General features: G+C 41.9%; 3 protein-coding genes and 1 long non-coding RNA gene across 4 annotated transcripts; 3 read left to right on the top strand and 1 right to left on the bottom strand.

Annotated features, from left to right (window-relative positions):
* Nucleotides 1–50,253: 50,253 nt before the first annotated feature.
* On the bottom strand, nucleotides 50,254–74,234 carry ccdc174 (coiled-coil domain containing 174). The gene is made up of 11 exons (XM_028824676.2): nucleotides 74,105–74,234; nucleotides 68,488–68,589; nucleotides 68,084–68,184; nucleotides 64,936–64,994; nucleotides 64,123–64,282; nucleotides 63,662–63,757; nucleotides 61,369–61,508; nucleotides 60,120–60,214; nucleotides 55,582–55,723; nucleotides 54,616–54,783; nucleotides 50,254–51,047 (listed from the first exon to the last, which is right to left on the bottom strand). The coding sequence occupies exons 1-11, from the start codon at nucleotides 74,144–74,146 to the stop codon at nucleotides 50,791–50,793; spliced, it is 1,362 nt and encodes a 453-aa protein (XP_028680509.1). The 5' UTR covers nucleotides 74,147–74,234; the 3' UTR covers nucleotides 50,254–50,790.
* Nucleotides 74,235–78,417: 4,183 nt separating this feature from the next.
* LOC127526214 (uncharacterized) lies at nucleotides 78,418–91,225 on the top strand. Its single transcript, XR_007933852.1, has 3 exons — nucleotides 78,418–78,545; nucleotides 91,021–91,052; nucleotides 91,140–91,225. It is a non-coding gene; the product is annotated as an uncharacterized LOC127526214 (long non-coding RNA).
* A 139-nt stretch (nucleotides 91,226–91,364) lies between these two features.
* Nucleotides 91,365–97,639, top strand: LOC114668451 (V-type proton ATPase subunit S1-like protein; the record flags this gene model as incomplete). The annotated part of the gene is made up of 4 exons (XM_028824209.2): nucleotides 91,365–91,603; nucleotides 94,412–94,462; nucleotides 96,901–97,144; nucleotides 97,348–97,639. Coding segments are annotated over 4 exons (768 nt in total), but the record flags the coding sequence as incomplete, so codon positions are not given.
* An 8,917-nt stretch (nucleotides 97,640–106,556) lies between these two features.
* Nucleotides 106,557–117,464, top strand: pde12 (phosphodiesterase 12). Its single transcript, XM_028824609.2, has 4 exons — nucleotides 106,557–107,723; nucleotides 111,405–111,729; nucleotides 114,379–114,457; nucleotides 116,718–117,464. Exons 1-4 carry the CDS (start codon nucleotides 106,735–106,737, stop codon nucleotides 117,158–117,160), a joined length of 1,836 nt encoding a protein of 611 aa, XP_028680442.1. The 5' UTR covers nucleotides 106,557–106,734; the 3' UTR covers nucleotides 117,161–117,464.
* Nucleotides 117,465–118,151: the final 687 nt, after the last annotated feature.

Below are 118,151 nucleotides of genomic sequence, written 5' to 3'. Positions count from 1 at the left end.
GATCCCAAGTATTTAAAGCCATCCACCTTCGTCAACTCTACTCCCCTCATCCTCACCATTCCACTGACCTCCCTCTCATTCACACACATGTATTCTGTCTTGGTGTTCCTACTGACCTTCATTCCTCTCCTCTCTAGAGCAGATCTCCACCTCTCCTGGGTCTCCTCAACCTGCTCCCTACTACAGATCACAATGTCATCACAGTCCACAGGGACTCCTGTCTAATCTCCTCTGTCAGCCTGTCCATCACCATTGCAAATAAGAAAGGCCTCCGAGCCGATCCCTGATGTAATCCCACCTCCGTCACTCCTACCACAGACCTCACCACGGTCACACTTCCCTCGTACATATCCTGTACAACTCTTACGTACTTCTCTGCCACTCCCGAGTTCCTCATACAATACTACAGCTCCTCTTGAGGCACCCTATCATATCCCCAATTTAAATAAGCAAAATCAACCAAGTCTAAGTCTGAAGGCCATTTCCACTCCATGCAAACAAAGGCTTTTTCTCTACTCCAAAAAAATGCTGCGTTAAGCTATTCAGTCCTATTTGCACCACGGAAAAGATCCATTTCGATAAAAGGCTTTGTATATAAAAAGAGGGAGCATTTTATTTATCTCTAAGGTATGTGTGTTTGATGTCTCCAGTGATAACGGGATACTGTTACAGGAATTATTAACCTCTCGAGGTGGCTGAGCTAACACCACAACATATTATATAATGCAGAGTCCGCAAAAGAAAGTAGTAACAAATGGGAAGTCAGAAACGGCTTAATAATGTCCACCGACTTCAAATCCAATGCCTAACCCACCCTCTGTAAGGAGTTTTCATGTTCTCCAAAAGGCTGCACAGAATTTTCTCGCCTATCCTAAAAGATAGAAGTTCACTAAAATGTGCAAATTGGTTGGCTGAACTGAATGTTTTTTGTGCTGATGTGTATTCACCCGTGTCCTACCATGGCACCACTTCAACAGCGGCTTCTTCTTTAAATAGCGGTGGGGGCGGGGCCTCATATGAAGCATTAGGTGGCCCCACCCCTCCTGGCCTCAACATAATACGACACACAAGAAACGTAATTTAAAGGACGAAGTACCAAGCAACAAACACTTCCATAAATATAAAATTATTGATTATTAAAATGTTCATCAAAATATACAACATAAAAAACAAAAACAAAATGAGTTTTACAGTATTTACAAAATATTTAAAAATTAACAAAAAATTAAATAAACAGAAAGCACATTGGAATCAGGGATAAAATCTCCGGCTGAACCATAAAAGCTTTAGTTTATTTTCCTTATAATTTATTTTATGGCCAAGCCTAGCTTATGTTTTGTTTTCTTTGGTCAATGTTCATTGTTGTTCATTATTTTCCATCTCTATATATATTGTAACAAGGCGCTATATAGGCACCTGACCCGACACAGATGGACACAAAGACACGTATAAAACTAACAAAGACTTATTTTCTTCACCCGTGGGCGCACGTCTTCCCCGTGACCCACAGGCAATACACAGTCCAAAAGCACTCTTATAACACACCAACAATCCTTTTACCATCACTCCTCCTCAAGCGTAGTCCTCCTCCTCCCAACCCTGGCTCCTCGAGTGGTGGTGGCTGGCCCTTTTTATAGCCCACCAGGTGCTTGACCACCTGGTCCTAATTGCACTTCCGGGTGGGGCTGAAGATTCGTCCAGCCAGGCTGTTGAAACCAGACAGCACCCCCTAGCGGCCACCTTGGGCCCCAACCAGGCTGTGGAGGACTCCATCTCCCATGGAGCCCTGCGGGAGGTTGGGGAATCACCGTCGGCCAGGGAGGCTGCCACTAAGCGTCCTGGGGGAGGTACTGAGCTGCCCATGGCTGCTCCCCCAGAACATAAGCAGCAGGGGCGTCCCGGCCAGGCATGGGACCCGACTGTTCGCCACAATATATAAAATTCAACATCTGTCTGTCTGTCCGCTTTTCACGAGAGAACTACTTAACAGATTTAGATCGGGCTTTTTTCTCTAATTTGCTTGAACATTCCGGTTCATTTTGTGACTTCTCTCATCACGCTAAGTATCAGAGTTCACTTGCGGTACCAATTTATTGGCAGGAATCTGAGAGAGACGCGGTGGCCTGATTTGTCCTCCTCACTCACACACCAGCCTCGGGGCGTGCAACTTACCTCCACTAAGCTAGCGAACGAGAGAACTTCTTAGCGAATTTAGCTTGGGCTTTTTTCTGTAATTTGCCTGAACATTCCGGTTCATTTTGTGACTTCTCTATTTGCGCTAAGTATCAGAGTTCACTTGCGGTACCAATTTATTGGCAGGAATCTGAGAGAGACGCGGTGGCGTGATTTGTCCTCCTCACTCACACACCAGCCTCGGGGCGTGCACCTTACCTCCACTTAGCTAGCGAACGAGAGAACTTCTTAGCGAATTTAGCTTGGGCTTTTTTCTGTAATTTGCTTGAGCATTCCGGTTGATTTTGCGACTTCTCTCATCGTGCTAAGAATCAGAGTTCACTTGAGAAGCGATATATTCGCGCTAATCCGAGATCGAGGCTGCACGCTGAAGGGAGTGGGGAGAGTGACGTCAGGAGTGGGGAGCCGGGCGGCGCCCTCCTCACTGTCCTGTTTTACTACTACGCCGGCGGTGCCGTAGGGGACGGCTAGTTATTTTATATAACACTGTTCTATTTATTTTATTTGTCTAATTATGTGTCATCTCTTCATTTTACTTTATTTACCTATTATGTAGTACATCCGTGTATTTTGCGGATCTCTTATTTTCTTATATTTTGTGGGTGTATTCCCAAGAGGCGGGGCCACCCATTCATCACCGTTTAAGGGTACCGCCCCTTACCCTATAAAGGCAGGCTGGGAAATGAAGTTCAGGGTTGTTCATTTTTAATGTGCTGTGCTGGATTTTGGTGGGATTTGTGAATTTTGTATTTTCTTTGATTTTGATTTCAGTCTCTCGACTATTTTTGGCATCTGTTACTTGGCTTTTCTTGTGGATTTTTGATGTTGAATAACAGAAAATGACACTTTAAAGTCAAAGTGAAAGTAGATCTCTGCCAAGTAGTCTAAATTAATGTTGTAATAATAATAGTAATAATTCATTACATTTATATAGTGCTTTTCTCAGTACTCAAAGCGCTATCCACACAGGGAGGAACCGGGAAGCGAACCCACAATCTTCCACAGTCTCCTTACTGCAAGGCAGCAGCACTACCACTGTGCATTGTAGTGTACTGTAGGTAAATGTAGAAAAGCTACATGGCCACAGAGCATAAGGGGGAAATAGATTAATTATGCACGTGTGGGTTAGTTAGTTGGGCAACCATCCCTCATTAGCAATTGTCTGGGCCAGGGGTCACAGCACCTACAATACCAGATATAAAAGGTTAAGCAAAAGCAGAGTGAGGGGAGATTCCAAAAAATGGCTAGACTGACAGAGAAATGGAATGAAAGGAGACAGAGAAAGAAAAGGGCTGAACCATAAGTGAGGAGCGTCTCCCTGGGATAGAAGCAAACCCTCATGAAGAGCAAGGCCAACCCTACCCCAGTGCAGCAAGGGACAAGGAAGACATTATGGACTTGGACTCTTTCTGCGGATACTGACAGGAGGTGGAAGAAAGAGAGAGCTCAAGGATCTGACTGCCAGGATAAAACTCGTGCCTGCGGACAGTGGAAGAGTCTCAAGTAAGAGGTGGTGCAAGGACAGAGCTGGCGGAGCAAACTTGGAGTCGCTTGATTTCCTCGTTGGTGAAGAGGTGAGGTACATGACAGGGCTCCTTGATGGATGGAGTGCTGGGAAATTCTTATGGATTGCTGCTCTGTGTATGAGGCACATCTATTTTTGCATTGGACTGCATGGATTTGAATTGCTTATTGGACACTTGTCCACATTCTTTTTTAGGATGTTTATTTATTTATGGTATTAACTGCACCAATAAAGTGACACGGTTTTTGTTGATGCTTTTTTCAATAAATATGCACTTTGTACTTTTTCACAGGTACTTGCTGCTGTGTCCTCACTTGCCTTTGTGGGCATCAAAGATAGAAAGACAGACAGATATAAAAAGGGCTATATACAGTATTAGATAGCGTAGTTGGCAAGATTAGATAGATAGATAGATAGATAGATAGATAGATAGATAGATAGATAGATAGATAGATAGATAGATAGATAGATAGATAGATAGATAGATAGATAGATAGATAGATAGATAGATAGATAGATAGAGTAGTTGGCAGGATATGGTCCATCCAGTCAGAGAGTAAAAACAATAAATCAAGTTAGCTGTAATTTAAGACAATACACCGAGTGAGAAGGAGTGAGGCGTCTGAATGGATGTATTGCACACTCTCCGCTGCACATTTCTCACCACCTTTTATCATATTCTGTTAAAGCACAACGGGTTAATAACCAGTAAGTAGTTGACGTGTGAAACGTGCCGCTTCTGTTTCTTTTTCTTTCTCTTCCCTAAGGACTGTTCCTCCCGTCATGAATCTGAGATTGGCAGTGAAGCACTGGCTCTTTTTTCTGGCTCAGTGGGTACAGCAATGGCCAGATGTTTGCCATGTTTGAGTCGTCCTTTGAAAGCCCCATAGACAGCAGCTCTGGGAGATGAGGGTGCCGCGTCTGTTTTATCCATTATCTCTTGGAAGCCACAGAGCTTGCGTTCTGCCCTGCCATGGAGGCGGCTAGGTGTCCTTCCTTTCTAGAAAGTGCAGCTACTGTGTGTGCATTCATTTGTATTATTTTTGTTTTCATGTGATCTAAGGCAAAGGGAGGTTAATCTGCTAAAAACAGTTTTTAAATTGCTAAAGGAGAAAATGATAGCCAGAGCTGCAAGATTAAGATGGATTTCCTGATAGAGGGTAATAAAAATCAAATGGCTGTGAAATAGAAAAAAATACACTAACAATGGCAGTGGGGGTCTTTTCTTCTGTGGTACAGTGCTGAGCTGTGTTCAAGTCCCATGTGGATGGCAGTGTGGAATCCGGGTGTTCTCACCCTGCCCATCTGGCTCTATTCCAGGTGATATGTGTTGTGTTACAGACAGGGTTTATTCTCTGGCTTGTATTTATCTTCCTTTTTATTGTTGTGTTTGAAATATTTTTTAAAGTTTTTATGTATTTGTTAATACAATCTCATGCACACGCATTTGTGGATCACCCTCAGAGCTCCTGTAAGGTATGTGATACCACCCTAGGCCGAGAGAGGGCGATGTCGCTAATCGTGTCCTCTCATATTCAAGACATCCAGTGAGGGCACCGGACTCTGCCCCTCTGGTCCCTCGACAATAAATCGGGGGTTGGCAAAGGGGGCATCAGGATGGAACTTCTACATGACTGACCTTCCTGAAGGAACCAAACCTTGAAGCCCACATTTGGCGACATGTTATTTTCTTTATTTTCACTGCCTCCGTGCCATTTAGTACTTCTACTTTTTGTTGGATTTTCAGTTGGAAGTAAACGTCGGAAAGCTGGATTGGTGTCCCGCCATTTATTGAGCCAACTTGTTTTTCCTCACTCGAAGACAACTGTTCTGTTCATTTATTGTTTAGCATTTTGTATTTTTAAATGCTCCTTCGTTCCTTGTTGCTTTTCAAACATTATTTGCCCTTTTATGTTGTTATCTTAATGGTTTTGATTTGTCCTTTAAATGTAGCCAATTCTATGATTTTTATTTGTATTGTGTTGTTTTGTGTTTTGTATTTACTTTTTATATATTATGTAAAAACTTTTGGTTTCATTCCTTGCCTTTTGTAGGTGGAAGTCCACTCCAAAAGGCGGGGCCATCATGACATCACTGCTGAAGGACCGCCCCTGGCCTTTATTTTTCAGGCTGGAAAGTTTGCCCTTTTGTGGTTGATTATCTGTGAAAAAGTCCATAATGCTATGAATAACGATTTTTCAGTTTTGGTTTTCGATTCTTAGATTACAGATTAGGTCTTATTGGCTATAGGTTGCCTTTTTCAGGCAACTGCTCCTCCCTCATTTTTGCCTTTTTAATTTTCTCAGATACAAAGTATAGGAAAAGTATTGTAATCGTCCAAAAATTTGATGTCGAGATTTTGATGAATCTCAACATTTTAGACTTCCCTGACTTTCTCGAATACAAACTATATGGAAAGTATTGTAATCGCCCAAAAATTCAATGTCTAGATTTTGATGAATCTCAACGTTTTAGACCTCCCTGACTTTCTCAAAAGTATTGTAATCATCCAAAAATTCAATGTCGAGATTTTGATGAATCTCGATGTTTTAGACTTCCCTGACTTTCTCGTTTACGAAGTATAGGGAAAGTATTGGAATCCTCCAAAAATTTCATTTCGAGATTTTGATGAATCTCGACGTTTTAGACCTCATGTAGTCCGAAAACAGCAAATTTGGAATTCTGTGTGTGTGTGTGTGTGTGTGTATAAAGACAATAACTTGAGTACGCTTTCTCTTAGGTCAATCAAATTTTGCATACAAGTATTGGGTACAAAACGTAGATTTCTATCAACTTTTGGGATATTTCCGCTAACCAGAAGTGGTACTTCACCTGAACACATACTTGAATTTTTTTTTTTTAATTCATGCAACTGCAGAGTCCAATTTATTCAACTTTACTTTTATAATAATTGTTCAATAAATTATTAATTTGATTTGATTTGTTGTTGATGGTTCTTTAATGTACATAATATAAAAATATAATCATTGTCTTGCGGTTTACTCCTCAAATATCGATCCCCATATCTGAGTATACAAGAAAGTCGAGAGGAGACCTCTCCCGATTTTTATTTAAGTGCTTCTTTTTGCTATTTAAATTCCTGCATTTATAAAGATTCTCTGTTTGGACATGTCTCTCAAGCCAGGGGTTTGACGGTTTCCTTTCCCTAAAGAGTTTCAAGTTCCTAATACGAAACGTGCGGACACACAGTATTTACAAGGGACGTTCAACAAGTTTCCACACTTTTATATTTTTGTTGTAAACGGTGAAGGCGGGAGGGGTAGTCATTGGGCATTAAAAAGTTGGTACGACGCTGGGAGAATTGCATCACAAACGAAGGTGACTATGTAGAAAAGTGATGTCATATGTTTTGAAATTCTTAATAAACAGAATTTAAAAAAATGCGGAAACTTTTTGAACATCCCTAGTAAATTTACGGTCCATATTGTTAGTCAAAATCAAATGAATTTAATCTAATTGCAGTTATGTTAAGTTGTATATACTGACCAGGTTACACCGCATGGTGTGATGTTTTCTGTCAGCATGGACTCTGACACATTAACTAAGAGACATTTCAAAAGCCAATTCCCATGACAGAATGACACCAAAGTTCTAGCTAAAAAAATAAAGTGCAGCACTGATTTTAAGGCAGCACATCAACTTTATGGACTCATCAGATTTAAAGTGCCAGTTCTACCTCACCAACATCCTTTCTAACAGCAACCCAAACTTTTCTTAGATGGCCTCCTATTTAAGTACTGGCCGGACCCAAACATGCTAAACTTCAGGAGGATAACCTGTCCAGAAGTGTCGGTGGCATGGCTGTAATCCCCCAGTCCCCCAATAATGCCAGGTAGAAGTTGGTACATGAACAGCATGTAACATGCAGACAGGTGGCAGCATAAACAGTCAAAGAAGACCCAGTAGCTAAAGGATCACCTCAAGGATGAACCAAGGGTCAATCCTTACACTGACTCCCGGTTAAGTTTAGGGCAGATTTCAAAATCCTCCTTTAAACATATAAAGCCTAAAATGGCCGAGGTCCGGCTTACTTGTCTGAACTTATCATGACTTACAAACCTGCGCGCACATTAAGATCTCAAGATGCCGGTCTGCTTGTGATTCCAAGGATTAATAAAATAACAGTGGGAGTTTGAGCTTTTAGTTACAAGGCCCCTAAACTGTGGAGTGGTCTGCCTGCTACTATAAGAGATGTCCCTTTGTTCTCAATTTTCAAGTCCCGGCTGAAGACTCACAACTTCAGTATGGCACACCCTGACTAGAGCTGCGGATTAGCTGTACAGACTCTGTTGTTAGTCATTAGCACTAAAACATAAGGAATATGATAATTAGAATTTGTTACTAACCCTCACTTGTTTGGTTTCTCTTCTCGCCCTTCAAATGTGGCACTTGGTGCCCACTGCCCACCTGGCATGTTGTTTTGCCTGCTTAAGGTAAAGTCATCTCTGATGGAGGATCGCAGGAATCATCGGCTAGAGGGGTCCTTTCATTGGATTGGCTGACTCAGCTGTGGAATGGCCAATAGGGGGAGGCAGCTTGATGGCCGGGGTCTCCAGGACTCAAAATCATATTATGGGATATCATCTACTGTTGAATTCTGCTCTGTCCTTGTAGTATTGCTGTTGCACTATTGTATCGTATTGAGAATGACTTGTGTTCTGTTCTGTGTATTGTATTGTATTGAACCCCTTTTTTTGACACCCACCCTACCTGGAAAGGGGTCTCTCTTTGAACTGCCATTCCCAAAGTTTCTTCCATTTTTTTTTCCCCTACAAGGGCTTTTTTTTGGTCTTCTTAGAGAGTCAAGGCTTGGGGATGGGGCTGTCAAAAGGCTTGGCCTGTTAATGCCCATTTCGGAACTCCTTGAGTGATTTTGGGCTCTACAAATATAAATTGCATTGCATTGTATTGTATATCAAAAGCAGGGTAAAATTATTTCCGAAGAAAGAAACTGAGAGACTCCAAATAACGACTGGCTGGAATCTGGCTAACTACAGACATCACTGTCACAAAAGGACATCAAGCCCTCAGTAGACGTGAAGTAAAGCTTATGTGAAAGCCTTTGGGGTATTGCTATGCACCGCAGGAAATGGGCCCATCCCTCACTTCCTCCGATTTTGGAGGGACTGTATCCCTATCAGTTGACTTTGCCTCTGCCTTTGCAATTAAAAATTAAGTTGGTATAAACCTCGTCCAGCATATACTCTATCTGCAACGGGCAGTATGCCAGCTGGTCGGCTCTCTAAAATGGAGCAGCTCACCCGCTGTGGTCCACATTCACAATCCAGGGGGAAAACGTCACACTGACATCGACAGCTACGACTGACAGCTTGTTGGCCATCCAAGTAAAACAAACCAGAAAACTTGACATTTTGGGTGACAATTAACACCACCCTGATTTTTCAGTTCAGTTTGGCTCTCGCTGTTACGCATTGTCCTGACACGGAGCCAATTAAAGAATTCTTAGGGCCGCACACAAAAAATGCCGGCAGCAGCTTCCCTAATGTGCTTCCTGAATTTAGCTGCTGTCAGCCGGAATCTGCATGGCCTCAGCTTTACGTTCATCGAGTTCTCCAAGTGTCTGTACGAGCCGATAGTAAGACGGTGCCATTCTCCAAGAGTAGAGGGTGGGCATTTGCTAAACTTTTGGCTTTTTGTTTACAAGGACCAGTATGATTTCTTTTTTTTTTCTCTTTACAATGGCATCACATCCCAGTGACTGTGCCAGGCAGAGCTGATGCCACATTACATTAGCAACCTTACAGGAATGCTCCATGTGTCCATTTATCCATACTGTATGCTCTCAGACATTCTTAAAAGATAAGTTCAGCAAGAACAAATCTTATTAATAAGAACACAATTTAATGGGGGTGGCACGGTGGCGCAGTAGTAGCACTGCTGCCTCACAGTTAGGAGACCCGGGTTTGCTTTCCCTGCGTGGAGTTTGCATGTTCTTCCCGTGTCTGCGTGGGTTTCCTCCGGGCGCTCCGGTTTCCTCCCACAGTCCAAAGACATGCAGGTTAGGTGCATTGGCGATCCAAAATTGTCCCTGGTGGGTGTGTGTGTGTGCCCTGCGGTGGGCTGGCGCCCTGCCCGGGATTTGTTCCTGCCTTGTGCCCTGGGATTGGCTCCCGTGACCCTGTGTTAGGATATAGCGGGTTGGATAATGATGGACTGACTGACAATTATAGCATGGTTGTGAAAAAACAACTTCAACTTGGAAAATACTGAACTTGCCCTGTAGATGCAGAACCAAGTACAGAATCGCTGAGTTGAGATACGTTTTAATGTCAAGTTGTCTGTCATAATGACCATCAGAACATAAGGAATAAGCTTTAAGAAAGTACTGACTAAGGGAAGTCATTTCCCAATTTATTGGGTCAAATTAGGTTGGGCTCTGACAAAGTTGGGCTCCTTAGTCCCCTCAGCGCCCCCTGATGGCACCCATGTAACCCAACAGATCTGAGTAGCACTGCCAACCGTCCTCATTTTCCTGGACATGTCCTCATTTTTAACGTGCTATGGACTGTCTGGGAGTAATTTATAAAATTTTGCCTCCTAAAATTTGAAAATCTCCATATCCTTATCATTGGTTAAAATTGAAAGCCGTACACCAAATCGGCACTCCTCCCCCCCCCCCCCCCCCCCCCCCCGATTCTTCACTTCCATTCTGGTAGTAAACAGCACAGATATTAAGAACAGTTAACGTCTGTCCGACTTGGCTTTTTCACTTCATCTTCTGAATTCTGTTTAATCTTCTTGGCGAGTGGACAGTTCATTATAAACGTTGCTCCTTTCTTTAATTATTTGTAATCCTAATTCACCGTAACCAAATGAATTTATTCAAAATTGAAATTACAATTTCACGTTTTCTATGAGGGCAACACGGTGGCACAGTGGTAATGCTGCTGCCTTGCAGTTACATGACTTGGGTTCGCTTCCCTGGTCCTCCCTGCGTGGAGTTTACATGTTCTCCCCGTGTCTGCATGGGTTTCCTCCCACAGTCCAAAGACATGCAGGTTAGGTGCATTGGCGATTCTGAATTGGCCCTAGTGTGTGCTTGGTGTGCGTGCCCTGCAATGGGCTGGCGCCCCACGGTTTGTTTCCTGCCTGGCGCCCTGTGTTGGCTGGGATTGGCTCCAGCAGACCTCCGTGACCCTGTAGTTAGTATATAGCGGGATGGATAATGGATGGATGGTTGGATGTGTGCTTGGTGTGTGGGTGTGTGTGCCCTGCGGTGGGCTGGCGCCCTGCCCGGGGTTTGTTTCCTTCCTTGCACCCTGGGATTGGCTCCAGCAGATCCCCTGTGACCCTGTGTTAGGATATAGCGGGTTGGATAATGACTGACTGACTGACTGACAATTTAATTATATCATGGTGGTGAAAAAACAACTTCAACTCGGAAAATACTGAACTTGCTCCATAGTGAGATGCAGAACCGAGTACAGAGTCGCCGATTTGAGACGCGTTCACTTTGATCTTCCAAATACGTATGACAGTAACAATCAGTCATGCTGAGAAGACAAATCATGTAATGTCACAGAAGCCCTTTTCAGGCAAAGATTCAAAGGAGCAGGAGCTTGAGCACCCCCTGCTGCCCATGCCTGGTTACTCCCCTAAAACCGGCCACTTCCTACACCACTCTCCCTCTTTTTCCCTTCAGCCCCGGTGGCTTCTTTGCCATTCAGGCAGCAGATTAAGAGAAAGACAAATGAGGCTCTCACACCAGATGCTGCGTTGGCGTCTTGTCATGCAAGCACTCGCCACTCGGTTCACATGGGGAGCTGACAAGCTTGGCGACATGATTTACGCACTGCGTCCAGCAGCCTCGGTAATTCCTTTAATTCACAGGCATTTAAACGGTAAGTCAGGTGTCACTGTGCACAATCACTCACGGCAATGGACACCGGCATTGATGGACTGAGCGGACATTAATGCACTCAGCAGTCCGTCCCGTCTTAATAAATTACGCCCGGTTATGCAGACTCACACTGCGCCATTGCTTACACCCCTAGCAGCCTAATCTCCTTGGGATCTTCCAACATCTGCAGAGAGCAAAGGTCGGCCCAGACAGGACGTGGCACATCTGCTTTTTGTCTGTTGGTTGTAGATATGATATCAATCAGATTGATTTTTTTTGTCCTCACCTAAAGTAATCTTCTCTACTGCAACATGTGATCGAGTCATGAGAAAAATTTTGTTTATGTATTTGGGGTAGAACGGTGACAGGACGTCCCACCGCCTAATAGAAAAAACAGGTGCACCAATGACTGCTGGAGGTACTAGGAGTTAAGGACGGTAGATCTATGTGAGGTGAGCAGAGGCAGGAAGTGTGTGGAGACCTGACCAGTTGTCTGACAGACAGTTTCGCTAAAGCCAGATGTAGAACATACCTGCTGTGGCACTCCCTGTGCAGTTTATTTCTATTAAGCACACTTGAGGCGGATTTATACTTTTGTGCCCTGTGGGACATCCTGAGGGCTTGTGGGATCCCCTCGAGGTTGCTGGATATCATGGCCGGTACTGTACACTGGTATTGTGAGTGCTGTGCAGAGTGGAGGCAGGACCTCTGGGTTTTTCCCAGTTGATTCTGGGGTACATCAGGGGTCTGTTTTTGCTCCTACTCTGTTCAATGCTTGTATGGACTGGGTGTTGGGCAAAGTCATGGGGTTCAGCGGCTGAGGGGCATCTGTTGGTGAAGAAAGATTCACAGATCTTTGCTGACGATGCTGTGATCTTCGCGGAGTCAATGGAGGCTCTGATCAGGGTGCTCGAGAGACTAAGTGAGGAGTCGGAGTGTCTGGGCTTGTGAGGGTCCTGATGAAAACCAAAGAGCCAGGTCTTTAATGACCTCTTGGGCACGGCCATCAGCAGTGTGTCTGTCTGCGGAGAGAGTGTCGACCTCATCAAGAAGGTTTACCGACCTCAGCAGTGACATTCATGACTCTGGTGACTCTTCCTATGAAGACAGTAGACGGATTGGGAGAGCATGGGGGGGGGGTGGTCATGAGGTCACTGCAAAGGGGTGTGTGGCACTCCTCTGCAAAAGGACGAAGGTCCAAGTCTTCAGAGTCCTAGTGCTTCCTGTCTTGCTATATGGTTGCGAGACATGGACGCTATCCTGTGACCTGAGATGAAGATTGGACTCCTTTGGTACTGTGTCTCTCCGGAAAATCTTTGGGTACCGCTGGTTTGACTTTGTGTTGCTCATGGAGTCCCAAATGAAGCACATGACCTGCATTGTGTGGGAGCGTCAGTTACGGCACTACGGCCATGTGGCGCCATTACCCGAGGGTGATCCAGCTCATAAGATCCTCATTGTTGGTGACCCGAGTGACTGGACCAGGCCAAAGGGTCACCCACGTAACACCTGGCTGCAGCAGCTAGAGGGTCATTTCCGGGGGGTGTCTGCCTGGTGGGTTCCCAACTGGGATCCAGAGTTGTTTCGTTGTGTGGTGGGTGCAGCAACGCACTATAGCAGTGCATGCTCCCCAACTTGACTTGACTTGCTGTAGCTACAACAGATGTTACAACTTGACTTGACTTGCTGTAGCTACAACAGATGTTACATGGACTACAGTCACGTCAGTCACGCACCTCCTCAAAAATGTGATTACATGCCACATCGATGCAAACCCTGCACAGCGACTCTGATTGGCCAGTTTGGTAACGACGTATTTACTGTAAATGTGTTTCTGTTAATTTTCTGCAGATTGAGGAAAGACTTGTCAAAGAAGTTAGAAAAATATGCACGATTCTATGATACCTTATCACAATCCATTTCCCCATTACGCTCTGTGGTCACATGACTTTCCTACACACCCATAGAGAGAGATGGAGAGTAAATTCATACCTGGTGGCGTGGATCGTGGACTATCTTACAGACAGACCTCAGTATGTGCGTCTCGAGAACTGCAGGTCTGACATTGTGGTCAGCAGCACAGGAGAGCCGCAGGGGACTGTACTTTCTCTGGTCCTGTTCAGCCTATATACATCGGACTTCCAATACAACTCGGAGTCCTACCATGTGCAAAGGTTCGCTGATGACACTGCTATCGTGGGCTGCATCAGGAGTGGGCAGGAGGAGGAGTATAGGAACCTCATCAAGGACTTTGTTAAATGGTGCGACTCAAACCACCTATACCTGAACACCAGCAAAACCAAGGAGCTCTTGGTGGATTTTAGGAGGACCAGGCCCCTCATGGACCCCGTGATCATCAGAGGTGACTGTGTGCAGAGGGTGCAGACCTATAAATACCCGGGAGTGCAGCTGGATGATAAATTGGACTGGACTGCCAATACTGATGCTCTGTGTAAGAGAGGACAGAGCTGACTATACTTCCTTAGAAGGCTGGCGTCCTTCAACATCTGCAATAAGATGCTGCAGATGTTCTCTCAGATGGTTGTGGCGAGCGGTGGTGTGCTGGGGAGGCAGTATAAAGAAGAAGGACGCCTCACGCCTGGACAAACTTGTGAGGAAGGCAGGCTCTATTGTAGGCACAGAGCTGGACAGTCCGACATCTGTGGCAAAGCGATGGGTGCTGAGCAGACTCCTGTCAATCATGGAGAATCCACTGCATCCACTGAACAGGATCATCTCCAGACAGAGGAGCAGCTTCAGCGACAGACTGCTGTCACCGTCCTGCTCCACTGACAGACTGAGGAGATCGTTTCTCCACCACACTATGTGACTCTTCAGTTCCACCCAGGGGGGTAAATGTTAACATTATACAAAGTTACTGTCTGTCTGTATACCTGCATTGTTATCACTCTTTAATTTAATATTGGTTTTTGTATCAGTATGCTGCTGCTGCTGGAGTATGTGAATTTCCCCTTGGGATTAATAAAGTATCTATCTATCTACAATACTAATTTAGACCACTTGGCAGGGATCCGCTTTCACGTTGACATTAAAGTGTCATTTTCTGTTGATCGACATCGAAAAACCACAGGAAAAGCCAAGTAACAGATGAAACAATTCGTCGAAAAACAGAGGTCAAAATCAAAGAATACACAAAATTCACCAATCCCATCAAAATCCAGGAAAGCATATTAAAAATGAACGACACTGAACTTCAGTTCCCAGCCTGCCTTTATGGGGCTGTGGGGGCGGTACTCTTAATGGTGATGGATGGGTGGCCCCGCCTCTTGGGAGCTCACCCATGAAATACAACACAAGAGAACCGCAAAACACACATACGTACTACATAATGGGTAAGTAAAAAGAGATGATACATAAATTAGACAAATAATAAATAAATAAATAAATAGAACAATATTATAAACTAACGGCGCACTGCACAATAACGTGCATTGAATCCACTTGACTTGAGCATTCCTAGTTCTCCTCCTCTTTCTCTGTACATTTATCATTCGTTTGCTCAGAGGTTGATGCGCTTGCTGCTTCCTGAGCAGGTCTTCTTTACTCCACCCTAGCGGCCCGCTGCTTCTCTTCTTTCGTTGGCACCTTTTCGCGTTAAAACTGATTAAGTTAGTTTTTGTGTTGCAATTACATAGTACGTTTTCTTTAATCTTTCACTTAAGCTGGCATTTAAGTCTTCAATCTGCCTCAAGAATGATTAGCAAAGTTGGTAGGGAATGAGAACGGCGCCCGTACGCATGCGCCGCACAGCCACCCTGCTGCGCGCTACCGAGAGTTGATTCTACAATGTAATAAAATAAAAATAAAAAGAGTAATAAAATCATCACCCCGAAAGCTGACAGTAGACGTCACGTAGTATATGTGTACCAAATTTCAAGTCAATAGGTGAAACAGTTTGCGAGCTACAGGTGATTTAAAATCCTGGACAGACAAACGAACAGCCATGGTAGCGTATTATAGAAGAAGATATGTTCTCCACGACATACCGGAGAATTGCAGAAAGAGCAGCTAAGCAAGTTTCTCTCTCCTCGGAGGTTTCGTTTTGCGGACGAGCTCGTCTGCATTTTCTATCAGCAGCCAAGCGAGTTTCTCTTTCCTCATAGGTTTCATTTTGCCAACTTGTGTATTAGCGGCTAACCAAGTTTCTATCTCCTCTGCGGGTTCGTTTTGCCAATGTGCTCGCCTCCGTTGTTTATCAGTGGTTAAGCGAGTTTCTCTTTCCTCTGTGGTTTCGTTTTGCAGATGTGCTCGCCTCGCTTGTGTATTAGCAGCTAAGCGAGTTTATCTTTTCTCGTTGGTTTCACTTTGACAACAGAGTCGATTTCTTTGAGCTTATTGCTGTATCCTAGCACTTCCGGGCCGGACAGACATACACACTTCTATGTGTAAACGTTTATATACAAGATATGTTCTCCACGAGATACCTGAGAATTGCAGAAAGAGAAGCAGCTAAGCGAGTTTCTCGCTCCTTGGAGGTTTCGTTTTGTGGACGTGCTCGTCTCCATTTTCTATCAGCAGCTAAGCGAGTTTCTCTCTCCTCATAGGTTTCATTTTGCCAACGTGCTCACCTCACTTGTGTATTAACAGCTAAGCGAGTTTAACTTTTCTCGTTGGTTTCACTTTGACAACAGAGTCGATTTCTTTGAGCTTATTGCCGTATCCTGGCACTTCCAGGCCGGACAGACAGACATACATACACACTTCTATGTGTAAACGTTTATATACAAGACATGTTCTCCATGAGATACCTGAGAATTGCAGAAAGAGAAGTAGCTAAGTGAGTTTCTCGCTCTTCTGAGGTTTCGTTTTGCGGATGTGCTCACCTCCATTGTCTACCAGCGACTAAGCGAGTTTCTCACTCCTCTGAGATTTTCGTTTTGCCGATGTGCTCGTCTCGCTTGTGTATTTTTGGCTAAACAAGTTTATCTTTTCTCTGTGGTTTCACTTTGACGACGGAGTCGATTTCTTTGAGCTTCATGCCATTACCTGGCACTTCCGGGCCAGACAGACAGATACACACACTTCCACGTGTAGATATTTATATATAATTATGTAAAACAATCAACAGCAATGAATGTTGAACAAAGAAAACCAAACATATGCTAGGCTTGGCCATAACAAAGTAGTGAGGCTATATATTTAAATGGAAATAAAATTAAATTATAGGGAAAAATAAATGAAAACTTTCAAAAGTTAGTGTTTCTGTTCATTTTCTGCAGATTGAGGAAAGACTTGTCAAAGAAGTTAGAAAATATGTATCACTTTGGCGTCAGAGTCGCTTTCTTTGAGCTTCATGCTGTAGCCTCACCCTTCCAGGCCGGACAGACAGACTCACACATTTCCACGCGTAGACATTAATATATAAGATATACGTCCAGAGTAAATTTTGTTTAAAAGTGGGTGGGAACAATTAGACGGTTCGCTGAGTGTCACATTTCTAAACCAATCCAATGCCTCATGAAGGTGGAGGTGATTTCAAACTGTAAATATCAGCAGTACTCATGTTAAACATAAGTGTGTCGCATGTACAGAAAGCACACTGCACATGTTAAAAATAAGCATAACACAATGCAAGCAAACACCTTTCGGTAACATCAGATTCTACGTTGGCATTCAAAACCATCATTGGACAAGTGGTAAACATGAATGACACAATGTCACAGGTGCTCTCTGTTGTTCACCATTACGACGATACTGTAGGAGTTGAGGAGAGTTTGAAAGAACTGGCGGCTATGATTATGAAAATATGAACTGCAAAAATATACATTTGAAATAAATGATGTGACACAAGGACTGCCATGAAGAAAGCTGATAATGAAGAGCCAAAGGCGAAGCAGATTTCAGGGCTCAACACACCTGAACCAACAAATCTGTCTAATAAAACCAGTAAAACACAGACAAGGCTGCACAGCACCCACCTTCTGATTGCACAGTCAAATAAGTAACTACCTGAAGTTAACATTACGGTCTAATTGGAAATGTACACATGCCATGACAGAGTATAGGCACAGCGCTTGAACACATTAGATACTCGTAGACCACAACTCTTATCTAAACTCTGCTTGATGTCGTTATGCTATATAGTGCGGCAACAGTCAAAATGACAGAAAGATACCATAAAAATAAATAAGGAGAAATTGGAAATCTTAGTGATTGGCAAAAATGGATATAGTGAGGGTATAAGAAATAAACTTGATCCCATAGGCTTAAAAGTCAAGACAGAGTTAAATAATTTGTAATTACTGACTCTGACCTGAATTTTAAATCCCATATTAAATCAGATCACTAGGACAACATTTTTCACTTAAGAAATATTGCAAAAGTTAGACCTCTTATAACTTTTCAAAATGCTGAAAAATTAGTTCACACTTTTGTTTTTAGTCGGCTAGATTACTGTAACACACCCCTCTCAGGACCACCCAAAAAAAGACATTCATCAGTTACGACGAGGGCAGAATGCAGCTGCCAGAAACTGAACTAGGAAAAGAAAATCCGAGCACATCACGCCAGTCTTAGCGTCACTACACTGGTTACCAGTGCCGTTTAGAATCGACTGCTGATGGTTTACAAAGCCTTCAATAATCTGCTCCATCCTATATTGTGGAATGTCTAACACCTTACACTCCAAATCGTAACCTTAGATCTTCAAATGAGGGTCTGCTAAGAATTCCAAGAGCTAAACTTAAAAGAAGTGGTGAGGCAGGCAGCCTTCTGCCGTTATGCACCTCAAATCTGGAATAGCTGACCGATAGAAATTTGCCAGGCTAATACGACGGTGTACTTTAAAAAAACTGCTAAAGACCCGTTAGTTTAACATGGTTTTCTCAAAGCTTCATTTTAGTGTAACCCTGATAGACTGTATGTGCATTTAGTTATTATCATTATTCATGGCGGCTCCACAATCCATACTAACCCCTACTTTCTCTGCGGTTCTTTTTCTGGTTTTCTGTGGTGGCGATCTGCGCCCCCACCACCTGATCAGGGCACCATACTGTCCCTCCATTGATGGATTGAAGGCCAGAGGTCCACATGACCGTCATCATCAAGTTCTTCTATGTGAATCCTGAAGACCATGAGGACTGCTTGAGAACATTGATGTTAGGTAGAATGCCTAAAGGGGGCTGGCTGGGTGGTTTGGGGGCCACCTACTGACTCTGGGAAGCTGCTGCGTCTGACTGTGGGGCGAGCGCCACAGCGCAATATGCGCCTCTGTGGGAAGCCGCTACCTGAAGTCATATCATGGAGGGTATATGCGGTGGTGTGGGCGGTCGCGTCCGGGCGGCCGTACAACCTGGCGTGCACGCTTTACCTCGGGTGTAGTTCACAGGTCGTAGTCTCGTTTCTGTGTTTTCTTTGGTTAGAGCCGCGACTCCTTTTGCAAGTGCGTTGTAGGCGCGCGCATTGTCACAGCATGGACCTTTGGTTTGAGCCGTGACTCCTTTCGCAAGCGCATTGTAGGCGCGCGTTGTCACAGCATGGACCTTTGGTTTGAGCCATGACTCCTTTCGCAAGCGCGTTGTAGGCGCGCGCGTTGTCACAGTTGGTTTGAGCCGTGACTCCTTTCGCAAGCGCGTTGTCACAGCATGGACCTTTGGTTTGAGCCGTGACTCCTTTCGCAAGCAGGTTGTAGGCGCGCGCGTTATCACAGCATGGACCTTTGGGGTTTCCGTACATCCGGTGAGCCCTGCACCCTGCGCCTTGCGCCCATCCAGTTTACAACCTTCGGTTAGTAATATGGATCTGGAATGGTCGTTATTACTCTGTGTTGCTGTCTGCCAGCCATTTGAATGTCCGCCCTCTGTCTGTGAGAGCTTTCCTCCGACAAACACGCGCAAGTTAGATTAATGGGCGATAATAACCTGGATCTGTCGGGGCAGAGTCCTGATCCTGTGACATTGCAGTGTGTCACACACAATTCCCCCCAACATTTCTATCCCATATCTAGAGATGGTGGTGGCACTTGACCTACTTCACTAAACTCCATACACACCTGAATGTCAGTGGGCTTTGAGACATTTAAATTCATCCCAGGCTTGGTTTTCAACCTTCAGCGTGACAGGGGGTCTTCTAGGTGACCCAGCTCTGATCAACGGCAACGGGCTCTTGTATTTTGGCCATTAGATCCCGCGATCCACAAACTGCACAGACTGACAATGTATACACATTCTTCTATGAAACCTTGAGGACTAAAGGAAGCCGTTTTCCCTCTGGAATCCCCCCCCCCCCCCCCACTGAATAATGCAAGGTCCTGGAAACGTCCCCTGCAGAGTGATTCATTAGCACCCCAATTTGAGCCTACAAGGCAGGAAGCGACCAGTCTTGCAATCAGCCAGCGCGTTGTGGCGTTTTGGGTTTTAGAGCGGTTCTCTCCTGCTGAAGCCATATCCTTTTGAAACGGTGCCAGCAGTTTTCCTCCAGAATGCGTCTGTTGACAAATAGACAGGAAACCTGCCTCACGCTGAAGAAAAAAAAAACAAATTCTACGTCCCGAAACAATGCCACAGTTTCCCCTTTCCTGTTTTCAGACGTGGGAGATCCTGACTGAGCGCATTTTACAAAAGAGAGACAAGCAGAGCTCTGGTCAAGCAAACAGAAGGTAGAAAGAGTTGAAAATAATTTACGGGATTGGCTTTGTCTAGACCCCTGACCCCGAGCCCTATTTTCTTTGAGTGCTATCAAAACAAAAACATTTTTGTGGAATTGTATTTTCCTTAGACGGCGTCAGCATTTTACTTATTCACCCTACTGTCAGTGTAACCAGGCGACAAGCAACGAATCTGGCACCTCAGGGCTGGAGCCCATTCTTTAGGTTGTGGGAGGCGTCACAAGAGGACTGGCACCCGCAGTCAGGGTTGTACCAGGATCCTTATTGCCCTGCTGGGATGCCAGTATAATGGATGGACAGGGGAAGACCATTTGTTCTGGGAATGCAGCATGTCAGATGGCAGTGCCCCCTGGGTTATGGCACCACTATGGACTCCTACAGGGCACATTGGGAACTACAGCTCTTTGAATCAGATCTGGGGCTGCCTTTCTCCGGAAATGAGGACATTTGGGTCGAAAAATTAGGACTTTTGAGGACGCCTTTCCAATTTAGCCATAATACGCCATTATACTGTCTTACATTTTTTTAAAATGATATAAACCTTTAGTAACAGTTTATCACTATACTTATGATAGGATGGCTACAATCCCAGTCACTAGCAAACTAATAACCCATTAAATATTTTGAATACGTCAAGCCTCTTAAATTAACAGACTTCATTCCCTCCATTCTTATTTAAATAGCTTAACTGTCGTAAACCTGTGAAAAAATTATACACATGCTAAGTTCACTTCTAGTAAAATAAAAATAATTTTACTGTTTTCAATTTAGTTTATTTGCATTTATCTACATTCTTTTATATTTTTCCACTGAAGCTGTTTTTCTCAGTAAATTTGGGTTCTTGGATGAACATGAATAGAAATCTTTATAAAGGCTGCTACTGAAACTGAATCTTCATCGAGTCTGTTCTGTCCTTTCGAAAACGAGGAGATCTGCAGTTCTATGAACTTGCAATTTCTTTTCGGCATAATGGGTATTCGTGAATGAAAATGTGCATGAAAGAATTATGAAAATATTATTAGAAGACTCTAGACGAGAACAGGCCATTCAGCCCAACAAAGCTTGCTAGTCCTATCCACTTATTTCTTCAAGTCGAGTTTTGAAAGTCCCTAAAGTCTTACTGTCCACCACACAACTTGGTCGCTTATTAGAAGTGTCTATCATTCTTCGTGTAAAGAAAAACTTCCTAATGTTTGTGTGAAATTTCCCCTTCACAAGTTTCTAACTGTGTCCCCGTGTTCTTGATGAACTCATTTTAAAGTCACCGTCTCGATCCACTGGACTAATTCACTTCATCATTTTAAACCCTTCACTCAGGTCTCCTCTTCATCTCCTTAAACCGTAAAGCCTCAGCTCTTTTAATCTTCCCTCATCACTCATCTCCTGTAGCCCTGAATCAGCCTCGTTGCTCTTCTCTAGACCTTTTTCTTGTGCTGTTATGTCCTTTTAGTAGCCTGGAGACCCAAACTGCACCCAGGACTCCAGAAGAGGCCTCACCAGTGTGTTATAAAGCTTGAGCAGAACCTCCTGTGACTTGTACTCACCACACATCAACGTGCTATATAACCTGCCATTCTGTTAGCTTTCTTCATGGATTATGAACACTAACGAGAAGTTGACAGTGTAGAGTACACTACGACTCCTAAATCCTTCTCATAAGGTGTACTCTCTCAATAGAAAGGTACTATATTATTATATGATTGATAGACAGAGTTCAAGTGTCTGTGTGAAGACAAACTTCTTAATGTTTTTACGAGATTTCCCCTTAGCAAGTTTCCAGCTGTGTCCCTGTGTTCTTGATGAACTCATTTTCAAGTCACGTCTCGATCCACTGGACTAATTCCCTTCTTAATTTTAAACCCTTCACTCAGGTCTCCTCTTCATCTCCTTCTCCTTAAACTGTAAAGCCTCAGCTCTTTTAATCTTTGCTCATAACTCATCCCCTGTAGCCCTGGAATCAGCCTCATTGCTCTTTTCCGGACTTATTCTAGTGCTGCTATGTCTTTTTTTGTAGCCTGGAGACCAAAACTGCACACAGTTTATTAAATTAATTGAATAAGTGACTTATTACTTGATGAAAGATAACTAAAAAAATAATGCATTTATATGACAGAATAAATCTGTAATTTTTTTAATTAACTGAAACTTTATTAGTTGACTCATTCATTTACAATTATAAACCCACTAGCTGAAATACCCAGCGTTACCCAGGAGGAAAATAAAGTGTTTATTTATTTATTTATTTATTTAAAATTGCTTGAGAAAAATAATTAAAAATAAAACTTTAAAAATAAATGAACAAACAATGAAGACTCACCTGTGGTGGGCTGGCACCCTGCCCGGGGTTTGTTTCCTGCCTTGCGCCCTGTGTTGTCTGGGATTGGCTCCTGCAGACCCCCATGACTCTGTAGTTAGGATTCAGCGGGTTAGATAATGGATGGATGAAGACTCATTAATGTGCTTGTCTGGTGGTCTTGTATGTATGTCATCATCTACTTGACGCTCGGAACCGGCCAACTCTTATTTAATTTGAAAATCAACAGGCGGGCGCGGTGGTGGGGCTCAAACGTAAAGAATGCTGGCAGTCACCTCCAGTTCGCCCTCTGGTGGTCATTCAGAGTGTCAACTGGATGATAACATGGCATGCAAGACCGCAAGATCACCCCCCACCTTACCCAGAAGGGGGTGGTATAGGGTTGATTTCACCCCACAGTATTTTTAGTTGGCCAAGTTTCATGAGAATCGCTCCAGCCGTTCAGAAGTGATGCTGGAACACACACACACGCATTGACATAGATAGACAGATAGATAGATAGATAGATGGACAGATAGATAGATAGATAGATAGATAGATAGATAGATAGATAGATAGATAGATAGATAGATAGATAGATAGATAGATAGATAGATAGATAGATAGATAGATAGTATTATTATATATATATATATATATATATATATATATTAGAGAGAGAGAGAGAGATTTTGGAACAATGGGTGGTAATAATATTTCAAAGCAGTAGTTACTCGCACTAAAATACGACAGACTGCACCTGGATGTATGAAATTTCTTATTTAACCAAGCAGCCGAAAAAAGAATCAAAAATAAGATTTCACATAGAAAACGTCAATCAGTCAGTCATTTACCAACCCGCTACAGTATATCCCAACACAGGGTCACGGGGGTCTGCTGGAGCCAATCCCAGCCAGCACAGGGCACAAGGCTGGAACAAACCCCGGGAAGGGCACCAGCCCACCACAGGGCACACACACACACACCAAGCACAATTTAGGATCGCCAATCCACCTAACCTGCATGTCTTTGGACTGTGGGAGGAAACCCACGCAGACACTGGGAGAACATGCAGACTCCACACAGGGAGGACCCGGGAGGCAAACAAAGGTCTTCTAACTGCGACGGAGCAGCATTACCACTGTGCCACCGTGTTGCCCTCATAGAAAACGTGAAATTGTAATTTCGATTTTGAATAAATTCACTTGGTTACGGTGAATTATGATTACAAATAATTAAGGAAAGGAACAACGTTTATAATGAACTGTCCACTCGCCAAGAAGATAAAACAGATTTCAGAAGATGAAGTGAAAAAGCCAAGTCGGACAGACGTCAACTGTTCTCATCAATGTCTGTGCTGTTTACTACCAGAATGGAAGTGAAGATTCGGGTTTTGGGGAAGTGTGCCGATTTGGTGTACGGCTTTCAATTTTAACCAATGATAAGGATATGGAGATTTTCAAATTTTAGGAGGCCAAATTTTCAAAATTCTATAAATTCCTCCCGGACAGTCCATAGCACGTTAAAAATGAGGACATGTCCAGGAAAATGAGGACGGTTGGCAGGCAGCGCTACTCAGATCTGTTGGGTTCCATAGGTGCCATCAGGGGGCGCTGAGGGGACTAGGGAGCCCAACTTTGTCAGGCCCCAACCTAATTTGACCCAATAAATTGGGAAATGACTTCCCTTAGTCAGTACTTTCTTAAAGCTTATTCCTTATGTTCTGATGATCATTATGACAGACAACTTGACATTAAAATTCCCGCGTCCAATTTGATCATTCAGTTTGTCATGTACAGAGTGCCCCATTATGTGTGTGTGTGTGTGTGTGTAGCTGGCAGATTTAACGGTGCTGTCTTTCCAACAACAAACTCCTGTGTGTGGATTTCTGGTTCTTGTAATTAAATTCTGCAAGTACTAAAAAAATAAAATAAATAAATAAACTTAGTATCTACATGTTACACTCATCAAGTCTACAGACAATTTGACAGAAAAACAATGCTTATTACAATCAAGATAAATTGGAATTTTTTTACGGCTAAACAAATATCACTTGTTGTGTGATTCATCATTTATCACTTTTAATACTGTAGCGCTGCATGAATCAACCCAGTGTCGATCCAACGGATATTCACATATTATTCACTCTTTCAATTACCTCGCAAACTTAAAAAGGATCGCTTGCTTTGCCAGTCAGTGTGGCCCTCAGTGTGATTATAAAGAATGGAACCAAAAACTCCTCTGAGAGAAACTTCTGCCAAGCATCCATGAAGAGTTTGGTGACCAACATAAGTTACATTTGATGGACAGCCTGCTTCAAATCATCCCATAGATTGTCGATGATATTCAAGTCAGGGGACTGTGACGGCCATTCCAAAACGTTGTACTTCTCCCTCTGCATGAATGCCTTTGCAGATTTCCAACTGTGTTTTGGGTCATTGTCTTGTTGGAATATCCAACACCTGCGTAACTTCAACTTTATGACTAATGCTTGGACATTATCCTGAAGAATTTGTTGATATTGGGTTGAATTCATCTGACCCTCAACTTTAACAAGGGCCCCAGTCCCTGAACTGGCCACACAGCCCCACAGCATGATGGAACCTCCACCAAATTTGACAGTAGGTAGCAGGTGTTTTTCTTGGAATGTGGTGTTCTTCTTCCGTCATGCAAAGCGCTTTTTGTTCTGACCAAATAACTCCATTTTTGTCTCATCAGTCCAATCACTTTGTTCCAAAATGAATCTGGCTTGTCTAAATGAGCATTGGCAAACAACAAGCAAAGCTTCTTTCTCATCCCCCTGCCATACAGATGTTCTTTGTGCAAGTTGTGCTGAATTGTAGAACGATGTACAGATACACCATCTGCAGCAAGATGTTCTTGCAGGTCTTTGGAGGTGATCTGTGGGTTGTCTGTCACCATTCTCACAATCCTGTTCATATGCCGCTCCTGGATTTTTCTTGGCCTGCCAGACCTGCACAACTGTGCCTGTGGCCTTCCATTTCCTGATTCCATTCCTTACAGTTGAAACTGACAGTTTAAACCTCTGAGATGGCTTTTTGTAGCCTTCCCCTAAACCAGGAGACTCAACAATCTTTGTTTTCAGATCTTTTTGAGAGTTGCCTTGAGGATCCCATGCTGTCACTCTTCAGAGGAGAGTCAAAGGGAAGGAAGCACAACTTGTAATTGACCACCTTAAATACCTTTATATCTCATGATGGACACACCTGTCTATGAAGGTTTAACAAGCTCATCAACCAAGTAATCAGCATTGAGCAGTGACAGGCATTCAAATCAGCACAATGACAAGGGGACCCACATTTGCACACAGCCAGTTTTTCACATTTGATTTAATTTCATACAACTAAATACTGCGTCACTAAAAATCTTTGTTCGGAAAACACCGCAGTACTCAGATGTTCCTAGGAAATGAAAGACAGACCACTGCTATCTTTACTGTTGAAAGGAGAGTCAATTATTATGCAGGCTGAGAGGGGGTCCCAAACTCTTTCATATGACTGTAATTAACAATTAAAAAAAAACAAAACTACATTATTTGAACGTGGAGTTGTGTTGGGTGAAATTATGTCTGTGGTTTTTGGGCTCAGTGGTGCCCCCTTGTGGTTTCACTGCAAACTTGGATGCTGATATGTCTAACATGCCAGTCTTTAAAGTGGTACCCTGATCAGGTCAATTGCACAATACTAGAACCAAAATGATGACAAAAACAATACAAAATCATTTTAAATACCTGAACACAATGTCCAGATTAGAAATAAATGGTAGAAAATAAATCGGCGCCACAAACAGCCCATAATGGGACTAGAAAATATGGAGAAGGGAGCTAAACATTTTAAACATGCCAACTCGTGACACATTACTTGAGTGAACCTGACATATGCACAATACGCCTGAATAAAGTGAGGTATAACTTTATAAACTTAACTCCATCTTTCTTCATCTATTCCAGTTTTCCACTTCACAAAAGGTGTCATTTAGGTTGACTAGCATCTCTAAAAGGTCTCATTCTCTTGGGCTCTGATTGGCTGCTGCTAACGTGGTGTAATCCCGCAAGAACAGCGAGTGTGGGACCCCGACGCATCTCAGTTCTCTGCGTATCGTGTACCTCGCTTGTGGTCTGATTGCTGCGAGCAAACTATTTGTGAACTTTTCATTTTCTTTTAAGCCCTACGATGGCTCCCAAGCATCCTGCATCTTCTAAGAAGGGAAGGAAAGCGTTAGGGGGACATCGCTCGCCATTACGGCTTGAGTGAAATCGACGGTACGCTACATTATTATTATTATTGTAGTTACTCATATCCTTACCCCAACATCCACATATCATATGTGTTTACAAAGTGTGTGATAGATAGATAGATAGATAGATAGATAGATAGATAGATAGATAGATAGATAGATAGATAGATAGATAGATAGACGTTAATTTTAGTGTAGTCGGCAAGATAGATAGATAGAGATAGATAGATGTTAATTTTAGTGTTGTCGGCAAGATAGATAGAGATAGATGTTAATTTTAGTGTAGTCGGCAAGATAGATAGAGATAGATGTTAATTTTAGTGTAGTCGGCAAGATAGATAGAGATAGATGTTAATTTTAGTGTAGTCGGCAAGATAAATAGATAGAGATAGATAGATGTTAATTTTAGTGTAGTCGGCAAGATAAATAGATAGATGTTAATTTTAGTGTAGTCGGCAAGATAGATAGATGTTAATTTTAGTGTAGTCGGCAAGATAGATAGATAGATGTTAATTTTAGTGTAGTCGGCAAGATAGATAGATAGATGTTAATTTTAGTGTAGTCAGCAAGATAGATAGAGATAGATAGATGTTAATTTTAGTGTAGTCGGCAAGATAGATAGATAGATGTTAATTTTAGTGTAGTCGGCAAGATAGATAGATAGATAGAATACTTTATTAATCCCCAATGGGAAATTCACATAGGTTTACATGTGTTTAAACCGTATGGGAGGGGTATTTAAGGCTTAAACTATAAAAAAATGTTTATTTAGATGGTCTTTCTATATCGCGGATTTTCACGTATCGCTGATGGGTCTGGAACAGAACTTCAGCGGTAGGCGGGGGATCACCGTATTCTTCATTGAAGAGATGCTCACAGCACTTTACATTTGTTTATTTGGCAAATTGTGTATCATAAATGTACATTTTTTTTTATTTATGTTTTTATCCATCCATCCATCCATCCATCCATTATCCAACCCACTATATCCTAACTACAGGGTCACGGGGGTCTGCTGGAGCCAATCCCAGCCAACACAGGGCACAAGGCAGGAAACAAACCCCAGGCTGGGCGCCAGCTCACCGCAGATATGTTTTTATTTTATATTTTATTTAATCATGCACACTTAGATGATTTATGAAATAAATCATTATACAAGTGCACATATTTAAGCCCTTGGCTGCTACTTATCCTGCCTACTATGCTAAAGTGCAGATTACATCAATTGATTCATCAGCAATAATACAACAATAAGAAAGGAAAATTAATTTTGCCCGGCACATGATGATGATGATGAATAGACACACACTCTCTTTTATCGGATATTTGCTCTCTATGCCCGGCTTATCTTCAGCAGATTTTTTTCTTCTAGCATAAAGGGGTTTTGACCGGACTGTATTCACTCTGGGCTGGAGGGCACAGCAATAGCATTGAAAATGAAATTCAGCTGCAGCTTCCTCCTCCTCTTCCCCAGAGTGATCCGAGATGCTGATGAGGGTACCAGAGTCATGCAAACGACAGAAAAGCGAGTGAGCGGGAGGCAGGATAGGAGAGGCTCAGACTCAAGAATAAATAGGACTGTACTCAACAGAAAGGAAAATTCCATTCTTCTCCCTGAGCAAGAAACCTGGACAAGGAATAAAGAAATTCTGAAGTCTTAATGAACTTTAACCCCCCCCCCCCCCACCCCACACACACCACCCCACCCCCATGTCCCTGAAAGCAGCTCTGCACCTTCACTTTGACCTTTTATTTTCTGAAAGTAAGAGCTTCTTTGAAAATGAGTTATGAAGCCGGCATGTTAAAGAAAAAAAAAATACGGCCAATATATACAGGTGTAGGGCGCCTCCTGTGGCCAGATGAGCACATAACACACAGGACTTAACAGACTAGTCAAACTGAAAAGGGGGGAAAAAATGATTTCAAATAAAAAATATATACATATTTACTTTCAACATGTCACTGACATAATTACTTTATTATTTAACAATTTGAATAAGTTAAATTTAGCTCCACTTTTTCAATTTATTTGACAACAAACCATCTTTCACATTGGACTCCATCCATCCATTATCCAACCTGCTATATCCTAACTACAGGGTCACGGGGGGTCTGCTGGAGCCAATCCCAGCCAACACAGGGCGCAAGGCAGGAAACAAACCCCAGGGATGGATGCCAGCCCACCGCAGGGCACTCACACACACACCCACTACAGATAATTTAGGATCGCCAATCCACCTAACCTGCATGTCTTTGGACTGTGGGAGGAAACCCACGCAGACACGGGGAGAACATGCAAACTCCACGCAGAGAGGACCCGGGAAGCAAACCCTGGTCTCCTTATTGCCAGGCAGCAGTGCTACCCACTGCGCCACCGTGCCGCCCATTGGACTCCTTCGCTTCTTATTTCAGTTGCGTTATTTTTAAAGTTAGATGTTCATATAAGTTTGCCTGTTATTGATAATATTTTTAATCTGCAGTGGTGACCAATCACTTGTGGTCATTCTTAAATTATGGGAATATCTCGATAAATGAGAGATTTTACTTTATGTTACTGGCATTGTATAGAATCCATCCATCCATTTTCCAACCTGCTGAATCCGAACACAGGGTCACAGGGGTCTGTTGGTGCCAATCCCAGGAATATAAAGGACTGGTCGAGACCCAGCAGAACAGAGAGCCAGAGTTGGGAGGGAGTGTGACGGACCTGCTGGGAGGAGAATCGTAGTAATGTGATTATTGCTAATTATTGATTATTGTGAATTGTGGTGCTTTGAGGCACTATATTTAAGAAAAGAATTAAAATTCTGCTTGGTGCTTTTAAACGTGTGTCCTGAGTATCTGTCTGCTGGGTTTCACAGGGTAACAGCGCCCTCTACTGTCCACAACATATATATATTATACTGTATATATAGTCCGGCTTAGGTTACAGAGTTGCACAGATTCTTCAGGGTTTTCAAGAAACAAATATATATCCAAGTATATTTATTATTATATTATTATTATTATATGTTTATAATATACACAGTGGACTTACGAACTTAATTCGTTCGCGAGGGCTGGTTGTAACTCAAGTTGGTTGTAAGTCAAGACTATTTTTCCCATAAGAAATAATGGAAATACCCATAATGCATTCCGAACCTCCCACTGCAACACTTACTTTGTGGGTTCGCTTCCCGGTTCCTCCTTGTGCGGATAGCGCTTTGAGTACTGAGAAAAGCGCTATATAAATGTAATTAATTATTATTATTATTATTATTACTTAACCTTTTCATAATAAAAAAAGGGTTGTATAATGTGCATAATTTACCAAAAAACACCAATAATTTTTCTAAATGTACTAACCAAAAAGTTATAAAAAGTGCCTAGCCTACCAGAAACAACAATTTCCTACTGTACTCACCATTTAAGTTGACATCTTTGGGCTGCAGGAAGGAAGGAGGAGAATGAAATGGAAGGTGGTTATTGTTTGAAAGGAGTTTCCTTATACAAATCTTTTCTTTGTAAAATTGTCGAGATGGTGGATTTCGACATGCTGTACATATTAGCAAGATCGGTCACACAAACGGCACTCTCATATTTCCACACAATTTCCTTCTTCGTTTCGATTGTGATCGCTTTCTTTACCTTCGTTACCTTCTCTTCCTTCCTTAGCAATTATGTGTCTTGCTTGCCATGGTCTTAGTGAATTATATATATAGATAAATCACTGCACTGACCGAAATTACGTCCACAAACACATGTATCTGGGCTCTGACTGACACTTACTAACGCTCTTGGCTGTTTGTTTACAATCGCGCAAGCGGATACACGTGACCGCATTCGGGTCGTAACGCAAGATGTTGGTCGTAAATCAAAATACAAATTTTGGTCGTAAATCAAGTTGTTCGCATGTCAGGCCGGTCGTATATCAAAGGGTCGACTGTATATATATAGTCATTTAGCCCGTTACAATAACGTGCGCTAGAACAGTAGTGCATAAACATTAGTAGGAACAGTCTATATTAAATGGCAAGGGACTTTGACCTCATTTTTTTTGTTGGTCGTATTTTTCTTTCTTTCAGCCTTTCTTTTGTTGATGTTTACTTGCTGAGCTGACTGTTCTTCGTGGGCTGCCGCCGTGTATTGTGTGTCTTTAATTTTCTGTGATAGTAATACTGTCTTGTACGGCTCTATTCAATAAGGGCGCGTAGATAATTTAGTTCAAATGGCTCTGGAATATGTGAAGAACAACAGGTGCAGATCTTTATTTACGTGCGCCTTTATTCGCTGCGCCCAATTGAGGTCGTCCTTTTGAGGATCGCCTTTTTGTGCGCACCCTTATTGAAGGATACCATCTTGTACGTCCGCTGGCTTGTACGTCCGTAATATACCTTTAATTTTCTCTGGCGGTAATACAGGCGTGCGCGTCGGTAATATGCCTTTAATCTCCTCTGACAGTAATACTGGCTTGTATGTGGCTGTAATATGCGTCACTGTATTGTGTACCTTTAATTTCCTCTCGCAGTAATACTGGTTTGTATTTCCATAAAATGCCTCTAACTTTCTCTGACAGTAATATCGCGCATCGCACCGTGCCCTGCGCATGCGCACTTCATCAGATGACACCCACACAAGGACACCTGGACGCACATAGGGATTTTATATATATATATATATATATATACACACACACATACACACATGCATCAGAACATTTTCTGAATATTATTTACAAAACACATGCTAAGGAGATGCGGACGGATCAGCTGCTGTCTTGCTGCTGCCACCGAGGTGTGTGATCTGCTTGTTGCGCTGCGTGTCGCTCATTTAAAAGCCGGTTCAGCAGCTGTCCTTTTGTCTCACTGCCTTATCTCGTGGGACGTTAAAATCACGTATCGTCTCCTTCCAAGCCTTTTTTTTAGTAATAGAAATTTAAAGCAGATGACAGGAAGAACATGCAAACTACACAAGATGCTCAAGACCAAGTCTTCAAATGCTCAAAGAACAACAGGTAAAGCAAATGAAAAGTTGTGCTTTTTACATTTTCATCCATGACTGAAGTGAGTATGTTAAAGGCAAACAGGAATCCTCGGTGCGTATAGCAAACATACTCGTGCCAGAGCATAAACTCGGGCGTCCCATGGGTGGTACCTCTCCCCTTTTGTATTTCTTTGTGCCTGGAGACCCACACAGAGGAAGCCCTTTTGGGGTGTGCGGTAATCAAGCCGGCCCAGCCTTCACTGATTTACAGCTCTGTGTTCAGACAAAGCGAGGAAGCATAGATGCAAGTCAAGGTCAGAGCAGGCCCCTCCGCCCTCTGAGAGGAAGTGAGCCACTCGCTTGACAAGAGCCTGGCACGCCCTGTGTGGTGCAAAGCCATTCCCAGACGCGTTGAGAGAGGGATGGGTGTGCGGTAAAGTCTTGCAGCCAGCAAACATTATCAAGCAACAAAGTGGGATGTTACAGGGGTCTAGTGGGTAACATTGCCCCTTTAATGGACATAAATCCCGCTTCATTTCCCAGTGCACACCCATTCTGTATTTAGGTACGCACGTTTGCTCATGTCCTAGTGGATCTGGTCTCACCAGCCAGAAATATGCTGTTAGGTTGACCAGCAATTATAAAATTTTATAGAAAGTATGTAATTGGGCCCGAGGTAGCCTGGCATTCAGTCCAGAATTGGTTCTGCTGTTCACTAAATCCTGTCATGACAGGCGAAACAAAAACCCTTCAGGTGAATTTGAAGTGCATCAGACATTCAGGCGAAGTTAAATGGCCTTACATGGGTGAGTATCTGCGGTGGGATGGCGCCCTGCCCGGGGTTTGTTTCCTACCTTGTGCCCTGTGTTGGCTGGGATTGGCTCCAGCAGACCCCCGTGACCCTGTAGTTAGGATATAGCGGGTTGGATAATGGATGGATGGATGAGTGAGTATGGCCTAGCGTTCAGTGCTACCAGCTAACCCCATAACCCTGAACTTGAACTACACAAGCTTAAACAATAATTGGAAGGATAGAAAAAGATAGTTACAGTATCTCACCAAAGTGAGTACACTCCTCACATTTTTGTAAATATTTTATGATATCTTTTCATGGGACAACACTGAAGATATGACCCTTTGATCCAGTGTAAAGTAGTCCGTGTACAGCTTGTGTAAATTTGCTGTCCCCTCAAAATAACTCAACACACAGCCATTAATGTCAACAAAAGTGAGTGCACCCCTAAGTGAAAAATGTCCAAATTGTGCCCAAAGTGTCAATATTTTGTGTGGCCACCCTTATTTTCCAGCACTGCCTTAACTCTCTTGGACATGGAGTTCACACGAGCTTCACAGGTTGCCACTGGAATCTTCTTCCACTCCTCCATGATGGAGCTGGTGGACGTTAGAGACCTCGCGCTAATCCACCTTCCCCACAGATGCTGTGAGGGATGGCCGGCCAAATATTCCAGTCCACACCTCCAAGCCGCTAGATGGAGCTCTCCCAACAACATGGAAGTGCCCCAAATTCCAGCAGGGCCATATGGACATTGTAGTTTTTATAAACAGAGTGCTACGTGCCCTATGACCCGGAAGTGTGTCATGAACACATGACCAGAAGGAACGACGTGCTTCCGTGGTGAAGAAGTGGAGTTTTTATATGACCTGGAAGTGTTCCTAATCACGTGGACAGAGAGGGCGAAACACTTCCAGGTCAAGGACTATAAAAAGGACTATGGGAAATCCCAGACATCAAGCGGAGCTGGGTGGAAGGGTGGCAACGCGTCTGGGAGTGAGGAGGATTATTGATTTATTGATTGGTTGGTTGGTTATTGATTTATGAGTATTGTGCACATTATTATTCAAATAAAATTAATATTTGGACTTTTAGCTGGTGTCTGGAGTCAAGTCAGAGGGTTCAAGAGGACGACAGCGACATCTGTCACAATGCTCAATAGGGTTTAGGTCTGGAGACATGCTTGGCCAGTCCAGCATCTTTACCCTCCATTTCTTTAGCAAGGCAGTGGTGGTCTTGGAGGTGTGTTTGGGGTCGTTATGTTCAGTTTCTGAAGGGAGGTGATCCTGCTCTACTTCAGTATCTCACAGTACATGTTGGCCTTCATGGTGCCCTCAATGAACTGTAGCTCCCCAGTGCCAGCAGCACTCATGACGCTCCCACCACCATGCTTGACTGTAGGCAAGACACTCTTGTCTTTGTACTCCTCACCTGGTTGACACCACACACGCTTGAAACTATCTGAACCAAATAAGTTGATCTTGGTCTCATCAGACCACAGCACGTGGTTCCAGTAATCCATGTCCTTAGTCTGCTAGGCTTTCTTGTGCATCATCTTTAGAAGAGGCTTCCTTCTGGGATGACGGCCATGCAGACCAATGTGATGCAGTGTGCGGCGGGCGTACGGTCTGAGCACGGACAGGCTGACCTCTGCAGCAATGCTGGCAGCACTCATACGTCTGTTTTCAAAAGACAACCTCTGGATATGACGCTGGGCACGTGGCACTCAACTTCTTTGGTCGACCATGAAGAGGCCTGTTCTGAGTGGAACCTGTACTGTTAAACTGCTGTATGGTCTTGGCCACCGTGCTGCAGCTCAGTTTCAGGGTGTTGCCAATCTTCTTGTATCTGAGGCCATCTTTATGTGGAGTGACAATTCTTTTTTTTTCAGATCCTCAGAGAGTTCTTTGCCATGAGGTGCCATGTTGAACTTCCAGTGACCAGTATGAGAGCGATAACAGCAAATTTAACACACCTGAGACCTGGTAACACGAATGAGCAGTGCCGGATTAACCAATAGGCACATGTAGCATATGCTACGGGCCCCGCAATTTCGGGGGCCCCCAAATGGTGGACCCAATATTTAATGAAAAAAAGTGTAGCATTGAAAAACTGGTCTTTAAAAATATTATCTTTACGTTTTTAAACTGTAAATTTCTTACACAACAAAACTTTAGGGGCCCAACACATAAAATTCACATAACTATTATAAGATTCTTATTATAATCGAGAGTAAAATAATTATTTAGTCCGGTTTGAACTGTTCAGAATCTAAACTTCAGATGATTCAGACCAAAAGGGCCCCCAAAGCTCTTAATCCGGCCCTGCGAATGAGTCACATGACACCGGGGAGGGAAAAAGGGCTAATTGGGCACAATGTGGACATTATTCACTTAGGGGTCTACTCACTTTTGTTGCCAGCATTTTAGACATTAATGGCTGTGTGTCGAGTTATTTTGGGGAGACAGCAAATTCACACAAGCTGTACACGGACTACTTTACATTGGAGCAAAGTGTCAGATCTTCAGTGTTGTCCCAGGAAAAGATATCATAAAATATTTACAAAAATGTGAGGGGCGTACGCACTTTTGTGAGATAGTTAGCTGCGGCAGAACAATGTAATCCAAAATGCAAAGTACTTGGGTTTCTTGTTAATATCCCTGTGCTTAGTTGTAATTTCTTTAACTTGTAATAGTAAGTTTGCTTTTAATTAGTCTTGTGGAGACCAACGTGATTCTCAAACAAGATTACATGACTGGGTACCACTTGCCAAAGCCATCAGCTGCTGCAGATGCTCTGTGCCCACTCGATTTATTTGTGATTCAAATAATGAAAGTGTTATAGCTCAAAAAAAAAAAAAAAAAACAGACGCATTTTCGTTGTCTGAAACCGGAGGTACGTCTTCTTCTGCACGATTTTTGACGACACGTTCGAACAGTCCTCCTCACAACACATCAACCTACGGCCTTGAGTTACACTGCATGGTATCAGCAGAGGATGGACCGTTACGTTAAAAGAGTGACACTCCGGGACGAGGACATGACTGCAGAAAAACTGAGTCGCATCTTTCAGATAAAAATACAAGCTTTGCAAACTTTGCTTCACAGGTTTCCATCCAAGGAGTTTTTACGAAAAAATATTTAGCGCTTCAAATTTTTTTACTGATATAGCTGATGGAAATGCTAATTATCGATAAAATGTTGTACATGGGGCGGCACGGTGGCGCAGTGGGTAGCGCTGCTGCCTCGCACTTGAGAGACCTGGGGACCCGGGTTCGCTGCGTGGATTTCCTCCGGGCGCTCCGGTTTCCTCCCACAGTCCAAAGACATGCAGGTTAGGTGGATTGGCGATTCTAAATTGGCCGTAGTGTGTGCTTGGTGTGTTTGTGTGTGTCCTGCGGTGGGTTGGCACCCTGCCCGGGATTGGTTCCTGCCTTGTGCCCTGTGTTGGCTGGGATTGGCTCCAGCAGACCCCCCGTGACCCTGTGTTCGGATTCAGCGGGTTGGAAAATGGATGGATGGATGTTGTACATGTCGACATAATATTTTTCCGTTTAACTTTAGCGCATAAATTCCATTTCGATACTTCAGATGTCGCAAAAACTACATTGGAAACAGTTTTTGTCGGAAAAAAGGGCTTTAACGCAAATAAATGTGTCACATTTTCATCACGTGCAATCAAAACGAGAATGGCGGAGCGGTTCGCATGGTCTGATGAAGAGAGTTTTTTTTTTGATTAAACGTCGTTATTTTGTATTAATTCAAATTTCAGTTTTAATTAAAAACCTTAAGGGAAGCAGGTTAATTCAGTTGTTATCGCACTATGAAGGGATGTTGAAAGGTAGGCTCACCTGTACAGATCCGATGCTGCAAACACAGCTGCATCATGGGCACTTCCAGGAGTGCCAACGCAAATGTCTCGTATCATGCACCTGTCATCAACAAGGGCCTGGAGAACAATAGATGGCCACCCTTTGCGATTAATGTAATCGCGGTAGCCTTCCGTCGGGGGAAGAATAGGCACATGCGTGCCATCCAGCGCACCGTAAATCTGTGGCACAAGATGCACCAAGGAATTGCGGTGTGCCATTTCATTGGCCTCCGCTTCAGTCGGAAGTCTGATATAACGCCGCATTCATTTTTCTTTAATAGCGGTGCACACAGCATATACACATCGATGGACGGTAGTTTTACTAACCCCGAAAGTTTCTCCAACTACTCTATACTCGGCGCAGGTTGCCAGCTTGTAAAGGGCGATGGCAATCCGCTTTTGGGTTGGCACCGGTGGTCGGTGGCAACCTGTGATGGGCGCAACCTCAGGACTGATGAATCCACACAACATCTCAAACGTCGGCCGTGTCATTCTAAAATGTCGCAGCCAGAGATTTTCTGTGAAGTGTCTCTCCACCACCTCCTCCCAGAAGGTCTTATTCCGTCGTCTCTCCCATACCCGTGGGGTACTTTCTTCGAGCTCTAAGGTTATCAGACAAGCAACTGCTTCATTCTGCTGTCGTCTTCGGATATTATGTACAATTCCAATTATTTGTGAAACTGAAATAACAGTAAGCTGGCAAATTTCAAAAAACTGTCTGAATAATCTCGCCATTTCTTTGTTTAGTGGAGGGGGTGTAACGTGGAAAACAAAAGGTAGATAATTTGCGACATACACAAAATTATGTATGGAAACGGCTCAAGGGCAGATTTTTTTCGCGATACAACAAAAGTTATGCGGCAGTTCGTTTTGGGGGGGGGGGGGGGGTGACGTCATCACGCACACCATTTTATCGATAAAAAGCCAGTTGGATGGAAACAGGCTGGAGACAGCAAATTTCGCACATTTTTTTTACGTATATTCTGTTTGTCGATAACAAAACCTCGCAAAAAACTGGATGGAAACTTAATGATGTGGCAGTTCTTTTATGAACGTTATTGTTGTTACTTACTCAGGGCCGCTGCTGGCCAAATGGGTGTCCTAAGCCGAAATTTACTTTTGTGCCCCCTCCCCTAAATATTAGTTAGGCAGCCGTAACAGAGGTGAGGGCGCGCGCGTCATCACGTGTGCTTAGCCTACTCTGCGTTCACCGTAAAATGCAATATATACGTTTATATTTTTGTTTATTTGTATATGTATATTATTAATATTAATTTATTATTATAATATATAAAACAACGATTTTTTTGAGCAGCTGGGATGGTGCCCCCCCTGGGAGTTGGTGCCCTACGCAGACTGCGTACTCTGCGTATAGGGAGCGGCGGTACTGTACTTACTGTGAAACAGCTAACATTTGGTGATTTCATTTAGTAACACTAAGTCTGGCAATTTTTATAGTGCTAGCATTTTGAATATGCTAGCACTATTAGTATAACACATGTTAAGAAAACTTTCTGTAAATCACGTTGCTCTCCTAACGTGTTACACTTGTGCGCACTGTTAATACTCGAAACGTTTACTAGCTATAGTAGCCGGTAAAAGTCAATGAGCAACCATTCAAAATGCTAGCACTATAAAAATTGCCAGACTTAGTGTTAGTAAATGAAATCACCAAATGTTTCACAGTAAGTAACAACAAATAACGTTCATAAAAGAACTGCTACAACAATGAAGCAAACTTTGCAAAGCTTGTATTTTTGCCTGAAAGATGCGACTCAGGTTTTCTGCAGTTATGTCCTCGTCCCGGAGTGTCACTCTTTTACTGTTCCGAAAAACAACGTGATGGTCCATCCTCTGCTGATGCCATGCAGTGTAACGTCAAGGCCGTCGGTCGATGTGTTGTGAGGAGGAGGAGGAGGACTTGTTCGCACGTGTCGTCAGAAATCGCGCAGAAGAAGAAGTACTTCCGGTTGTTTTTGAGCTATTATACTTTCATTATTAGAATCACAAATAAATCGAGAAAAGTATGTGTAATTTTAAGTTTATCACTGCTATTTGTTACCACAGAATTTAAAAAATACCTTATTTTCACCTCATTTCATTCTTTGATCAAAAATCAAAATCTGAAAATTCCTTTCATTTTCGTTTTTTCATTTTTGCTTCTAAAATGAAATTTCAAATACCACAAACGGCTTTCAATTTCAATTTTATAAAAAAAAAAAAAATGGGATCAGACAAAGAAAAAAAACAATCCAATATTTAAAAGCTACATCCATCCATCCATCCATTTACCAACCCGCTGAATCTGAACACAGGGTCACGGGGGTCTGCTGGAGCCAATCCCAGCCAACACAGGGCACAAGGCAGGAACCAATCCCGGGCAGGGTGCCAACCCACCGCAGGACACACACAAATACACCCACACACCAAGCACACACTAGGGCCAATTTAGAATCGCCAATCCACCTAACCTGCCTGTCTTTAAATAAAATATTTTGTTTTTCTTATCCTTTTGTTGAACTGTCTGTATTAAAACTGATTAAAGCATCAGAATTAAAAATATTAAAGAATAACTAAATATTTCAATTAAGGTCAAAATTGAAATCTGTTTTTTTTTTGTACACCTCTCTATACTTTCATTTGTATTGAATGAGTTTCAATTGAGGAATTTATAACACATGGAGGGTGAGGAGCAAATGCGCTCTCTCCGTTAGAAATGTAACGTTCTTTCACAGCCAAATATGCTCTTTACCTGTGTGTGTGTGCGTGTGTGTGTGTGTGCAAGGAATGAATATGAAACATAACCAGTAGTCAATGTGCATGCTGGCTGCCAGCTACTCTTTTTGGTTCATATATTTGTAAATCTGACTCTAATGGAGTCACCAGCCATGAACCTCACCGCACGTCACTGGGTGATGCACATCCCTATTACTCACACAATAAAACAGTACATTAGGTTTGACCCGTGCTGCTCTCAAATCAGCTGCCCGGGACTGACCAAAAAGGGTCAAGAGTCCAGTCCACGGGCATGTTGGAGAAGGGCTAGCAAACACCTCCACACTTTACTTCCCTGCAGAAGACATTTTCCCCCTTCTTACCGATCTTCCTGTTGGTTTTAAAGTAACAACATTGCCCTCTAGTGGCTGGAAACAGATTTTTTTTTTTTTTTAATGTATACTGTACTAGCATTTCATGAGCTCAGAGACACTTTAAGCTCCTGAGGCCCACCCCTGCACCACCATGACATTTTGTGATATTTACAGCAGGTATAATAAGCTTCAGAAACCTTTTGTTGAATAGAAATTTAGAATGCAGAACCCTTGCGATATACACGTAACAATTTCAAGCTGAAGGAAGTCGCTGTAGCATATTGATTACAACATTTTAGAGCAGGGGTCTCCAACACGTCGCTCACGAGCTATCGGTAGCTCGCCAAAGGGTTTAACGAATCCTACATAAATCTGAAAACGTGATTAGTCAAATTAGGGGTGGGCGATCTTTCCAATAAATCATATCACGATCCTTTTAACACAAAATCACGATCCACAATCTGAATTGCAGTCTCTCTTTTCAATGTGGCGTACACTGAAGAGAATATCCGGACTCGGACTCATCAAGACCTTAGTAACACTTATTTTAAATATCAAACAAAGTTGAACTCAATTGTTCTCTCGTCAGTGGGGGTTCCAGGCCAAATTTACCAGGGGGGCCAGGGTGGGGCCAGTGTTTTTTCATGGGGGCACAGAACACACACAAAAAAAAGGGCAGTATTTAATTGTTTAATATATTAAGTGAATTTATTTGGAGCACAAAAAAAAAATGAATTGAACATTTAACAATAAAACATACAAATGAATTTCAAACAAAAGATTTCACAAACTATACATATGCACAATAAACCTTTAAACAAATTTTACTTTTTGTACAGTGACATTTCTCTTTTTTGTATACAAGATATTTTTCTTTTAATGTAGGTATGTATTTATTTTGTTATAAAGTGACTTTTTTACAGCATGAAACTTAAATGTACTCTCACATTTTCTGTCCAGTAATCTCTCATCCTCTAGCACTGGCAACACAGTAGCCTGTAACATTATAATAACAGTATTCTGCGTTTGTGATTTCTTGCAAAACGGTCCACAAATGCATCAAGGTTCAAAGCCTTGGCTCTTCTGGATTCAATGCTTAGCACCCCTAGATTGCTAAATATCACCGTAAGTAATTTATTAAATTTTTATCTCTTTAGCACAGGGGCACTGGCCCATTCTTGTTCGCTCGCTAAGCGGAGATAAGGGACACGCCCCGCCCCGTGAGTGACGAAAGCCCCGCCCCTCAGCCTCGGTCTCGGATCCGCGCAAATCCATCGATACCGCAAGCGCACTGTGATACAGAGCGAAATGAGACAAGTCGCAAAATCAACCGGAATGTTCAAGCAAATTATAGAAAAAAAAAAAACGATCTAAATCCGTGAAGAAGTTCTCTCGTGAAAAACAGACAGACAGACAGACCATTAGACAGACAGTGGATTTTATCTTTCTATATAATAAGTCCATGGTAAGCAAGACGCACGCAAGACCGAGCCCCGCCCACCAACAATTCACTAAGCAGCCGACCATGGCACACGCACTACAGAGCCAACAATTTGCGCGAAAGCATTTGCCAAGAATGTTTTCATTAATCAAGAACGAAAGTCAGAGGTTCGAAGAAGTTCACATACCGTCGTAGTTCCGACCAGAAACGATGCCGACTGGCAATCCGGCGGCGTTATTCCCATGACCCGCCGGGCAGCCATTACTCCCACTGGCATGCCTCCGCATAAAGTCAAACTTAAAATCGGTTCAGTCGTCATGCTTCTCAGAAACCTCATGCCAGCAAGAAGTCTCTGTAATGGCACTAGACTGACTGTTACCAGCATTCACCGCAATGTACTGGGGTGTCAAACTATCGCAGCTCCTACCTCACAAACTGTCCTTATTCCCCGCATATCCCTGACCCCATCAGATTCAAATTTGCCTTTTACTTTTACACGCAGACAATTTCCTGTTAGATTGGCCTTTGTAATGACAATTAATAAGGCACAGGGACAAACTTTCAAAACGATACGCCTGTATCTGCCAAAACCAGTGTTCAGTCACGGACAATATGTATGATGCTCTCTCCAGAGTTCCATCTTTTCATTCACTTATAGCACACAGGCATGCGCGCAAGACAGACACACACGCACAGGCACGCGCGAGAGAGACACACACACACAGGCACGAGCGCGAGAGACAGACACACACACGCACAGGCGCGCGTGAGACAGACACACCCACAGGCGCGTGCGCGCGAGACAGACACACCCACAGGCGCGAGAGAGAGAATCCCTGACCCCATCAGATTCAAATTTGCCTTTTACGTTTACACGCAGATAATTTCCTCTTAGATTGGCCTTTGTAATGACAATTAATAAGGCGCAGGGACAAACTTTCAAAACGATACGCCTGTATCTGCCAAAACCAATATTCAGTCTCCGACAACTGTATGTTGCTCTCTCCAGAGTTCCATCTTTTCATTCACTTACAGTCGTATCCTCAAACCCACCCCATTTGGACAACTGTGTCGTTCAGGAAGTGTTCACCCATCAATACATAATTATGCGGCGTAGGGTTGTCTAGTATTTATTAGTAAACCTTCAAAATAATGTGCAGTTAAAGTCTCAACAGCATTTCTGGAGCTTAGTGAAGCCCGATAACTATAAGAATCAACACCAGACAGCTCTGAAAATGTCTGCTTTGTTTGGGTCTCCATACCTCTGTGAGTCTGACGTGAATGTCATGAAAGTTCAGAACAAGACGGCCACTGAAATGACTCCAGGAGAGTGAACCTGAGTGGCTCCACTCCACCACACACCTGCCTCTCTTGTTGGATCATCTGACTAACTCAAAAACACATCACACGTGCAACTGGACATGCGAATAAAGTGACATGTGACAAAACGACAAAGGAATAAGGAATATCTGTGGATTTGGAATTGCATTGTTATGTGTTGACAGCATTCATGATTTAATTCAATATAGTGTGAGAAATGCATACAGACACACACAATGCACTTGCAGGTGAACTAAATATTTTTTTGTGATGTCATGCAAAATGTGAGTTGTGGACACCAACATTTTATAAATGTTCAGGCAAAACAAGCGTATTCAGTTTGTTTGGGTTGAAATAAGCGACGAGAATAAACGTTAGGAAACATGAGGAGCTCTCGGCCATTTTCATTTAGTAAAAGTAGCTCTCGGGGGGGAAAAAAGGTTGGAGACCCCTGGATTAGACAGTAAAGCAAGAAGCTGCCAAGTCAACCCAAAGCAGCTTACCGTGTGCCAAGTCACTTCGCATGGCAGGCGATTGTACTCTACCTGTAAACCATCCTGGGATGGACTGAACTGTTGTGTGGTTGCTATATAAAAAGGTGAGAACATTTCATTCCTTTGTTGAAGTCGTCGTTGGACTAGCGAGCCATTTAGAGACAAGTCTTGTCTTGTGCCCGATTTTCCTGGTGTAGGCTGGACTGGTTTAACTGGGCTCGGAAATCATTAGAATAAGAAATCAGACAAACGAGAGAGGAGACCATTCAGTCCATCAAACTGTCCCAATCAGGGCCACCTTAACGTATGGGCACGCTGGACAGTTGCCCGTTGCCGTATTTATGTTGCGAGTTGCCCAGTGGTTGTGTAGGTAGGGGGCCTGTAATGCTGTTAAGACGGCCCTGGTGCTAATTTGACATGCCCTGTGATCTCTAGTCATGTAGCGCGACACGTTCTGACGACATCATCAACAACAACGGTCAGCAAGTTTGACATCCCTCTCCAGCAAGAAGTCCTGTAGTGTAGTATCGGCTTTAGAGTGGAGGAGGACAGTGCCGACCAGCACCGACATCACTTCTGCTCAACAACTCTTCTGGACTGGCCACTAGCTATTTAAAGGAACCAGCTACTAGAGGCTGGCATGACAGGCCAGCATCAGAGGAGGATGGACCTTCATGAATCGAAGCTCGTTATGTTGGATGTCAAGCCCATCCCGACATTCCTGACTTGTCTACTTCTAGCTGATCTCTCCACCTAATTAAATGGGTTGCCATCCTGCGACCTCCAGCTCTTCATCTGCACCCTTTGCTTTTTGTTAAGACCTATATAATCCCCCAACATTTCTACCCCATATCTAGAGGTGGTGGTGGTGGTGGTGGTGGCACTTGTCCTACTTCCAATATCTCATCCAGATACCTCCTACAGGTTGTCAGGATTCCTGCTTTCACAACGTGTTTCGGTAGTTTGCTCCAGCGATGAAGAGCTTCTTCAATCCACTTATTCAGTTTAGGGTTGAGAGTAGCCAGTGTCTGCACCAGCAGCAATGAACACAAAGAGGGCACCAGCCCTGGCCTACCAGTTCAATGAATTATTTTACAGTACAACTAAAACCAATAAAGACGTTAATTTGGACTGACCATTCCTTCCCTTATTTCTTACTTTTGCGGATTTAAATCTGCACTGTGTTATTTTAGATCTGAAATGGTCGTTATTACTCTGTGCTGCTGTCTGCCAGCCATTTGAATGTCCTCCCTCTGTCTGTGAGAGCTTTCCTCTGACAAACACGCGCAAGTTAGATTAATGGGCGATAATAACCTGGATCTGTCGGGACAGAGTCCTGATCCTGTGACATTGCAGCGTGTCACACACAATTCCCCCCAACATTTCTATCCCATATCTAGGAGGTGGTGGTGGCACTCGTCCTACTTCACTAAACTTCATATACACCTGACACCTGTCACACACGTGTGTTTAGGAAGCAACCAACAAGTCCCAAGGTGAGCAACACCACAAGAGACGAAGGGTGGATTTGCTGGTGCTAAGGTCTCTCTTCATTAACAGAACCGAGGAAGACAAATGATAAGTCCCCACCAACAATTTTGCCTTTTCCAAACAACATCCCAACCTTCACGTTCCATTGCTGAAGTCAATTCCGGCGAACCCGAGATGACGTCACTTTTCCGAACATTTTGTTTTGTTTTCATTTCCTGCCTCCATCTGAACGTCTTTTCTTTTGTCAGATGTTTTTTTGTTCTTCATCTTTAATTCGTATACCTTTCATTTCTGTCCAACGGACATTATTCGGGCCAATTCCCCAACTCTTCTCTGGAGTCTGTCAGAGTATTTTTCTTACGCCCCCACAGTTTGAGAACCGCTGTGATAATGCATGGATAGGTGCTAGTTGCAGAATTCCGTGTATTTGCCTTTGTACCGCTGCTTGAGTTGCTCCTTAAAAATTCTTTAAGCCAGGGGGTCGCCAAGTCCGGTCCTGGAGGACCACCGTGACTGCAGGTTTTCATTCTAACCCTTTTTTCTTATTGAGTGTCAGGTTTGTGCTGCTAATTAACGTCTTGTGAATTCATTTTAATTGAATTGCTGGTTTAAGATGTGTTCCCCTGGATTGCTTAATTTCTTTCCTTAAAAGACACCCAAACAGTCTGCTCTTGGCTCCCTCACTTCACATTTAATTTCTATCTCCAGCCAATTTCACTCCAACCAGCTGCTTAATGAGGTGCTAATTCCTGTCGTTAATTAAACTCGTTCTTTAATTTCACGAGTTGTTGCTGCTCTCATTGTGTAATAGCAGACATGTCCAAAATTGTGGATTTTCTCTTTTCTAAAAGCCCTGATAAAATGTTTTGGGGACCTGAGTAGATTGACATTCCTGAGACCTTCACCTTTCTTTATTTTCAGATATTGTATGATGGACACCAGTTGTTTTGGCTCATTTTGTATCTTATTATTATTTGGCTGCTAATTAAGAAAAAAACAATTAAGGGGTCCGAGTCTTCAAGAGCAAATCAATTAAAATGAATTTAAAAAGTTAATTAGCAGCAAAAACAGGTCATTCAATAGAAAAGGGTTAGAATGAAAACCTGCAGTCACGGTGGTCCTCCAGGACTGGAGTTAGTGACCCCTGCTTTAAGCCACACAAGTGTGGGTAAAATGCCCCTTAAATAAAATGTATTATTACAATTATCACCCTATAGAGTTTTTCATAACAAAAACGATGCAGTGTTACACAAGCCGTCCCGATTGACTTGGAGATCCTTCCTAAAACACAATTCAGATCACAATAAAAAACAGAATAATGTGCTTAACCCATTAAGGGAGATCTTTTAAACCAGTGGTCCTCAAGCTCGGTCCTGGGGACCCCCTGTAGCTACAGGTTTTTGTTCCAACCAACTTCTGTTTTTAATTGGACTGCCAGCCTAATGAAGTGATCCATTATTATCCAGTTTCTGTGTTTTGCAGTTTCGTAATTTTTGCATTGGCTAAGTTTGGTCATTTTTTTTATAAAAAATGTAGAAGCTATGGGAGAAATGCATTTTTTTACTTTTTAAGAATATTTTCATCCTGATTTGTATTGTTCTTTTCTGGTTATTTAATCCTAATTAGTAGGTCTGACGCTGAAGTAGTTGCAGCTTTACATCACTCAGAATTGTTTTCCCAAGTGTCTGCTCTGCTTCTTGTCATTATTAGGATACAACGAAAGAAGCAAAATACACAGAAAAAGTTCAAAATAAGATAGTGAAACAATAAATACTTCTAAATATGGTATAAATTTAAAAATAGTATTTTGCATTTCTGAATGTAGAATAAGAGAAGAGAAAAAAGACCAGCTAATTAAATGACAATAATTATTATCACGGATTGTGAATCTGGTCGGAACAAAAATCTGCAGCCACAGAGGGTCCCCCCGGACTGAGTTTGAGAAGCCCCGTTTTAAAGTATCTTACACCTAGAAGACGGGTGGCCGCGCTTCAAATGACCTTATGCTTCGTGTTCCCGACTCAAGTGACACCGACACGTTTTGCACGGATCGTCCTATGGCTTGACAGCAAAAAGCCCAGGCTGCCATCACTGACGAGAGGGCCAAGACTTCCACCCCAGCAGCCGGATAGTGACATCTCAGTAATATTACGATCGTCAGCACTAAGCTAATTATGATTTTTAAAACATGACATACAGGCTTAAGTAAATCAATCATTTTAACGACCCTTAATTTGTAGAAATTATTCATTTTTGTTCAATTAGAAAATGGAACAGAAGAACATTAAGGCTTTATGGGGACGGCCGAGAGTTTTATGAGGACTGCATTAGCAGCAATCCTAGTGGGCTACTTTTATTTCTAATTGCTCATTTTATTAGCGGCCCTTGTTACAGAGCATGGCTATTATATTCTGCACGCAGGACCATTTGTTCATTTATTTAACACTTAGCAGTGATTGCACGACAGGTTTAAAAAGTTTTAGATGGAAGTTTCAAGTTCTAGCTTAAAATAAAGAGATCACTTTTCATTTCTTAAGTAGATGTAACGCCAACACCCACAGGTTGGAAATAAATGGACGAGTTAAGTAGGAGATGCGCGTTAATACCGGACACGGTGCTGTCTGGACCTCAATTTAAGAGGCATAAACAGTCGCACATAATGGCTTCTTTCTTGAATTCATGGGCTCAAATGCATTTGCATAAGAGGAAAATAAAAGCTTAATGATTCTATCTAGTAAGTGAAAACCAATAATTTTATTTTGAAAGCCACTTAACGAGGTCTTTCCAAGTTTAGTTACGTATAGGGAGGAAAATACAAAAAAGCCGTTAGGTGAAAACAAGTTAACCGCAGACTTATTTGGTGTAAATAATGAGTTACTTTGACAGATCGCTTCTTTCACTCATCTCTATGTATATAAAATCCAATGTCTGTCTGTCTGTCTGTCTGCTTTTCACGAGAGGACTACTTAACGGATTTAGATCGGGTTTTTCTCTATAATTTGCGTGTATTTTAAGATATGGAAGCTTTTATCTGTGGCACCTCTGCACGAGAGCCACCTTTTTTCACCCTCTCAAACGTATGCAGTTTTTAATGTCTGGAAAACATTCAGGATTGACTCACTTAGAGATCGGTACATAGACAACGTTTTTGCATCTTACCAACAATTACACTCTAAATTTAACTTTCCACCAACACATTTTTTTCACTACCTTCAAATTAGAAACTTTGTTAAACGGAACCTTCTTAAATTTTCCTCACCTCCCACCTGTTTCTACGCCGAAGAAAATAGGAGGACTCAAGACAGCATCTCCGTGATATATAAAAACATTTTACAGTCCCTCCTCCCTTTCAAAGATCCAAGAGGACGATGGGAAAAGGATCTGTCACTCACCATCTCAGACAAGGAGTGGAAGGTAGCAACGCTCAGAATTCACTCGAGCTCCATATGCGCAAAGCATACAATTATTCAACTAAAAACGATATATCGAGCGCATCTCTCTCGTTTAAAATTGTCCAAAAATGTTTCCAGGGCGGGATCCAACCTGCGAATGAGGCACTTGAGCTCCCGCCGCACTGGGTCACATGTTTTAGGCCACGTGCACTAAATTAACAGTAAAATCTTTAAATGCCTTTCAGACAGCCTTGGGGTCACAGTCCCCCCCAAATCTACTAGCAGCTGTGTTTGGTGGGCTCACAGAGGGGCTTAAAGTGGAGAAGGAGAAACAAACTGCAATGGCCTTCACTACACTACTGGCACGTAGACTTGTCTCGCTCAACTGGAAGAATCCTAACTCCACTATTCTAAGTCAAACGGTAACCGATGTTTTACAATATTTGAAACTGGAAAAAATCAAATTCGCACTTACAGGATTTGTGCAAAATTTAAAACCTGGCAGGTTCTAATCAATAACATTTTAGAATATGCATTTAATTTGAGGAAGCCGGTTCTCTCCCATCTTTTACTCCATTTATCTTTATTCATTTATTAATTTATCTATTTACATATTTTTACTAGCTTAAAGTTTTTACTCTGCTGGCCTAGCTCTCCTTCTCAGGGGTGGGGGATGATTTGCTTTGAACCTTTTCAATTTTTTTTTTTTTTTGTAAAACTTGAGTTTTGTGTATGGAATGTTCTTTGATTTTAATAAAATCAATAAAATTAAATAAATAATGTGCTTGAAGATTCCAGTTGATTGCTATGTATCACAGTTCGCTTGCGTTTCCGATTTATTTGCGTGAATCCAAAAGCCACACAGAGAGCCGAGGACCTCCCCACTCACGCAACAGCCTCGGGTTGTTCCTTACCTCCGCTTAGCTAGCGACCAAGAGAACTACTTAACGGATTTAGATCAGGTTTTTTTCTAGAATTTGCTTGAACATTCCGGTTAATTTTGTCACTTCTCTTATTGCGCTAAGTATCATAGGTGGTAGTCAAGATCTAATTATGCAACTGGAATGCAGGGCAGGTGCTGCCATCTATCGGCAACAAAAAGAATTTTAAGTGAAACCTCTTATGTGTAGGGCAGGTGCTGTGACTTCTCCATGTATAAATTTAAGTTAGAGCGTAATGAAATTTGCATAATTAGATCTGGATCACCCTATAGTTTGCTTGCGGAACCGATTTATTTGAGGAAATCCAAGAGACATGCGCATGGGTTGGCCTCCTCACTGACGTGCCAGCTTCAGGGCGTGTACTTTGCCTCCGCTTAGCTAGCAAACGAGATAACTACTTAACAGATTTAGATCTTTTTTGCTATAATTTGCTCGAAGATTCCAGTTGATTTTGCGACTTTTCTCATCGTGCTATGTATCACAGTTCGCTTGCGGTACAGATTTATTTGCGTGAATCCAAGAGCATCACAGCGGGGCGGGGACCTCCTCACTGTCCTGTTTCACTAATACGTGGGGCGAAGCCGCAGGGAATGGATAGCATAAATATATTTATTTATAGATCTACATATATATACATGCACAAGAAGAGCCACCATAAAGAAATCAGCTTGACAGTGAAGCTCGTGATACGACTTAAACTTCCATTCTTCTATCCATATTACTAACCGAGAATGGTAAACCGGATGGCATGGACGCAGGTACACGGCGATGGGACCATGAGACGTACTGCGCAGGCGCGTACAGCGCGCATCTCATAAACTGCACGCGAAGTTGTATCCACCGCGCACGAAGGAGTCACGGCCCAAAAACGAAAGAGCTCAACTGACGTGAATGAGAAATGAAGCAACAACGTGCCCATGCCTAACGACTACCGACAGCCACACGAATAAGAGGACTCTGCGCTGCAGCCCAGATTCAAACGGAAGAGGCTACGGAGGCCCCACGGGTCCATAAAGTATGGAAGGCGCAGGCGTCAGCGCCATATTGTGAGTGGCACTACCACGGAGTGAAGTTAGGAATAATGTATTTCAGGATACCCAACGCCGGGGGTAGGCGAGCAGGGGGCGGAGCCCCCTTGTCTTTTATATAAAAAGGCGGAGTGGTGGCTCTGAGGTTAGGGATCTGCACTGGCAATCAGAAGGTTGCCGGTTCGAATCCCATAAATGCCAATAGGGACTCTGTTCTGTTGGGCCTTTGACCTGCAATTGCTGAGCGCTTTGAGTAGTGAGAAAAGCGCTATATAAATAAAAAATTATTATTAAACTGTAGTCAGGTTGGTGACATTTTTAAAACCACCGGCCTTAACACATACACGGTCCTAATCCATGAGAACTGCATACTCTGTATAACTTGGTAATCTTCACAGAGTTTTATAAAGAAATTGATACCTAGCCTTGGAGCCATTCGGGTGCAGATCTCAGTGACAATGTCTCCAACCATTCCATCCACCCAACAATCCCATGGAATTCCATGAGTACCTGACAGCCAGCTAGATGCCTCTCTAGAATTCTGCATACTGATCCAAACAATACATCACTTCAAGAGTCACGAAATCTCCTTAAAATGATCACAACATGAGGCATTTTACCACTGATGAATTTAAAAAGACTACATAAATACATCCTTTGATAAAATCATCTTTATATTTCCAACAACAAGGTAGTGTCTTCCTCTTGCTGTTACTTTTTTTTTTTAAATGAGATTTTTGCCCAGACAACAAACTGCCTTAAAACTGAATGCAAATGGTCCCCTCTAGTGGTTGCAAAGATCATAGCAACCAAATTTGCAACTCCTACTTTTCAAACTCAAGTTCCTCCGCAGTACGGTTCCCAAACAAATTTCATTCTTACCAGATACCAAAATAGGACAGCTTTAGATTCATGGCAATTACAAAAGCTTCCAAGAATCAAGGCCATGTATGCTGTAAAATAAATATGTAAAATCATAAACTTAATAAGCTGCTTTGATAATGTATACAAATGGTATATTTAAAAGGAATTTTTTAAACAAATATATATTCTAGTTGTTTAAAATTTCACAGTCAGGTTGGTGGTTCTGCAATGCTATTAGTTCAAAGACCTATTCCAGCTCCAATCTGCCTACAAATGGAAGGTCCTGCTTTTGAATTATTCTGTAAATACAACAAGATGTGCATCTCAGTTTAGGTCAAATTCCTGTAATACGCCAGCATATCATCCAGGGTCTGTGGCTCTTTAACTGGTGCAGGGTCTTGTTGGGGTTGCCAGGTCCTTGAAGAACTTGGCACAGCTGTTTCATCTACAGGATGCAGAGGCTTGCTAGTTTTCCAAGCCGTCGCTTGGCTCGAGTTTCTCTGGTTTGTAAAGTACTCTGAAGGAGGTGAAAACTCTGGGTCTCTTTCGTCTCTCCGTTTAGAAAACCACTGACCAAAATTAAATTCTGGTGGGGGAAAAAAGAAGACAGAAGATTTATTATCAGAGAAAGTAGTTTAAATTAACAAAAACAGTTAAAAAAAAATTAAGACTATTAGAAAGAAGACTACTCATTAGATTTCCAGACTTACCCTAAAAAAAGAATTGGAATTCAAAAAACAACTCTGACTCCAAAAAGCCAAATGCAAATTGCACGAAATTAGATATATGGGAATTTTATTGGCAGAAGAATGGCTGACGCAGCTCATTATAAAACTGTGTACTGTACCAAGGAGCAGCAAAAATACAAAAGTATCAAAAAATTAAACCTAAACTAATTCAACCCAATACAGATTGGCAGCTGAACATAAATAAATAAACCTGGAAATGCAAGCACTGGCTAATTTTCTGATTATGTCACAAGGATCAGATGACAAATAGAGAGGCACTTCTTATATTCTACCAGTCGAGATGGACACAGCATGTCACTCCTCTCTTCAGGTCGCTACACTGGGTCCCTGTAGCAGCACACATTAAGTTCGGTTTCTTGATGCTTACCTACACAGCAGTCACTGGATCAGCACACCTGTGTGTGTGGAGGCACACATGAGTTCTGATGCTCCTTCTTGCCAAATCAGGTCTGTTACTTCTGTGTGGCACCAAATTTCAATCCAGATTCTTTTTATACGTAGCCTCTAGATGGTGGAACGAGTTGCCCACCTCTATCCAAACTGCTCTGAAAATACTGGACGTCTATGAGGTACTTTATCAGCTTCTGATTCAGTTGCTTTCCGACTAGGGGTTAGAAAGTGTCAAAGTGTGTTCCTTTACATATTCTATAACTCTGCCATGGCCAGTGTCATTTTCTATGGTGTGGTGTGCTGGACTGGTAACATTATTTCAAAAGTGGCCCACTAAAAGGCTCAGTTGTGGGATCCACTCTCAACCCCCTGGAAGAAGTAGTGAAGGTTAAAATGCTTTGCACTATGAACAAAGCTGCACATAATCTCTCTGACAGGTTTATACTTCACGCAACGCGACGCATGCTCCTGCTACGCAAGCGTTGTGCTGTTTATACTTGCGCGCATACTTTATGTAAATCTGGAGGCATCCAGCAGGTGGCAGTGCGAGATATCCGCAGTGGTAGTGCTGCTGCTTTGCAGTAAGGAGACTGTGGAAGACTGTGGGTTCGCTTCCCGGTTCCTCCCTGTGTGGATAGCGCTTTGAGTACTGAGAAAAGCGCTATAGAAATGTAATGAATTATTATTATTATATCACGGTGAGAACAGGTTCGGCTTCGCTTTGTTGTGAATTGCCTAGAACACCCATTAAATTCCAATGGCACCTTACCGCAATATCTCTGAAAAGGATGTTTAATGATTAAATCCATCAATCCAGGAATGTGTCAATTCCAGCAAGCATTGGGCACAAGGCAGAAACAATCCCAGGATGGGACATCAGCTCTTCGCAAGGTGAATACGAGCAGACACGCATACACGCTGGCGTCATTTTAGTGTCACCAAATCAGCATATCTTTGGAAGGAAACCAGAGCTCACTGTGGAAACCCAGCAGGAAAACATGCAAACTCCAGGCAAGGAATACCAGCGATGTGACTCCATACTGTGAGACAGCAGTGCTACCGCTACACCACCGTGTCACCCCCATGTGTGTAACTATTAACAGTGTTCATTATTTAAACGAAATTAATGATCTGTAAAATGTAACATACACACTTTAATGCATTTCATCATGAAAGTGATATCAAGTATAAATCTAAGGATTCTAAATGTGCACAGTTGGAATATCATAAATGTAATGTGTTCTGTGTGGCGATTGCTGCTGTCAGGTCAGGAGGAAGCCCCAGAAAAAAAGACGGCACAAAAGATGGTACGTGAGACTTTTAAAATGCATCATGTCATTACGATCGGGAATATGCAACGCTTGAATATAAAAGCACCATTTTTTTTCGTTTGTATGTTGGCATTTTGCTTCACCACATCGAACCATTCATCAAACATCAAAGAGCGCACATCGAACCTACTAGGATTCGCATACCAGCTTTCTGTCACATGTAGATAGTAAACAGAGACTCTTGACATCACATTCCAACTTTTATCACACTGCACCCCCCGACTTTTTGCTGGTAATTCAACTTGCGCACACGTCACGTTAATTTTTGAGGACGTGCTCAGAGGAATCGTCAAATGAACGCTGGGAACGATGCGTGCGCGTACACGATTCCGAGTGTGAAGTATAAACGAGCCCTAACACCGAGTATCTTCAGTCAACAAATTATTCAGCAAAAGTGGGTAAAGAAACGTTACCAGGGCTCCTTTATCCCAACATCCATCCATCCATTATCCAACCCGCTATATCCAAACTACAGGGTCACAGGGGTCTGCTGGAGCCAATCCCAGCCAACACAGGGCACAAGGCAGGAAACAAACCCTGGGCAGGGCGCCAGCCGACCGCAGTTATCCCAACAGCAACATGCCTATATAATGGTCACACTATGACTGCTCTGTTTTAATCTTTAGCCAAGGTAGAAGTTTTGCTTTTTAGTTTTCTTTCTTTTTAGTCATTCTGGTGTTATAATAATAATAATTATTATTTATCTGTTGAGCTTTTGTAAAAAGCCACACTTCCCCCTGGGGACAAATAAAAGTTCTATCAACAGCATCTTCCAACAGCCTCCACTTTTTAAATGTGCACAATATAATTTTTTTTAAACATGTTTTTGATTTTCCAAAAACATAGCTTGCCACTGTATGTCACTTTACTCTAACTGCAACATTAAAACTGAATAATTTTAAAAATATTTGGTAATTAAAATGTTATTGTTAAAATCAGTTACTTCTAATTAACATTAACAATGCTTAAAATCATAAGCAGAGCAGCAGCAGCAGCACTGACACCACCTGAATAGCTAAAGCATTATTTTTTTGTTAGTTTGTAATATTTCTGAGTTTGGTAGGCCAATGAACACCACAAGAACCTCTACTTACAAAACTAAGTGTACTGTTATCAGCAATCATTTCTAATTGTCGCAATTTGCTTTTACCCTTAGACAAAACACACCAAAATTTCTTCTACAGGCCCAGTCAGTTTTCATAATTTAAAAAATTAGTCAGGATTTTGGTGGGTGTGAGAAGGGTTTATAATCATACCCATTCCCCTAACCTGTGCACACCCCTTATACCAGACTCAGAAACATTACAGGATAATACTATATTTGGATTCAAGAATCATTAGTTCTCACAGTCTGGACACACACCTGCTGAATTAACATTAACTACGATCAATTTTAAATAGATTTGCAGGTAAAATTACATTATCTGCAGATACAGAAATCAGTGTATTCACTTTATTAATAAAAAAAAATCTTGCCTTTTCATTTAGGCATGGTAAGGAAACCATAACATTTGGCATTTTCTTCCACCAAAAACCCTGTCTGTATAAATTCTTCAGTTACAGACAACATACTCGCTTATTCTTCATGGAAAGAAAAAGCCTGCTAAATCTGCGGTTTAGCCAGTGCCTATTTATTTAAACTTTTATTTAAGGCAAAACTGGACTGGTGAAAGGAGATGCCTACCTTTGCCACGGTCCCACTCACGCACGTGAGGAAGGCCAGGCTTCGTGTCTTTTCTTTCTTGGATTATGACTTCCACCTTAGACTTTTTCTCTGGAGGAGCAGAGTTCACTTCACCCGTTTCCGATGGTTCAAGTACAGGCTGCGGGCCTATGATTTCTTTATTTTCTTCTAAAAAGAAAATTCAGAATCAAGAATTACTTGAAAAATACAAACAAAGCATTACAAAAAAGTCAGCTCAATATAAATTACACACTATTACAGTACAGCTTCACAGAGATTTTTTTAGATAGACAGACAGACAGACAGACAGACAGACAGACAGACAGACAGACAGACAGACAGACAGACAGACACTTTATTAATCCCAAGGAGAAATTCACAATTTTAGTAGTGTGCTATCAATTTATTGCTATTTTAACAAATGACTGATTTAAGAAAGAACCAAGAATAACTTGCTCTTTCTCCAGCCACCCAAATCCATCTATTTTCTGAACATAGTTTTGCCTGTCACTGTGCTTTTTAATTTCACATGAAATGATATCTAATAAATAATAAATTGCACCAAGGATTAAGTGCCCAACATCACCTCACCTTCCTTCTACCATCCAGTACTACCGTCTACCACACTTTTAGCCCTAATTTTAACATATAAAAATAAACCATAAATATAGAAATGGATAGGGGAAAAAAAACCCAGAAAAGATCTAGGTGTGTTAATTTTTTTCTCAAATAACAATGGCATTTAGGACACTGAACAGAAGTCAATAGGTTAAGCACATCACCACAAACTACTGCACAGGAATGGCCATCAAGTCCTTATCTACACGAATGTTCCTTTAACTTGACATGCTAGGTTACTGACATAAGAAGTATAAAATTAAAAGTCAGGGATAGAAAGAAACTTTAATCAAGTGAGTGTTGTGAACTCTGTGTAAGTATTGTCGGGGCTGCCCAGTTGATTTTAACCTGCTACAGCTTCTGGTGGCTCCTGTTTTCCATCTGGGTTCAAATTCTTCATCTTTCTCTGTCGTATCTTTTCTAGTCTTACATTCATCAAATTTGTCTGTTTTTCTTTTAATTTTTCTCGTTTGGTTCTCTGGTCCAAAGTCTAAAAATAAAAATAAAACAAGGAACACCAAACTTGTTTTATGTTGTTTGTGGGAAAACAATCAATGCAACAATACCAGAAAAAAAGGTGTAATTTTAAAAATGAAGGTAACAGTTGAATGATGGGAATGGGCAAAAGGGGGGCATGAAACACAAAAGGTTCATTAGCAAAGACACAGTGACTAACATTAAAGAATCAACACTCCGTTTCCTGAATGTGTGGAGCTCCTTTATCTGAATGCAAAATACTTAGAGAAAACATAAAATAACCAGACAGAAAAAGTCATTCTTTATGGAAACCTATTTATAATTTTAAGTCTTGTTCAGACAATTCTAATCCATGGAAATTTGTTAAGTTGTATGGTTTACATCTTGCAGTAAAACAGAAATGAAAAGTACATTTACATACTTTAAGACTTACAATGATAAAACTGATGAGCGTGACCTCATGTGAATCTCAGATTATTACTTGGGAGCAGATCTGGTGCCACAAGCTCAGTGTTTAACATATCAGCACTGGTAATATGCTGAATTTTGAAACAATGTGTTCAGTATCAATAAGAAAAAAAGTACATTTGTTAATGTGTTATTTGTTAAAAGCAGATTATCTTTCTATTATTATGGCCAAATTTGAGTAGTTAATACTTAAGTCCTAGCAATGCCAAACCAATTGAAAACCTTTTCTTCCAACTGTAAAATTATCATCAGACCACTAACTGTTTAACACACAAAACTTTAGCCATGATTGTCTTTTTCTATAAAAGTATTCCTTTAATAACTTTTCTTTATTCTTAAACTGTATATTTTACTGACAGAGCTTTCTGGTTTTTAGTGTCTACACTTCTCAATGTGATGACAAATATGTACATGTCCATTAGCAATGAGAGAACCCTGCAGAGTTTGCTTTGTCATTAGTTCAGCGAAATCACAGAAATCCGCAAAATGCATTGAAGTTAATAGGGAAGGAGGAACTCGGCTAGTTTTAAGTGGATTATAATGGTGCTTTAATTGTCCCTGAGTGTTAGGAAAGCATTTCCCCAACTGTGCTGGATCCATCATTGCAGCCAAAAGTGTGACCTCAGCCATTAGGCAGTAGTGCTAACCAAAGAATAAAACATGCTGGCATAACAATAACCTCAACCAAAATACAACTGGCCACAAACTACCAATACGTACGTGTGTGTGTGTGTGTGTGTGTGTGTGTGTGTGCTAGCTAGCTATATATATCTCACTAAGCTCACAAGAGTTTCAAACATCAGGCATACATTAGCCATGCTACAAAGCCACAGCTTTTTGTTTCCAGTTTATCTGTGTAGATCCTCTGCACTATATTCTTCCATGAAGCAGATGGATAAACAGTAATCATCTTTTATTGTTATTTCACAGGAGTCCACACGTGTTTTCTTTCTTGGGGAGGGGTAGGACTCTTTCAAGGCTCATTATGAATTGGAGCCACAGCACATGGCTAATTAGGCATGAAAATTAGCCATGCGGTGCTGCACTGCCATATAGTGGTATATATTTGGTGGCAGTATTCACAATATGGTCAGCTAATTCACCACTCAACTGAAAATATTGCTAGCTTTATTTTATTTTTTTTTAAAGGAAGGCTTGCGTACTGAACGGGTCATGACATCATACACGCCTGAAGCAGAGAAGTAACGATATTATACTGCACATGCATGAAAGTTCTGCCCATTGTTTACTATAGCTCTATGATATCTAGCTGGTTAGGTTTAGGCAAAAAATAATGTTTGTCTAAGCCAGCCACAAGGCGAATTTCCAGGAAAATATTCAGGAACCAAAACATACAACATATTCGCCACAAAAAATGCTTTGATGAATTTGTTTTTAGAATACTTTTTTTGGAGTTTTTTTTTTTTATCACTTTCACCTTCAAAGACAACTGTAGTACCTTCATTCCATATATAGCCTTGATAAGATATCAAACAGTTATCTATCAAGCTGCAAGTATTTTGTAAATGAAAAATTGTGAAAGCACCAGGGGCCTCATGTATAAACGTTGCGTACGCACAGAAATGTTGCGTACGAACCTTTCCACGCTCAAATCGCGATGTATAAAACCTAAACTTGGCGTAAAGCCACGCACATTTCCACGGTAACTCATACCTTGGCGTACGCAATTTCTCCACTCGGTTTTGCAGACTGGCGGCACCCAGCGTCAAAGCAGTGCTACTGTTCCTGTGTGGTTACTCTTTCTTAGATCCACATCCACGGCGGCGGCTTTATCAAATACACTGAAATTAACCGCATATCGTTCATAAATTTAATGCATCTGATTGTAATTAACTTGTAACAATATAATGGTCCACAGAATGGTCAAACTACTGTTCCTGTGTGCTCATCCTTTCTTTCTTAGCTCCACATTCCTGACGCGGCTTTATAAATACACTGAAATTAACTGCATATTGTTTATTAGTGTAATGCATCTGATTGTAATTAACCTGTAGCAATATAATGGGCCAGGGAATAGCCATAGTATTCCAAATACCATAACTGCTTTAGCGTTGTTACGCTCACTGCATCTTGTTCTTCTTTTTGCTGCTCCCGTTAAGAGTTGCCACTGCGGATCATCTTTTTCCATATTACTCTCACTGCACCACTCGGAGTATTTATATCACTGTATCTGTGTGTGAATCACAGCAGCAGATGATCAGAAAGAGAATTATCGGTATACAGTTTCAAGTACACACTACCTCAACCACGGCAAAAAGCGTCAAAGCCTTTCCTGTACGGACCTCGCGTTTCAGAAACAGTTTCATCCCAAGAACTCTAAACGCACTCAATCAGTCCATCAAGTGTTCCTTGTAGAACTGTGTATACTTATAAGTACAATCACCTCACTGTAAACTTACACTAGTTATAATATTGCACAACCTGTGCCACTTTATAAAGCGCGTATGATGACAATATCATTTTTAAGATGAAATGCAGCAAAATATGTTGCTTATAGTATACAGATAAAACTTTTAACTTCATTTAAATAATCTGTATTGTTAATAATTAAACATGTGAGGACAAGGTGCCGCAGCATATAGCTAGTTGAAGGATAGCTCCTGCCTTGCGCTGTATTCTTGCTGGTGCTGACGTGACACTGGAAGGATAGACAAATAGAATAATTAAACATGTACTACGAAGATATTTCAATGTTCCTTAAAAGTTTTGAAGAATCAGCGTTCTGAGCTTACAAATGGCTTAACGTCTATTACAGAGCTGATTGTGTGGTGATTGGAGAAAGAAAAGTAAGGACAGGAATTGGAGGTTAGTACGTTTGAAAGAGACAGTACTTCTGTAATAAATTATTTCATCGAAGGTCGCACATGGTGCAGCAAGCCTCTTGCGTGAGATATGAACAATCACTGCACCACCATGTTCCCATGTTTAATAACATGCTTTCATTCCTATCATCATGAAAATGATATCACGTATACATCTCAGTATTTTAATTATTCAGAGAGCTGTAATATTTCGAATGTAATGCATTGTGTCCTGTCGGAGAAAGAGAAAGAACGGAAGCACGTAGTGATTCACACACATAGAGCATATAGAAGATAAAACACAGAACAAAGCATTTAACGTGCTACTTGAGAAACTAGTAAAATAAATGATTTTAAGATGAAGTTTATGATGTTCTACTTTAATGGCAAAATAAACTACGTGATTAAAGTGGAAATTTCAAGATTAAAGTTGACATTTCGTGCTTTTTTCCCCACTGTGTACCTATGTTTTTTGTTTGTACCCTAATACGCTTTCATATGACACTCAGACGGTGGGCTGCGACTTGCCTTTTCACGGCGACTTTGATATGTGATTTCTTTTTTATTTCGGGCACTGTGCGACTTTGTGAATTTGATCTTTCGAGTTTTTCCGACACTCTGTCACTCGATCAACTTTCTTTTGTTGATTATACCACTGTTTAAACCAACAAATAGTACATTTTTCCTTTGCCTCCACTTGGTATTCGCTGAAATTCTTATATTTTCCCCTGTGCTTTTCCCATTGTCTTTTCACAAAAGGCTATTTATATTGATTTGCATATTCAAAGAGGCGTAATTCTGGGAGGAGTTGGGGCGGGACAGAAGGCACATGCACGTGCGTTACTTTTCACGCTAATCGGGATTTATGTAGTGGAAGAACGTGAAATTTTGCGTGCGCACAGATTCCTGCATCTGGATTTTTCTGTGCGTACGCACAATCCCGCTTTTGTGCTTACGCCATGTTATAGTGTGAGTTCTACGCACGGCGTTATACATGAGGCCCCAGGTGATCCGTGTATAAACCTAATAGTCAGGTTAGATAATGCATTCAACAACTACCATTAAACTGATATAAAAAGCATTCTTAAAATTATCTAAACAAAAATATTTGAAATATACCTGCTCTCTCAACATGTCCAAAGTCTGCCTTTGTTTGCTCCTATTAGATTCATCACGTGCAAATGCAAAATAACCCACACCAAGTTCTCGGGCCTCTGTTTAAGATAAAAATGTTGAACACAAATTAAGTTTGTCAAAAGCATTAAATACAATCTTTCTTTTTAAAGTTGTCTTATAAGTTTCAAGAGATGACAACACTGAGTTTGTTAGCTTTAGAAGCGTTCCCAAACATTTGAAGACAGTGGCTCACATTAAACAAATCCCAGTTAATTTAACTAAAATTGCTAAAAGCAACCGTGAACATTTCTCTAGTAATTTTGTCGCTTTTTAACTTCTGGATCAAGATTAGGTTAGATAAACTTTATTAATCCCATGGGAAAACTCAGCTGCATACAGCAGTAGAAACAAAAAACAACAATACAGACTCACAGATTTAGATAAGAAAACAAAGAAACTGGGAAATAACAGCTTGCTTAATTAAAGTAGAAGTCCAATTAAAACAGTGATTCCAAATACCAAAAATTAAAGGAATAAAACCTGCAGCCACAGAAAACCACTGTTCAAGTTTCAGGTCAGGTCAGATGAGGCTGGAGAGCATGCACTGGTACAGAGCATGCACTGGTACAGCATGTTGCCACACCAACCACACGACGAAACAGCTTGAGATCCTGGTTGGCAACCCCCTAGACAGACATGTGGACCAGTCCCACCCCCTCGAAGATGACCCTCTATCTGCCACTGCCAGGTGTTACATGGGCAACCACTTGACCTGGTCCAGCCACTCAGGTCCTTAGCAATTAGGATCCTACAAGTTGGTTTACCAGTGGGGAATTGCGCCAAAGAGACACAGTACCAAAGAAGTCCAGTCTTCATCTCAGGTCACTTGATAGCATCCATGTCTTGCAACCATATAGCAAAACAAGAAGCACCAGGACTCTAAAAACTTGGACCTGCATCCTTTGGCAGAGATATCAGGAGTGCCCTCCTTTCCAGTGACCTCATGACCCCCCCCCATACTCTCCCAATCCGTCTACTGGCTTCATAGGAAGAGTCACCAGAGACATGAATGTCGCTGCCGAGGTATGTAAACCTCTACTCAAGTACACTCTCTTTTAAATTCTTTTAATACTGATAGGGATTTCCCATGCAGCGTAATCAAGACTCATTCAGGGAGAAGCACAGTATTGCTGTTAGAGACCATCTCTAAAGCAAAATGGTCAAGCCAAAGTAGAAGCCAATTAGTTCTCACCTCCTTGTCGAATGTCTTCATAATGTACTGGCCCAATAGGTCTTTTGAGAGCCTCCTCCTCTTCTTTCTCCCATTGCTGACGCTGCATCTCCCTCCTCATATCTTCTGATAAGAGTGTCTTTTTTACCTCCTCTTCTTGTCTGAAGGAAATCTGATACGGTTAGTACTTAATGAACCTTCAAACAAATTTACAACAGAGTTTTATGAATCCCCCACAGTCATTTACACAGTCCATATAGAAACATCTATTTCAAATAACCTTTACTGTCACATGTACAGGTCACAGTGAAATCCTTACTTGCACTTCTACCCAACACAATGCAGCACTTTGGCACTATAATCCATAAGAATTAAATTCTCTATGATGTAGCCAGGCAGTAATTAAGATCACCAGACATCAAAACTTGCAAAGCAGAAAGTATTGCAAAAATCTTTCAAAAGTGATGTGGATAACAAAAAAAAAAAAATTAATAAAACTTAAATCAAAATAGTGTTCTATCTTAATACACATTTCCCTTGATTTTATGTAACTGGGTGTATAAACTTAATTCTCTTTCATTCTGAAGAACTATGGGGACATTGAATCCGAATGAGATATGTTTAGGTGCCTCCACTGCAGTGGTGGCTGCACAGAGCTGCGGTCGTAAAGTCATTGGTGCCCGTCACCATAGCAATCCCTGAACCTGGCAGCAGTCAAGCAGAAAGAGGAGGCTTTCCAAGCTTGGTTAGCTTGTGGAACATCTAAGGCAGCTGACAGGCCAAGCAGAGTGGGGCAATGGCATTTACAGAAGCAGAAACTCTGGTGTGGGAGAAGCTCGGCAAAGCCATGGAAAATGACTTTATGTTGGCCTCAAACCGATCCTGACTAACTGTCAGACAACTAAGGAGGGGGAAGCACGTGCCGTTTATAGCAAGGACGGAGTGTTGCTAACATCACCTGGACATATAGAAGGTTGATGGAAAGAACATTCCTTTGAGGAAGCACAGTCAGGTAACTCAGTGAAGGATTCACCCATCACTGTAGCAAAGGTAGTTTAAAAAATTCCTTGGTGGTGGGGCCCCATGGATGGATGATATTCATCCACATTTCTAGAAGTCTCTGGGCTGCCTTGTTGGGCTATTGACTGACACACATCTTTAGCATTTTGTGGAGGTCGGGGACAGTACCTCTAGAGTGGCAAACTGGGTGATAGTCCCCATCTTTAAGAAAGGGGACTGGAGTGTGTGTTTCAACTTTAAGGACCTATAATCGATATGTTTCTGCTGAAAGTACTACATTGAGGATACAAGCAGCAGAAATTACCTTCTGTTACAGGGTGCCAGAGCTCAAGCCTTAAAGACTGGGTGAGACGAGCGGGCATTCGAGAGGAGCTCAAAGTCGAGTCGCTAATCCTCCAAATCAAAAGGAGCCAGTTGAAGTGGACAGAGCATCTGTTTAGGATGCTTCCTGGGTGACATCCTATGAAGGCATTTCAGGAATATCCAAATGGGAGGAGGCCTCGGGACAGACCCAGGACATGCCAGAGAGATTAGATGGCCTGAGAACGTCTTGCTATCATCTCAGAGAAGTTGGAGGAGGTGGCAGGAAAAACTGACATTTGGACATCTCTGCTCAGACTGCTGTCCCCGTGACCCAGACCCAGATAAGTGGCAGATAAAGTATGAATGGATGATCATAGAAAGGTGCAATAATGAAATAAATGCAGTTTACAAAAGATTCCAAATGTAAAATCCAAATTTACTTATTATTGTAACAAAGACACATTTGACAAACTTGTGTGTAAAAGCAATCTAACCTCTAAAGAAGTAGCCTTGAGTAATCAAAAGAAAATTGCTAGAGATTTTACATATCATATACAATTGCCAATATGCAAATCTAGTTATTTTTTGGCACGAGAAAGAGGCTATAAATAAAATAATAATAATAATTCATTACATTTATATAGCACAATAAATAAAAAACTAAAATTATTATTGGGTACATTTGATATAGTCATTACGCCCAAAAATTCACCAAACAGAAGCTTCAACAATGTTTCGTACTACTGCACAACAATATTCAGTTTACCAGTTAGATTTATGACATTTTTTCACAACCTTAATAACTTTACCTCACCATTGAATTTTGTGTTTAATGACTGTGTATAATAATGTGCCTTCTCCTTTGGGCAAACCAGTATGAAAAATATATCACAAATTTAAAATAACTAAGACATAATACATCGATGACTTGAACCAATGAAGTGAAAATGTAAAATTATAAAGAAAACAGGCAATAAGTGCTAATAATTACCTTTTACCCTGTAGGTTTTTATCCATTTTTAATAGCTCTGGTAAATCTTTCTTCATGCACCGTCTGGATCGTCCAAGTGAATCAACATAATCCACCCTGCAAAAAATAAAATCTTTTTTTCCCCCATTCAAATAATTGTCTACCTTGCTATTCAGGAACAATCCTAAAGGATAACATAAAAATGTAACTCCATCATTTAAAAATGATTAAGGTTATGAATTCCAGATTATTTTTCTATAAAATTAAAATTGTAAACTGCCACAATATGTGCGCAATTTATTGTCTAATTGATGCTTACAACAATAAGACATTATAATATATTAAATGTAAATAAAACAACCTAATTTTGTGGTAAATTCCTTTGAGCAAAAGTACACTAATTAGAAAATATTTTCATTAACATATCTGTTGGGACAAAAAAAAAAAAAAAAAAAACAACAAAACTATACATGATAAAATACCATTCCTCCTCAGGGGTCTCGGGTGGAGGGATGTCATCTTCCTTTTCTACCTCCTTTTTCTGATAGGAAAGCACATTCTCAGAATAAGCCTGTACCGCCTTTTTATTATCAATAATCTTCTGTGTAAAATCCACTAGAAAAAGACCTTCTGTTTCTTCATCTGTAGCACAAGATACATAAAAAGGAGCATTAATATGAAATGTGTGAGTCACATGACCCACGTTAAAATGTAATTACTGACTTTGCAAAGCTTGGGCTAAAAAGAGCCAAAACATGCTGTATGTACTCCTACAGGAGCAGCCTTGCTTTCCCATGAACTCTGTAGTAAAATTCACCCCAAACAATAATTATTCAACATATCTGCAGTTGGTGTAGCAATAACAAAGACAAAGGTGAAGCATTAAACTACTAATCATGTGACATTTATTCTAGAAACTGCTTTTTATGCTGTCTCCTTTCTTATTATTTATTTCCCTTAAAAATAGGGAAGGGAGTTAACACTCACAGACATTCCAATCCATCCACTCACTCACTAAAAACCTCATACAATTTTCACATCCAATACTGTGTTCATTTATATATTGCTTTCTTTATGTTAAATATGCCCTAGATATTAAACCAAGAATTATAAAACTTGCGATGATCAACATGAGAAAAATTTCATAACCCACATCTGCTTTCCACTATATACATATTCCGCAATACGGAAAAAATGCACAATCCTTAATGATTGGGTTTGCATTTGTATAAAATGCCTCCGAGAGGTAGCATGAAACAATAGCTGCATGGCGAGTGCCCATGTATGTACTTAACCTGGTAGATCTCCTTTGAGCATCTGCTCATAAAGCCTTGCTTTTTCTTCAAGCTTCTTCCTGTAACAATAGAATAATATAATCAAACTGATGTAATATAACAAAATATGTTATTTAGAATAGTAAATGCTTTAGCACATGTGATAAAAAGTATCCAATGTAAATTGCAAAAAAAAAAAAAAAATCATGAAAGAAAAAAATTTAGAGAAAGTGATGTGAAATACCAAATTAAAACTATTATCATTCATTAAAGATAAGAACTGTTAAAAAAAAATAAGAACTTTAACATGTGTAATAAGTAAAGAACTAAAAATGTGAAAACACATTTTTGTAAATATTGTATTGTATTGTAAAAGAATATTGTAAAAGAACTATGTCATTACAAACTGACAGTGAATATGCATTTGTTTTTATAATCATTGAAATTTGTAAAGAAAGAATTTCAAATTAGAATAGCTCCTTTCAGGCATTTTTCGTTTTGGAGACAGAACTGCTCAAAGATAATGCAGCTTGCTGGGGGGCACTTGATTGTTTTCTTCAGTAACTGCTGATACATAGCATTGGTTCAATAATACTAAGAATGCAGGCTAACAGAATACACCCAACTGTCTGTTTTAAAAGGTTTACAATATTCACCTGCACACTTGATTTCAGATCAATTTCTTGCCATTAAACAAAGTTTAAATCACCATGTCTTAAAACACTGGAAATCATATAATGCACTCAAATAACTTTATGCCTCATTTTAATCAACACACCAGTAATTTAATTTAATGTTTCCAGTAATACTTGAGGTCATTCAAAGCACAAACGTATATAACCTCCTCAAAACTTAATTACCAAGTTTAAGTGAGTTTCATTCTTAGACTGTATTTTTTTGTCTCCTTAACATACTACGTTTAAAATCACTGTACATTACTACTGTTATGAATGTGTAACAATACAGTAATCCCTCGCTACTTCGCAGATTCACGACTTCGCAGATTTTATATGTAAGCATATCTAAATATATAACGCAGATTTTTCAGTGCTTCGTGGGTTTCTGCGGACAATGGGTCTTTTTACTTGCTTCCTCAGTTGGTTTGCCCAGTTGAATTCATACAAGAGATGCTATTGGCGGATGGCTGAGAAGCTACCCAATCACAGCACGCAGTTAAGTTCCTGTGTGCTGCTGATTGGCTCGGCGACGGAGTGTTGCATTAACCAGGAAGTCTCATCTCACTCATTCAGCATTAACGTGCTACTCCTACAGGGGCCGTGTCCAAGCACCAACAGAAGATGCAAATGATTGCAGAAAAGGTAAAAGTTTTGGATATGTTGAAGGAAGGGAACAGCTACACCGCTGCAGGACACCATTACAGCATCAATGAGTCCACGATTCTTTTTATTTAAAAAGGAGGAAAAGCATATAAGATCTACGGCTGCTTTTTCTTTTAACAAGGGCACAAAACGAGTTGCAAGTGGACGTGATAAGGCAGTAGTCTGGATGGAATCTGCTTTAGGAATCTTTGCAACAAGGTCGACGACGTCATGACTGCCTACAAGCTGCTACGTGTACTTCGCTATACAGTAAGTGTAAACTTATCTACCGATTTTATATTGCTTAGCAGTTGTCCCTGTTATTAATAGAGTAAATGGTGGGTTGTAAACAATACGGGGAGGGTTTAAAAACATCCAAATACACATTAAATAATTAAATAAATATGGTGTCCCTACTTCGCGGAAATTCAGTTATCGCGGTCAGCCTTGGAACCTATCTCCCGCGATAAGTGAGGGATTACTGTACTCCTTTTCTTTGTGAATTTCTATTAAGGACTCTGATCTCTTCTCAAAGACCAATAAGCTAAGTGTTAAGAGAACTGTTAACTGGTGAGGCTAAGTTACCACTGCAGGTGCACTTATTTGCACCTAGACCTGTACTGGTCTGTTGGCCAACATAAGCCTCTCCTTAACACTGGAATCCCTGAAGCCTACGAAAAAACTTGTAATCCCGGGCCACCTTAAATTCCCTAGCACCTCCTCATCACCATCTTTTGTTTTGCAAATGTGTCGATCAGCACTGCCAGCCTGCCTTTGTCCAGTAATAAGCTTTATGACCTTAGTCATGTTCTTTGTCAGCATGCACACCCAGATGAACAGACTAGAGCTGGGAGAACTTGGTGTATGACTAAAGCTGCGGCGGTGGGGGATGGGACAGCAGGCTGCCTGCTGCCGGTACTGATCAACACATTGGCAAAACAAAAGGCGCTCATGAGGAGACGTGAGGGAATTTAAGGTAGCCCTGGATTACTCCTGCTCTTCAAAGGCTTTATTAAAATAAGTTAGGTATGGAAAAGGGTGGATTAATCAGCCAGCACTGAATACTGCAGGAGTATACTTGATGTACAGCATATTCTTATGTATTGTCAGGTTTTACCTTCACTTTCTGTACTATTGATTAAACTACTCTCACCAGTGTGTGGGAGACACATAAGAAGGAATGTCTTAGGAATACATGACAATAAGAATAAACTTAATATATCCTTATTTTCTATTTATTTATTAATAATTGGGTATTTCAGTGATGTAAAACAAAATCTAAAAAATAAGGAAATTGTGCAAATGTTAAGTACAGATTGAATTATATTTGTTAAGAACTCACTATGTGCGTTATTGCATGTCATCTTGAGTTTTTATTTAACATCACTAAATTTGCAACTGCAGTATGGGCTTGTAAACACAACTGCACTATAAAAATAAACTGAACTAAACGTCCAAGACTGAGCACATAACACGTCTGTTAAGAACAGAGTAAATGTGTAATTTATGTCTAGGCACATATCAGGCTATGGCACTAATTACAGTGAAAGTAAGTGTTTCACTATTTTAAGTGGTAATGAAAGTCACAGTCTTTGACAGTAGAAAACAGGAAGACGTTTACAATATGTCTGTAAAAATATTCATATAGGCATTTCTGAACTCAAACGCAGCATATGAAGTCTTGTAATATGTTGGCACTATTCATTTAAGAAAATATGCATCAAAAATGTATACAATATCACAGTCAGAAAAGCACAAACAGTATCAACATTTTTTGTCTTCACCAAAAAATAGTAAAGAATAACTGCAACAGGAGAAGTAAAATGAACACATAAAAACAAGACCCTTACTTTGATTTGTCAAGAGTGCTTTCCTCTTCGACTTTCTTTTCCAGGTCCTTCTCTGCTCTGTTTGTAACACCTTTATTCTGCTTACTCCATAGGTTGGGTTTCTGCAAGGACAATAAAATCACAAGTTATTAATATTTTTCTTTAATCAAAAGTAGTCTCTGTAAATTTATAGTACACTTAACCCATTCATTTTTCTTCATTTTTATAAACCAACAGACAAGACAAAAATACAGAAATAACTGAACTAACATGATGTTAAAATATGTGAAGTGAAATTAAAAACATTATTTTTTTAAATAGCTTAAGTCAGAACAACAATCTTGGAAACTTTAGCCTTTTAAACAGCCAGTTCACAGTTTCTTTTTTAATCACTTTACATTCTAAGAAAGTCTGCCAGAGTTCACCTTGACATGTTTTGAATGCAGTGGAGCTCCGCCATCCTTTGACAGTTTCTCATGCTTAAACTCTTCTTGCTTTCTGTAAAGTTCAGCTTTAAGATCCACAAGCTAAAGAAAGAATAAAAATAGTTAAGAACGTGAAGAATGATAGAAGCTAACTAGAAAAAAATGTACCTAGAAACTACTGATTGAACTTTGTTTGCAATATGTGGAACCCTAAAAGTAAATATACTCACAGTAGGTATAAGCACATGAAAATTTCAATGTTGGCCACTTAACAAGCAGAATAGATTGTTACTTTTCACAGATCTTGATTTATTTACCTGCGTCCTTCATCAGTTTTATCTGCAAATGTCTACCAATCACATTCTCGAAAACATAAACACGGTAACACTTCTATATACAGTATCTACTTTATACAGAATTGTTTAAATCAACACAACATGAACAAGAATCCAACACAAAAATAATATGACATCACTAATTTCCAACATCTTATTAGATAGATTTTGATAGAACATACATTGGGGGAAAAAAAAGTCTCCATATCACTTTAAAAAACAGGCATTTACCAATCCATCATCTGATTTGGCATGTTTCATTAAACTGGTTCAAGGAAGATGGAGTCTATTCCAGTAGCATTAGGTATAAAGCAGAATGCAACCTTGGCTGTAACAGAAGCCCACAGCACGACATACTCACATCACTGACGTCGACATGGCTTTTATGTTTTGCACCCTTATCTTGCTGCATGACCCAACTACATTTCAGCTTAAGGAGAGATGACTGGACATTCTCTTTACGAACTTCCTGATACAGAGCAGAATTCATTGTTCTTTAAATTATGGCAAATCGTCCAGGTCCTGTGGCAAAACAACGTTTCCATACAGGCGGAGTGGTGGCTCTGAGGCTAGAGATTTGCACTGGTAATTGGAAGGTTGCCGGTTTGAATACCATAAATGCCAATAGGGACTTTGCTCTGTTTGCGGCCATTAACCTGCAATTGCTGAGTGCTTTGAGTAGTGAGAACAGCGCTATATACAGTGGGGCAAAAAAGTATTTAGTCAGCCACCAATTGTGCAAGTTCTCCCACTTAAAAATATGAGAGAGGCCTGTAATTTTCATCATAAGTATACCTCAATTATGAGAGACAAAATGAGAAAAAAAATCCAGAAAATCACATTGTCTGATTTTTAAAGAATTTATTTGCAAATTATGGTGGAAAATAAGTATTTGGTCACCTACAAACAAGCAAGATTTCTGTCTCTCACAGACCTGTAACTTCTTCTGTAAGAGGCTCCTCTGTCCTCCACGCGTTACCTGTATTAATGGCACCTGTTTGAACTCGTTATCAATATAAAAGACACCTGTCCACAACCTCAAACAGTCACACTCCAAACTCCACTATGGCCAAGACCAAAGAGCTGTCAAAGGACACCAGAAACAAAATTGTAGACCTGCACCAGGCTGGGAAGAGTGAATCTGCAATAGGTAAGCAGCTTGGTGTGAAGAAATCAACTGTGGGAGCAATTATTAGAAAATGGAAGACATACAAGACCACTGATAATCTCCCTCGATCTGGGGCTCCACGCAAGATCTCACCCCGTGGGGTCAAAATGATCACAAGAATGGTGAGCAAAAATCCAAGAACCACACAGGGGGACCTACAGAGAGCTGGGACCAAAGTAACAAAGGCTACCATCGGTAACACACTACGCCGCCAGGGACTCAAATCCTGCAGTGCCAGACGTGTCCCCCTGCTTAAGCCAGTACATGTGCAGGCCCGTCTGAAGTTTGCTAGAGAGCATTTGGATGATCCAGAAGAGGACTGGGAGAATGTCATATGGTGAGATGAAACCAAAATAGAACTTTTTGGTAAAAACTCTACTCGTCGTGTTTGGAGAAGAAAGAATGCTAAGTTGTATCCAAAGAACACCATACCTACTGTAAAGCATGGGGGTGGAAACATCATGCTTTGGGGCTGTTTTTCTGCAAAGGGACCAGGATGACTGATCCGTGTAAAGGAAAGAATGAATGGGGCCATGTATCGTCAGATTTTGAGTGAAAACCTCCTTCCATCAGCAAGGGCATTGAAGATGAAACATGGCTGGGTCTTTCAGCATGACAATGATCCCAAACACACCGCCCGGGTAACGAAGGAGTGGCTTCGTAAGAAGCATTTCAAGGTCCTGGAGTGGCCTAGCCAGTCTCCACATCTCAACCCCATAGAAAATCTTTGGAGGGAGTTGAAAGTCCATGTTGCCCAGCGACAGCCCCAAAACATCACTGCTCTAGAGGAGATCTGCATGGAGGAATGGGCCAAAATACCAGCAACAGTGTGTGAAAACCTTGTGAAGACTTACAGAAAACGTTTGACCTCTGTCATTGCCAACAAAGGGTATATAACAAAGTATTGAGATGAACTTTTGTTATTGACCAAATACTTTTTTTCCACCATAATTTGCAAATAAATTCTTTAAAAATCAGACAATGTGATTTTCTGGATTTTTTTTTCTCATTTTGTCTCTCATAGTTGAGGTATACCTATGATGGAAATTACAGGCCTCTCTCATCTTTTTAAGTGGGACAACTTGCACAATTGGTGGCTGACTAAATACTTTTTTGCCCCACAGTAAATGCAAAGAATTATTATGCTATCACACAGCAGCCACCACATGCAGCTGTTGGTGTTACACTCTTATTGTGGAATGAATGCCATGTTTGCTTTACCTGGACACAAAGGTATGCATGTCCTAAAGATTGCTACGCTTTTACTTCATTTATCCACAGCACAATATCCCAAAAGGGTACAGATCATCTGGGTGCTCCTTGTTAAATAAAGACAATCATTTATGTTCTTCTGATTAGTAGTACTTTCTGCCCTGCCACTGAGGCCTAATTTTGACTAGTGTCTTTCTTATTTCGAGTCTTGAGTTTTTGGGTGATGTTTTAGAATCCTTGGTGTGTGCATGAGTTTGCCTTCCATCCAAGAAGTCACCACCTACTTCAAATCAACAGGCATGTCTTTGAAACGTGAAAAGAAAACAGAGCATGCAAAGAAAAACCCACGCAGACATGGAGAAAATGTGCAAATTTCACACAGACAGTGATTTGGGATTGCAAAGCAGTCTGCTGGGGAAATGAGGCAGCAAGCAGCCTCAAGGGCCACTATGCAACAACAACCCCCCATTTTACAGGTTAGTACCAACATATTAAAGAAATAAAGAAGAATATTTTAAGGGAAAAGGCAGCTTTTATTTTCAACATATGCCACTATTAATGTAATGAAAAAATTCAAACATATCAAGTATTTCAGAATATTTGTTATTAAGCAAGGAATGGAGAAAGCATATGACAGGGTGACTGAGAGGAGCTGTGGTATTGTATGAGGAAGTCGGGAGAGGCAGAGAAGTAAGTAAGAGTGGTACAGGATATGTACGAGGGAAGTGTGACTGTGGTGAGGTCTGCGGTAGGAGTGACGGAGATGGGATTACATCAGGGATCGGCTCTGAGCTCTTTCTTATTTGCAATGGTGATGGACAGGTTGACAGATGAGATCAGACAGGAGTCCCTGTGGACTGTGATATTTGCTGATGACATTGTGATCTGTAGTGAGAGTAGGGAGCAGGTTGAGGAGACCCTGGAGAGGTGGAGATCTGCTCTAGAGAGGAGAGGAATGAAGGTCAGTAGGAACACCAAGACAGAACACATGTGTGTGAATGAGAGGGAGGTCCGTGGAATGGTGAGGATGAGGGGAGTAGAGTTGGTGAAGGTGGATGAGTTTAAATACTTGGGATCAACAGTACAGAGTAATGGGGATTGTGGAAGAGAAGTGAAAAAGAGAGTGCAGGCAGGGTGGAGTGGGTGGAGAAAAGTGTCAGGAGTGATTTGTGACAGACGGTTACCAGCAAGAGGGACAGGGAAGGTCTACAGGATGGTAGTGAGACCAGCTATGTTATATGGGTTGGAGACGGTGGCACTGACCAGAAAGCAGGAGACAGAGCTGGAGGTGGCAGAGTTAAAGATGTTAAGATTTGCATTGGGCATGACGAAGATGGACAGGATTAGAAATGAGGACATTAGAGGGTCAACTCAAGTTGTACGGTTGGGAGACAAAGTCAGAGAGGCGAGATTGCGTTAGTTTGGACATGTGCAGAGGAGAGATGAGGGGTATATTGGGAGAAGGGTGCGAAGGATAGAGCTGCCAGGGAAGAGGAAGGCCTAAGAGAAGGTTTATGGATGTGGTGAGAGAGGACATGCAGGTGATGGGTGTAATAGAGCAAGATGACGAGGACAGAAAGATATGGAAGAAGATGATCCGCTGTGGCAACCCCTAATGGGAGCAGCCGAAAGAAGAAGAAGCAAGGAATCCATTTGTCAAACAGTCACAGAATAAGAAAGAAAGACCCTAATATCCAAATAAATAACTTAGGACACTGTCAGACTATATGAGAAGCTGTACAATACTACTGGATTAATAAAATGCAAGGCATTAATATGGATGGTTGACACTGAAACTGGACTTTAACGATAGTTTGATGTTAAAATTGTATTTAATATTAATTATACTATAATGACCTGTGATTTATAAGTAAACACTTGACCTTTATAAAAGTAAACTTTAGACAAACGTTCTGCCTTTGATAAAGTTGCTAAAACTGGAGTTTATTGTTGCTCTTCAATAATACATTTCGTGACTTACGGGATTATTCAAGAGTAAACTGAGATAAACTAATCTTAATCAAACCGATCAGTCTTGTAATCAAACACCATAAAAGTATTTTTAACGTTGTAAATGTGCTAAAATATACGGAAGCTTAATAGAGTAGTGCATAAACAGTAAAGGGTAAAAACAAATGTAGTTATCATTACACAATTCACGAAACTTTACATTATGTATAGTTTATATTCGGCGGCACGGTGGCGCAGTGGGTAGCGCTGCTGCCTCGCAGTTGGGAGACCTGGGGACCTGGGTTCACTTCCCGGGTCCTCCCTGCGTGGAGTTTGCATGTTCTCCCCGTGTCTGTGTGGGTTTCCTCCGGGTGCTCCGGTTTCCTCCCACAGTCCAAAGACATGCAGGTTAGGTGGATTGGTGATTCTAAATTGGCCCTAGTGTGTGCTTGGTGTGTGGGTGTGTTTGTGTGTGTCCTGCAGTGGGTTGGCACCCTGCCCAGGATTGGTCCCTGCCTTGTGCCCTGTGTTGGCTGGGTTTGGCTCCAGCAGACCCCCGTGACCCTGTGTTCGGATTCAGCGGGTTGGAAAATGGATGGATAGTTTATATTCGTATCATTTTGTTGTTCTTGATAAATCCGGAAAACTACCATATTTGCAAAATCTCCCCCTTGTAAGCACTATTTAGCTATCTCTAAAATAACGCACGTGTTAGGCTAGATAACTCGTATCTTTTTAGGAGTTTTACAGGAAATGTAAAAATTCAAATCAGCCAACAGACAGCACATTATTTTTCGTTAATTCGTGATGTCAGTCTAACTAACAAATCAATGTGTCTACAGAAGAAACATAAGACAGTCACATACAGCAAAGACTACCCTTTCAACATTTAATACTGACGCACAAAGTTGTACTCGAGCTATTCACAAGCAGGAAACTGTGACAAACATACCGAAGACGCGTTCACATCAAAACGTTTTTTCCCTTTATCCATATTTTTTTTCTCGGTGTTACTCACAGCTCCGCAGAAAACAAGAGCGCGGCCATGTTCCTAAGGTGTCAGGTGGTGACGCAGAGGGCGGGGCTGTAACTGAGCCGCCATGTTCCTGAGGTCAAGTCATTAAGGAGGGGGCGGGTCTTAATTTGACGGCGCTGCCATGTTGTTGAGGTCTTGTCGTGATGCGAAGGCGGGCTGTTACTGGATGGGGCGGGATCTTGTGGTGTGCCTGAGACAACGCGAACGAGCCGACACTCGCACTGGGAGCTGCGAAGGGACGGGACGAACGTATACTGTACACACCCCTTCCCCGCCTCCAATTTTTATTGCAAATTTTGAAGTACAGCTTCACGTCAGTTAGTACTAAACGTAAATGCAATAATTCTAGTTCAGAATTACAGGAAAGAAAGACGAAGAAAGAATTATTACAGGGGTGGGCAAAAGTAGGTTTACAGTTTTTCGTATGGAAAAGACATACAAGTTATTCTTGTAGTCTATTTGCTAATAATATTAATAATAAGATGACAAATAATACAAATAAATGATACAATAATTAATACATAAATAGTAATACAAGAATAAACTCTGTATTTCGTGTACACACAACCGTAAACCTACTTTTGCCCACCCTTTGTATTCAGCTATAGGTAATTACTGATTCGAAAAGATGAAAATGACGAAAATTCTAATTTGTTTACCTGATTTTTGTTTTATATATTTAATATCAAAGTTGTTTTTGGTTCAATTACAAATGTAATTAATATAAAGTTTTATGAGTGTTACCTAATGTTGGAAACCCTGTCCAGGACTGATTTCTGCTTCGCCCCGTTTCTGCCAGGATAGGCCTCGGCTGCCCACTAGGTTCAATGGTTTTATTATTATACATTTTAATAATAATTCTTTACATTTATATAGCGCTTTTCTCACTACTCAAAGCGCTCAGCAATTGCAGGTTAAGGGCCTTGCTCAAGGGCCCAACAGAGCAGAATCCCTATTGGCATTTACGGGATTCGAACCGGCAACCTTCCGATTGCCAGTGCAGATCCTTAGCCTCAGGGCCACCACTCCACCCTTTTTCAATCCAATATCAATAATGCATTCGTTATTTAATTTCCACTAATATCTTGGTTGAATCACAGTAGGTATACCGGGTCAATTTTTATACCCAGTGGAATATCACTTAATATAGATGTCCTGAAATTTAGATTTGTGCACGCCCAGTAATGTGTTCAGATGAGACCACACCTCTCTCTGTTGAACCTGGCAGTCCTGCTACGTACTGTTTCCAAACTAGGCGGTAATACTTTCTGTGGTGGATTGGTAGAAGTTCTTTAGTATCCTGCAGGACGGCCTAAAATCCCTAAGGCGTATGAGGTGGTAAAGTTGTTGTTGTGCATTCTTCACCAAGGTGTCAATGTGCTTGGACTAGGTCAAGTTCTCTGTGACGCAGGCGCCAAGGTATCTGAAACTGTCCACCCTCTCACCACCACTGTACTGTTAATACTTGGGGGAGTTATACTGTAGTGCCTCTGCGGTTTAGTCCACCGTCTGTCTTGCTGACATGCAGGTGAAGACTGTTGTCCTGACACCGGTCATACCATACCATCCTCATCATTAATTATCATTTGAAATTCTTGAATATCTATTAATATACTAACATTTTAATGCTAGAAAATAAAATGATCATTATCTTTAACATCTTTAACTTGCATACTATTTATTATTCACATCCATCCATCCATCCATCAATCCATCCATCCATGCAGGGGCAGCAGCTTGAGTAGAGATACCAAGACTTCCCTCTCCCCGGCCACTTCTACTAGCTCTTCTGAGGGAATCCCGAGGCGTTTCCAGGCCAGCCGAGAGACATAGTCCCTCCAGCGTGTCCTGGGTCTTCCCCGGGGCCTCCTCCAGGTTAGACATGCCCAAGCCACCTCATCTGACTCCTCTCGATGCGGAGGAGCAGTGGCTCTACTCTGAGCTCCTCCCGGATGACCAAGCTTCTCACCCTATCTTTAAGGGAAAGCCCCAGACACGGAAACTCATTTCATCCATCCATCCATTTTCCAACCCGCTGAATCCAAACACTTCAGCTGCTTGTATTCATGATCTCATTCTTTTGGTCACTACCCATAGCTCATGACCACAGGTGAGGGTAGGAACGCAGATCGACTGATAAAATGAGAGCTAAATGAAATGCCTATATGGAGTCTGTTCAGTATCAAAACAAGTTTTTTTCTCCCAGATCTCAAAGACTTTCAGGTTAGTTTAACTGGGGACTCAAAGTTAGAATATGGGTGGATGAACAGTTTTTGTGTAGTCAGAGCTGGTAGTGCCTTAGTGACTGGCAGTATCCATGAACTTACTTAGCCATGCTTTCGTTACCACAGTTACTCTTTAGCCATCTGAAGCCAGTTCTGTCCTACTTTTTAAGAAGACTTACTGCAGTCATCCAATACTTGAGTTCCGAGGCTCATTAAATAGCTTCTCATATTTCCAGGATATGTTTTCTCTATTACTTCTGGCTTTGGCTTTATATAGCAAGGTTTCCCTGATCCATATTTTGACATTTTCTCACGTTCTTCCTGTTTTTGTCTCATCGGTTTGTGACGTTATTCCTGTTGACATTTTCTCTGTATCCTCCAGTTTAGTATTTTATATTTCACATTATCTGTTTAATGAAAAAAAGTTACTGTCCCCAGTGATACCTTTGTGATCCTATTGACTGTAAGTTAATCTATAGAGAAAAAGGCTTAATGATCCCGATTGGACCCTTCCTTTTTTATTTTTTTTTAAATACTAGGGGCCCCCTGCTCGCTTCACTTGCCCACCCTCCCCCCAAGGACGAGGTATGCACCAGCCAATTTGCATCTCTGCCGCTCACGTTGTGAAAGGATGGGGGGACTGAATGCACGTTAAGGAGATGCGGTCGGATCAGCTGCTGGCTTGCTGCTGCTGCCGAGCTGCGTGTTCTCCTTGTCACACTGCGTGTTGATCATTTAAAAGCTTGTACAGCAGCTGTCCATTTGTCTCACTGCCTTGTCTCGCGGGACGTTAAAGTTATGCCTAGGAGGTTCTGCTCAACATTTATAACACACTGGTGAGGCCTCATCTTGAGTACTGTGTGCAGTTTTGGTCTCCAGGCTACAAAAGGACATAACAGCACTAGAAAAGGTCCAGAGAAGCGTGACAAGGCTGATTCCAGGGCTACAGGGGATGAGTTATGAGGGAAGATTAAAAGAGCTGAGCCTTCAATGGAGATGAAGAGGAGACCTGACTGAAGTGTTTAAAATTATGAAGGGAATTAGTGCAGTGGATCGAGACGGTGACTTTAAAACGAGTTCATCAAGAACACGGGGACACAGTTGGAAACTTGTGAAGGGGAAATTTCACACAAACATTAGGAAGCTTTTCTTTACACAAAGAATGATAGACACTTGGAATAAGCGACCAAGTCGTGTGGTAGACAGGAAGATTTTAGGGACTTTCAAAACTCGACTTGAAGAAATAAGTGGATAGGACTGGTGAGCTTTGTTGGGCTGAATGGCCTGTTCTCGTCTCGATTGTTCTAATGTTCTAAAGTGTCTCTCGTGGGACGTGAAAAGTGTCTCTGAGAAAATCACGTATCGTCTCCTTTCAAGCCTTCCAAGATTTTTTTTTTTATAATAGAGAGATAAGAAAAGTGAATAAGCAAACTACAGACAGCCACAATGGCACATAAAGAGTTTAGTAGTGGGTGGCTATAATGTTAACCATGTGCTTCCTAATTTACACTTGAGCCATTAAAGGGCTACACTATCTGCAGTCAGTTTTCTCCTGAAATTCGGTTTCTTAGTAATATTGTGCAACTAAAAGCCCAATTTTAGTATTTTTTTAAAGCATTTAGGTTCAACCAGCTTGAACCTGATGGAGTCTGTTCTGCACATCCAGGGTGCAAAACAAAGTCCGTCAAGGAAAAATCTTAAGTCATTTTTATTCAGTAGTTTCTCCTCTATTAATTTTTGCCAGTTAGCTCTGATATTAATGGAGATCATGGTTGCTAATGTAACTGCCAAAGTTTAAGTCCCCTTAAGCGGGTTAAAAATACTGCCCTAATTGCAACATGCAAAAATAAACACAGGCAAACAGTGCAACTAATGCCGTCTTTTAATGGGTATTCCGAGATGCATGTTAGGTCATCTCCAGATGACTATTGGCCAGCCTCCCTGCCCATCAGTGCTTTAAGGGTTAGGCTACATTATCAAAGCAGCTTAAAAGAGAAGCTTCCTCTGGCCCAACCTGAACTGTTTGTCTCCATGGCAAAATACAGGACAGCAGAAGCTTTTTTTATGACGTTTCTCGTTTTGATCACATTTTCAATATCACAGAACCAAGTGCCTCCTGTAGTGGACAGAAGGTAAGTGATTTCATTCATTGCAAGTTAACTTTATATCGCTGTGTAAACTATTACATTTGAAACACAAGGTTTCGTATTATAGGACACTAGTGTAAATGCAATGCTCTGTATCATTTTTAACTCACAATACAAGAAGAAAACTAATCTGATTTCAGTTCGTGATAAGTGGAGGTTTTATAATATATCTGAACAAACTGAACTTTAAACCTTTTTTTTCCTGTGAATTCAGGCAACCCAAAAATTTGGTTGTAGTCTGTCCAGTGGAGTATGCTAGACAGTATGGCCCCTCAAGTGGCTCAGTATTAGACAATGCAAGGTCCGTCCTTTCCATCCTCTCCTCTGACTCTGTGGGTTAATGTAAGTGAGCCTCTTTATCTGACACTACTTTAAGGTGTGCACATTATAAAAAAAATGTCGTAACTGTAAATTGCCTTTGGACAGCCTACAATAAAAATGAAACATTTGCAGGTTTAGTCACAACCACCTTCAATTGTAGAAAAGGTGCATTAAAGTCAGTTTTTGTATAACTTGCAAATGGATTTCAGTATAGAAATGAGCCTTATAAAACCATACATCTGCCAGTTCAATCCCCACTCTGGGATCGCTGTGTAAAACTGAGTGACTTACTGCACCTACTGTACCTGTGTAGTTCTCGATATTTGGAACCGAGTGTCCCTCACCCATACTACAGTATATAGTGCCATGAGAGTTCTGTACTTTCAAAGGATGCAGTAAAAAATTACTGGTTGCAGGTTCAGTCACCAAGTCTTTCTGAAACCCTGTATGAACTCATAACCTGCTCAGTTCAGGCCTATTTTCTACTACATTGAAAATCAATCCGCAGCCACATCCACAGGGATGCCCAATCGGCCTACAATCCTCACGTTGCCCCACGGGTATGCACATTGGCAATCCAACAAAGGGAAGTTGCCACCTGGTGCATAGGGGGAGTCAACAGCCCTAATAGGTGATCCCCCATCCTACCATTACATGGGTCTTCTGGGCATGTAAAGGTCCATCATCCTATTTGAGAGCAGGACTGCCAAGTTCTGTAGAGAGAGGTGTGGTCATCTGTCCTATTCTGGCTGCTATTGCAGTATATATATATATATATATATATATATATATATATATATATATATATATATATATATTCTTAGCATTCATAGTCTGAATCACAATCTGATTGTATGGGTGGTTACCTACCAGGTAACACTTGTGGTTGGTCAGCAAGTCGGCTAACATCCGCCACGGTGCCCTCTTTCAGTTGCGAGAAGCAGATAATAGAATGGTTGAAATAGTTTTACTGTCAAATAATGCAAAAAGTACGTGACACGTGTTTCGCCCTAATTCTGGGCTCATCAGGCATACACACTCACTGCATCCCCTCTCGGGAATCGAACCTCGAACGTCAGCGGCGAAGCCCCTAATGCTGCGCTACAGCGTGTGGTTCATTCATTTGACAGCATGTAGATCGGGGTAATTACATTCATAGCATTCGTAGTCTGAATGAACCACACGCCGTAGCGCAGCGTTAGGGGCTTCGCCGCTGACGTTCGAGGTTCGATTCTGGGTGTGGCGAAAGTGCTGAGGTCCAGGGCTCTTCAAGCACTGGGGCGCCCCCTGGCGGTGACCACGGGCCCCTACAGGGTTGAGCTTCCCAGTTCTGTACCCGTGGCCTCCAAAGGAACCAGGTTGGTCGCTCCCTCGTGATCCGGAGGAGGCATGAGCCCTCCTCCTGTCCTCCTGGGCATCCCGTCTGGGCGTGCCACATTGCCCCATCGCCAGTGAAGACCCGTCTGTCTAAGCAGCCCATCCCTGTTCGGGCGCCATTGTGATATTTGCCCGGACACCACCAGTCAAAGATCACATCTTTATACAAATCTCTTCTTTATTTTCTTCTCCACAACACAACACAGTCCCACACAACTCACAGTGCCTGTAGCCCCAGTCACCCTTCTCCTGGGCCTTCTCTCTCCTCGTCCCTGGGCCACCTGTCCTCTCTCTCCAGGAGCTTCGTCCTGCTCCTGCTCCCGACTCCAGCTCCCTGATAGGAGGGAGGCGGCCTCTTTTATTCCTACCCGGATGAGCTCCAGGTGCTCTACCTGACGTCACATCCTGGTGTGGTGGAAGTGTCAGGAGAGCACCTGGAAGCACTCCGGGTGATCCTGGAAGGATCGACCTCCATGGGTGTGGCAGAAGTGAATAAGTCCTGGGCTCCATGAGGCCCAGGGCGCCCCCTGGCAGTGAATACGGGCCTCCACGGACTTGAAACTCCCTGCTCCCTTTCTGTGGCCCTCTTCTGCTCCAGGGCGGTTGCCCCCCCGTGGCCCGGAGGACAAATATGCCACCTCTCGGTCCCTCCAGGCATCCCAGCCGGGTCTGACCCCCAGCCATGTACGACAATATATAAAATATATATAAAACAAAAAACACATCACTGTATAATAGATACATAACCACTGCATCCACTAAACAGTGTCATCTCCAGACAGGGGAGCAGCTTCGGCGACAGACTGCTGTCACTGTCCTGCTCCACTGACAGACTGAGGAGATCGTTCCTCCCCCAAACTATGCGACTCTTCAATTCCACCCGGGGGGGTAAACGTTAACATTATATAAAGTTATTGTCTGTTTTTACCTGCATTGTTATCAATCTTTAATTTAATATTGTTTTTTGTATCAGTAAGGTGCTGCTGGAGTATGTGAATTTCCCCTTGGGATTAATAAAGTACCTATCTATCTATCTATCTATCTATCTATCTATCTATCTATCTATCTATCTATCTATCTATCTATCTATCTATCTATCTATCTATCTATCTATCTACAGTATATAGTGCCTTTAATATCTATCTATCTATCTATCTACAGTATATAGTGCCTTTAATATCTATCTATCTATCTATCTATCTATCTATCTATCTATCTATCTATCTATCATATAGTGCCTTTCATATCTATCTATCTATCTATCTATCTATCTATCTATCTATCTATCTATCTATCTATCTATCTATCTATCTATCTACAGTATATAGTGCCTTTAATATCTATCTATCTATCTATCTATCATATAGTGCCTTTCATATCTATCTATCTATCTATCTATCTATCTATCTATCTATCTATCTATCTATCTATCTATCTATCTATCTATCTATCTACAGTATATAGTGCCTTTAATATCTATCTATCTATCTATCTATCTATCTATCTATCTATCTATCTATCTATCTACAGTATATAGTGCCTTTAATATCTATCTATCTATCTATCTACAGTATATAGTGCCTTTAATATCTATCTATCTATCTATCTATCTATCTATCTATCTATCTATCTATCTATCTATCATATAGTGCCTTTCATATCTATCTATCTATCTATCTATCTATCTATCTATCTATCTATCTATCTATCTATCTATCTATCTATCTATCTATCTACAGTATATAGTGCCTTTAATATCTATCTATCTATCTATCATATAGTGCCTTTCATATCTATCTATCTATCTATCTATCTATCTATCTATCTATCTATCTATCTATCTATCTATCTATCTATCTATCTACAGTATATAGTGCATTTAATATCTATCTATCTATCTACAGTATATAGTGCATTTAATATCTATCTATCTATCTATCTATCTATCTATCTATCTATCTATCTATCTATCTATCTATCTACAGTATATAGTGCATTTAATATCTATCTATCTATCTATCTATCTATCTATCTATCTATCTATCTATCTATCTATCTATCTATCTATCTATCTATCTATCTATAGTATATAGTGCCTTTAATATCTATCTATCTATCTATCTATCTATCTATCTATCTATCTATCTATCTATCTATCTATCTATCTATCTATCTAACATAGTCATTTTCCAAATAACCAAATGGTTAGACATTAAATGAGCAACAATCATAAGGAAAAAAATAATATATACAATGTAAAATTATAAAGAGACAATAACAATGCTAGTAGAGTGTAAGGAATTTAAAATAGCTCTGGCAATTTATGTGAACGTCACTTTCTCCTCCCTCTCTTAGCTTACAAAACACTTGTAACTTAAGTAAAATTTACTTGACTTGCCTTTATTTGAATGAATGAAAAGAAGCAAAAAATAAAAATAAAAACAAATGAGCAATCACTTAGTAATTGAGAAGTAACTATCTTACATTTCCAAACAAACTGCTTGATTGGAAATTAGACTGGCACAAGTCAGAGTAAAGAAAGTAACGTGTACAGTCTAAATGTGAAAGGTAATACGTTTTGGGAACTGCAGGCTGTTTTCCCCGAAGGTCACAGAGTTAGTTGAATAATGAAGTTCTCAGTGCCGTCTCAGCCCCCACTATTTCAGGTAAAGCTTTGGTGGGACTTCCAGGAACCTGAAGAAGTGAATGCACCCACCCTAATTTCTGACCATGAGCTTTTCTTTCTTTGTCCCTCTCCCCCAATGACAAGCCTGCTGTTCAGTGACAAAAAAATGCAGAAAATGTCAACATAAAAAAGAATTGCAAGTGCTTGGAGTAGAGATTTCAGTATAAGATTTCTTTAATTTGCAGCATATTGCTGATATGGCCATCTCTCTCCTCTCAGTGAAGTCCAGATGGAGATAAGGGGTACTATGTAGGCCAGCTGGAGCATGTGATGTGTTTAATCTTGCATTAAGAGATTTCATTTTGTGATACAATATGGTTTTAAGCAGGATGGCATTGCCTTTAGAGACACTGACTTATCTAGCTCTCTGACACCGAACAGAGATATAAAATAAAGGAGAAAAAACATGAAAACAGTCATCCACCTTCCAGTCTTCTAGGTGACTTCTTAGGAATATTTTATTAAAGTACGCTAAAGGGTGTCCCACTAGAGTAGACCATATCCAGCTATTACGTAAGGGCGGGTTGCCATCACGTCAGTGAGTCCCAGACAGCTAGGCTGATTAGAAAGCACAAGCGGATAATTCCTCTGGAGCGCAGCGCATTTCAACATCTTTCGTCTTCTAATCCAGCTCTTCCTATTTCCTTGTGTAACCTCCTTTTAAGCCAGCTTTATATTTGACAGCTGACTTTATGCTTGGTGGGCTGAACATTGCTGTGTATACAGTCATATGAAAAAGTTTGTGAACCCCTCTCAGCCTGCATTATAATTGACTCTCCTTTCAACAGTAAAGATAACAGTGGTCTGTCTTTCATTTCCTAGGAACATCGGAGTACTGCAGTGTTTTCCGAACAAAGATTTTTAGTGACGCAGTATTTAGTTGTATGAAATGAAATCAAATGTGAAAAACTGGCTGTGCGCAAATGTGGGTCCCCTTGTCATTTTGCTGATTTGAATGCCTGTCACTGCTCAATGCTGATTCCTTGGTGTGATGAGCTCATTAAGCCTTGAACTTCATAGACAGGTGTGTCCATCATGAGATATAAAGGTATTTCAGGTGGTCAATTACAAGTTGTGCTTCCTTCCCTTTGACTCTCCTCTGAAGAGCGACAGCATGGGATCCTCAAAGCAACTCTCAAAAGATCTGAAAACAAAGATTGTTGAGTCTCCTGGTTTAGGGGAAGGCTACAAAAAGCCATCTCAGAGGTTTAAACTGTCAGTTTCAACTGTAAGGAATGGAATCAGGAAATGGAAGGCCACAGGCACAGTTGCGCAGGTCTGGCAGGCCAAGAAAAATACAGGAGCGGCATATGAGCAGGATTGTGAGAATGGTTACAGACAACCCACAGATCACCTCCAAAGACCTGCAAGAACATCTTGCTGCAGATGGTGTATCTGTACATCGTTCTACAATTCAGAACATCTGTATGGCAGGGTGATGAGAAAGAAGCCCTTTTTGTACTCACGCCACAAACAGAGTCGCTTGTTGTATGCCGATGCTCATTTAGACAAGCCAGATTCATTTGGGAACAAAGTGCTTTGGACTGATGAGACAAAAATTGAGTTAGTTGGTCATAACAAAAAATGCTTTGCATGGCGGAAGAAGAACACCGCATTCCAAGAAAACACCTGCTACCTACTGTCAAATTTGGTGGAGGTTCCATCATGCTGTGGGGCTGTGTGGCTAGCTCAGGGACTGGGGCCCTTGTTAAAGTCGAGCGTCGGAAGAATTCAACCCAATATCAACAAATTCTCCAGGATAATGTTCAAGCATCAGTCACAAAGTTGAAGTTACGCAGGGGTTGGATATTCCAACAACACAATGACCCAAAACACAGTTCGAAATCTACAAAGGCATTCATGCAGAGGGAGAAGTACAATGTTCTGGAATGGCCGTCACAGTCCCCTGACTTGAATATCATCGAAAACCTATGGGATGATTTGAAGCAGGCTGTCCATCAAATTGAACTGAACTAGAGAGATTTGGTATGAAGAATGGTCAACAATACCTCCATCCAGAATCAGACACTCATCAGAGGCTATAGGAGGACAGTGTCTAGAGGCTGTTAGATTTACAATAGGAGGCTCAACTAAGTATTGATGTCATATCTCTGTTGGGGTGCCCACATTTATGCACCTGTCTAATTTGGTTATGATGCATGTTGCATATTTTCTGTTAATCCAATAAACTTAATGTCACTGCTGAAATCCTACTATGTCCATAAGGCATGTCAGATATTAAAAGGAAGTTCAGCCAATGAGAAACAAAAATCCAAAGAATTAAGAGGGGTTCCCAAACTTTGTCATATGACTGTACCTGTTTAGTTATGATGGGCATACTTACCACACCATTACCCATGTCAACCCATTTCGCACTTTCTTGTTTTAAAAGAACCTCAGTGATGATTTTATCATTACATTCTCAGGAACCATGTTACAAATGTATACAGTGGATTCATAAAGTATTCAGACCCCTTCACATTTTGCTTACATTATTGTATTGTAGAATTAATTTGAAATGGATAAATTTGCCATTTTCGCCCATGAATCTACACTCAGTAATTCCCAATGAAAAAGAGAAAACAAGGTCTCAGAAAGGTTAGTAAATGTATTAAAAATCAAAAACTGAAATCTCTCATTCATATAAGTATTCAGACCCTTTGGTAGCAATTCCAGGTTCAGATCTCCTTTGCACAACTGGATTTGGGCAGTTTGTCCAATTGTTCCCGGCAGATTTTCTGAAGTTCTGTTAGACTGGATGGGAAGTGTCTGTAAACTGCCATCTTCAGGACTCCCCATACATGTCCTATGGGGTTTATGCCTGGGCTTCAGCTAAGCCACTCAAGGTCAGTCAGAGATTTGTCCCAAAGCCACTCTAGTGTATTTTTTTTTGGCTGTATGCTTCAGGTCTTTGCCTGTCTGCGGAGAGAGTGTCGTGGGGTCCAGCGGCTGTGGGGCATCTGTTGGTGAAGAAAGATTCACGGATCTTGACTTTACTGACGATGCTGTGATCTTCGTGGAGTCAATGGAGACTCTGATTGGGGGTCTCGAGAGACTGAGTGAGGGGTCTGAGTGTCTGAGATTGCGAGTGTCCTGATGAAAACCAAGAGCCAGGCCTTTAATGATCTCTTGGGCACGGCCATCAGCAGTGTGTCTGTCTGCGGAGAGAGTGTCGACCTCGTCATTGAGAGGTTTACTGACCTCGGCAGTGACATTCATGACTCTGGTGACTCTTCCTATGAAGTCAGTATTTGGATGGGGGTTCACAAGGTTGCTGGAAAGGGGTGTGCGGCACTCCCGATATCTGTGCAAAACAACAAAGGTCCAAATCTTTAAAGTCCTGGTGCTTCCTGTTTGTGAGACATGGACGCTATCCGGTGACCTGAGACGAAAACTGGACTCCTTCATGTGCAGACTCTGGAATGACCTACCAAAATTAATGAGATCAGCTGACTCCATGAACAACTCAAAACTCATCTGTTCAGGAAGGCTTTTAGATCTACCTGACTTTATTACCCTTCTCTCAGTTTACGTCTCTGTCAAGATACTCATGTACCCTGTGTGTGTGTGTGTGTGTGCGAGAATTACTATCTTTTTTACTATCATTTTACTATCGTTTTTCTCTGAATTACTATCTTACTCTTCTTTATTTATTTTTTTGGTTTAATACAATCCTATGTACTGTATACCCTGCCGTTCTTCTTAAACTCTGTGAAGTACCTTGAGCATGGGAAAGGCGCTATATAAATCAAATCTATTATTATTATTATTATTATTATTATTATTATTATTATGTGTGTCTCTTCGGAGAATCCTTGGGTACTGTTGGTTTGACTTTGTGTTGCTCACGGAGTCCCGAATGAGGCACATGACCTGCGTTGTGAGGGAGTGTCAGATACGGCACTACGGCCATGTGGCGCGATTCCTCAAGGGTGATCCGGCTCTCAGGATCCTCATTGTTGAGGACCCAAGTGACTGGACCAGGCCAAGGGGACACCCACGTAACACCTGGCTGTGGCACATGGAGGATGGGACTGGTCCACGTGTCTGCCTGGTGGGTTACTAACTAGGATCTGGAGCTGTTTCGTCATGTGGTGGGTGCGGCAACGTGCTGTACCAGTGCACAGTCCTCAACCTGTCCTGACCTGATTATTATTAAGCCACTGATGATTGGAGTGGTAGATGTAATCATATGCTCCACAAGACTCCACAAGACTCCAATCTAGATCAAGCTGGTAGCACAATGAGGATTGTGTTTTTGCATTTTTCCAGCGCTTTCAATACCATCCAGCCATCCCTGTTAAGAGTTAACCTCAGAGATATGCAGGTGGGTGAGCCTATGGTGTCGTGGAGAATGGACTGTCAGGCAAGAAAGGGCAATTTACAAGATGAAGATACGTTAGGATTTCTTTACATGTTTTTGTTCACAATATGATACTAACAAGTTATTTGTCGTAAACAAGTTTACACAATGAATCAAATACCAACAATCCTGGGGTTTAAAGTCTGAACCTCGAGCCACAAGAGGACATACAGTATCTCACAAAAGTGAGTACACCACTCACATTTTTGTAAATATTTTATGATATCTTTTCCTGGGACAACACTGAAGATCTGACACTTTGCTCCAATGTAAAGTAGTCCGTGTACAGCTTGTGTAAATTTGCTGTCCCCTCAAAATAACTCAACACACAGCCATTAATGTCTAAAATGCTGGCAACAAAAGTGAGTACACCCCTAAGTGAAAAATGTCCACATTGTGCCCAATTAGCCATTTTCCCTCCCCGGTGTCATGTGACTCGTTCGTGTTACAAGGTCTCAGGTGTGTTAAATTTGGTGGTATCGCTCTCACACTCATACTGGACACTGGAAGTTCAACATGGCACCTCATGACAAAGAACTCTCTGAGGATCTGAAAAAAAGAATTGTCGCTCTATATAAAGATGGCCTCAGATACAAGAAGATTGGCAACACCCTGAAACTGAGCTGCAGCACGGTGGCCAAGACCATACAGCGGTTTAACAGGACAGGTTCCACTCAGAACAGGCCTCGCTATAGTCGACCAAAAAAGTTGAGTGCCACGTGCTCAGCGTCATATCCAGAGGTTGTCTTTTGAAAATAGACGTATGAGTGCTGCCAGCATTGCTGCAGGGCTCAGCCTGTCCGTGCTCAGACCACACGCCCGCTGTACACTGCATCACATTGGTCTGCATGGCTATCATCCCAGAAGGAAGTCTCTTCTAAAAATGATGCACAAGAAAGACAAGCAGACTAAGGATATGGATTACTGGAGCCATGTCCTGTGGTCTGATGAGACCAAGATCAACTTATTTGGTTCAGATGGTGTCAAGCGTGTGTGGTGGCAACTAGGTGAGGAGTACAAAGACAAGTGTGTCTTGCCTACAGTCCAGCATGGTGGTGGGAGTGTCATGGTTTGGGGCTGCATGAGTGTTGCCGGCACTGGTGAGCTATAGTTCATCGAGGGCACCATGAATGCCAACATGTACTGTGACCTACTGAAGCAGAGCACAACAATAACAACATTTGTTCATACAAAAAATGTAGCTCAAAGTGCTTTACATGATGAAGAAAAGAAAAATAAAAGACAAAGTAAGAATTAAAATAAGACAACACTAATTGACATAGAGTTAGAGTAAGGTCAGATGGCCAGGGGGGGGGACAGAAAAAAAAAAAAAAAAAAACTCCAGACGGCTGGAGAGAACAAGAATAAAATCTGCAGGGGTACCAGGCCACGAGACCACCTGACCAGCCCCCTCTGGGCATTCTACCTAACATAAATGAAATAGTCCTCTTTGTACACTGCCTGGCCAAAAGAAAAGTCGCCACCTGGATTTAACTAAGCAAATAGGTACGAGCGCCTCCTATTGGATAATTACTGCATGGGCGATTATCTTTCAGCTGGCAACAAGTTATTTAACCCCAACTGGTGCAATGAGTTGCTTCTCATTTCTTAAACAACCATGTCGAAAGACACATCTCGTGGTCGTGGAAAAGATGTTAGTCTGTTTGAGAAGGGTCAAATCATTGGCATGCATCAAGCAGAGAAAACATCTAAGGAGATTGCAGAAACTACTAAAATTGGGTTAAGAACTGTCCAACGCATTATTAAAAACTGGAAGGATAGTGGGGACCCATCGTCTTTGAGGAAGAAATGTGGCAGGAAAAAAATCCTGAATGATCGTGATCGCCGATCACTTAAACGTTTGGTGAAATCAAATCGAAGAAAAACAACATTAGAACTCAGGTCTATGTTTAATAGTGAAAGTAAGAGCATTTCCACACACACAATGCGAAGGGAACTCAAGGGATTGGGACTGAACAGCTGTGTAGCAGTAAGAAAACCACTAATCAGTGAGGCAAACCGGAAAAAAAGGCTTCAATTTGCTAGGGAGCATAAAGATTGGACTCTGGAGCAATGGAAGAAGGTCATGTGGTCTGATGAGTCCAGATTTACCCTGTTCCAGAGTGATGGGCGCATCAGGGTAAGAAGAGAGGCAGATGAAGTGATGCACCCATCATGTAAGATCTTGGTGAAAAATTAATGCAACACTGGATGGAACTAAATCTTGTGACATTGCAGAAGCTTATTGAAACAATGCCACAGCAAATGCGTGCCGTAATCAAAGCTAAAGGCAGTCCAACGAAATATTAGAGTGTGTGACCTTTTTTTTTGGCCAGGAAGTGTATTTAAGGTTCCCACTGGAAGAACTTGATGATGATGGTCATGTAGACTTCTGGCTTTTAATCCATCAATGTTGGAACATCACGGTGCTTTGATTAGGTGGTGGTGGTGCAGGTCGCCACCACACAAAACCGGGAAAAGAAAAAGAAGAGAGAGTAGGGGTGAGTACGGATTTTAGAGCCACCATGAATAGTTATTATAATGAATTGAATATACAGAGTATCAGGATTAAATTACAGTGAAGTTATGAGAAGGCCATGTTAAAATAATGTGTTTTCAGCAGTTTTTTAAAGTGCTCCACTGTATTAGCCTGGCGAATTCCTATTGGCAGGCTATTCCAGATTTTAGGTGCATAACAGCAGAAGGCCGCCCGCCTCACCACTTCTTTTAAGTTTTGCTCTTGGAATTCTAAGGAGACACTCATTTGAGGATCTGAGGTTGTGATTTGGAATATAAGGTGTCAGACATTCCAATATATAAAATGGAGCGAGATTATTTAAGGCTTTATAAACCATAAGCAGTATTTTAAAGTAAATTTTTGAATTACAAAGGTAACCAGTGTAGTGACATCAAAACTGGAGAAATGTGCTTGGATTTTCTTTTCCTAGTTAGCACAATCCCCTCCCTGGGCCGCAGGGCAGTATTCTAACAGGATAACAACCCCAAACACACCTCCGAGACCACCACGGCCTTGCTAAAAAAACTGAGGGTAAAGGTGCTGAACTGGCCAAGCATGTCTCCAGACCTAAACCCTACTGAGCATCTGTGGGGAAGGTGGAGGAGCGCGAGGTCTCTAACATCCACCAGCTCCGTCATGGAGGAGTGGAAGAGGATTCCAGTGGCAACCTGTGACGCTCTTGTGAACTCCATGACCAAGAGAGTTAAGGCAGTGCTGGAAAATAATGGTGGCCACACGAAATATTGACACTTTGGGCACAATTTGGACATTTTTCACTTAGGTGTGCACACACGTTTGTGAGATACTGTTAATTGCCTTTCTGCGGATGAGCTGATCAGTCTGGTTTGGCTGAGGTGTAAGTAGGATGAATGTATACTTGTAATGAAGATGGAAGGTGCTGCAATGAAAGAGAAAAATGTTTAACTTTTTCTATTTCCCCTTGGGATTAATAAAGTATCTATCTATCTATCTATCTATCTATCTATCTATCTAATGGCAACACCACCTGTCTATAGCACAAATCCTGCCGACTACGCCAAGTGCATTGTTATAGAGTCACACCATAAATCATCCTAGGTTGCTGTCTATCTATCTATCTATCTATCTATCTATCTATCTTTTGAAGACTTATTTCCACTTTGTCAGCCTTTAGTTTTATCATGTCGTAACTTTTTTTTCTTTTTTTTTTATTAAGTTCACATGTAGAAGAAATCATTAATGAGAATGGTAAGTTTAAATGCAAATTTAATCAAAAAATGAAACTATTTTAACAAAATGAACATTTCAGAGGATGGATTTGCTTTATTTACACAGGCAAAACAAGAAACTGGTCTTACAGTGGCTCACTACTAGAAAGCGTTTTCATCCGTACAACTGCGCTTCACAAGAGCAAGCCACAGGTAATCCACATAGCTGACTGATATTCTCTCCTGTCCTTCATTGACAACTTTAAAACTACATTTAATGGACTGAACAGGCATGAAATAAGTGCTTCCTGCCTATTTAACATACAGAATTTGCTTGCTTCTATAGCCTCGCGTAAACCAAGTTTCTCATGTCCCACTGCGGTCAAGGAGAGGAGCTCTGCCAAGTCGAACTAGAGCGTCTTACACACCCTTAAATGTAACTGTCAATGGAAAGTCATGCATCCTCTTCTGTGCTAAGAAGCTGGAGGTTAAACTGAAGGATCACACACAGCTTGACCTGACGGGCAGGATCTTTGGACCAAATGCAAAAGTGAATCTGAGGAGCTCAACCTGCAGTGAAAACAAGGCAATGTGAGTCCACTTGAATCCTTGTTTATCCATAGGTAGCTATTTCATATTTTGTTAACAATGAAGGGAAATTAACTGTTTTGCCCACCCAGGGACACCAGACTAATGTCAGAAAATGGAGTATGGAGGTGAGAAAATGTATTGATTGATTTATGTTAATCAATCATTTAATTATCAGTTTTCCCTTTGGCAATGCTAGTAATTAATGGAATAATTTGGCAACACTCACACTTTATTTTCCTTACCTTTCGCTCTGGGAGGGTTTACTGGCCGTTAGATTTACATCAAGGTAACTGAAGCGTACTTGTTTTAAAAAACAGGATAATACAGAAATATGATAACTATATGGGGCGGCACGGTGGCGCAGTGCTTAGCGCTGCTGCCTCACAGTTAGGAGACCCGGGTTCGCTTCCCAGGTCCGCCCTGCGTGGAATTTGCATGTTCTCCCCGTGTCCGTGTGTGTTTCCTCCCACAGTCCAAAGACAAGCAGGTTAGGTGCATTGGCGATTCTAAATTGTCCCTACTGTGTGCTTGGTGTGTGTGTGCCCTGCGGTGGGTTACCGCCCTGCCTGGGGTTTGTTTCCAGCCTTGTGCCCTGTGTTGGCTGGGATTGGCTCCAGCAGACCCCCGTGACCCTGCAGTTAGGATATAGCGGGTTGGATAAGGGATGGATGGATTTAGGTGCCTTTTCATCTGAAGGAATCTCTGCAGAGGTGCTATCTCAACTTCAGATAAAGTGCAGGGCTGACCAAAGTATTGGAATGAGCTGCACTTCAGCTGTTCATTCAGGACTGCAGCAGAATATCTGTTTAAATCCTTTTTAAATGTGCCACTAAATGCCTAGCAGAATGGGGTAATGTCTACTTTGTCCTACAACGTTTACTAAATTAACATATTTTGGTGCATTTCTTTTGTTTGTTTTTAGTGGTGGTTTTTCAGCAAAGTCTAGTCCTTCACTATTTAAACGGAGCAAGTCAGAGCCATCTGTGTTGTATGTGAGAACTAGTCTGAACACCATCAGACAGACACCAGCACAAGTTCAAAACACACAGGTTTATTCACAATTAAATCCCGCACAGCACACAGTGCTTCCAGCACCAAACAACTCCAACCACGGGCCTCCCCAACGTCCGTGGGCCACCTTTCTTCCTCTTGTTGCTGGACCGTCGACCAGCTACCAACTCTCGAAAGTGACCCCTTTTATATTCACCCAGATGTGTTCCAGCTGCTTGCTGATGACCAGGAAGTGCTGCATGAGCACCCGGAAGGTTCTTCCTCCACCTGCCCAGGTGTGGCGGAAGTGCAGATTTCCCGGGCTCCATAATACTTGGGGCGCCCACGGGTCCCAGTGGGTTTGAGCCTCCTGGCTCCGTCCCTGTGGTCCCCTCATTATTCAGGGCGGTTGCCCCCTTGTGGCCAGGGGGATGTAAAAACTGCCTCCCGGTCCTTCCAGGCGTCCCGGCTGGGTCTGCCCCCCAGCCTCCTGCCACCACATGTACTGTATTAGATTGAATATGCTTAGCTATAAAAATTATAAGATAGCTGCCATGATTGGCTTCAGCTTCAGCTCTCTGTGTCCTGGTTCGGAAAATATACTACCAGTCAAAAGTATGGACACACCCATTAATGTTAATGTTTTAGATGGAAATGAATACCTCTTTTTATTAAGACACCATTACATTGATTTTAAAATATATTCAAGTCGAGGGCGCTTCGCCCCCTGCTCACTTCGCTCACCAACACCCCAGCCTGCGCTACACACTAGCCTCTTTGTGTCTCTGTCGCTCACGTATGTGGATCTCAGTTTCACCAAACGACAAATCTTTTAATTCTTGAGGATGCGCTTCTTCATTGAGAAGAAACACTACTTTGCCCTGATGGCAACACGAATTAGACGATCTACAAGTCTCCGACTTAAAGTTTAAATCCGAACAATATATTCGATCTCTTTTCACTGTTCTGTTGTTTCACTGAGTAATAATTTACATTTGTTTTGCGCTAATGTGATCTCAACTATCAGTTTTTTGAGACTTTCGAAATTTTCTCACTTCCATTATCTCTAACCTGCTCTGCATGTTTACCGCGTCAACGTTTTTGAATTCTTTACGATGTTCTATTGTGTCATCTTCTCTTTGTCTTTTATTTCCGGCCCCAGGCCTGGTTAAATCTCTTGGCACAAAGGGACATGAAAGTGTCTCTCTCTGAAAAAGTCACGTCTGGTCCGAGGGTTTTTTAATTTTTTTATTACATTATTAGCACTGTTAATGAATATTACTTCTTGAAATGACCCATTTTTATTTTATTACTTGGTCATGACTGCAAAGCCCATTTTTTAGCAGCCATTCCTTCGGTCTCCTAATGTTCACCACCTACCTCCATTTAGGTATCCATTCATCCATTATCCAACCCGCTGAATCCGAACACAGGATCACGGGGGTCTGCAGGAGCCAATCCCAGCCAACACAGGGCACAAGGCAGGAACCAATCCCGGGCAGGGTGCCAACCCACCGCAGGACACACACAAACACACCAAGCACAAACTAGGGCCAATTCAGAATCACCAATCCACCTAACCTGCATGTCTTTGGACTGTGGGAGGAAACCCAAGCAGACATGGGGATAACATGCAAACTCCATTCAGGGAGGACCCGGGAAGCGAACCCAGGTCTCCAGGTCTCCCAACTGCGAGGCAGCAGCGCTACCCACTGCACCACCGTGCCGCCCTCAATTTAGGTATGTTTAACCAAATATGCAAACTTTTCTAACCTACTTCATGACTGCTTATTAAAACTGCTAACTTGTTTGTTTTAGGTTAGTCCTTAAACTTGGAGATGTGGAGGACCTGAAAGACTTTGTCATCAGGTAAGGTTAATTTAATTGAGACATGGGGGAGCCATGATTAGTGAGTATTACTGTCTTACCTTAAAACATCTGCCTTCTCTACCTGTCAGTATACTCATTAAAGTTCTATGAAACATGACATTCACAAACCAGCATCATATTGTTCAAGATTACAGGGGTCTGAGCTCACCCCAGCATTAGGAGGAAGGCAAGAGGTCACCCTACACACAGACAGTCATATGAAAAAGTCTGGGACCCCCGTCTCAGCCTGCATAATAATTGACTCTCCTTTCAACATAAAAGATAACAGTGGTCTGTGTTTCATTTCCTAGGAACATCGGAGTACTGCGGTGTTTTCCAAACAAAGATTTTTAGTGATGCAGTATTTAGTTGTATGAAATTAAATCAAATGTGAAAAACTGGCTGTGCACAAATGTGGGTCCCCTTGTCATTGTGCTGATTTGAATGCCCGTCACTGCTCAATGCTGATTACTTGGTGTGATGAGCTCATTAAGCCTTGAACTTCATAGACAGGTGTGTCCATCATGAGATATAAAGGTATTTAAGGAGGTCAATTACAAGTTGTGCTTCCTTCCCTTTGACTCTCCTCTGAAGAGTGACAGCATGGGGTCCTCAAAGCAACTCTCAAAAGATCTGAAAACAAAGATTGTTGAGTGTCCTGGTTTAGGGGAAGGCTACAAAAAGCCACCTCAGAGGTTTAAACTGTAAGTTTCAATTGTAAGGAATGGAATCAGGAAATGGAAGGCCACAGGCACAGTTGCTGTTAAACCCAGCAGGTCTGGCAGCCCAAGAAAAATCCAGGAGCGGCATATGAGTAGGATTATGAGAATGGTGACAGACAACCCACAGATCACCCCCAAAGACCTGCAAGAACATCTTTCTGCAGATGGTGTATCTGGACATCGTTCTACAATTCAGCGCAATTTGCCCAAAGAACATCTGTATGGCAGAGTGACGAGAAAGAAGCCCTTTCTGCACTCGCACCACAAACAGAGTCACTTGTTGTATGCCAATGCTCATTTAGACAAGCCAGATTAATTTTGGAACAAAGTGCTTTGGACTGATGAGACAAAAATGGAGTTATTTGGTCAGAACAAAAAGCGCTTTGCATGGCAGAAGAAGAACACCGCATTCCAAGACAAACACCTGCTACCTACTGTCAAATTTGGTGGTGGTTCCATCATGCTGTGTGGCCAGTTCAGGGACTGGGGCCCTTGTTAAAGTTGAGGGTCGGATGAATTCAACCCAATAGCAACAAATTCTTCAGGATAATGTTCAACATCAGTCACAAAGCTGAAGTTACGCAGGGGTTGGATACTCCAACAAGACAATGACCCAAAACACAGTTGGAAATCTACAAAGGCATTCATTCAGAGGGAGAAGTACAATGTTCTGGAATGGCCGTCACAGTACAATCATATAGCTCTCTGCAGCATGACTAATACAAAATACAGTCCTTGGAATTTGTGAGTTAAATACTTATAATCATTACAGTTAATAATGTTTTTTTCTTCCTCAATAGATAGATAGATAGCGTAGTTGGCAGGAATAGATAGATAGATAGCGTAGTTGGCAGGATTAGATAGATAGATAGATAGATAGATAGATAGATAGATAGATAGATAGATAGATAGATAGATAGATAGATAGATAGATAGATAGCATAGTTGGCAGGATTAGATAGATAGATAGATAGATAGGTAGATAGATAGATAGATAGATAGATAGATAGATAGATAGATAGATAGATAGATAGATAGATAGATAGATAGATAGATAGATAGCATAGTTGGCAGGATTAGATAGATAGATAGATAGATAGATAGATAGATAGATAGATAGATAGATAGATAGATAGATAGATAGCATAGTTGGCAGGATTAGATAGATAGATAGATAGATAGATAGATAGATAGATAGATAGATAGATAGATAGATAGATAGATAGATAGCATAGTTGGCAGGATTAGATAGATAGATAGCATAGTTGGCAGGATTAGATAGATAGATAGATAGATAGATAGATAGATAGATAGATAGATAGATAGATAGATAGATAGATAGATAGATAGATAGCATAGTTGGCAGGATTAGATAGATAGATAGCATAGTTGGCAGGATTAGATAGATAGATAGATAGATAGATAGATAGATAGATAGATAGATAGATAGATAGATAGATAGATAGATAGATAGATAGATAGATAGATACTTTATTAATCCCCAAGGGGAAATTCACAGAAAGGGGAAATAAATGTATAAATGACTGGCACTCGGGACTTGTAAATGGAAGTGTGCTAAATAAAAATAAATGTAAGTGCACAGCCTCATTCCTCTGTGCACAGATTGACTTCCTACAAGGCCTTTGTCCATTCCTGTCTGGTACTGGGCAGTCCTGCTCACTGAACACTCATTGTGGTCTTTGCTTCACTTGGCAGGCTGCTAATGTCAAACACCTATTATGATTCAGCTGGGCAGAACTGGTTCAGCTTGGACAGCGTTCACATTCTGTATAATAAGACTTCAGAAGTGAGGTTTAATGCCACTGAAATCTATGCACCAGCAACTTCTTCTTACCATTGCCAGCATGTCAGCAGCCTCCAAAAGTATGACACATTGTTGGTTCCAAGTACCCAGGCTGATGGAGCTACACTTCAACATGTCACCTTCACAGATTTCCAGGTAGGCTTTTTTTTTCTTTGTCCATTCTGATGTAGCTGCTTGAGCAAATCCCTATTTGTGTGTTGCTGTAAAACAGAGGAGAACTTTTGTGTGATCAAAAGAAATCTGAAAATACAAACGTCAGTTTAAAGACAGGCACATTTCAAGTAAAGTGTCAGAAATCAAGATTCCATTCTAATCACTTCACTCTTCTTATTTGGCAGATTCAAGCGTTCAGCATTCAAGATGGGCAGTTTGCATCAGCAACTGACTGCGCCTCCTTCTTCACACCTGCCATACTGATGGGCCTTATCATGTCTCTCATTCTGCTGCTGGTCTTGGCTTATGCCCTCCACATGGTTGTCCACTTGAAATCGATAGAGCGATACGATGAGCATAAAACTGTCTATTTTCCAAAAACGCAATCATCAGACTCTGGTGATAAAAACAGCTTATGAATAATAAGACATGAGAAGTGACAGTCTGGTATCTAATATAATGACTCCCAGATTCTGCTGGTTAAGTGGGATCTACTTTACACTGCAAATGGGAAAGTAGAGTTCAGTGCCAGGAGATGATGATGATGATGATGTTGGTTTTCACTGAGAAATCGAAATTACCTGTCTGCGATTCAGTCGAGGGCAGCACAGTGGTGCACTGAGGAGTTAGCATTGCCAGACGTGTCATCCGTGGAATTTTTGTGCCCTCTCTGTGCTTGTATTGTTTCCATTTCAAAGACAGCCCCAGCTTACAGGTTGATTGCTGACCCACAAGCTTAGGGATGTGCCGTAAACAGATCAGTGCCTGATGCAGGACCAAATTCTGCCCTGTGGTTGACGCTCCAGGGGAAAGGCAGATTTAGAAACTATATGTACTGTGGTGGACGCATAGTGCAAAACACAACAAAAACCTCATAAAAAGGCAAAGTACGCAGAGTCGTCAATATTCTTTTTTAGGAAAGTTCAAAATCACTTCATAAGTGGAGCTTTTAATGAAATACCCACTTATCATTAAATCCATCCTCAATGAAAATGACTAAAAATGTTTAACTAATTTATAACCTAAGTGGTGAAATGCTTGCAGCTACTTTTAAATAGCTCCAAAGACCTATTAGTGTCTGTGTGTAGTGATGAGACAGTAATACTCCATTTCAGGAGAGCTTGTGAAGTGTCCTAAGAATTAACTTGCAGCCACAAAACTAAACAGGGAGAGAACTGTCTATCAGCACTCCATCCGTTAAAGGGAAGGGACAAGGAGGTTTTCAATAAATATACAGTCATATGAAAATGTTTGGGACCCCCTCTCAGCCTGCATAATAATTGACTCTCCTCACAACAGTAAAGATAACAGTGATCTGTCTTTCATTTCCTAGGAACATTTGAGTACTGCGGTGTTTTCCGAACAAAGATTTTTAGTGACGCAGTATTTAGTTGTATGAAATTAAATCAAATGTGAAAAACTGGCTGTGTACAAATGTGGGTCCCCTTGTCATTGTGCTGATTTGAATGTCTGTCACTGCTCAATGCTTATTACTTGGTGTGATGAGCTCGTTAAGCCTTGAACTTCATAGACAGGTGTGTCCATCATGAGATATAAAGGTATTTAAGGTGGTCAATGGCGAGTTGTGCTTCCTTCCCTTTGACTCTCCTCTGAAGAGTGACAGCATGGGATCCTCAAAGCAACTCTCCAAAGATCTGAAATGTTTGATGTTGAGTCTCCTGGTTTAGGGGAAGGCTACAAAAAGCCATCTCAGAGGTTTAAACTGTCAGTTTCAACTGTAAGGAATGGAATCAGGAAATGGAAGGCCACAGGCACAGTTGCTGTTAAACCCAGTAGGTCTGGCAGGCCAAGAAAAATACAGGAGCGGTATATGAACAGGATTGTGAGAATGGTGACAGACAACCCACAGATCACCTCCAAAGACCTGCAAGAACATCTGGCTGCCGATGGTGTATCTGTACATCGTTCTACAATTCAGCGCAATTTGCACAAAGAACATCTGTATGGCAGAGTGACGAGAAAGAAGCCCTTTCTGCACTCACGCCACAAACAGAGTCATTTGTTGTATGTCAATGCTCATTTAGACAAGCCAGATTCATTTTGGAACAAAGTGCTTTGGACTGATGAGACAAAAATGGAGTTATTTGGTCAGAACAAAAAGCGCTTTGCATGGCAGAAGAAGAACACCGCATTCCAAGAAAAACACCAGCTGCCTACTGTCAAATTTGGTGGAGGTTCCATCATGCTGTGGGGCTGTGTGGCCAGTTCAGGGACTGGGCACTTGTTAAAGTCGAGGGTCGGATGAATTCAACCCAATATCAACAAATTCTTCAGGATAATGTTCAAGCATCAGTCACAGAGTTGAAGTTACGCAGGGGTTGGATATTCCAACAAGACAATGACCCAAAACACAGTTCAAAATCTACAAAGGCATTCATGCAGAGGGAGAAGTACAATGTTCTGGAATGGCCGTCACAGTCCCCTGACTTGAATATCATCGAAAATCTATGGGATGATTTGAAGCAGGCTGTCCATCAAATTGAACTGAACTGGAGAGATTTGGTATGAAGAATGGTCAACAATACCTCCATCCAGAATCAGACACTCATCAGAGGCTATAGGAGGACAGCGTCTAGAGGCTGTTAGATTTACAATAGGAGGCTCAACTAAGTATTGATGTCATATCTCTGTTGGGTGCCCACATTTATGCACCTGTCTAATTTTGTTATGATGCATATTGCATGTTTTCTGCTAATCCAAGTAGTACTAGGGTGTTGTACCTTGTTAGCCATTATGAATGTAGAGAAAAGCCAAGCAAAATGACACCTTTTATTGGCTAACTAGAAAGATTACAATATGCAAGCTTTCGAGGCAACTCAGGCCCCTTCTTCAGGCAAGATGTAGGGGCCTGAGTTGCCTCGAAAGCTTGCATATTGTAATCTTTCTAGTTAGCCAATAAAAGGTGTCATTTTGCTTGGCTTTTCTCTGCTAATCCAATAAACTTAATGTCACTGCTGAAATCCTACTGTGTCCATAAGGCATGTCAGATATTCAAAGGAAGTTCAGCCAATGAGAAACAAAAATCCAAAAAATTAAGAGGGGGGGTCCCAAACTTTTTCATATGACTGTAAGGTCTGAACATTCAATTTTAAAATAAGAAAATTGTCTAACGTCGGTTAACGTTACTAGGTGTTACTTGTTTACGCAGGCTTTTTTTATAGGTTATCATTCTGGGAATGACGGCAGCATCAAGAATAAAATCCAGCAGGGAACAATAAAAGCAATACTTGGGCAACTGTTATTTAAATAAAAGATTCATCAGTATAAAAGAGAAGCATTTGCACAGCCATCTTGTCTTCAGTCTAGAACCGCCGAGGAAGAATGTGTTGGGCTAGCGAGCTATCAAATCAGCCACGAGATGGAGCTTAAATCCTTACAAGCCACACACACCAGCACTTCACTATATTATTATTAATATTTTTACTTGCTGTACATCTGCAAACTATGAAGAGCTTATGATAATGTTGCATGGATGCCGCAGCCTTCGAATGTTTGGGGTGCTTGAAAACCCCATTCTCTGTGCGTAGTAAGTGATGTGATCAAAAAGAAATATATGTGCATGTGCATTACTGCCTGTAAAGCATGTATGAAGCCCAGATGAAATCATCCAGGTTTGCTTAAAGAAGCACTCCACCCAAAAATGACATATATTTTTTATATGTTGCTTACCCCATGTAGCTTGTAGTGATAGCTGTGAAAAATATTTCAGTGAGTGAAAAAAGTTCATGATGTAATAGAACCCAATGGTGACCTGTGCCACACGAATGTAAATGATATGAAAAACATCCATCCATCCATTATCCAACCTGCTATATCCTAACAATAGGGTCACGGGGGTCTGCTGGAGCCAATCCCAGCCAACACAGGGTGCAAGGCAGGCAACAAACCCCAGGACAGGGTGCCAGCCCACCGCAGGGCACACACCAAGCACACACTAGGGACAATTTAGAATTGCCAATGCACCTAACCTGCATGTCTTTGGACTGTGGGAGAAAACCCACGCAGACACGGGGAGAACATGCAAACTCCATGCAGGGAGGACCCGGGAAGCGAACCCGGGTCCCTTAACTGCAAGGCACCAGCGCTACCACTGTGCCACCGTGCCACCCCTAACGCTAATTAATAGTTCTGTAGTGCGGGATCAAAGAAGAAACCAATGAGGAAGAAAGGAGCGAAAAGTACGCTGGCATGTCTAACACGATTTTTACGCTCGTGGCCATGATAAGTACTCCTATTTCAACGTCAGTCAGTCGGTCGTCCAACCCGCTATATCCTAACTTAGGGTCACGGGGGTCTGCTGGGGCCAATCCCAGGCAGGAACAAAACCTAGGCAGGGCGCCAGCCCACCGCAAGGCACCCACACACCAAGCACAATTTAGAATTGCCAATGCACCTAACCTGCATGTCCTTGGACTGTAGGAGGAAACCCACGCAGACACGGGGAGAACATGCAAACTCCACGTAGGGAGGACCCAGGAAGCGAACCCAGACGGGTCTCCTAACTGCAAGGCAGCAGCGCTACAACCGTGCCGCCCTTGTGAAAAACATCCATGGAAAAAAGAAATAAAATTCTTATGTTACCCATGTTGCATTATCCACATGTCCATATTCTCAAAACATGCAAAGCACATGCATCCATCCATTTTCCAACCCGCTGAATCCAAACACGGGGAGTGTCACGGGGGTCTGCTGGAGCCAATACCAGCCAACACAGGGCACAAGGCAGGAACCAATCCCGGGCAGGGTGCCAACCCACCACAGGACACACACAAACACACCCACACACTAGGGCCAATTGAGAATCGCCAATCCACCTAACTGGCATGTCTTTGGACTGTGGGAGGAAACCCACGCAGACACGGGGAGAACATGCAAACTCCACGCAGGGAGGACCCGGGAAGCGAACCCAGGTCTCCTAACTGCGAGGCAGCAGCGCTACCACTGCGCCACCATGCCGCCCGTAAAGCACATGCATTTTTGTTAAAACAGTGTTCTGGAAAAAACAGTGTACATCATAAACAGGAAAACACATTCCCATAGCACAGCATTACTATCTAAAACGTAAGTAAATCATTCTATTAAATGTATTTTCAATGACTGACCAATAAAAACTAATAAAATTCCAACATTCTGAAGGGCCTCTGTCAGCCACGTGCCCTTGGAATTGTCCTGAAAACAATGGGTGACCCGGCCTGTACTGTACCTGCTGCTGCCAGTACAGATGCCAACACGCTGGACTAGGTAAGCAGAATGGAACAGATGTGTTGTCCTTTTTTCTTAACCATTAATTTCCTGATAATATCCCAAGTTAGGGAGTGCAAATGTATGTGTGGGACTGAGTGCGTCATTTGTTGGATTAGTGTGCTGTTTGGGGTTTGTTTCTGCCTTGCAGGTGAGGATAAAGCTTCCTTGCACATTTGAAATTGAGTAAATGTGTTTGGATAAAAGTTAAAATGTTACACAGGTTAATATGTATGATCTAATTAAAATAAATTTGCTTTCTTGTTGTTTCTTTACTGTTTGCATATTGTGGCACTGAGCACCACCTGTCAAAAAAACTACAGCTCCTTCAAAGTTGGAGCCTATGTAGACGGGGAGCTTTAGATGCACGTCTTGTGTTCCAGTCTCTTGACTCTTTTAAAGTATGCCCACCAGCTGTGTAAACACCCCATCTTTAGTTCTATGCCCACGCTTTGCCATTACATAGCATAGCGTCCTCAAACCTGCTTAACCCAATACAAGGTTCAGGCTGGAGCCTATCTTGACAGGTTTGGCCACAAGGTAGGAACCAAACCATCACAGGAACTCCCTGAAAGGTAACACCAAAGCGCTCCAGTCTCAATACATAAATAAAAAAACAGAGCACTGAGGTCATAATCCAGCAAATCAATAATTTAAAAAGAGCAATAAATTACTAAGGAACTCACTGATGCCAGCAAATTCAATGAACCGCAATGGACTGCTTTTTCCCCCCACCCTTTGTTGGGCTGAGAGCAGCCTCTTGATGGTAAAAGGGGAATCAACCACAAGACACACAGAACACAGAAGAAGATACCTGGACACGTAGAAACTAAATGACCAACAAAATTAACATCAATAGAAGAATTTAAAAATGAAATGTGAACCCAGCCTGGAGAGAAACCCTGTAGCCCAACCAGTACCTGCTTTGGATAACATCAAGGAAAAAGCTTGGGTTGTTGCAGGAAGGTGTGTTGGCGAGGCCATCATGGGTTTCTGTGTGGCCTAGTGCAATGATGGGGACAATGTGCTGTAAGAACTGGCACCCTCCTTTGGATAAGATATAAAACTAAGGTCTCAGGACTCCATGTAGTCATAAAAGATCCCTGGGAATCTTTCAGAAAGAGTATGCTGTACTTCATTGTCCTGGTTAAATTATGCCACATGGCCTGATTATTCTGCCCCCATTAATCATCCAGTGGCCCTTATTGGCTAGCTACAGTGGTGTGAAAAACTATTTGCCCCCTTCCTGATTTCTTATTCTTTTGCATGTTTGTCACACAAAATGTTTCTGATCATCAAACACATTTAACCATTAGTCAAATATAACACAAGTAAACACAAAATGCAGTTTGTAAATGGTGGTTTTTATTATTTAGGGAGAAAAAAAAATCCAAACCTACATGGCCCTGTGTGAAAAAGTAATTGCCCCCTGAACCTAATAACTGGTTGGGCCACCCTTAGCAGCAATAACTGCAATCAAGCGTTTGCGATAACTTGCAATGAGTCTTTTACAGCGCTCTGGAGGAATTTTGGCCCACTCATCTTTGCAAAATTGTTGTAATTCAGCTTTATTTGAGGGTTTTCTAGCATGAACCGCCTTTTTAAGGTCATGCCATACCATCTCAATTGGATTCAGGTCAGGACTTTGACTAGGCCACTCCAAAGTCTTCATTTTGTTTTTCTTCAGCCATTCAGAGGTGGATTTGCTGGTGTGTTTTGGGTCATTGTCCTGTTGCAGCACCCAAGATCGCTTCAGCTTGAGTTGACGAACAGATGGCCGGACATTCTCCTTCAGGATTTTTTGGTAGACAGTAGAATTCATGGTTCCATCTATCACAACAAGCCTTCCAGGTCCTGAAGCAGCAAAACAACCCCAGACCATCACACTACCACCACCATATTTTACTGTTGGTATGATGTTCTTTTTCTGAAATGCTGTGTTCCTTTTACGCCAGATGTAACAGGACATTTGCCTTCCAAAAAGTTCAACTTTTGACTCATCGGTCCACAAGGTATTTTCCCAAAAGTCTTGGCAATCATTGAGATGTTTCTTAGCAAAATTGAGACGAGCCCTAATGTTCTTTTTGCTTAACAGTGGTTTGCGTCTTGGAAATCTGCCATGCAGGCCGTTTTTGCCCAGTCTCTTTCTTATGGTGGAGTCGTGAACACTGACCTTAATTGAGGCAAGTGAGGCCTGCAGTTCTTTAGACGTTGTCCTGGGGTCTTTTGTGACCTCTCGGATGAGTCGTCTCTGCGCTCTTGGGGTAATTTTGGTCGGCCGGCCACTCCTGGGAAGGTTCACCACTGTTCCATGTTTTTGCCATTTGTGGATAATGGCTCTCACTGTGGTTCGCTGGAGTCCCAAAGCTTTAGAAATGGCTTTATAACCTTTACCAGACTGATAGATCTCAATTACTTCTGTTCTCATTTGTTCCTGAATTTCTTTGGATCTTGGCATGATGTCTAGCTTTTGAGGTGCTTTTGGTCTACTTCTCTGTGTCAGGCAGCTCCTATTTAAGTGATTTCTTGATTGAAACAGGTGTGGCAGTAATCAGGCCTGGGGGTGGCTACGGAAATTGAACTCAGGTGTGATACACCACAGTTAGGTTATTCTTTAACAAGGGGGCAATTACTTTTTCACACAGGGCCATGTAGGTTTGGATTTTTTTTCTCCCTAAATAATAAACACCATCATTTAAAAACTGCATTTTGTGTTTACTTGTGTTATATTTGACTAATGGTTAAATGTGTTTGATGATCAGAAACATTTTGTGTGACAAACATGCAAAAGAATAAGAAATCAGGAAGGGGGCAAATAGTTTTTCACACCACTGTATATCTCTTTTAACCCTTCATCATCTAATGGCTTATGTGTGGTGACCGAAGCAGCAAGAATGGAAGAATTTAGAACAGGTAGTATGACGAGCCAAATGATTATTTGGAGATATTGTTATATCATTTAAAGATATCTGTAATTCATTTATGCAGAGATGGGAGTAGATTCTTACCTGGTGGCATGGATCGTGGACTATCTTAAAGACAGACCTCAGTATGTGCATCTCGGGAACTGCAGGTCTGACATTGTGGTCAGCAGCACAGGAGCGCCGCAGGGAACTGTACTTTCTCCGGTCCTGTTCAGCCATCGGACTTCCAATACAACTCGGAGTCCTGCCACGTGCAAAAGTTCACTGACGGTACTGCCATCGTGGGCTGCATCAGGAGTGGGCAGGAGGAGGAGTATAGGGATCTAATCAAGGACTTTGTTAAATGGTGCGACTCAAACCACCTACACCCGAACACCAGCAAAACCAAGGTGCTGGTGGTGGATTTTAGGAGGACCAGGCCCCTCATGGACCCTGTGATCATCAGAGGTGACTGTGGGCAGAGGGTGCAGACCTATAAATACCAGGGAGTGCAGCTGGATGATAAACTGGACTGGACTGCCAATACTGATGCTCTGTGCAAGAGAGGACAGAGCCGGCTGTACTTCCTTAGAAGACTGGCGTCCTTCAACATCTGCAATAAGATGCTGCAGATGTTCTATCAAACGGTTGTGGCGAGCGCCCTCTTCTACAGGGTGGTGTGCTGGGGAGGCAGCATAAAGAAGAGTAACACCTCACGCCTGGACAAACTGGTGAGGAAGGCAGGCTCTATTGTAGACTGACTGCTGTCACCGTCCTGCTCCACTGACAGACTGAGGAGATCATTCCTCCCCCAAACTATGTGACACTTCAATTCCACCCGGGGGGGTAAACGTTAACATTATTCAAAGTTATTGTCTGTCTGTATACCTGCATTGTTATCACTCTTTAATTTAATATTTTCTTTATCCGTATGCTGCTGCTGGAGTGTGTGAATTACCCCTTGGAATTAATAAAGTATCTGTCTAAAGAAGCCATGACATGCGCGTTCCCAATTTCACGACGCCGGGCGCGCAAACGCCACACTGCGGCGCGAGATTTGGAGCCCGAATGCTGCACACGTGACTGACACACTGACACATTGCTCATTGGCTGTTGCGCTTTCATTGTTAATTTGGAAAAATATGGCAATGCTGTAATGACGTTTTACTTGTGTGTTAATGTAAGACGCATCGAATTGATCCGTTCAAGATTTCTATAATTGAAAACAAGAAAGCAGCTGTTATCCGATTTTTCATTTTACAGAATCTACGGCTTTCAATCGTCACATACTGCTGTCAAATGTAATTGACCGGAGCATTTTCGTCAATGCCGTTTACAAGAAATATATTTATTTACAGAAATAATATTACTTCGCTCTTTTCAAAATGAAAGTGTCTGCATATAACTATGCGTTATTTCTTCAAGCAATATGAAACCGTAACTTTAATGCGTTTGTATCTAGCGAATGTGCTCTTCCCAATAGCACGCTGCCTTGGTACGTCCATGTTTCCCAGTTTGCCTTTAACAGCCCGCCGTCTCCTCTCGGACGTGCTGAAGTTGTCGGCGCGAACGGTGTCGCAGCGTAACCGTCAGATGGAGCGGGCCATCGTGCGGTGCGTGCCCTCCGAGCCCAAGCTGACCATTTCCTTCACTCTGGATGGCAGTCAGCGGCACATGCAGCGGGACCAGACGGAACAGCTGGGCAGAGTGCTGGCCCGCATTGCCACCAATGCGACCAAGGGGAACAGCAAAGCGAAGAAAAGCCAGAAAAATCGGTGCGAGCAGACTGCGGCCACCGAAACTGTGATCGGGTTGTACTACAAGGACGAGGCGGTGGCCGAAGACGTCTTTAACTCCGACGCCTGGCTGGACGGATCGGTGCTGCGTGTTGGGGAGCGGCGCTACCGCGTAGAGAGAAACCCACCGACGTTCATCACCGTCGAGCTTCCGGCGTCTCTCCTGGCGGGCTTCCCCGTCTGTCCCAAGGTGGAGCTCGAGTTCGGTGAGCTGGAGCACTGCGCCTTCCAGTGGTTTAAGGAGGTGCGTCCCAACGCCGGGGTGGAGGGCCAGGAGGACTGCTGGGTGGAAGCGGGGAACGAGCGAGTCTTCATCCCGCGCAACTCGGACATTGGCCTAAATATAAAACTGAAATGCACGCCGGGGAGTGGCGACAGGTACGGCGTGTCCCGCGAGCTGCTGTCTGCTGGCCCTGTGCAGGCGGGACCCGGCGTCTGCACCTTTGACCAGCGGCACATATACACGAGCAGGCTCACGGGCGGCGGGACCGTAAGGACGGTGTCCTACAATATCCTGGCGGACATCTACGCGCAGACCGAACTCTCCAAGAATGTGCTGTACCCGTACTGCGCCCCGTACGCCCTGGACATCGACTACAGGTAGGGGTGGGCGATACCACTGTTTTTGAAATCGGTACAGATACAATTATTTTATGTGTCAGATTTCCGATACTGAATATTTTTTAAAAAGCATAGGAATTTGTTTTCAAATGATGATAGTGTTTATTATGGCAAATATTAATGGGCCAGTCTGTATTTAAATTAACTGATATAACAACACAATATAAAGGTCACCATAACAAATGTATTACAGAATATAGGGATTTGTTCCTGCCTTGTGCCCAGTGTTGGCAGGGATTGGCTCCGGCAGACCCCTGTGGTCCTGTGTTAGGAAATAGATAGATAGATACTTTATTAGTCCCAAGGGGAAATTCACAGTTAACAGGAAATAACAGTTTGGATAATGGATTGATGGATATTGTACCGAACTGGATAAATAAGAACAAGGGCACTGGCAGCTGTCAGGATAAATAAGAACAGGGGCACTCGCAGCTGTCAGGGCCTCTTCGATTTTATTTTGGTTGACTGGGTCCTATACAAAACTGGAGCACTCTGGTTGACTCTGTGAATCCTGTAACCCCCAGCACACCTCCGGAATACAACAAAACATCCCTTCCGAGGTCTGTTCGCTCCTTACAATTCGAAACCTCCCCTTCCAGTCCTCCCTTTTGTGGAAGAAAGTTATGTATACAGACACCCGATTTAAGCAATAACAGGCAGAATAAAGCGTCAATCGTTATTCTTTATGTAAATCTCCGAAGAGGCAAAAAGCATAATATCAGTGTTTTTGCAAAGAAAAATGTGTCCTCTACGTTATATTTATACAATCCATTGATTAGGTCACTATTCTTTAAAAGGAATTCATTACAAATTCAGAAAACGTTCAGCGTGATTGGTTACACCTAGTTGCCAACAGGACATGGCAGATGTTGATACCTTAGATGACCACAACTTGATTGATAGTCATGTTTGCTTTGAATGTACATGACACTTTAAATGTATTATTTTTATTCTTATTTTAGGAGATGTGTGAATTTCACCACGCACACACTGTTTTTCATGGTCAAAAAGAAAAGAACAATGGCCTATATATATATATATATATATATATATATATATCTTAATACATAATTCGCCTGCCTCCTCACTCACTCACTCGCGTCCATCCGAAGCCGAATGCACAGTCGCCTTCTGCGCACGTCCGAAGCCGAATGCGCAGTCGCCTTCTGCACAGCTGCCCGAAAAACCTTACGAGACCGACATCCAACCCCAACATCGCAGCAGGCGGCGGATTTACGGCCGCAAAAATTCAAAGACAAAGGCGACTTCGATTAAATCTCTAGAGGCCTGAAAGGCGATTTCGACTACAGCTCGAGGCCTAATTACGCATTCGGATTAAATTACGCATTCATTCAGTACACCTCTATCAGGTTTGTGGTGCTTATACTTATTACTATTCCATATTGTACTGGAACATTCATCATTCAATATTATACTATAGGCCTGGAAAATTCATCAACTAACAGTACAAGCCTGTACAGTAATGAGTAAAGCGGACTATAATCATTACAAAACAACTTCTTCGTTACTTATCATTTGTTCTTCATTCACTGCTGACACAAACTCGTGCCCGTTTCATCTTACGTTGTCAAAACGGGCTCTTTGTCTAGTATATATATATATATATATATATATAAAAAATATAATTATGATCCAGCTGGGTACATAAACAGGAAACAAAACCCAAGAAGAAAGGTTATGCCATAAATATAACACTTTTCTCTTAAGGGGTCATATTAAATTACAACAAATACATTTATCATAGTGAATAGTAAAATAACAGCGTCAGCTTTTAAGCATAAGCTCAGAAGGATATGAGACCCGGACACGTGCCAGGTGCACACACAGAGCGGGGTTCAAATTTAACTCTTACACTTTCCCTAAAACAAGGTTAGAAAGCACTGCCTGCGTGTTACAATATTAATAGAATGAACATGGCATGTCATTTTCTAACCTGCTCATTCCAGACCAGGGCGATAGGAGGGTGCCGGAGCATTTCCCAGCTGCCATAAGGTACAAGGCAGGAGCAAACCCATTCATTACAGGACAAACACACACTATGGCCAAGTTAGCTTTGCCAGTTCACTTAACCAGCGTATCTTTGGACTGTGGGAGGAAACTTACACAGCCACAGGGACAACATGCAAACTCCATGCAGGAAGAATCCGGGTAGCAAAGCATGAACATACAAATGTAATAACGATAAGATTAACTTTCACGTTTTCATGAAGATTTGGTTATTTGTTTAATACATGTAAAACAGGCAATCTCTTCACAAAAGTATTAAACTGATCCCCTTAGAACAGTAACATTTACAACAAAATAATATTCCGACATTTGCATTTTCTATTATATTGTGCCCTTCTGTTTTATTGAGAAAGATTTTGTCATATTAGTTTTACATTTGGTTAAGTTTCAAATTTGTATTTAGAAAAAATAATGCTGACATTTTTACACTTAATCCTGTTTTGCCTCTGCGGGGGGGCAAGAGCCCATCACAGAGGGAACACACACACACACACAGACCAGGGGCCCATTTACCATCATCAATCCACCTAACCTGCGTATCTTTGAACTGTGGAAGGAAACAGGAGCACAATACAGTTTTAACAATACAAAATGAAGCAGACAGATCATATATTTTATTACACTAGATGCTGTTACTAATGCAATTAATTTACTTTTAAATCCACTAAACTCGCAAAATAATTAATATTTTTATTAACATTTACTCCGGCACTTGTTTTTCGGAAAGAAAAACTACTTTTCAGTTAAAAGTTTTCATCTTCAAATTATGCATTTAAGTATTTTGCATAGTGTTAAGGCTATTTAACATTCTTATTTATGTTTATGCGGCAGAGTTACCTGAATAACGTCTCGTGCCTCTTTGAAAGCTCTCCTGCAGCCTCCCTTATCTAGCGCTGATTGCTGCTAAATCACCGGGCTTCAGATTTGCATCGCTTTGATGTTTTACAAACGTCTTTTTGTTGAAATGCATGTGTGCTTTTTAACTGTTTAAATGGGCTGCTTGTCTTGCCACGGTACTGCTGATTCTTCGCATAAATATTGCATCGGGCGTCTGTAAAAATACAACTAAGCTCTCGGTCTGCCATTGGCGTAGAGTCTTTGCTTATGCAAGGGGCGGGGTTTATGGTGCCGTTGCGTCACAGACACGCTGCTCATTTCAGTACGTGAGCGCGGAAAGTGTGTTAATGTATTCTACGCCTTTTGAATGAACCTGGCCACCATATCTTACAGAAAAAAGTAGTAATCAATATTTTTGAATGAGTACAGTCTGAGTATCGATTACTCTCTTATTCAAGTTATTGTCTGTTTTTTACCTGCATTTTTTATTACTCTTTAATTTAATATTTTTTGCTGCTGGAGTATGTGAATTTCCCCCTGGGATTAATAAAGTATCTATCTATCTATCTATCTATCTATCTATCTATCTATCTATCTATCTATCTATCTAATCCTGCCGACTACACTACAAATCTATCTATCTATCTATCTATCTATCTATCTATCTATCTATCTATCTATCTATCTAATCCTGCCGACTACACTACAAATCTATCTATCTATCTATCTATCTATCTATCTATCTATCTATCTATCTATCTATCTATCTATCTATCTATCTATCTATATCTACAGGCAGAGCCTCATCAAGAAGGAGCTCTCGGGCTACAACGCTGACATCATCTGCCTGCAGGAGGTCGATAAGAGCGTCTTCGCCGACAGCCTCGTCCCGGCGCTGGATGCCTATGGCATGGAGGGGCTCTTCAAGGTTAAAGACAAGCAGCATGAAGGGCTCGCCACCTTTTATAGACGCTCCAGGTTCAAACTACTGGCTCAGCATGACGTGAAGCTCAGTGACTCCCTGGTGTCCGATCCGCTTCACCGGGACCTTCTGAGCAAGATCACCGACGGCAGCCCGGCCGCGAAGGAGAAAGCCTTGCAGCGCTCCACCAGCTTGCAGGTGTGTCCTAGTGGGATTGTCATTCAATCTTTACTTTATGTAGCGCCTTTGACAGATGTATTCATTTGAACACTTTGTCCTGGTCCTATTGTAATACACAATGTATGCACCACCCTAACATTTACAGCATACAGGTGCATCTCAATAAATTAGAATATCATCAAAAAATTCATTTATTTCAGTAATTCAATTCAAAAAGTGAAACTCCTATTATTTAGTTTCGTTACACACAGAGTGATATATTCCAAGTGTTTATTTCTTTTCTTTTTTTTTTAAATATTTTTATTTTATTAATTTTCATTGTAATCATTCCATACAAACAGATCAATTTATAACCCAACAAAACTGAAGACTAATCAAACCCCACCCCTGAGAAGGAGAGCTTAGCTAAAGGAAAATTGCTTAGGGCTTTTTAATAAGGCAACCTTAAACAAAAGAAAGGGAGAAGTAAATATATATGTAAATAAGAGATGGAGAAGGGAATTAAATGCGGTAATAGTTATTTCTCTTATTCTAAAATAATATTGATTAAATCCTGCCAGGTTTTGAAAAAATTTTGTACAGATCCTCTAACTGAGAATTTGATTTTTTCCAATTTCAAATAATATAAAACATCGGTTTCCCACTGACTTATAAGAGGAGAATTAGGATTCTTCCAATTTAACAAAATAAGTCTGCGTGCCAAAAGTGTAGTGAATGCAATCACAGTTTGTTTGTCCTTCTCCAATTCAAGTCCATCTGGAAGAACACCGAACACAGCTGTTAATGGGTTAGGAGGGATTGTGACCCCCAGGCTGTCTGAAAGGCACTTAAAAATATTTATCCAAAATGATGTTAGTTTGGTGCAGGCCCAAAACGTGACCCAGGTGAGGCAGGAGCTTGGTTGCAGCATTCGCAGGTTGGATCCTGCCCTGGAAACATATGTTTATTTCTTTTCATTTTGCTGATTATGTCTTCTAGCTAATGAAAACCCAAAATTCAGTATCTCAGAAAATTATAATATTATGAAAAAGTTCAATATTGTAGACTCGTGGTGTCCCACTCCACTCGCCTGCAAAGTTGTCCTGAGCCTTGAAGTGGGCTCTGTCTGGTTCAGTAGGCCACACAATCATTGACTGTTGTCCAGAAGACAGTCATTGACATCCTTCCTCCACAAGGAGGTGAAGGCACCAAAGGTCACTGCTAAAGAAGCTGGCTGTTCACAGAGTGCTGTATCCAAGCATGTTATTGGAAAGATGAGTGGAAGGAAAAAATGTGACAGCAGAAAAAGGTGCACAAGCAACGACGATAACCACAGCCTTGAGAGGAGTGTGAAGCACAGCCCATTCAAGAGTTTGGGGGAGATTCCCAAGGAGTGGACTGCGGATGGACTCAGTGCTTCAAGAGCCACCACACACAGACATGTCAGGGACGTGGGCCACAACTGTCACAGCATTTCTGGTGTCAAGCCACTCCTGAACCAGAGACAACGTCAAAAGCGTCTTACCTGAGCTAAGGAGAACACGGACTGGACTGTTAAAAGCTCAGTGGTCCAAAGTCCTCTCTTCAGATGAATGTCAATTTTGCATTTCATTTAGAAATCAAGAGTCTGGTGGAAGAATGGAGAGGCACAGAATCCAAGTTGCTTAAGGGTCCAGTGTGAAGTTTTCACAGTCCGTGATGATTTGTGGAGCCATGTCATCCGCTGGTGTTGGTCCACTGTGTTTTATCAAGTCAGCGCCGCCAGCCGTCTACCAGGACATTCTAGAGCACTTCATGCTCCCCTCTGCTGACAAGCTTTATGGAGATGCTGATCTCATTTTCCAGCAGGACTTGGCACCTGCCCACACTGCCAAAAGTACCAATAGCTGATCTAATGACCATGGTGTGTATCTCTGGGCTTGATTGGCCAGCAAACTCCCCTGACCTAAAACCCCATAGAGAATCTATCAAGAGGAAGATGAGAGCCAACAGATGAGCTGGAGGCCGCGATCAAAGCATCCTGGGCTTCCATAACACCTCAGCAGTGCCATAGCCAGATCGCCTCCATGCCACACCACACTGGTGCAATCATTCATGCAAAAGGAGCCCCGACCGAGTATTGAGTGCTTACGTAAATGGACATACTTTTCAGTACGCCAACATTTCTATATTATACTTTTTTTTTTTGGTCTTCTGTAATATTCTACTTTTCTGAGATACTGAATTTTGAGTTTTCATTACCTGTAGGCCGTAATCAGCAAAATGAAAAGAAGTAAATGCTTGAAATATATAACTCTGTATGTAATGAATCTATATAATATGAGTTTCACTTTTTGAATTGGATTACTGAAATAAATGAACTTTTTGATGATATTCTAATTTATTGAGATGCACCTGTACTTGAATTTATATGCAAAGTCTGCAGGACTGATATTCACTCCTCTGCCTTGTCTGTTGCCTGCTCGTTAGAAAGTCCGAGATCCACAGACGTGGCACAGTCCACATTCATACTCCGAAGTGTGAGCTCCACTGAAACCAAAAATATGACAACCTTTAAGAAGTAGCTGAACAAAATATGGTGACAGCTTAGGCATTAGCTAAACAAACAGCCTTGGCGGACTGAGTGGTATCTTCTCGATGGTCAAATTTCTTACGTTCCTCTGCTGACTACATATCTTGTCTCTCCAGGTCACTGTCCTGCACGATGTGAATGATCCTTCCAGGCTAATCTGTGTTGCAAACACGCACCTCTACTGGCACCCTAAAGGTCAGTGTCCCTGTCTGATTTACAAAGTATTAGTAGGGTTGGCACAGCGGCCAGCATGCTGCCTCATGGATCCATTGTCCTGGGTGTGAATACCACGCCTGCTCTACAGGGTTGTTGGTGCAGAGCAGGGCTATCGATTACAAATTCAGCTGGGCCAAGACGTTTAGCCAGGCCAGACATTTGCGGTGGATGGTGCGCAGCAAATAATGACAATTTTTAAACCAACACAAATGAACATATTGGAAAAACAAGCAATGTCTATTCATTGTTCATTGTTATTGCTCATTATTGTTTCCCTTTTAAATTTCGTCACATCTGTCACAGGCGCATCGAAAAGTGCATAAAGAAAAATAAAAGCTATAACTGAACAGAATCTGAGGTAGTAGCTGTTGAAGCAGACTGGCGCAGGCAACACGGGGACCCACAGCCCCAATGAAGGCACTCGGAGTCTCAGGACAGGCAGCAGAATCGAGCTTTATTGTATGGTGCACACACAGATTTCAATTCAGATGACTTCAGCCGCAGGCGTCTCTTAGGGCTCGTTTTTTACTTCACGCTCAGAACGTGTACACGCACGCATCATGGCTGCCACTCGTTCCCAGCCTTCATTTGACGTGTGCGCTGAGCAGGTCCTCAGAAATTAATGCGACACATGTGCATTGCAGTACCAGCAAAAAGTAGGGGGGGGGGTGCGCAGTGTGATAAAAGTTGGAATGTGACGTCAGAGTCTCTGTTTACTATCTACATGTTACAGAAAGCCTGTGGGATCCTACGGGATCGATGTGCGCGCTTCGATGTTTGATGAATGTTTACGATGTGATGAAGCAACACACCGACATACAGATGCATTGGTGGTGCTTTTATATTCAAGAGTCGCATATTCCCGATCGTAGTGACACGATTCATTTTAAAAGTCTCACATACCATCTTTTGTGCCGTCTTTTTTTTTTTTCTGCGGCTTTCTCCTGACCTGACAGCAGCAATCGCTGCACAGAACACATTAAATGTATAATATTCCAACTCTGCACATTTAGAATCCTTAGATTTTTACTTGATATCACTTTCATGATGAAATATGTTACATTTTACAGATAAATCGTTAATTTCATTTAAATAGTGAATACTGTTAATAACTACACACATGGGGGTGACACAATGGCGGAGCGGTAGCACTGCTGTCTCGCAGGGAGTCACGTCGCTGGTGTTCCGTGCCTGGAGTCTGCATATTTTCCTGCTGGGTTTCCTCAGTGGGCTCCGGTTTCCTTCCAAAGATATGCAGATTTGGTGACACTAAAATGACGCCAGTGTGTATGTGAGTGCTTGCATTCACCTTGTGATGAGCTGATGCCCCGTCCAGGGATTGTTTCTGCCTCGTGCCCAAATGCTTGCTGGAATGGACACATCCCTGAATTGATGGATTTAATCATTAAACATCCTTTTCAGAGAGATTGCGGTAAGGTGTCATCGGAATTTAATGGCTGTTCCAGGCAGTTCACAACATCTGTTCTTACCGTGATGATCTCTCACACTGCCACCTGGTGGATTCCTCCAGATTTACGTAAAGTACGCGCGCAAGTATTAAACAGTAAAACGCCTGCGTAGCAGGAGCGTCCGCTGGAGCATGTGTCGTGTGAAGTATAAACGTGGCCTTACATTTATTACAATTCTTATCATACAAGTCATTATTCCTCCTCATCTGACTCCTGTCGTTTCACTGCTCTGATTGTGCCTCTAATTAATTCTACCAATATTTCTTAACCGAGGGGGAGTCCAAACCCCTCCCTGTCCATCATTTCTGTCTGGCAAGGCCTATCCTTATTACCCACTAGCTCGGCGCTTGCTGCCTTTATTTACAGCCAAAGAGTTCACATTCCCTCTCTAAGCGAGGGTCCCATCTTTCTCCAGGTCTCCTGCACGTCTAACCTTTGGCGTATTGAACTATTGGTGGTTTCTTGCTCTTACAGAGTAATAAAAAAATACGTAGACATAAGTCTTTTTTAATTCTAACTCTGTAGTACTACGGTGTTGTACCGTGTTAGCTATTATGAATGTAGAGAAAAGCCAAGCAAAATGACACCTTTTATTGGCTAACTAGAAAGATTACAATATGCAAGCTTTCGAGGCAACTCAGGCCCCTTCTTCAGGCAAGATGTAATGTTAATTCTAACTCTTATATCTGAATGCTTAGTAAAATACAGAGTCTGTTTTTTCATGTTCTTATAATTACTGGCTCATATTGTGCCCCTTTTTTTTTTTTAAGGTGGAAATATCCGTCTGGTCCAGGCGGCCATATCCCTTCGCCACATCCAGCAGGTAGCCATGGAGCTATATGAGCACATCCCTGTGATTTTTGCCGGCGACTTCAACAGCATCCCATCTTCTGGACTTTACGAGTTTGTCACCAAAGGTGAGATCGCGGAAAGCCATGAAGACTGGTTGTCGAATGGGCCTGAGGAGCAGTGCAGCATGTCTCTGAGCCACGCACTCAAGCTGAGGAGCGCATGTGGTGAGCCGGCATACACCAACTATGTGGCCGGTTACCGTGGCTGCCTTGACTATATCTTTGTCGATTGCTCGGCTCTGAGTGTCGAGCAGGTGATCCCGCTGCCCAGCCATGAGGAAGTAACTGCACATCAGGCCCTGCCGAGTGTGTCGCACCCCTCTGACCACATAGCGCTTATTTGTGACCTGCAGTGGAAGTGACTGGAGTGTCCAACACGTTTGAGCTGTTCTGTTGCCAAGGTTGGCGGTAAAAGAGCTCTTGTGTAGTTTTAACGGTTTTGTGGCTGACACTATGGTGGAGTGATGGCCTTGAGTCAGGATTATCCACAAAGTCCAGAAAGCCCATGAAGTCTTGAGATAACAAGAACTGGGATGACGCCCAAGCCTGAAGGCTCCTTTAGTTTGACTAAGCCTCTTTAACTTTACTAAAAGTCAGCTCATTTTGGCTGAGCAGGAATGCTGCTTTGTCCTTACTGTTCTTATTTATAAAGATATTCAGTCTACACTTTGGTTATTAATTTTTATGAGAAACCTTAACAGCTTGTGTTTTGTCATGGAATCACAGTGATCCATCCCAGGTCATGCATTTTAGACTGTGGCTCCTGCACAACCATAGCATAAAGATTAGAAAGGCCCCCTCGGCAGCAGCTCCCTTTATTTACTCGGGGAGCATTAGAGCTTTTATGGTGGGGTACCCCAGGAATTCCTGTCAGCACCACACCCACAGGGTGCTTCCTGCTGATGTCAGCGGAGTTCACTGCATAGCCCCCCCCCCCCCCCCATACTCTGTTCATAGTTGCAGGTACTGCCAGCTGTGCCAAGTGTTTTGTCGCAGCTCCCTACTCTGTGAGGAATAGGAGACAGTCTGTGCTTGGGGGCCTTGGTACTGCCCATAAGTTGGCATGCTTCTAAGTGATGGCAGTCGATTTCTGTCTCGGCCCTCACCTTTCTGTGCAGCACTGCCACTCCACCTTGGTCACTCTTAAGTTTCCATTCCTGAACAAACACAAGAGCTTCTGCAGGAGAAGAGCCTTAGGAGGGAGGGAGGGAAGGGGGATCATGACGACTTACTTTTTCCACAGATGGACTGGCACATCTGTTTATTTTTGGATGAATAAATTTTTTTTTTTTATTTAAATGATGCTGCTTAAGTAAAGATCAAATCTTGGTATCACCATGTGTTAAAATTTCA

This window comes from Erpetoichthys calabaricus, chromosome 18, assembly GCF_900747795.2.
Source record: "Erpetoichthys calabaricus chromosome 18, fErpCal1.3, whole genome shotgun sequence".
Lineage (NCBI taxonomy): Eukaryota > Metazoa > Chordata > Cladistia > Polypteriformes > Polypteridae > Erpetoichthys > Erpetoichthys calabaricus.
The sequence above is the reverse complement of the archived record's forward strand: the minus strand, read 5'-3'. Positions and strand labels throughout refer to the sequence as shown.

Bases quoted from the DNA above. Each gene is read 5' to 3' on its own strand.
- ccdc174 (XM_028824676.2), bottom strand. From the start codon at position 74,146: ATGGATAAAGGGAAAAAACGTTTTGATGTGAACGCGTCTTCG. The intron at 68,590-74,104 runs GTATGTTTGTCA...TTCTTTCTTTAG, and splicing joins TTGATGTGAACGCGTCTTCG to CTTGTGGATCTTAAAGCTGA. The intron at 63,758-64,122 runs GTATTTTATCAT...TATTTTTTGCAG, and splicing joins GAGACCCCTGAGGAGGAATG to GGTGGATTATGTTGATTCAC.
- pde12 (XM_028824609.2), top strand. From the start codon at position 106,735: ATGCGTTATTTCTTCAAGCAATATGAAACCGTAACTTTAATGCGTTTG. The intron at 107,724-111,404 runs GTAGGGGTGGGC...CTATATCTACAG, and splicing joins GCCCTGGACATCGACTACAG to GCAGAGCCTCATCAAGAAGG. The intron at 114,458-116,717 runs GTCAGTGTCCCT...TTTTTTTTTAAG, and splicing joins CCTCTACTGGCACCCTAAAG to GTGGAAATATCCGTCTGGTC.